The 141940-nt window shown below is 46.0% G+C and overlaps 6 protein-coding genes and 1 pseudogene across 9 annotated transcripts in view; 3 read left to right on the top strand and 4 right to left on the bottom strand.

The window, feature by feature from the left end:
- The window catches only part of LOC149343270 (transmembrane protein 19), a 27128-nt gene extending 21155 nt beyond the window's left edge, over positions 1 to 5973 (bottom strand). The window contains exons 1-4 of the mRNA XM_089545800.1: positions 5682 to 5973; positions 5422 to 5532; positions 5200 to 5337; positions 1540 to 1794 (exon numbers count right to left, since the gene is read on the bottom strand). Coding sequence (XP_089401926.1) covers positions 1540 to 1794; positions 5200 to 5337; positions 5422 to 5532; positions 5682 to 5769 — 592 coding nt within the window. The 5' untranslated portion in view covers positions 5770 to 5973. The remainder of the gene's footprint in view (positions 1 to 1539; positions 1795 to 5199; positions 5338 to 5421; positions 5533 to 5681) is intronic.
- A 99-nt stretch (positions 5974 to 6072) lies between these two features.
- Positions 6073 to 46063, top strand: pea (ATP-dependent RNA helicase pea). The gene is made up of 25 exons (XM_089545799.1): positions 6073 to 6359; positions 6459 to 6544; positions 9727 to 9888; positions 9969 to 10042; positions 10139 to 10204; positions 14390 to 14621; positions 16983 to 17081; positions 17493 to 17603; positions 20190 to 20381; positions 21719 to 21803; positions 21916 to 22016; positions 22872 to 23019; positions 25277 to 25458; positions 25917 to 26111; positions 26424 to 26609; positions 29986 to 30072; positions 31147 to 31270; positions 31940 to 32121; positions 32461 to 32601; positions 33928 to 34140; positions 35768 to 35848; positions 35970 to 36098; positions 40341 to 40537; positions 43585 to 43764; positions 44696 to 46063. Exons 1-25 carry the CDS (start codon positions 6266 to 6268, stop codon positions 44916 to 44918), a joined length of 3570 nt encoding a protein of 1189 aa, XP_089401925.1. The 5' UTR covers positions 6073 to 6265; the 3' UTR covers positions 44919 to 46063.
- Positions 46064 to 53068: 7005 nt separating this feature from the next.
- LOC149343268 (uncharacterized) lies at positions 53069 to 69365 on the bottom strand. Its single transcript, XM_089545798.1, has 7 exons — positions 68568 to 69365; positions 67918 to 68427; positions 61838 to 62185; positions 60637 to 60837; positions 59742 to 60065; positions 57537 to 57864; positions 53069 to 56212 (listed from the first exon to the last, which is right to left on the bottom strand). Exons 1-7 carry the CDS (start codon positions 68619 to 68621, stop codon positions 56025 to 56027), a joined length of 1953 nt encoding a protein of 650 aa, XP_089401924.1. The 5' UTR covers positions 68622 to 69365; the 3' UTR covers positions 53069 to 56024.
- A 487-nt stretch (positions 69366 to 69852) lies between these two features.
- Positions 69853 to 105342, top strand: mys (position-specific antigen beta subunit myospheroid). 4 transcript variants are annotated; one of them, XM_089545796.1, is made up of 22 exons: positions 70219 to 70398; positions 70967 to 71095; positions 71223 to 71317; positions 72048 to 72152; positions 72250 to 72334; positions 73591 to 73819; positions 75463 to 75634; positions 76389 to 76472; positions 77760 to 78020; positions 80129 to 80208; positions 81286 to 81337; positions 82940 to 83095; positions 84359 to 84501; positions 85259 to 85331; positions 87367 to 87448; positions 89989 to 90098; positions 92616 to 92714; positions 94503 to 94632; positions 100406 to 100522; positions 101366 to 101532; positions 103154 to 103241; positions 103706 to 105342. In XM_089545796.1, exons 2-21 carry the CDS (start codon positions 70996 to 70998, stop codon positions 103220 to 103222), a joined length of 2409 nt encoding a protein of 802 aa, XP_089401922.1. In that variant the 5' UTR covers positions 70219 to 70398; positions 70967 to 70995; the 3' UTR covers positions 103223 to 103241; positions 103706 to 105342. The 4 variants fall into 4 exon arrangements, with proteins under 4 accessions (XP_089401921.1, XP_089401923.1, XP_089401922.1 ...); XM_089545795.1 differs by lacking the exon at positions 70219 to 70398 and adding an exon at positions 69853 to 70005 and having other exon boundaries at positions 103154 to 105342; XM_089545794.1 differs by having other exon boundaries at positions 103154 to 105342.
- Positions 105343 to 108756: 3414 nt separating this feature from the next.
- Positions 108757 to 112356, top strand: LOC149343266 (uncharacterized; annotated as a pseudogene).
- Positions 112357 to 119563: 7207 nt separating this feature from the next.
- On the bottom strand, positions 119564 to 120262 carry LOC149343265 (uncharacterized). Its single transcript, XM_089542346.1, has one exon. The coding sequence runs from the start codon at positions 120216 to 120218 to the stop codon at positions 119565 to 119567; it is 654 nt and encodes a 217-aa protein (XP_089398472.1). The 5' UTR covers positions 120219 to 120262; the 3' UTR covers position 119564.
- An 8344-nt stretch (positions 120263 to 128606) lies between these two features.
- LOC149343264 (uncharacterized) lies at positions 128607 to 135769 on the bottom strand. The gene is made up of 9 exons (XM_089542345.1): positions 135650 to 135769; positions 134764 to 135564; positions 134139 to 134251; positions 133424 to 133667; positions 132839 to 132994; positions 132684 to 132753; positions 130768 to 130814; positions 130607 to 130688; positions 128607 to 129018 (listed from the first exon to the last, which is right to left on the bottom strand). Exons 1-9 carry the CDS (start codon positions 135702 to 135704, stop codon positions 128775 to 128777), a joined length of 1812 nt encoding a protein of 603 aa, XP_089398471.1. The 5' UTR covers positions 135705 to 135769; the 3' UTR covers positions 128607 to 128774.
- Positions 135770 to 141940: the final 6171 nt, after the last annotated feature.

The raw sequence follows: 141940 nt of genomic DNA, 5'->3' as shown, positions 1-141940 counted from the left end.
AAGCTGAGAGGCAACCAGTTTCTGACCAATCAGGGGCACAGAGAACTATTCGATTTGCATCCTTAGTAAAATCCCGAGTTTGTGGCTCTTACTGCTTATGCTAACACTTGTTCGGTAGCAAAAGATGCATTTATTGCTGGGAAAACTGCATTTAAAAATTTTTCCGCTACTCGATTCTTACTCAAGACATCTACGCTAAAAAAGACTCCACGATCATAGTTTTGAAGTGAACGGTGGTGTAACCTTGCCTCTTGGATCTGTGCCAAAAGAAACTGCACTGATGCACTGCAGTTTACTTGCGAAACTGCCCAGTGATAGCAACACCTGTATTTCATTATTTGGCTTTTTCTGGCTTATAAGAGCTCCACTTTCAGTGATTCAGTGAGAACAGTGTCTTTGCTGTCAGAATGTGGTAATCTATCAATGCAGGCCAATTTCAATTAGTCTTCAATGTGAATTTAAGATTGACAGCAATGCTGCAAGTGTCCCATTATATTAAGGCTATTGGGGTATCAACACTTTTCACAGCATCCATACATCAAAGGAATTGCAATCAGCTTGCCGATGTCACCAAGAAGCTCTTCAATACCTTAATAAATACTACCAATCCAAGTCCATCTTCCATGTTTGGCCGACAGAAATGTCAGGTGCACGAAGAACACTGTGGATGATTACGCACTGATATATCAGCACACCGAAGCTATCCAACCAAACAATCCCATTACAAAGTGAAACATCTTTAATTCTTTAGTGCACTATCCCTCCTACTTCAAAACAACCCCTGAGAGAACACATTGTGCAACGATTCATACCAGTGCATTACACATGCACTGTTAAGGTCTCAAACAGTAGTGCACTGTAGCTGGCACAACCTTCACTGAGCGTTAATAAAGTAATGTGGTTTCGGTAACACTCCTCAGTCAATGATCCAAATGTTTTTCTGTAAAGCTTTAACAATTTTTTTGGTGTGACAATTTATTATGCCTAACTAGTAGTGCAGTGCACCAAGTGACCAGAACTGACATTAACTAGTACCTGGAAGAAAATTCAATAAAGGAGTGCGCCAAGTCACCACAGCTGATAACTAAAGTCGTAAACAACTCAAGAACACAGCGGCTTTTCCCCATCAAAGGATCCCCCTCCGGCCAATGGCGTCTGGTGATTCTCATGACCCAGCTAGCGTGACAATGCAGGGAGCGGAGCCACAATGCAGAGAGGAGTCAATCCCTGACCACGGACGGAACAGATTATCCCCTTTCATCTACTACTCCCTGCTTTGTCACACTAGCAGGGTCATGTGAATCGGTTGATGCCACTGGCTGGAAGGGGTCCTTTGATGGCGTTCTCAAGTTGTATCCGACTACAGTACCCGGAACAGAATTTCACACAGGAGTGCATCGAGTGACCAGAACTGACACTATCTAGTACACGAAACAAAACCCCACAAGAGTACACCAAGGCACCACAGCTGATAACTAGTATCTGGAGCAAAGTTCCACACAGGAGTACCCCAAGTGTCACTAGAGGTGACAGACTCACCTCTGGGCACCCTTTCGAGGGTTGTGATGAGGAAAGGGTCCCCCCTGGAGAGTACACTGCCAAACTCCGAGGCCCACGTGTCCCCACAGCTCTCGGCCAGGGCACTGAGCACAGCCATGGAGAGAATGGTGCACTGCCAGCTGTTGCTCAGGTCGACCAGCTTCTCATCCATGCCACACTCAAGCATGTAGAGCAGTGCAAACTCTGTGGCAATGCCCCCATTGCAGAGAACCTGGACCCAGTTGCGCTGCCCTCCTGCAAAGCGCAATGATTTCCACACTGCAGGGATTGCTCCAGCCACATCCCACATGTATGTTAAATGTACTGTTTCACTCTGCTTCCAAAACAGGAAATGACGTAAGCTAGCCACCAGGAATTATGGAACCCGCTTTGGGTATTTTTTTTAATGCAACAGCATTAGGAGTGCCATTAAGGTGAAAGCTGTCTGGCGTTCGGCATCTGTGCGAAGCCTCCACCTTGTTAAGGGGATTTCTCTCTCCACCTGCCAACCACCCCCTCTCCCCCTGTAGGAAAGAGGAGGGAGATGCAAGACTAAGAATGACTCAGCAAAAATGAATAAAAGAAGTGACTGTGAATTGATATAGAATAAGAACAGAATCAGAGGATAATCGGAATTAGAAAAGAATAAGAACTGAAATAGAGTGGTGAGTGAAACCAATGGAGTCAGAATTGGAACAATCAGAATTGGAACAGATCAGCAAGTGAAAGAAAGCAAAACGATACTGCACTTCCTCCACAATCCAAGTGATTGCACCCCCGCTCCCCCCATCCTCCTCCGTTTCTCTTTTTTTACATACAGCTTCACACCAGATACCACTGTGCCCAGAGACCCTTGATATATTGTCTGTGAGAATGACTAGTTGTGCTCACAGTGCTCACAGACAACAGCTGGGAGAGATTGCAGTGATACAGCTGGTACGAAAAACCATATCACAAAGGATGTGACTATATAAGAGTCAACAAACTAGCTCGGATACAAAGCACTGTGTCGTACAGCTGCAAAACATAACAAGCTCCTTCCTGTGCATGCTTTCGATAAGTGCGTCGAATGTTTCCAATAGCTGTGTATGTCAATGCTTTTTTTTTATTCAGAAATAGTGCTTTCTTTTGCGAGAGGTAAAACTTTTAAGAAACTAATCTTTCCTCTTTTTTTCATCTTTTACTCTGTTATATAGCATCAAAGTGCAATACCAATCCAAGATACAATACTAAGCACAAAAATATAACAATACAAAAAAAATGTTACCAAGAACAGAAGAGGGTTGGTTTAGTCTCGCTATATAGAGGCAGCAATAAAGTACCAATATAACTAAGCTTCCTCATGTACACAGATCTAAACCACGTCCATAACTTAGTGGCACCAAAGAAAAAATAGCATGGTAGAAACAATGTGAGGCATGGAATCAGTAACTAATCTCAGTTAGCCAGCTGCTAGCTTTAGACAAGATGTGGACAAACAGATTGCCACAAGTTTATAAAGGTCCAGCTTCTGACTTCAGGGAGCTTGTTACTTTGTTTCTTGAAGTATGCATACTTTGTCCTAATTGTGCAATTAACTAACACCACCTTTTTAAACAAATAGTGGCAAAAGCATGTTGTGGCTTTCTAAGTACTGCAATGTACAGTCTTTGTCAAAAGTAACCAGGCTGCATGGTTCGCTTCTAGCTCATACAGTGGAGCCCTTACAGCTTCCCTGAAACTGAAATGGTCATTAAAGGTGAGGACTGGGGGCCTTCTTACCTTCCAATGCCTTTTGATCTCTGGAAAAGCAACAAGGGCTCCACTATACAGCTAGAAGCAAACCCTGCAGCCTGGTTACTTTTGACAAAGACTGTACATATGCATAATTTTGAATTTTTGCCTCAGAAACATTAGCAGGATATTTCGTGCTCACTACATAGAGTATCAAGAATACTCCTATGGCATTCGCAATGGACATGAAATAAGCTAGCAAATTCAGAGCCCGATCTAAAAGAATGAACTAGTCTAGGACATAGCATATTAGTCTAACAACTTGCCTGGCAGTGAATGCATCATATTGCAAGAACATAGCATAATACAGGGCAGTGTCAGTTTTCCCACATAACAATGCCAAAAAATGGGTCTTGAGTCTTTTGCCCATAAGATTCAGGTATTTTTAATTTTACCCTGCACCAGAACTACCACCAATGCACTAAGTTTGATTGTAACATTTTGTTCTACATTACAGTCCCCCTAAGCCATAGCATTGTATTGCTGCCAAAAGGTACCTATTTTCACCAACTCTTCAGAACCGGTCCTCCCTTAAGTATGTGCATGTGCAGATCACTGCTGGAAAAATGTTCACGAACAGATTACTCGTGCAAAAGACATTCACAGTTGGACATTCACAGTCTGAACAGCAGCTCCAAATGGGTTGGTTTGGTTTGGTTTATGGGGTTTAACGTCCCAAAGCGACTAAGGCTATGAGAGACGCCGTAGTGGAGGGCTCCGGAAATTTCGACCACCTGGGTGACCAACCTAGAGTCAACATGGCATATTCTGAAGTCACAATATATTTTCAATCCTGTTCTTTAGCCCTTAGCTGCACATGGGTATCATACATTGATATGTTCACAAAAAACATCCTAGGACATAAAAATAGGCAACCAAAAATCTTAAAAAAAAAAAAAAGAGATAGTGGTATTTTCAGGCTAGGCTCCCTCTAAGTAGGGCTGAATAAGCGTAGCTTGACAGGCCAGATGGCGCAGATTAAGTAGGAGTTTTTTGCGGATAAATCTCAATTTAGAAAAATTTTACCAGCTAGCGTTTTTCGAATTTGTCTCAAAATGCAGAGCCCTACCACACAAGTTTTCAACTTTCAACACTGTCAAACAATTTGTTTTTCGTAATGATGAAACCGAAAGCACTCAGCATACCATATAATAAACTCTTAAAAAATTTGTATGCACCGCATACAGTTAACATACACAGAAGATCTCATGAGTAAATTCTAAGCTATGAGGATATACAGTATAACAATGCAGGTGTACAGCATTACAGGCATCTGTACAGGCAGCACGTTGTAACGGGGTCTGACTAACTTTGAAAGCCGGGAAAAACGCAGACACACTTCATGCTCACTACTACAGACAGACTCGCTTTACTTAAAGAATTTTAACTTGTTGCATCCCTTTTTACACCAAAGGCAATGGAGGATATCGTATCTGGGAACAATGTTCTATTAGCAAAACACTCAGCACCTACAAAGCTCAGTCTTCCTTATTTTAAGTATGCAAAACCATTTTTCTTTGGACGCTAAATTCACTTCAATCTGAAGTGAAAACTGAAAACAAGAACTGGATCATGGATTGACCACTATAATTAGGCGTGAAAACTGATGGCTTCCGAATACGTGAGTGAACTAAATATGCTTCGGTATTATTACTGGATATGTGATGGCACTAAGAACTCATGCGCCAATTAAGAGATAAGATCATCCAAGTTTACAGTTCAGAAGTGAATAGAACAGAGCAAAAGTAATATGACAAGAGATCGATGCAGTGAATAGAAGTCCCACAATATTACATAACAGACAGGATTCACATGTACACGAAAATATGATATAGTGCATGACAAAATTCCGCATTGCTCCAGACAACAGAACGGAACTTTGCTCACCTTCTTTGTGGTCAGGTTCAAACTTCCGTTTCACCTCACTCCTAAACTTCGTTGCTTGAGAGGATGAGATAAAGAAAGCAAAGAGGCTTGCTAGGAAGAGGTAGCTGCTTAACGTCAGGACGAAGCCGACTACCACACCTGAAATAAAATTGCGAAGAAAAATCACTGCAAGTGGCGGCAACGTGAACATAGCTATTGAACCAGTACAGCAACGGTACTGACCACATAGTGCTCCTGAAAGGTCAAGACTTTTCCTCTTGTACCCCCAAGACGATATAAAAATTGGGATGAACGCGGAAAAGAAAAAACGGAGTGGTGTGGGCGGTGCTATACCTGAAACCAGAAACACACATATGTAGTACACCGACTACCACATGACTGCACTGACTATTTCCACGCCGAAAATTTAAAAGATTAGCATAAGTGCAGATTAAGGCACACTCTGCACAACTGCGCTCACTCGAGTAAAGAATGCGACTTACTTTCTGCATACCAGGACGAAACCACTGACAGAGACCAAATGGCCAATGACAGAGGTAGTGTCACAGCAAGAAGGATAACTAAAAACATGTTACGAAGAAATAAGGTTTCGAAGTTATGCGAGCATTCGTAAGAGCGTCACCAAATTCATCGCAGTGTTCAGACCACGACTGCAGAAATTGACAGCCGCGTAAACAAGAACAATCGCGCTCGCCGCCACACGCTCGCACGCGAACCGACAACACAGCGACAACGCAACGGAGGTGAACAAGCAGCAGCCGCAATGGGCAGCAAGCCAGCAAGCGGCAGCAGCCGAAACAAAGCGGAACCGGAAATCGAACCCCCGCACGACGCGCCATCTACAAGTGATTTTTCTGAAAACAAGATGGCCGCGCTCTGGGCTTCGTGGTTGGTGCGTCGATGAACCAAAACATACCAAAACCTAGCCTCAGGTTAATTACTAAAGTTGAGATCGTATTGGAAGCATCGTTATTAAACCACTACGTTTGTAGGCAGCACCTAATAGGCTTTTAAGAGTCATTTTAACGGTAAAGCTTGCGCCAGCACCTTTTGTCTGCTAACCAAGATGAACGAAATCGCCAAGCTTGAGTACTTGTCTCTTGTGTCAAAGATCTGCACAGAACTGGACAACCATTTAGGAATAAACGACAAGGACATGGGTAAGGAATTGTTGTGCACCTTTCGAAGTAACATTATAAGTCTGTTGTTTGTGTTGCCGGTCTTTATAAGTTTCGGGGCTCGTGTATATTTTTGTGCAGCTGAGTTCATCATCGACTTGGCCGACAAAAACAACACTTTCGAATCGTTCAAAAAAGCCCTGCAAGAAAACGAAGCTGATTTCTCGGTGAGTAATTCCTGTGATTTTGTTTAGTTTCTTGCAGAGTGAGCTCTCCACGCTGTCGTGTTGAGGGGTGCAAGTGTGAATCGCGCAGTAAGGAATTACGAAACAAAGTAATTCTCCTGACTGTGTGCTGCTTTTCACAATTTTTGTTGGGTTTCGCTTTCTGTAATAGTGGGAATAGTGATCGTTGATATTTTGTTGTCGACTTGTCATATGGAAGTTATCGAAAGCATGTTGTAGTAGTTTTTCACAAAGCCAGCTATCAGTCCCCCCCCCATTTTTTTTTTTTTTAATGGAAGATTTGGATGCGAGTGGGCTTGATCAAAATAATAGCTGTTGGTTTTTTGTATGGTCTTTTATGTGGGCATGGAAAAGTTGGTGTTAAAAATGTATTTAAAGTGCCAAAGGATATGACACGCTCACACGAACCTAAGCAGGAAATTAAAATGCATTAAAGAAAACACTCTTGGGCAATCCGCAGTGGATGGTTTGAATGTGTTCGCAGTCAAACGTTCGTTATATCGGAGATGATCCACTTAGGTTCGTTATATCCAAGGTCAACATGCATAAACTTTGTTACATTTGAGGCCCAGACACAAAAGTTCGTGTTATCCAAAGTGGCATACTTAGGTTCGATATAGCTGAGGTTAACATACTAAAGTTCGTTATATCCGAGGTGGCACACTAAGGTTCGTTATATCCGAGGTCAGCACTCGAAATGTCCTTATATCCAATGTGGCATACTAAGGTTCGTTATACCTTAGGTAGCATACTAAGTTCATTTGTAGCCCGGTGGACAGATGGGCCACCTGCCTGTGGCTACTGATGAACGGCGGTCGCCACTTCCACTTGCACAAACCCTTCTGATGTTAACATATTAGTAAATTCAATGTTGCTGAATCCATTGACTATCACAACCTTCTCATTTCTTGACCTAAAAGACCTCAGATAACCTTTGCTTGCTGCTTTTCTTTATGAGCTAGTCATCACTGCTGAAATTGAAGCCTGCAAGAAGTCTGGTGGTGTTTTCCCTCTTTCCGGCTTGTACGTCAACCATGCCACACACATCATGCACATGGCGAAAGGGGGAAAAATACACAAGTTAGAAAGCCAGGGGACCCCTGGAAAATAGGGAGTTTGTCATTCTGCTCCCAAGATCCTACTCAGTTTTGTCTTTCAATTTATGACCCTGTTAATAACTTCACAGGGGTTGGGTTGCCTTCAGGTTCCTCACCAGGATAACTTCTGTGTGGGTGTCGGGCTGCCCAAAACTTATTCATAATTGAATGAGTTGCCCTAGTTTTCGATTGTTCAGGGTACCTATGGCTAGCTATGCAGAGTAACATCTGTAGCTGTTTAAAAAAAGCCTTCATTGCTTTTGCTTCCACCACCATTTCCCAACTGTTGCAAAATGCTAAAACTAGTATGCATGAGCCACTGTTGCTTCACTAGGCAGGAAACACATTGGCTAAATGGCAGCGAGGCAGGAGATTGGATGTGAGTGTGTTTAACTGAAATACTGTGGCAAATGGTAATGAGGTCCTGCTTTGTTTTTCAACATGCATTTCCTGGCATCGTGCTCATCCTTTAGTAGAAGCGTGGCTTCTTGATGAAGTGGCACTTTTGTAATGTGCTCTACCACATTACAAAAGTGACATTCTAGCATGTGCAAAAAGCACATTCTAGCTTAGTTAGCAGAATGCGACTATAAATCATATTTATGCATTAGACTCTCGTTGATTCGAACTGACTTTTTGGTCTCGTCAGCACCACTTGTATTAAAGAAATTTTTTTAATTGGAAGTTTACATAATTCAAACAGATTTTGGGTTCCTTTGAGTTTAAATTGACAAAAGTTGAATTTAGTATCAGTAGTAATTGTTATGGGCTTCTTAAATGGTGCATTTACACGTGTAGTGGCAACCGTACTCTTTGCAGCAAAGTTTAAGAAATGAAAACATGGTGCACTTCACTTGCTTTTTAGGCACAGTTATAATCTTAACATTTTCAACACGTAAGTGAATGATGGTCAACCTGAGAGATGTCTGGTTATCCACACTACACCAGCTGAAAATTTAGCCCCCTCAATAGTCCTACTGATCTGCCACAGTGCAATAAGCATGTTTAGAATGTCCTAAATGTTTTATGATTATGTCTCAATTGCTCTTTGACAACTTCTATGTTTACCTGCAGCAGGGAGGGAGGAATGCTTGGTACGGTGCAATGTAGGTCAGCGCAAAATAGAGTTTGCTGTATTCGGCTCTGGGCACAATTGTAGCGTACAGGAAGATGTGGTTTAATTAGAAAAATGTTATAACACAAACATAGACAATCACAGGTAGATGGCACACATACACAAGTGCTAATTAACAACTAATTTTATTGCCAGAAGGTGACACCTTATATAAGGTGAAAAGATGCGTGAAAAGGATGGGAAAGATACATAACAAGGTTGATGACACAGCCAACATAGTAGGACGCATGCTCAGGCAAGCGAAGCATAGCTCAACTAATCAGTTTGTTTAGTTTTCTCTATTCATTTCGCCAACAGTTAGCCGCTTTGAGAAAGCCGAACTCAGCGGCAAAGAGAGATAAGGACGATGTGCTGGAGCACTCACTGCCAGGTTTCCCATCTTTATCTCCCTTTGCCACTGAGTTTGACTTTCTCAAAGTGGCTAACTGTTGGCAAAATGAATAGAGAAAACTAAACAAACTTGATTGGTTGAGCTATGCTTCGCTTGCCTGAGCATGCGTCCTACTATGCTGGCTGTGTCATCAGTTCTTGTTATGTATCTTTCCCATTCTTTTCACGCATCTTTTCACCTTATATAACGTGTCACCTCCCAGCAATCAGTTGTCATTTAGCACTTGTGTATGTGTGCCGTCTACGTGTGATTGTCTGTGTTAGCGTTATAACTTTTTACTAAATCATGATGTACCAACTTGCCCAAAAAGAAGTTATAAGGAGGCTGTGGACACGTTTGCAGTCAAATGTCACTGGACTTCAAAAGGTCTTGCTTTGGCTTGCATGACATCTCTGTGCCATGTGCACAAGTGTGCTGTGTTGGTGTGAAAACGTCATTAATGTTTTTTATCACTGTTTTGTACTGGATATATACACTTGAAAACATCAACTTGGATCAACTTATGTTAACCAAATTAATGCATTTCATCTCTCCTTGTCAGGACTCATTAGTAGCAAACCTGCTACGGATCATCCAGCACATGAGGCCAAAGAAGGCAGCAACTACTTCTAAAGAAGGCTTTGAAGAAAAGCCTAAGACGGAACAGGATCTAAAACGTGAACGGTTTCCGTTCTTGGCTCTCCCTAATGACCCTAATGTCAGGGTGAGTACAGTGCAGCATCAGTTTAAATGTATGTGTGTTGTGATGGCTGGTGCATTAATTTAAGCCTTACTTGTCTCCAGACAATGCTTGCGGAAGATGTCAAAGTGGCATCGGATGCATTCGCTGAGCTAGAAGCATTGGCTCCTAGTGCCAGGTATGGTTCTCTCGCATGAGTGATGCACGGGGTTATTCATTTCATGTCTTTTATGGGTGTTAACTTTTTACTTGTTTCCTTTTACTTTTGTTTCAGGAAAAATGATAGCGGCAGTGGAAAACGGAGCCGAGATGATGAGCGAAGTAATGAAAAACCAAGCAAGTGGGTGACTCAGTCTTGATGATGATAATTATATAACATTTCTAACATGGCGGTTTTGTGTTTTGGATTTTTGTGATTGGGGTATCATCATTAGTGGCTCCGCTGCTGTAAAATTCAGCTGCTTTGCCAAAAATCTCAAGTTTAACCGCAGTGGTTGCGTTCCGTTTAATTCAAAATGCTTGTGCACTGAGTTTTCAATGCATATTATGCTGCTGACACACGAGTACTTCCAGAGTCTGATGCTTATTGAAGTTCCGAATTTGCTTGACATGCAACACTGTTACATGTTCCCACTCGATCCTGCTCGAGGAGTTGGCCTACTAAATGCCAGGTGGTGCTTCATGCGCTTACGTGGCTGTACTAATGTTAGGAAACAAATAAAAAGTGAAAGTAAACATTGAACTTCTGATCAAATATCTCGTGGATATATGAGGGAGAGAAGCTGTGAGAACGAAAGACAGGGAATTTAGCCAGCCTTGAAACAGCACTGACATACTACTGTGCATTGGGGAGGGGTTTTAGGGGAGAAGAGTAGAAAGAGAAGGGTGCAAGAAGTAGTGAAGTCAAATAATTTTGAAAACAGTAAAAATATGTGATCATTGATTTCGGGTGAAAATTGGTTTTGAGGAAATGAAAGGCACTGTAACCGTCTCACTTCTCAATGGACATCTCAACCTTGCATTGAGGGAATGTTGGAAGGCGGGAGTGGAAGAAGAAAGAGGTGCTGTAGTGGAAGGCTTCCGAACAATTTTGACCACCTGGAGATGTTTAAAGTTCACTGATATCATACAGCATACGGGTGCCTTCTGTGTTTCACCTGTATTGAAGCGTCACCATGATTTGGGTTGAATATTCGTCAAAGGGGAATGCAGAGAAGATTTAAAGTTAGTAGAGAAGTCCAGTGTCTTGCAGGACGGCCACGCAAAAAGTTCAAAGCACGGCGATTACATATCAAGGGGGGATTTTAAGCTCTAAAGCAGCTGTAACGCAGGTGCAGCAGGTCTGATCACATATGCACGCCAAATGCCATTCACCGTACATCCGTGCACATGGGTGCTGCAGTTGCTCAGGCAGGCAGGTTCTGTTCAGAGCGTTAAATGCCATCTGCAACAAAAGTTTTGCTTTGACTTGAATAGCTCTTAATGCGCTAGGTATGTCATAAAACTAATCCTGACAACGTTCCACACTTGTTAGAGGAGCAGCACTGTTGTTACAAGCATTTAAAAAGATCTGTAGCAGATGACACGGGCTCCTGGCGTCTTGCCAAGCAGTTAGGCAACCTACCGGACATGACGTAGGTACGAATCTCTGAGAGCCTCCCCCACCCCGGACCCATTAGGAATTAACGGAATGCAGACAGCATGAATTGAAAGACTGGAGGTTTAAATGCAGCTTGCCTGCCCTACTGTAGTACTGTGATAAAATGTTTTGAAATTTTAGAAGCAGTTACTGTGCCGAAATTCTGTGTTGACTTCTGTGGCCCGAGCATGGCACCAGCACAGCACGCTGCACATGAACACACACTCCGCATGCACTTCCAAAGTACAGCAAACGTTGTGCTTTACATGACGATGTTTTCTTGCATGGGGCATTCTGGTGGGTTCCTTGCCTGGTTTGGTCAGAATGAATCAAAGGTCCACGTCATCCGTGGTGATTCCGTACCAAAAACTGGGTTTTCACAAAAGCTATACTAGCAGTGTGCTGTCTCGTCAAGTGACAGAAGGATGAAAGCTGACGAAGAGAAACAAGAAGTGGCCCCAACTCATGTGCATTCACCTGCAGTGCTGACAATTCATTTGACACTTTTAACTCCTGCAGTTCCATGCCTATTGAACATAGGTCACCAGTGGCCCGTAGCTATTGCACGCTATTTTAATGCTACTAATGAACTTTCCGACTTCTTACGCTGTCAGCTTTCAGTTTCGAAGAAACTGGTAACTCTGCTATGAAGTGATGAATTTTTATGTGGGACTGAAGAGCCCGTGCACAGCTTTTCTTAGCGTGGAAAACTCCCTGATATTCGGACTTTGGCCGCTGCAGTAATTTGAAAGTTGAAAATCGCCTACTTATCTTTTTCTGAAATTTTTTTTCCATACTGAACACTCATTCAATATTCCAAGGCATTATTTCTTCATATTCATATTTAATTGTGTTAGAAAATTTCAGCCCAACGTTTCAGGGCCAACTTGGTCCATTCTTCAGGAGTGACAGAGAGACGAGCAAGAAGAATGGCTACGCACTTGGCTTTATTCGAAGCCTTTCCTGCCGTCAGGCCCCGAGGATAGGGAGGCCAGTCATCACCAAAGCAATGAAACGCACTGGCATTGTGCTTCCATATGTGAGGGATGCAGCGAAGCGCTGGTATGCTTTCTACAAAAACGCAGCATATGCATGGTTCAAAAACCCATTTCAACGATCAGCCACTTTTTACCATGGTCCAAAGACTGTATCCCCAAAGAGAAACAGCTGGGTGTCATCTACAAAATTCCGTGCTTAAACTGCCTGGCCTCATACATCGGTGAGAAAAAAAACGATCAGAGAATCGGCCAACACAAAAATGACGTCCGGTCAGTGAACTCTGAAAGCGTCTTCTTGCCGAGCACTGCGAGCGTGCCAACTGCACAATCGCCTTCGAAGAAGTGAACGTGTTGACCAGGGAACGGCCAGGGAACGTAATCCATTCAAGAGGTGTAACGTCGAGTCATAGCACATTCAGCTCACTGAGGCGACAGTAAACAGGACTCTGGGAACACTCCCCTCCGTGTATATTAATGGTCTGTGCCACGTGACAGCAAAAGGAAAGTGAAGGCTGCTCCCTGCTGCTACCTGCTCACCTCTCAGCACCCCTGAAGAAGGGACCAAGTTGGTCCTGAAACGTTGGACTGAAAATAAATTTACAGATTCAAGCCCAACCAGACAGACTTTTGTCGAAGGTGTTCTCGTTCAAAATATCAATAATTGCACGTGCCTACTTATTATCGTTGCAAAATGAATTGCGCAGGCCACACAAACTTTCTTCTCGGACAACCTTTGGTGGGAGGGCGGGCTCCTGCAGGTGACATGCTGGCACACTGCTTCTTTCCCTCTGTGCTGGCTTAATATCTGAGCGGATGGCCACCCGTGAAGATGCTATGCAGCCATCTGTGAATTCTTTGATGCTCCCATCTTTCTTATTTTTTTTTTAAAGGGACACTGAGGAGAAATTGAAGTTGACTTGCATCGACAGAATACCAGCTCCTGATTACAAAAACGCCATTCATACTGACAACAAAGCTCTTGTAACGTAGAAAAGAGCAAGAACCAAAATACAGGTATCGCCGCCACAGGCCAAACTCGCAAGTACAAGTGTGATGACGTCATAGGACAAAGCAGTGTTGCTAGAACCAATGGTTCCAGCAACTCTAGGACACGAGAAACCACAAATCACTGAGGCGCAGCAAATGCATGCGCAAATCTCCTTGACGTCGCCAGATGGCGCCACGTACCTGACAGCTACGCGCGCTCCTGCAGCGCCGGGACCAATCAGCGCCTGCTCACAGCGGTATGGGGGCTCCCGGTATTCCGGTAACGGTAACAAGGTACACGGTATGCTAAAGGTGTCTATTTGCGAGAACTTCGTTGACGACTTCGAGAATGGGATCCATTGTAACGCTGGCAAAACGCCGGTGCAAACGTAAACGAAGCGACGGCCGCAATAGCCGATAGATGCCTTCAACGTGCGGCCGGCGGTAGCTTTCTTTTCGGCTGCTGCTGGGCCGCACTGCTGGCCGCCAGAAATCACGGAGTCTGCGTTATGTCATGTGCACGTCATGTTTCACGTCACTTAGTCCTGTGTCGTCATAGGAGAATCCCAAGTTTGAATCAGAACGGCGGGAAAAACTTTTTCAACTTCGAATCCAAATTTCTTAAAAATAAATGCCTCTTTCGCTGCCGGCCAAGTGGCAACAAAGCCATGAAATGCCGAACTATCGGATTTTGCTATTAAAAAAATATTAATAGAGCTCTCCTCAGTGTCCCTTTAAGTGTAGCAGTGTGTACTTGCTTACTATGTAGTGGACACAGCCAGTAGTTCTCACTGGCAGTGTGGCTATTCGCTGTGCTGCATATAGTCCGTTCAGCAAGAGAAGCCTTCAAATGATTTTGTGCAGTTGTATATCCATGTTTTTCTGGGAACCATCATTGCAGATCTCGGAGACACAGGTCACGATCTCGGTCTCGTAGTCCTGTGGCTCGGTCGTCGAGGCACCGGTCTCGCTCGCGCTCCAAGAGCCCCTACTCCAAGCGCTTCTCAAGGCGCAGGTCATCGCGCAGTCGCAGTCGGGAGCGCAGGCGGTCTCGGTCCAGAGACCGACACCATGGATCAAGCCGCAAGGAGAGGAGCACAGTGCCTGTATCGCCAGATCCCGTTGTGGGACACGTGCGTGACCTCTTTGTACACTCTGGTTTATCTTGTGGCCTACAATCTAAGATTTGAGAAATGAGTACATGGTTCTGGGTCCTGGAACAAAAAATTTCAGAAACTGTTCATTACTCATTATAGAAATAAATGAAACTTCAAGTTTCAAAGGTGCTTGCAATACTTGTTTTCGAGACTGTTGTCTTTTTTATGCACCCTCATTTAATAGCTCAGTTGTTTTTTACCTTAGCTACCTTCTTTTTTATCATTTTAACAGGCAGCTGTAACTCTTAACTCTTTCGCTACCGCGGAAAAATGCACAATTTGGAGTGTACTGAAAGAAAAATTTTTTTCACAAGAACTAATACACCCAGCACATATTGCAATGCATGAAATTGTAGCTTATTAGTTACACTTCTGAATGAAACAAACAGAAGAGTTGAGTGTGCAAAAGTAAATGAACATTTATTTGTGAAATTTGCCAAAAACACAAAAAAATATATAGCAAAAACAAAAATTACCGGCTGCACTAAGCCTGAACTTGATTAGAGGAAAACTGGAATATACAAACTGTTGCACATGTTTATAGCTGTCATTATTCACAGTTTCAGCTATGAGAAAAATTTACTGCACTTTCCATGGCTTGTCAAGTCAGGGGTCATGACTGTGGTGCCACTGTGAAGAGCAATCAGGGGTGAAGATGTGAAGCAGAGGTAGACTGACAAGTGCTTCACATAAGGTTTTATCTTTGTTTCTCCTTTATTCTCTGAGAGCCGAGCTTGCAGTTTCTTCTTTTTTTTCCTTCTTTTCGGTTGGTGTTGAATGGATTCTATGGGAGGATTGGGGGCATGGACTTCTTTTCCCTCATCATACCCGAAGATTTCTTGAATGAGCTGCTCCCTGAAAGCCAGCTGATAAAATTTGGCATTTTAGGCAAGCTCTAAAACATCAGAATCGATGAAATAAGTTTTATCGATGTGGTTCAAAAGCCAGGACACTTTCCAAGTTTTGCCAATAGAAGCTGCCGCCACTGAATCATCCGGGTCCGTTACGTGCAAAAAAAAACAAACAAAAAAAGCGAAAAAACCAATTTTGAGAAATGATTTTTGATGGCAGAGGGCCAGAATAAATTATTCTGGTATTTCAGTAGAGATACAGTTGTGGCAGGTCAACAATTCCAGTGTATATGATGATTCCAATGAACATCAGAATATCCAACAGATTCATGTCTTCCCATGAGCCGTCACGCCGAATTTGCTGAAAATCTTCATCCATGCATACTTATTAGTGTTTCCGCACACGGTCTTCATCATTTCCGCCGTGAAGAGCATCAAAAAAAAGCGAGAAGTCGAGCGAATCTCCGAGCGCCGCTCCGCAGCGATGTGCCGATATGGGCACCTAGCTGTCGTCTAGGTTCAAAAACGCGACGCGACCTTGAGCATTTGGTAAACGGTCTTCACCATACGTTGTCAAGACCCTGAAGCATAAAAATAAACCACTGTCATCAGTTACAAACCGTATGCACCGCAGAAAACACACAGCGAACGAAAACAGAACTTACATGCAAATACGCGCTGACGTTCCAGGTTCCCGAGGCGAAGTCTCGCTGTCGAAACCGAAATTCAACGTTTGTACATTGTTTCCCGACTAATAACCGCTGCTTTCGTCGCAAAAAACGAAACCGAAACCGGCCGACGCCCTCGGTGTCAGCTTTCGCTTTCGAGGAGCGCGCGGCGACGCGGACGCCATTTTCTCTGGCGGACGCTGCTGCGGCCGTTCAAAGTTTTATTTTTCACGGCGCCCCCTCATGTCAAAACACTGAAACCAAGGTTGCAATGGAAAGAGCAGTTGTTGAGCTCTCTAACTAGATGGCGTAGCACGTCCACGACACTCCAAAATGAGCTTTTTTGCGTGGGCGATTTGAATCGATCATATGCGAACGATGGCCTATGGCGCGATAGCGAAAGAGTTAAAGAATCTGGCTTTTTCGTTTACCTTAGTGGCTTTCATAGCAGCTATCTTATTTTCTGTCACTCTCTGGTTTGTTGCGATATACAGTTTGAAGCTTTCTTTTGGTTGTGTACCTGACTGACGCATGTTGCTGCTACATTATTTTTCTTATATGTACCAATATATATTGTGATTGCATTACTGTGATGTCCTGTTTTTTTTTTTTTCATCTTCTGATTTATATGTGCCTTTGGTCACGTGGTGTGTCGACAGTTTATTCATTCGAGGCTTAATCTGTGAACTCCTTGAACTTTACATATCTATTGCCGTGGCTCATTTATCGAAGAAAACCAACTCATGATTTTTAGTAGTCGTGTTAAAAGTTACCATAGGAGCCTTTCTGTAACAGTTTTTGGCTTTCTTTTTTTACAGATCTACAATGGCAAAGTGACTAACATCATGCAGTTTGGCTGCTTTGTTCAGCTTGAAGGGCTGCCCAAACGATGGGAAGGTCTCGTTCACATATCCCAGGTATGTTTCTAGAAATAAGCTGGAAAAAGAGCAGTAGTAGAGGTTCCACCGATGATAATGCTATTTGGTGTGGCTTTGATATGGCCTCCATGGTGTTAACCTAAAAATGTCGAATTTTTTATCGTTTTTTATCAGATTTTTTTATCAAGTCAGTAACGATATAACATGGCGTGGCATGGCATGGCATATTGGGATCAACGTGCTAAAGCTATGCATGGGCTATGGAAAATGCCAGTATTTGATCCCCTTGACCTTTGGGGTTGGCTGCCACATGCCGTGGCCACTAAGCTACCATAGTGGGGTTGGTGTCCGTAATGGGCCAGTCTTATAGAGAGCACTTGCAGCTGAGCAGGTTGAAGCGCAGTTGTTTGGTTTGCTGAGCTGATGAACATGCCATTTGTTATTTTGCAGCTGAGGAGAGAGGGTCGCATCACCAACGTAGGTGATGTGGTCACCAGGGGCCAACGTGTCAAAGTCAAGGTGCTCTCCTTTACTGGCCAGAAGACAAGCCTCTCCATGAAGGTACTTTTTTGACAAGCATACTGTTCACTTGTGATGCTGTTAGGCGTTCAGAAGTTGTGGCTTGTAGATGCTTGCTTTAATGGTGCTTTGCTTTGTTATCGTTGTGTGTGGCAGAGACTCTTGGAGCTTGTAGTATTTACAAAAGATCGTATATCCTGCATAAAACCTTACATAGGCTACAGCTCCAGAATTATTGAGACACCAGTTTCGTGACTCTTCCTAAAGAAGGAGTTGAGGCATTGTTGTGCCAGAGCTGTTTTGCTTGACATAGTGCTAGCTTGCTTGAGATGATGGGGGAGCCAGCATGGCAGGGTATCAGCAGAACTTCATTCGGCACCATATTTTAGCTTTCATGAGAATTCAGAGCTTTGTTCGGCACCGTATTTTAGCTTTCAAGAGAATTCAGGTGATTAAATTGTTAAATTCCAGTCATTCTGCCAGTCCTACTTATGCCCGTATCATTAATAACATTAAAAAATTATTAGATCTAAGCTTACCGGCTTAGCGCATTAATCAGCAAAAGCTGGTTGGCATTATTGGTCTGGAGGTCTGGAGTGGCAGGCCCATTTTGATGTTGCACTAACAACTGCCCAATTGGGCGTCTCACAGGTCCGTTTTAGCATCTATGTGCTCACGTGTGTACTTTGCCTTCTTCCCCTTGCGGTCTTCAGTTCAATCACGTTCCTAGCACACTTCACACAGACTCCAGGGCCCACTTGTCTAGTTCCGGTGTTGTCTTATTCGCAGCCTAAACCCTAGGTTGGTGTTTAGGAAAGGAAAGGTACATAACTGGGTCTGGGGGCACTTCAATTGCCCTTGGAGGGACGTGTCCACAGGCAGTTATGTCCACCTACAAAATGAGGCAGTTATGTGCCTTTCCTTTTTTTAAAAGGAATGCAGGGTATAAAAAAAAAACGCCTAATCTTCTACCCCTAAATTGCTTCTGCTAAATGGCTTGTATGAAGCTATTACAGCTTTCACAGTAAAAGAATGCACCTGCTAACACAGTTTTGTGAAAATGGTCAGATCAAAGATTTGTTTAGGAAAAGCTGAAAACTTGTGGCCCTAAATATGCTATGCTATTCTTACTATTGCTGTCACAAGTACTCATTTAAAGTTTTTTTAGAATATTGAGCAGAGTGTGTTAAAATCTGGTCATGTCTGTGGGCTTGACTTGTAGACCAACCTGCTTGTTCTGTGTGGATGGGGACATTTAAGACAGTCGCATGTCTTAAGTTAGATTTTCGTGTATGCCGTGCTCACAATCTTTATAAGTAATGGCGCGTCGTGGCATCAGTGTGAAAGTAGCTATATTGTTACGGGGTGGCCAGCCGAAGAATGAGGCGTGATGAACGATGGAGAAGAGATGATTTAATGGCCGCTGGCCTAGCACGAGTGCTTAGTCCCGCGCCACTGCCAGCTTCGTCTTCTTCGTAACATTACCGGGGGGCCACCGAGCGATCGTCCCGATCGTAAACTGAAGAAGCCGTGTACGAAGGGATGCTTGATTCAGCGATGGCTTGCGATGAAAAGAAGTGGCAAGGTGATGAAGTGCTGGCCGCCACGGTGGATGAGATGATAGGCGGATGAGTCCCAGTCCATGAAGCATCCGGGCCGTAGGGTGCCAGGAGCTGACGGCCGAGGCCCTTGGACGCACCGAACGGCAGGGGCAGGGGGGGGGGTGTCTTCACGTGTGGGCAGGGTCTGGTGTCGGTCGGATCAGTATGGTCGCGGCAGCATCGACAGTTCGTCGTGTCTTGTGGTCCGGGCGGGGGTCGGCGCTGGGGTGAGCGGCGAGGTCGGTTCAGGTCGGGCGGGCTGGGCCATGGCCGTGCGGGGCGGACCAGGTACTCACGGCCAACGTCCACGGCAGGCGCAGGACGCCGAAGCTCCGGGACCAGGATGGTGATGAAGGGACCACAGCACCTCACACCAAATGTTACGTGGCGGCAAGCCGAAGAATGAGGCGTGATGAACGATGGATAAGAGATGATTTAATGGCCGCTGGCCTAGCACGAGCACTCCGTCCCGCGCCACTGCCAGCTTCGTCTTCTTCGTCACAATATTGGCAAAAAGAGAGCCGGGGAATGCATGGGCATGGAAACAGTTCTGGATATGCAATGTCTGGAGCCATAAGAACAGGAATGTCACGTCCGCAAAGTTTCATAACAGTGTATCTCTGCTTTCCAGGCATACACTGTTTTCTAGGCTATTTCTGCATATTAGTCTCCGAGTTATAATTGCTGTAGCCTGCTGCTGCCATGCTTGGCTCTGACGGCCCACTTTTTTTTGTTCGTTTTGACATTTTTGTCGTTTTTCATTTCTTGCTATTACTCATTGTTAGAACTGTGTTTGACGGGTTGAACTGCTTATAGTATTATAAATTCTTCTCAAAAAACAGTTTGCACCCAGCAGTCAGCGTTTCTAAGTAAGCCTTTTGTTCTTTTGAAAAGTTGAAATTACTGAAGTATTTCCTGCTTTCAGATACACACAAATGTGACATTGCTTGGCATCAATTCAGTGTGGCCATGAAACGAAATCAAGTGATTTCAATTCGTCAGCAGTGCACTGCTTTGCCTTGTGCAGGATGTCGACCAGGATACTGGGGAGGACTTGAATCCCGTGCGGCGTGCTGGGGAGTCAGACAACACCGAGTCGGCCCGCAACCCAGATCGGCCCTGCTCCCTGCCGCTGGTGACACGCCCCGATGATGACGATGTCGACAACCGTCGACGTGTCCAGAGGATCTCGTCCCCCGAGAAGTGGGAAATCAAGCAGGTGTGTGTGCAGCAGCTGTCTGAGCTTGTGTGGAGTCTGCATTTTGGGGGACAAAATGCTGTTATTGGAATATACTTTGTGACAACTTTTTCTGGCAGCGGTGTGGGAGCCTAAACATGCCCTTTCTTCCTACACAACAGAGTATGGTTCCTAAGTGCAGTCATTACTTTTCTTTTTAATATTCGTTATTTAAAGATGCACTGAAGAGGAATCTGAACTCGTCTTTTTGCCGCCAGAACTCAATCTACACGTTCCCAGCATTCTTAGAAACTTTGATTTATTGCCCTGTGCAGCCGATTTTCCTAATTAGGTTGGATTGACGTTTGGCTCCCGCCTTTTTTTTTAATTCTTTTTCTTGAGTTCCCAGCATACGGTGGGAGAAGTCGGCCAATGCATGGAGTGCCTTTCAGGCAGTCACGTGGAGACTTTGCTTTCGCTTTTATTTTGTTTCCTTTAAATTTCCGTGAATAAATAGGTCTAGTCAGAGACTACATAGCTGCAAATTAGGGGGCCCACGAAAATAAAAATACATGTGGACTCTTTGCTTTTGCCGATCACTATGTATCACTCCGCCGATGGCAGAGTGGCAAGCCGCCACGGGACTGGGTGAAAAGTTAGTCGACCCCTCTCGCCGTTTGCAGGGAATTAAAAAAAAAAAAAAAAGGCGGGAGCCCGACGTTGATCCGATTTAAATTAGGGAAACGGGCTGCACAGGGCAATAATTGGAAGTTTCCAAGAATGCTCGGAACGTGTAGATTGAGTTCCAGTGGTAAAAATACGAGTTCAGATTCCTCTTCAGTGCACCTTTAAGGCATATTTGTAACTCAGCTGCCAATTTTCAGAAGTGAAAGTCGGGGAAAAAGCTGTTTTCTTGATTACAACAAATTTTCTAGGCATGTCTAGCCTAGAAATCATTGTCACATTTGTCGTAAGGATTACCTAATGCGCGGCGCATCCCCATGGCTGCTATTCCCATTCATGATGACAAAAACGATGGGTTTGTTGGTGCACAGTTCATTTTGCGAGCAGTGGGCTGTGCCTTCCTACCCAGATGCGCCTCCAGTTGTGAAGTGCTTCTCCTTACATTGAAACCTTTGATTGTCGTTGTGCTTCTCTCTACTCATCTTTTTTGCAGTACTCTGTTCTTACGATGCACAGGCATCGATTTTGTCATTTCTGTGCTTTAGAAAATGAGCAAGGCCATAGTGGTGCTTTCTCAGTGGAGGTTGTGAAGTTAATGAGTTCAGTTATACACAGATATCGCCTTTGTGCCGAAGCAGTCTTGGTCTTGTGCACAGCGCAATGTTTGCTTCACTTTTTCCCCTTCGTTTCTCCAGATGCTTTCCGCCAACTGCATTGACAAGTCGGAGCTGCCGGACTTCGATGAGGCTACTGGCCTTCTACCCAAGGAAGATGATGACGGTATGTGGCAGAATTTAGAGTCGCAAATCGTGACAACTCTGCGCTTGATGTGTAAATGCCAAGTGCTGTGTGGGAAAAGGTTTGATTATTTCTTGTATCCTTTTGTGTGCAGAGGAGGACTTGGAAATTGAATTGGTTGAAGAGGAGCCACCATTCCTCAGGGGCCACGGAAGATCAAACCTGCAGGATCTGAGTCCTGTTAGGATTGTGAAGGTGGGTGTGGATGAAGCAATTCTTTTTTTTTAATTCTTTGCATTTGCTATCCACTTACGTTGCTGGTCTCCAACTGAACATAGGTTGTGAAATAGAGACAGGAAATCAGCTCTGATAGGTAAATAGCCTTGATTGGAAACATAGGAAATGAAAAATTCTGGGTTGGTGGGCTTATATATTTTACTTAGAAAATCTGTCAGGGCCTGGATTTCGTTTGTAACTAAGCAGCATTTCACTGCACTAATATAAGTACTGTTAGTTCGTTCATGAAAGTCTTTTCTTTCATGAAAGTCTTATCATGAAAGTCTTATCTTTTATGTAGCTCTACAGCATGTAATTATTAGGACAGTCAGCTGGTAGAATGAGCAAATAGTGCAGGGCAAGCATTCTGGCCAGTTTGCAAGTGTTGAAGGAAGCATTGTTGAAGGGAGGTTACGCATATGATGCTTCCAGCTGTGCTGTTACTGTTATATTGCACTGCTGTGTTGTTTGTGTTATTGCACTGTGGCTTTTTGCCAGGCAGAGAAGCACCTTGAACGGTGCATATAAGTCTTTTTACTGGTGTTGACTCTTGAGCAATTGCTTGAGGCCTTATAACAGAGTATTGAGCAGACGTGCTACTCCTCTAGGTTCAGGTTTTTAAATGTGTCTTGTAGGTATCTTTGCATTTCGCTTTTTTTTTTTTTTTCATTCGTAGCATTACTAGCAGTGGTTGGTTGAATAAACGAGTCACTTTTCACAGCATGCAGGATGTCTGTCTACGGTTGCTGTTGCAGTGAATGATGAACCTGTCCTTGAAGCACTTGTTAAATGGAGTCTGTCTCACATTCAAGCGCCATCGTTGTTCTTTTGCAGAACCCCGATGGGTCGCTGGCACAAGCAGCCATGATGCAGTCGGCGCTTGCCAAGGAGCGCCGAGAGCAGAAACAGCAGCAGAGGGAGGCCGAGATGGACTCCATCCCTGCAGGCCTCAACAAGCACTGGATCGACCCCATGCCTGATGGTGAGCCGCGCAGTTCTTCTCCTTTTCTTCTGCTCTAAGTACACCGAGCCTAGTGTTTTTGAGCATGGACAGTTCTGTTTGCGAGGACTGGTATATACTTTGCTTCTTCAGACTTCTGAATGCAATGGTGTCCCCTCTGTCACTCATGATTTAGGTTATAAATTATGGCAGGCTACTGGCTTTAATAGGGGACATGGCAATTAAAGCTAAGTGTTTTTCCTATTTGTGCATGAAATAACCAAATTTGGTGCATGCAGTTAATCCCACTGTTGCATTTTTGATGGGACCACAAAAAAAAAAAATTGCTGAGAAACGTAGTAGCTGGGAAGTGCATGTGAAAAAAAAAAAAATGTATATGTTCGTTGCCTGCCTTTTTGTTTTCATAAGAGCAGCATCCTTATTTGGCATTTGCAAGGCTTCATGGCTGTCGCGGTCATTCACATGCACAAGATATCCGAGATGCTCTGCAATGGCTCTCCGTCTGCCTAGGCACCTCTTGGTGGAAGGGGGGCAGCAGTGAAGGGTGAGGGTGTGCAGGACAAACGAAGTTGGGTACATTTGGGCAAAGTTTAGGCACCTGTAGCCCTCCCTGCTCTATTGCCCTAAGGGAAGATGCAGGTAACCAATATAAACAACAATAAACATGGAAGTGCTTCTGCACTCTTTTCATGGCAGCCGCTTTAATCCTACATATCTTGTCTATTGGAACCTAGAAATTGCATTTTTAAGTTCTGGACAACAAGGAAAATGCGGATGATAGAAACATACTTCGGAGCCAAGCCGCAGTAACGCATCTCGTACAGCGCTGCCTGTGCTGCATTTGCCATGGCATAGTGTCGTTTCATACCGTAGTGGCAGTGGAACTGCGCCAACAGCCATGACAAGATTTACACCGCCCTTAAAGGTGCACTGAAGAGGAATCTGAACTTGTCTTTTTGCCGCGGGAACTCAATCTACACGTTCCTAGCATTCTTAGAAACTGCGACTTATTGCCCTGTATAGCCGATTTCCCAAATTAAATCGAATTAACGGCCGGCTCCCGCCATTTTTTTTTAATTCTGCCTCGTACAGTGGGCGGAGTTGACCAACGCGTGGAGTGCCTTTCACCCAGTCCCGTGGCGGCTTGCCGCTCTGCCATCGGCGGAGTAATACGTAGTAGTCCGTAGTAGCAAATATTCCGCGCATATTTTTTTTTCTGCGGGCTTATTTTGCGTCTATGTTATCTGCGAATGAAACTATTTATTCATGGAAACCTAAAAAACAAAATAAAGCGAAAGCAAAGCCTCCACGGAGCTGGCTGAAAGGAACTTCACGCATTGGTCGACTCCGCCCATCGTACGAGGCAGAATTTAAAAAAAAGGGCGGGAGCCGGACGTTAATTCGATTTAATTAGGGAAATCGGCCATACAGGGAATAAGTTGCAGTTTCTAAGAATGCTAGGAACGTGTTGATCGAGTTCCCGCGGCAAAAAGACAAGTTCAGAATCCTCTTCAGTGCACCTTTAAGTGTGCTTGGCATTGGTGTGGCGCTGAACATGCCCGATGCCGCTGAACACGGTGGCAGCCAAGCGCCGATGGAGCCTATACAGTCCCGCTTTTGTCAATCTGTCGTTACCGTTCTGTGAAGGCTAAACATAGGCTATCAAAATGTAACCATGCGGGTACACCACCATCGTGAAGTGAAATTCCTCACGTAGCATGTGGCAACACTGTCGCATTGCAATATAACAGCCAAGTCTGTATTGTATGGGCTTCTATTATGGAACTTGGAGAAAACGTAGCGGCCAGGAAAACACAGCATCCGGGAACATAACAGTGAGGTTCTACAGTATATGTAACTTTTTATGCTCATTTAAGAAGTGCATTTTAAGGTAATTTTTATTTTTGCTTAATAATTTCAATTAACATCTTCATGAAGTCATCCCTAGAGCATTTAATGATTGAGGAAAAAGTGTGCAAATTTTTTTACGTTAGCATGTGCGCAAAGCCCTGTTATATGCAATAAAACTGTTAGTTCCCTTTTTAGGTGCCCATTACTTATGGAAATAAGAGTCAAACTTCGTGACGCATATTTGCGTGAAAACGTTATTAACAGAAATGATGTTCAGTAACTATTTCGCATGTTCATAGAAAAATCAGTGGCTTTATTGAGCTTCTCAATGGCTGAGGATTCATGCAGAACAGGCTTGTACTGCTGTCGTTACCATCAGTGGCATGCGCTCACTTTCTCTTCTCGCTTTTCTGCTTCCATGTCTCAGCTGATGGCCGCACACTGGCGGCCAACATGCGGGGCATTGGGCTGGTGAGCCAGGAGCTGCCCGAGTGGAAGAAGCACGTGACCGGGGGTGCCAAGGCCTCTTACGGCAAGAAGACGCAGCTCACTATTTTGGAACAGAGGCAGTCACTGCCCATCTACAAGCTCAAGGATGAACTGGTCAAGGTCAGCTTAAGCATACTTTTGTTTGTTAGAGGTCTATCTCCCCCCCCCCCCCCCCCCCCCCCCCCCCCCCCCCCCCCGCTCTTGTAGCTACAAAATATTCAGCTGTTGAGGTGCTTGTCTAGTTGCTTTTCTCTTTCTTTATCCTTCTGTTTTATTCTCTCTCTCTTTATTATTATTTTTTAATGAATGTAGCACTTAGTTGGCATGTCATGTCTCTCTCTCTCTTTTTAACAAAAATGTCTCCTGACTCCAACTGCACAGAGGGAAACACCCTTGTTCATTATTGGTAGATTGGGCTTATCACAGACTGTTCTGCACAGTTTTTCTTTCACTTAGTTTTTTTTTTCACATTCTAGTTTTGTCGCTGTTCATTTGTACCCATTTCTACGGCAGCACTCGCATGCTTTACGTACTGCAGCGCTTGCGTGCTTACATCTTTGTTCATTGCTCTCGAACAGGCCGTGATGGATAACCAAATCCTGATCGTCATCGGTGAAACCGGCTCGGGGAAAACCACACAGATAACTCAGTACCTGGCGGAAGCAGGCTTCACGACACGAGGAAAGATTGGCTGCACGCAACCAAGGCGTGTGGCTGCCATGTCTGTGGCAAAGCGGGTGGCCGAGGAGTTTGGCTGCAGGCTGGGACAAGAAGTAAGTGTTGACGGGAAGGTTGGATCACCCTGCAATACACCTTAGTCATTTGTGCTTTGCATTGGCAAGTTGAATGTAATCTGTGCAGGAAATCACTTGAAGCAGATGCCTTAGCTGTTCATCACACAGATGACTTTGATATAAACTTGTTAATCAGGACTTTAGGGAAGTGCCCCAAAGTTTGGATTAAGCAAAATGAGAGCTAACGAAAGTAAAAAAAAAAAATGGTCTCATTTGGTGTTGGGTGCAAGAAATGTTTGGCCAGTTATAAGCTTGCTTGGTACATTTTTCATCCGGTTCTCCTTCTCTTAGGTTGGCTACACAATTCGATTCGAAGACTGCACGAGTCCTGAGACGCTGATCAAGTACATGACAGATGGTATGCTGCTTCGAGAATGCCTCATCGACCTCGACCTGCTGTCGTACTCCATCATCATGTTGGACGAGGCCCATGAGAGAACCATACACACTGACGTCCTGTTTGGCCTCTTGAAAAATGTACGTGGTGGTGAACTTTTCAATTATTCGTCATCTCTCGTTGGGTCTAAGTTTAAGTGTGTGAATTGTATGTTTGAATTACTTTGAATGTTTTATTTGTTGCCACGTACTGTATCTGCACAATTGCACCATATCTACGTGATCCAACCCAGCGCCGTAGTGAACTCTGTGAGTCTTCGCAACTGATGTTTCCAGGTTGGCTCAACTCCAGGTTGGCATCTTGCTAATAGGACCCTTCCGATGCTCACAAGGCCTATCAGTATCCACAACTGCTCAAGGCTAAGTAGGCGGTATCGATAATATTGATGCGCAAGAAATACCATGGCACCATTTGGTGTTGTCGATGATAGTAGAGTGTTGCTTGCATAATTTCGTCTTCATACTCAATTCTCTAATGCGCATGTCATTTTTAGACGATTTAACACCAGCACAAGAGAACAGCATGAATTCTGTAGGTCACCGATTTAGTAAGCAAACTGAATATTTAATAGAAAAAAATCTCAAGATTCACATGTTAGTACAGTCCAACCTCGTTATAACGAAGTCGCATTTTGCGCGGAAATTCGTTCGTTATATCCAATATTCGTTATAAAAGTATGCACTCAAATTCCCGCAGAAAAGGTCTGTTGGGCAGCACAGGGTTGAAAAAATGCAGTATTTTAGAATTTAACTTGTGGTATATGCATGTCAAACCTCACCTTGCATTTCGTACAGGAAAGCAAGAGCGAACTCACAAATTGGGATGCTGGCCAGGTGCAAAAACTAATTTATTGAAAAAACGACGTAATTTTCGTTTGGCGGCATTTCACACTATTTGACAGGTTAAATTTCTCGACGAAATCAACACAGAGCAGCGCTTTCCCGATGTTAGCTGATTTGGCCACAGGTAGATTCCAGAGGTACCCCCTCAACTTCCTGGCCATGTCAGCAGCCTCAGTGCTGCTGAGAGCTTGCACTTCGCCATCTTCACATGCATCGCTGTTTGTAGCATCATCTGTAGAAACCACCTGATCAACAATTTCTTGGTCGGTCAGTTCGGGCGCCACAGCAAAGTTGTCATCTGCACAGATGAATTCCTCGAACGTAACGTTCGGAACCGCCAGTTGACACCATGTTGTTTCACCGAAATTTTCCAGTTGCATGCGGAAGCTTTCTGCCCACTCCTCGCAGTTGTCAGCGCCGACGGCTGCTTCTTTGCCAGACAAGATATGGCAAACAATCCGATGGTGGTCATTAAATTGCTGCAGCCAGCCACTGCTTGCATGAAAGTCATTGTGGCCTCAGACGCAAGTCAGACTTCTCGCCTTCATTTGAAGGACGGCACCAGACACAGGCAGGTTACGCACTATAACGTCCTTGAACCATGCAAACAAAGCATCTTCAACATCCTGGTGGTGACAAAGCCTTACACTCTTGCTGTCATTCTTCACAACGCCTGCAGAGTGAACGTTTGCAATCTTCTGCCTTGCGCTCAAGATGGTTGATAGATTGCTAGGCGCAACACCGAAGTGTGTGGCAATGACTTTCCCTTGCGCCTGCTGTCAGCCACCCTGAATATCTTTATCTTCGTTTGAAGCGAAACTGCTGTATGTTACGATGCGTTCCACGATGGCGTCTACAGAATGGACTGCAGAGATCATAGAGATAGCACGCGAGTCAGAAATTGTGGTGGCAGGGTGGCCGGGGAGCACGGGCATTGGTTCGATCACGTGTCAGTCACATGCCAGGCAGCCGTTGATGCTAGATTCATTCGCTCTCCCTAGATGGCGTGGCGTGCAGGAAGCGCGGGTGATTAAAACACATTTTAGGTGTGGGCGATTCAAAAAATCAAAATTTAGCGTGTTTTGAAATTTTTTTCTACTTGTTTGCGCATTTTGAGCCCTGTGAATACAAAACTGCTTCGTTATAACCGATATAGTGTCGAATTTTGAATTTTTCGTTTCGTTATACACATAGAACTCCCATAGAAATAAAGCATGTCCAACCAAACTTTTCTTTCACTTCGTTATATCCGATAATTCGCTGTATCCATGTTCGTTATAACGAGGTTCGACTGTATTGGTTGCCTTACACAGGAAAATAAGGTAGCTACACATAGTAATTAATGATTGGATGCATAGGTAGCAGATGCTGCTTGTGCATATGTTGATTGATTGTAATTTCTAGCTTCTTTTGTTTCTTTGGGTAACACAATCAGGTGCTAATTATTTAAAATTTTAAACACTAAATACATATGTTTTGTTATGTGTGCTAAGTTTTACTTCAAGTATTATCATGCTTTCCTTCATATATTAGATCGCAGCTTTAGGCACCTGTTCCCAGATTTAGCGGCGTTGTCCCTTGGTGTGACCTGTAGTGCGAACGAGAAGCAAAGCGGTGGATGGTAGTACGGCGGGAACGATGAAGGTGAACGAAGAGAACAGCAGAGGATGAGAGACTGTGATAGGAAAGAGAGTGTGAGGAGCAGAGTTCAGCTTGCAGCTTGCATGGAGAAAGATATGGCAATTGGCAGTGTATACAGGAGGGCCCATTGGTATTCACTTTTTTTGTGCATATCTACGAGCAGCTGCATTGCAAGCAGTTAAAATTCCCAGAACTCTCACTTGGTCCTTAGAGCTAGCATTACAGTTGGCAGACCACTACTGAAGGTACAAAATATGGCTGCAGCAACTTAGGTAGCCATCATTCAGCCGCAATTAATAGTTCACTCCACTTGCCTGGAAGAGCTTCGGAAGGAGGCTTGCACATATAGCAACCAGTGCTGTGCACACTGCATATGCAGCAATGTGTTGTGTGCTTTTATGTAGCATTTGGCTTGCCTGTTTAGTTTCAGTGTGTTGTGGTTGAAACCTACGTCAGCAGGTCCGCTTCAGAAGCAGAGAATGTGGAAGAGTGAGCAACAAGTGATCTTGTAGCCTTAAAGTTGTCACATTAAGTACTACTAACTGCTAACTAACTGCTTTACCACTGCAGCTAAAAATGCATCTCCTACCTATGAGCCTCCATCCACCCACCTCTCCACCTTCCAGAAGCCTCCACACACCCGAAGCCCACAGCAAAATCAAATTCAAAGGCGCAATTGGAAAGCATTAGTGTAAAACCAATGCTTCTAATGCAGATTTATCACATCACATTGCCTGATCACCTGTGTATTTTTTTTTCTGTAAGTCAAGACTTTTTAATGGTCTTATTGTAGTAACTTTACATTGCTGTGCAGAGTTTGTTATTGTCAGTTTGAAACGTGCTTCTATTTGCCACTGTGAAAACTTCTGTTTTCTTTGTTGCTTATCTTTGGTGGCTAAGAGCTGCGTTTATGCTTAGGTATTCCTAATCACTTATTTATGCTTTGTGTTTTTCTACCTCTTCCTCATTGCAGGCGGTCAAGAAAAGGCCGGAGTTGAAGCTCATTGTCACTTCGGCCACTCTGGATGCCGTAAAGTTTTCACAGTATTTTTTCGAAGCGGTGAGTAATGCTTGTGCTTGCACCCCAAACTGTTCGCACTGCAGTTCGCAGCCTTTTATGGCACAAATTTTTATGCTCATGTTTAGTTTGAGTTATTTGAAAAAGGATCGTGCCTGCTTGGCTGCTATTTGCTTCGAATAAGGATTTAGCCTCACATTTTCCTTTCATGTGACATGGCTTCTCAGGATGAAGCATGTGTCTTGTATGGGTTGATGAATCTGTGAGCTTACTTTTTGTTCGATCTAGATTGCACGTGCAGTACGACATTACTAAGCTAGAGCACTAGGCTCCAAGAGCTGGCATGAAATTGTAGAGAGCTTGGGAATCTAGGTTATGTCAGAAATTCATTGCATTAAGACATCTTCTCATCATTTCTACAAACACCCGCTATTGTAACTTTCTTACTTTGGGGCTGTACAGTAGACTCCCGCTATACTAAACAACACGGTAATAGTGAAGTAAAACTTGAGGGGCGATTAGAGCAGGCTGGACTATGTTTCTCTGTGCTTCTTTTTTAAATTAATCCTAAATGCTGACTAAGTAGCCAGATTACTTGAGTGTATACTTAGGGCCATGCCATCACCAACAGCTGATATGTAGTAAAGATTTTTGCTTGTCCTAGCAACATTACTGTATGGGAATTCTACAATATCTGTAACGATCGCTCCTGGAAGTAGTTTTTTTGCTTGAGGCATGTGTGGTGTATGGCTTATTCTAAAGGTATCTACAGTAGGCACCTAAAAATTCAATCTTCAGTAAGCTAAAGGTTTTTTTTTTTATTTTTCAAATCATCGGAAGATTACTGGAGTATATGATCCATGATTTGAATATTTAAATTGTATCTTGAAACTGCTCTTGCAAGTACAATTGAAAACATCAGTACGATGTAAAATATGGGTTAAAAGCTGTGGCTTTAAACCGTATATTTTAAGCTCACTTGGAAGCTTGTTTTTCAGTGTCTCGTTCTTCTGCTGAAGTATTCTGAAAAGCCATGTGTTGAAAGTCGTATTGATTTAGCTTTGTGGCATGTATAAAATGTTTATATGCACTTGTGGTCCTTTCATTTTAAAACAGCCTATTTTCACGATTCCTGGAAGAACCTTCCCAGTGGAGATACTCTACACCAAGGAGCCTGAGACGGACTACCTGGATGCCTCGCTCATCACTGTGATGCAGATCCATCTGACAGAACCGCCCGGTCAGTGTCGGATCTAGTGCCGTGCTGTTGCTGTGTAACTAAATTTGCTGTCTGTGTCTGTTACCATAGTATGGAAGCTAACGCACCTCAGAATATCCAAGAAAACATGTCCTTTGTACGTGTGAATGTTTTTTTCGTGTATTGATTGTACTGTTCTCTCAGCAGAAGAAAACAGAACTTGTAGCTACCATTGATTAGAACTTGCTTCAGGTGTGAATTACAGCATGACTTCTTAGAATGGACAGTGCATCGACTAGAAGGGCTGAAACCCTCTAGAACTGAAGCGCGTTTAGAGGGAAAGGTTTTCATAGTAAAAGTTGTTATATGGCGCCTTCCCTGGTGAATTGTCATGGCATAGAATGTCAACATCCGATGACATGATTGTGGAGTCACCAGTAATCTGATGGTCACGGATTCACGGTCATGTGTCATCATGTGGCCTGCACCTGGCTCATGACCGTGAGCCTGTTGCAATTGCTGTAGTATCCCAGGTGGCCACAAAGTTAGTCTGTCTTAGGAATTATTAGCAAAAGACAGGCAATAGCATGGCTACATCTTTTGCTGAGTTCAGCTCCTTGCACAGCAGAGCTCAAACACTGTGCAGTTTGTTGAACTGCTAACACTGGCTAGCTTGTTTTATAACATCCTTGCCCTGCTGATTCTCGTCAGGTGACATACTGCTGTTCCTGACGGGTCAAGAAGAGATCGACACTGCCTGCGAGATTCTCTACGAACGGATGAAGTCTCTGGGGCCTGACGTTCCCGAGCTGATCATTCTGCCGGTCTACTCGGCTCTGCCAAGTGAAATGCAAACTAGAATCTTTGAACCAGCCACACCAGGCTCTAGAAAGGTAACCCCATTGCATTCTCAAATTTTTTTGGGAAAAAAAATATTGGCTGTATGGCATTTTTTCCTACATTTTGCTCTTTTTTTTTCATGAACAGTGTTCTAACCTAATTTTAAATACCTAGTTTTTTCACGGCAGGTCACACTCACTTTTGCTAGCTAAATGTTTAAATGTAATAAGCCAGTAGTGGCATATAATTTCTTCCCAAATTTTGTGGAGCTTGTTCTTAGTGGGTGTATTTTATTCGGTCCTCAGCAACTTGTACACATGCGGATCAAAGGTTTCTTTCTTTCCTTCTTTTTTTTTTTGTTTTGTTTCTACAACCTTTCCACTCCCTTCCAGGTCGTGATTGCTACCAACATAGCTGAGACATCTCTCACTATTGATGGAATCTACTACGTTGTGGACCCAGGCTTTGTCAAGCAGAACGTCTACAACCCAAAAACCGGCATGGATTCTCTCGTTGTTACACCAATCTCACAGGTATGGACACTTCACAACCACCATGTTCGAGCTTGGTATGATTCATAGTGAATTAATTTCATGTACCATATGCTGCTGCTTCCCCTTAATGTGTGAAACACAAACATTGCATGCAGATATACTTCTGCTGTTGCTTTGAAGGCTTGCTTAAACAAGCACATTAACTAGTTTGAGCCAATGTCTAGCATCTGAAGGTAGGCTTGGAGAGTATCAGCCATGGTACTATTGTTTCATTTCGAGTGCAGAAGTGACTGCATTATGGTTTTATGCATACTTTTAGATGCACGCTTGATGTGGTTCTAAATGAAAACAAAAACATCAACACGAATTATTGTCAATGTGCCTGAGTTGTTCTCGAGGATATTTTTCACCAAGTGTAGGCTTTTCTAGAAGTTAATTCATCAAAATTAACTGTGAAAAAAAAAAATGTTTTCCTTGCTATTTATTTGTGCACACCTAACAGTTGGATACATATGGGAATAGCCACTATTATTTCATGACATTATCGTCAGCTGTTAATGGTTTATGGGGATTTAACGTCCCAAAGTGACTCAGGCTATGAGGGACACTGTAGGGAAGGGCTCCAGAAATTTCGACCACCTGGGGTTCTTTAACATGCACTGACATCACACAGCACACGGGCCTCTAGAATTTCGCCTCCATCTAAATTCGACCGCCAAGGTCGAACCCCTGTTTTTCAGGTCAACCACTGAGCCACCATGGCGGCTACAATCATCGGCTGTTGTTGGTGCTGATTGGTTCTTTAATAGGCTGCAGGAGTGCCATTATCCATTGTTTCTCCAAGCACCTTGAACACATAGCATCATTGTGTGTCCAGCAGGCTTAGCCAAAAAGCTGGATGACTCTGAATGGAATCAGGCAGTCTTTCTGGTTATGGATATTTCTGTTCATGCGGTTGGTGTTTTTTGAAGCATCAGAGTCTCCCGTCTCAATGAATCAAGTACATTATCATAACCACTGATCATTTATGTTGAACTAAAAGTGGCCAGGCTTTGGGCCACTACCTGTTGCGTGACCAGGGCTTGTGGTCATGGAAACTGTATTGTGATGTAAGCATGCCTTCTTGTCAGAATGCTAAAACGGGCGTGAGGTTTTCGAGCCACACATCTGTCCATGTTTTTCATGCGCAGCAGATGTCGCTTGCTGGCATCATGCTTAGGCATGCAGACGGTCTTTTCTTTATCTTGGCCTATCTTTCTGCGATATTGGTAAGGCGCGCTCATTTCCAAGTATACACGTCGAGGTGCTCCTGAAGATTGTGTGTCAGCCCTGTTCGTTGTCATCCTCACCATTGCCTCCTTACAGGCCCAGGCCAAGCAGCGGGCTGGACGGGCTGGGCGCACAGGCCCGGGCAAGACCTACCGTCTCTACACAGAGCGAGCCTACCGGGACGAAATGCTGACCACACCTGTGCCAGAGATCCAGCGAACCAACCTGGCTTCCACGGTGCTCCAGCTGAAGGCCATGGGCATCAATGACCTTCTCTCCTTTGACTTTATGGATGCTCCTCCCACGGAGGTATACTTACGTCCGAACTACTTTAGTGCTTTGGTCGTCGCAGCAGAATGTCTGGTGGAGGCGGCAACAGTTTCCACATTGATGTGCCCGCTATGCAGAGTGCTCACCTTATCTTTATGCGAAACTTTTGAAGGTGTCTTGAGGCCTCAAGCAGCCCTCGGCACAGTACATAGTGATCATGTTGCAACCTTCTAAACGTTGACCACTTTTGGGAAAAAGGTTCACAAAAAAAAAAAAAATGACACACATTTCTTGGTAGACCTGACACCTCACCTTAAGGGAAGGATGGCGGAGGGAGTAAAAGGAGGAAGAGCAAGAAGGAGAGATGCTGTAGGCTCCAGAATAATTTTCACCACCTGCGGATCCTTAAAGGGAAAATGCAAAGAATTAAAAGCTGCTTGTAAATGTTAGAAGTGATGCTCAGAAGCATTGACACCAAGTATGAGTCTTCGAAACTGAGCCGGCAATTTATTATGAATTTTTAAAAATCGTGTTTTTTAAAATTCGCGGGCCGTTTGGTGTCTTCGTAGGGAGCCATTTTGGAACCAAAATCGGGAAAACAGACGTCACTAGTCCCATGACATCGGCAGGCCACCACACGCTGTCATTCGCTCGAGCCGCGGCAGCTACGACGTCACGGGCACACTTCCGGTAGTGGTGAAAATCGTCTGCTCGAGCCGCCGCGCGCCCCCCTCGGGCAAGCACGAGCCAGCTAGGCATTGCCTTCGCGCATATGTTTTCAATTTACCTCTGCCGCCTCTTTCTGTCGCGAGTTCGGGAGCCAAGAAAGCGCAGAGACCGGAGAGACGCTGCCGACGCACGCTGCTCCTCGGGAGTGCGACAACCGGAAGTCGTAAACCGAATGTCAGCGAATGACGTATTCATGGGTGGAGCCCAGTCCCGGAGCTGTTTTCTTAATTTTTTATGGTGCCCCGTGCGTACGAGTTGAGGGGGGAGAGGAGGAGCGTGATTTTTAATCGTCTATAACTTCGTTGTTATTGATGCTAGCTCAAAAATTCTTGCACTGGGGTGACGAGTGATGGATTTCCTATCTTTACATAATCTCAATAAATTTATTTCATAGTCCCTTTAATGTGCTTTGACATTCCACAGTACATGGGTGCCTTTTGCGTTTTTGCCTCCATCGAAAAGCAGCCACTGCAATTGAGATTGAAGACAGGTTCTTGGAATCAGCAGCCAAGTGCCCTAACCACTGATGTGTAGCAGTTTGAGAGGGAGGCACATGCTCGCAGCTAGTTTTGCTGGCATTTGATGACATAAGCAATCTGAAATTCCTGAGATTTAGATTTGCACTGCTCCTTCTGTACAAACTTAGGTTAAGCCCATTGCAGGTTTTTCAGAGTTCTTTTAGCTTCAGGGAACTCCAGCAGTTTTCAAATGATACTGAAGAACCCCCGCATGTCTTAGTGTTCGTCCCTTCCTGCCTGATGTGCATGCAAAAAAGAAGAGCACACAGGTGCACAGCCCCTCAGAAAATTTCCCAGATTTAATTAATAATGACTGGGTGTGTAGTGAAAGAGTTGGCTATAAGCAGTTGCAGTATGATTCATTGGACTTGGCACAATAATAATGTCTATCTGCTCTTTCTCTTTGTTGCTTTTTCCAGACTCTGATCATGGCTTTGGAGCAGCTGCATTCCTTGAGTGCCTTGGACAACGAGGGACTTCTCACACGTTTGGGACGAAGGGTGTGTAAGCTTGGCATACTCAAAGCACTTGTTATAATGAACAGGTTGAAATTTACGTTGAGGCAGTACATGCATATCGTTCTTATCCATACCCTTTTTTCTCTCTTCCTAACCAATCCAGATGGCTGAATTCCCTCTCAGCCCTAACTTGGCCAAGATGCTGATAATGTCTGTTCACTTGGGATGCAGTGAAGAGATCCTCACAGTGGTCTCTATGCTGTCCGTACAGAACGTGTTCTACAGGCCAAAGGTATGTGCTGCATACAGTCCAAGGAAACTCAGTAGATGAAATGTTTGCATGCACCTCAATGTTTGCTGCATTGTCTACCATCATTTCATGCATGGTGTGCTCTTAGGTCTCACTGCTAGCATTGTCCGTTGAAGTTTGTGTCTGTACGCCTTTCTAAGCCTATTCTTCTGCGCTAAATTGGCTTGAATCTCTTTCGTACTTGCAAAGAACCTGTTATGTGTAATTTCATGCAGTCACAACACCTGTTTATTTAACCAAAAGCACACGGAGGTAGACAGCTATGTTGGTTAGTCCAAAGCAGTCAGGACAGCATTCTGTGCAGGTTGTCAATAATCACCTCTCGATGTCGTTGCCGCACAGTTTTCATCTCAAAAGCAGACGACTGCCGCCCCGGCTTTTGCCAAATGAATTTACTATGATGCGAATGGTTTCGTGCAATTGGGGGGGAGAGGGATGCATTTGTTAATACAGTCGACGACCGATTTCTCGGACTCTCTAGGGACCGCAAAAACGACCGAAAAATCGGGCAGTCCGGAAAATCAAATTTCACCGAAAAAATCGCAAACTTATTTCCACTATGCCGAAGAAAGCGGCCAATTGCACACATTCTAAAGCTCCTCATGACTATATTTCGCCGCGCGAAATACCGTATAAGCGCGTATAAGGGCCGCACTTTTTTTTTTCCAGATTCGAGGGCCAATTTTTGGGGTGCTGCCCATACATGCGATATGCGAAAAAAAAAATTTTTTAAGTAAAAACACACCAACCAGGGAATGAGCGACATTTATTCTACGTTCAATCGTCACTCGCGAAGTATTTAGACTCCTGAGCTGGTGCTGCGCTCTGGTGCACGCTCATGCCAAAAGAAGCCGCGCAGCATGTCCGCTGTCAACGCGTAGCCGTTGTTCCGAAATTCCATCACATAGAGGAGCAGCTCTTCTTCCAGTTCAGGAAACTCGCACGGCTTGACTCGGAAAGCGCGCTTTTTGCAGCTTGTGTTTCTCTTTTGGTTGCACCATCATCGGACGCTAGGGGTGTGCGAATATTCGATAATTTCGAATATTCGATCGAATAGCACGGTATTCGATATTCGCTTCGAACCGAATTCTCGGTATTCGAAATTTCGAAGTATTCGCCTCGCGCGAATAGTGTTTCTGGGGCGCTTGCCCGCTTGCTTTATGTGGTTTCGGTTCCGAGTATTGCCGCATAGATGGCTTTTTTTTATCGCGCTTTCAACGCTCGGGGGTCAGTCAATACACGAATCACAACCAGGTCGGGGTGCGAACCCAGCTACAAACGAAATAAAGGTGAGGGCGACGGGCTCTTGCGGAAGATCCTGCGTTCTGGCCGTCTCCGAGCCTCCGCACTAAGGCTGGCGTCGCTGCCACCGTGTCGAGGCAGACGCAAAGAAGGAAGAGCTTCAAAACAAGAAACCTCAGTTTACTGTTGTTGTTGTTGCGACTGAGCGAAGGATGAAAAGAAAAGTGTACGGGCCTGCCGACTGGCACGAGCCGAGCCACCACCGCTGCCACGTGCAGATAGAGGAGAGTTCAAAGTTAAGAGGAAAGAAAGAAAAACGAAAAAAGACGCGCGTCACACAACGCAACAACCGCGTCTGGCTGGAAGATCAGATAAGCACCGAAGCCGCGCCCGCTCCACCGCCTCTCGATTTTTTTTTCCCGTTAGAGTTGCGGAAAAGATTACCAGATAAGACAGATGCCAAGATACACGCAGCCCTACCGCGCTATTGCTTCACCTAGTCAGGTGACAAATCATGCGTACGGAACATGAGCGACCGTTCTCGGCAGCATTGAAGCAAGCCATCATATTACCGGCGGAAGCGCGAAAAATTCAGCGGCAGCGCGGGGACTCGATGTCGCCGAAGTGTATACTTCAATGGGAAGGGCGCCTTTAGTGTGTGATAACGCTAAGCTTATTGTGCACCCGTGGAGGATTACTGCCGTTAACGCTCGGCATCTACGACTGGCGTCTTTTCTTGCTATTCTGACTGCTTGCGCGTTGATGGGAACGGAACGCCGCCGTAATTGAGCCATCTTCGGTGGTGTGCTGAACTCCGTCGCCGCAACTCGGGCACTCCCATACGTTGGAGGCTGAGAGCATTCTTGATGGAAGTGCGATGCTGAGTGCTGCTCGGAGTTACGACCGGGGACAATTTTGCCAGGACGCGCGAGCGGTGCGAATGACGTTGCGCTTGCGGCGCTAGAGTTTTGTACAGCCGTTTCCATTCTTGCTCGAGGGAATGCAAGTCTGGGAATGTAAAAGTTGTTCTTCCAGTATAAATTGCCAGTAAAAATTGTTCTTCACTCTAGGTGTTAAAATTTTGAAGTGTGGTTTTATATAAAGCCTCAGTGCAGTGTGTAATGGCATCGTGTGTTGGGAAAATAAATGGTTTTGGAAATGCCTACTGTCACTCAGCCTCTTTTTAGTGCGAGAAGTACTATTCGAACTATTCGCTTCGAAATTATTTGAAAAAAATTGCTATTCGCTTCGAATTCGCTTCAAATCAAAAAACCACTATTCGCACACCCCTATCGGACGCACTTCTCGGCCACGTCGAATTTCCCGCCCGCCGCGCGCTTACCGACCGCGTTCGAGAGCTAACTCCCAGCCATGTAGCTTAAGGTGCTTTCCCATCGCGCTAAAACTGTGAAGCTCGGCGGCAGCACGCGAAAGCCACTATCACGGCAAACGCGCTAACACGCATGCTAACACGCCACAAAAGGCTGGAGCTGGCGATACTGATGCCGATGTGAACAGCAGAAAATCGCGACAGAGAAAAATGTTGATGGTAATGATCACGGCGCCATCCATAGACGGCACTTGGAAGCTCCGGTGCGCGCGCGTGGCCTCCGCGAACGGCGCAGCGCCGGAGCAGATCGCGGCCACGATAAGATCCGGCGGCGCGCCCGAAGCGCGCTTCGATCGCGGAGGCCACGGCGTGCGCGTAGCCTCCGCGATCGTATTCGCGTTCCGTGTTCGGGACTAAAGACTCGGCACAGATGAGTTCCGTGAACTCAGACTACGGTTCAAGTTCGTGCGGCGGAAGACATTCAAGGACAGTACGAATTCGAAAACACGCGAGCGCAATGTGCCGACTCGCGCAGAATTTCAGCGTCGCAAGAGGCTCGCTCCCTTTAAGCTTGAATTTCGTTTTGTTTGATCAAGTTTTCGATATCTCCTGCAGTCTGAATTAATGAGGTTCCACTGTACACATTATATGGCGGCTTGGGAACTGGCGGCGAGTGCGAACGAGGTCCGAAAAATCGAGTCGTCAGTTGCGGTGCGTCCGAAATTTCAAGCGCTCTTACACATTGGCTCTATGGGCCATGTCGCGGTGCTGCGAAAAAGTCCGAATAATCAAGCATGTCCGAAAAATCAGGCGTCCGAATTTTCGGTCGTCGACTGTACAGACCTTCGGATAGTTTGTACATTTTTCCTGGTCCCCTGAAGCCTGAATTAACAAGGTTTTACTGTACTGGCAAGGTTCGAGCCTCCCGTGCAGTTTACTTAGCACAAGCTCTTTAATTTAACCCTGTTAATTCGGAAATCTGGATAATTTGAACTGGCCGGCTCGGTCCTGGCCAGCGCCCATGCAAGTCTATGGTGTCACACACACGCTAATTCGGGCACTACGGATCTCGCATCGGTTAAGTTGAATGGGCTCCCAAAGAAAGGCTGCGTATGGGTATGACCGGCACGGCAAGAGATAGTCAAAATAGCCCTACTTAAAGGTGCAGTGAAGAGTAACCTGAACTCGTCTTTTTGCCGCGGGAACCCGATCAACACGTTTCGAGCGTTCTTAGAAGCTTCGACTTATTGCCCTGTGTGGCCGATTTCCCTAATTAAATCAAATTAACATCCGGCTCCCGCCTTTTCTTTTTAATTCTTCCCGTATGGTGGGCGGAGTCGACCAACACGTGGGGTGCCTTTCAGCCAGCTCCGTGGAGGCTTTGCTTTCGCTTTATTTTGTTTTTTAGGTTTCCGTGAATAAATAGTTTCATTCGCAGATAATATAGCCGCAACATAAGCCCGCAGAAATAAAAATATGCGCGGACTATTTGCTACTACGGATTACTACGTATTACTTCAGTAGAACATGACGAGAAAACAGTGCCATAGAATGGGCACTAGGAAAGGCGGCACAACACGCGCCCAACCGCAGACGGTTGTCTTCAGCTGGCGCGAATTTGCCACAGCCAGTTTCACTCTCTGGGCATGCAGGACAAGCAGGCACTAGCTGACCAGAAGAAGGCGAAGTTCAACCAGGCGGAAGGTGACCACTTGACACTGCTGGCCGTCTACAACTCGTGGAAGAACAACAAGTTCTCCAATGCGTGGTGCTACGAAAACTTTGTCCAGATCCGGACTCTCAAACGGGCCCAGGATGTGCGCAAGCAGCTGCTCGGAATCATGGACAGGTGCGTGGTGCTCTACGCAGTGGACTTTGCCTCATTTGTTTGTTGCTTTGATTTTGTGACATTGCATATGCTCTGTAAAGCTTTTTGACGGGCTAGTTCCTGGCTGCTGTCACTGCTCCCTCCGTTAGTAGCAGTGCGTGTCTTATGTCATCTAAAGTGGGGTTCATGGGGAATTGTGCCGGTGTGTATGCAGTGATTAAGACGAATGATGCAGTAGCCGATGTGCAGACCAAGGCGAGTACGCGAGAGGTGACGAGAATGGAGAATGAATCAAATTCTGGGTGACGAGCGACGATGGCACATCGTGGTTTGGATTGGGTGGAAGATGGACCAATCCGGAGGTATCCCCTGCACAATGTCCTGCCTTTACGGGTCTGTGATGAGTGCAAATGTGTGGTTGTTATTGCTGAGTGTGTCAACCAATGCTGGGGTCGCATTCCTAAACGGTGGATCACTAATGGGAAGCTGGTGATGGCAACCCAGGTTGGTGGAGGTTTAGGGTAGGGTGGGTGTACCTCTGATCCGGTAGCGGTGTACATATGTGTAAATTACATTGTACTTGCGTCAGTGTGCTTCTCTAGTGTAGACTCCGATTGGGGCTAGTTGGTACGTATTCATATTTGATAGGCTGTACGCTAAAAAGACGTTCACAGGAAAAGGGATAGAGACGACAGGAAAGAAGCGCAACTTTCCTGTCGTCTCTATCCGTTTTCCTGTGAATGTCTTTTTAGTGCACAGCCTATCAAATATTCGTATGCTCTGAAACAGCACACAGCTAGGAATCACAATCACGTTCATTGTTGAAGAAGAAGGCAGCTTGGATATTCTGCATCTGATCCAATCCACTGGAGTTCATCAGCGTCTGTTTGTGATGGTCCTCTTTCTACGAGAGCGTCCTGCAAAAGTACCCATAACATGAAACTACTCTTTAGGGCTTGCTGTACAGAGGCAGGCAGCCATCAGTGTGTGCTTCTCTCTGTATTGCGAGGTTTCAGGCTGCAGAAAGAGCTTGCTGTAGCTACGTTTATTTGCTCGGCTGGTGATGTATATTGTTAGCTGTACTTAAGCGGTGAAGTTCGTGGATAATGATTCTTTGCGAATGTTCTTATCATCAACGTCGAGGTTTGTTTCAACATAATACTACTACAATACGTTAATACCCGCAAAGCCTACAGTTTTCCAGCCTCCTTACTTTTTTTATGATGCACAGCATCTGCTATACTAATATGGGGGCTCTAACTTTCTTACACTTCATTGCCTTAAGCCCCAACTCCAACGACACTTCCTGGGCGTACGCGCTCAGCGTCGGCGCTCTTGGCGCCGCGCAACGACAGGCGCTGGCAGCAGTACGCATCTCCATGGTACTAGGCGCTGGCTAGCGCTGCCGCACGCTGCTCGCGCTTGTGCTCACGCTGCTGTGTGGTTGCCAGACCTTACAGGCAGATGCTGGCCAAAACAGTCTGACTGCCACAAGCGTTTTCGAGCATATTTCACTCAATCAGCACTCGTCACAAGCAAGATATCGGCTTACCTGTGCTTGGCAGGCTTGGCAGAATCTCCGAGCCACTTCAAGCCACAATTCTGCCTTTATTAGCTTATTTTTATGGCTTTTATGGCTCGCCTGCCAGAGCGACGGCAGCCTGTCTACTGCGGCGATCAGACTTTCATTTATTATTTTATTTTGGGACATGGCGCGAACAGCCTCGGCACCAAGCAAAAATGTAGACAGCAAGTTTTGAAAAGCGCGCGAAAAGCCGCACCGGATGTCCCGAGAACCGCGTCCTTCCATTGGTGTATGTCTGCCTGAGGTACGCCCATGAGAGACGTGACGGTGAGCAGCTTCCGGCGCTCGCGCGAGCGCTGGCGCAGATATCTAGCAGTGACAGATATCGGCGCCTCGCCGAGGTTCGCTGGCGTCTCCTGCAGTGCGCATGCGCAGACCGGTTCTAGCGTACGCCAAGAGCGCCGACGCTGAGCGCGTACGCCCAGGAAGGGCCCTTGGAGTTGGGGCTTTAGTTGTTCAGAGGCCAAACGTACGTCATCATGTGATGCCTATAACATTAGCCCTAACTGCTGACATTTTTGCAAAAGTTTTATTTGATTACTATGTCTCCTCTGACAATCTCCTAATGTTCTGTTATGTCAGGATTCCATTATGAACATGCAGCTTCTTTTTAATTTTTTTTTCTTCCATTGCAATTCGTTTCATCATACCTAGCTTAGGCGGTGTGGTCCCATTGTGCATCCGTAATTTGTTCGAACCCTGCTATTGTACGCTTTTCAGGAAACCGCAGGGGAAAATAAATGTACCATCCATGAAACGCAGTAGCCAAATACAACGTGCGTGAAAAAGTTGTGCATTGTTGTCTGCCTTTTTTTTTTTCTCTCTCAGTTCTTGTAAGCTCAACATTCCTCTGGAATTTCCTCTGCATAAGCCTCATCTACTGGAATCTAGAAACTGCATCTTTTAAGCTGCAGGTTACAAGGAAAAAGCGGATGACAGAAACAAAAGTTTCGGAGCCAACCTGCGCAGCCTCAACCTTGTCAATACTGTCCACGTGCCTGCAGTCATTCTCACTAGCATTGCAGCGGCGCTGGAACAGCAGCAACAGCAGCAACAAAATTCACGCTGCCTCTAACCGCGCAGAACATCGTTGCTGCCCAAACACAGTAGGACTCGAGTGCTGATGGAGTGTATAGTGCCGCTTTGGACAGCATGCCATCACCACTGTATCAGCACTAAATGTAGGTTGTCAAAATGCCAGAATGGGACAAAGCACCGTCGTGCAGTGACGTTTGCAGCCCACTTTGCAGGAACACTGCCACAGTTGCGATGTAACAGCCCAGCTTGTATTGAATGGGTTTCAGTGAGAGCTAGGTCAGGACTGACTCACAGGAACATAACAGATAACAGCCAGCAATGTAACTGTGGGGTTCTACTGTGTTGAAATTGCGTATGCATCGAGTAACGAGTATTTTGCACTGTTCACGGCACTGAATGCGCAGTGATAACGTTTCTTATGCACACTCTTTCTCTCTTTGTGCAGGCACAAACTAGATGTGGTGTCCTGTGGCAAGAACACGGCACGCGTGCAGAAGGCAGTGTGCAGTGGCTTTTTCCGGAATGCAGCCAAGAAGGACCCCCAGGAGGGCTACCGAACTCTAGTAGATGGCCAGGTCGTCTACATTCACCCTTCTAGTGCTCTCTTCAACCGCCAGCCAGAGTGGTGAGTCGTCTTCTGTGTCCACTCATGCGTATGCCTCTAGCTTGGCTGACAAACCTTTCTTTCTCGGATGCTTCTTTAGTTCGGAGGCTTGAGGCATTCCCTGTGGCAGTGTGTGCATGCAGGTTTTTCAGTTTCGATGACGGTGCTGAATCCTCAGGTCACATGCAACTGCCTGCTGGGAAGTTTGTTTTTTTTTTTTGCCAGAACTGGCATTACCAGCTGAAAAATATACTGGTGCAAGAGATTCTTGAAAGTGGTGGTAATTACCTCATTTACAGTAGGGAACAAGTAGGGGTGTGCAAATAAATTTTAGAATATGAATCAACATGAAGAAAAAATTCTTCAAATATAAAATTGAATATCTGGTGTGCATGAAAAAAAGAAACTTCAAAAAACAGTAAACAAATGTCTTTATTTTATTTTCTTCTAAATTTTCTAAATAGTGTATGGTCTTTGCAATCGAAATAAACAAAACTGGACTGATTCAGCATATACTACTAAAAAGACACGGCTTGCTCAGAAATGTATACTGCTTGATTAGACAGCATAACAGTATGCAACTTATAATTTGCTCATGTAAAATAAGTAACAAAATAAAATTCATGAATCACACGTGACTGGCAACTAAAAATTTTCTACTAGCTAGTTTTTATTGTAGTTTGAAGCATCACCGTTCAACCTTGTGCATTTATTTACATTGTCGATGTGGTGTTGCCAGGTCAGGTGTGTACATGAAACTGAATGTGAAGTCGATGTCTGGCATCGCGCCAGATGTGTCATTCTCAGCAACATATTATTCATAGTGTCATATGTGTACAGATGTCTGTCACTGCAGTGATACACTTGCCTTAAAGTGATATTTAAGAGCACTTCCCTAGTTTTTTACAGCGAACAGTGGTCTCAAACCCAGTCTTTTGTTTCCTTACACCAGGGTTGTGTACTACGAGTTGGTGCTGACAACCAAGGAGTACATGCGAGAGGTGACCACCATTGACCCCAAGTGGCTGGTCGAGTTTGCCTCGTCCTTCTTCAAGTTTGCTGACCCCACCAAGCTAAGCAAGCACAAGAAACAACTGCGCCTGGAGCCTCTGTACAACAAATACGAGGAGCCCAATGCATGGAGGATATCCCGTGTCCGGCGCCGGCGCAACTGAACGCTTTTTGCTGTGCATGTGGACAACTGTGCATTCTCGACCAGATTACTGCTGCCACCGTCATTTGTGTTGTGCATTGTAAATATGATGCGTCTTTCACTACAGTGCCACTGTCATTGTGCTTTGTAAGGAATGGGAAATATTTGTGCGGCTAACGTAGCTTGGTCATGCCTCTTGGAAGAGGTCTGTAAAAGGAATGCTCTGAACTGGTCATGTCGTAAGGATGCTTGACTTGATGAGTGATTTCCATGAGACGGTGCCATGAACCCTATATTAGCTGATATCTTTTGTCTGTGCAGTGCGCAATGTACAAATTACGGTTGTGGTACAAACATCACTGTAACATAATATCGATCTTGCTATTTTAACAGTGTTTTAGAGTTATGATACCTCTAAAAACATTGTTGCACAACTAGACAAACTCGTTTGTTAATTATAATTAGTGCAATGGCATGATTGTTATAAAATTATTGAATGGCAGAAAATGAGTATTATGAGAATACTGAATTAAATCTTGCCGCATCTTCTAGTGCTTTACTGCGCACTCAAAAAACAAGCTGTTTTCAAATTGCAAAATCCAAAATTTGGTTTCTGTACAACATCAGCTTAGTTATTCTAACAGCTTTTCTCTTCCTTTTTCGCACATTAATTAATATAAATCCTCTTGTGCAGTGTATTGTACTGCATGGTATTGTCAGCCAAATACCTGTGATGTATGTTGAGCAGTGACAGTTTCTGTTTTCTAAGCAGCGTATTGAAGGGGATCTGTCGTACATTATATATCAGAGAGAAAAAAGAACAAAATGCAGCATAAAATTTTTGAGCACGCTGTTCATATTGCTGATTCAAAAATGCATAAGAAACCTAGGTACTGTAAATAAATTAGCATTTCACGTTGGTTTTCCTCTTCTCAAGTACTGATGCTTGACTTTATCCACAGTAATGTACATAGTATTCCTTCCTGTAAACTCCCTTTTGTATGTTATGTAAACAGAGTGTAAATATAGTGATGGAAAAAAAACTGAAAGATGATGTCTAATTATATTGGCAAAATTTGTATGTATTTGTGTAATCTCATCTTGGCCATTAAAATGACGAGAAAAAGGCTTAAGTAAATGAAATTGCTGCCGGGTGTACTGTGCTGATTCTTGCTCCATTGTGATAGTGTTGCGGGCTCGCTGCATGACTTGCACTACGAAGCAAAAGCTGAGTGTGCATTGCCTTGTAGAGAGTTCAGGTAATGTTCCACAGCTTGCGCTTTGCATTAAACATCCTAAACAGATGCAGCCGGGGGCAGAGGTGCTGAAAGGGCTTCAGCCCTCCACGAAAATAGAAATATGATATGGCAATGATCTGGCGCCCCTTGAGGGCTGCTTGACAAGGTGCATGTCCATCACCAGTGCATTGCATCACCAGTACATTGCACCAGCAGTGCATTGCATCACCAGTGCATTGTACCAGCAGTGCATTGCATCACCAGTACATTGCATCACCAGTGCATCGCACCACCAGTACATTGCACCAGCAGTGCATTGGATCACCAGTGCATCGCACCACCAGTACATCGCACCACCAGTACGTTGCACCACCAGTACATTGCACCAGCAGTGCATTGGATCACCAGTGCATCGCACCACCAGTACATTGCACCAGCAGTGCATTGGATCACTAGTGCATCGCACCACCAGTACATTGCACCAGCAGTGCATTGCATCACCAGAGCATCGCACCACCAGTACATTGCACCAGCAGTGCATTGGATCATCAGTGCATTGCATCACCAGTACGTTGCACCAGCAGTGCATTGGATCACCAGTACATTGCACCAGCAGTGCATTGGATCACCATTACATTGCATCACCAGTGCATTGCACCACAAGTGCATCCTAGTCACAAACCACTCCGGGGCACTTCGAGTTATAGTGCAACACATCTTTTTCTGTCTGCAAACACGAGTTGCCAGGTAGAAACAATCGGCAGCTCACGATGGTTGTCGACTCGTGGGTGGTAGGGCTAGAGCACAACTGCACGTGTGCTTTTACCACATGCTGATAAATAACTAAAGGGCAGACTCATTTATGTGAGAAGTGCAAAAGTATGTAAATTGGAGTGATGCAATTTCTCAAGATCTCGCATATGCTGGAAACCCCCAGCATCCCAAAGGGCAGCTTTTGCTAATGGCTACTTTAAGCGTTTTTATAGCTGATGACATGCTGAAGGAGGACTATTATTTTATTAGAAAGACTGCCAAAGGTGTTTTTAAAGCCCTTTGCAAAACCTCCAAGTTTGTCAATCTGTACAGGTGTGGAGATGCAGGTCAAATAATTCAAAAGAACATTGAGGCAACATAAGTTTCAAAAGAGAATGAGCACATCCATTAGATACAAAACAGGTGCTGTATTCCACCCAAAGCAAACAAGGCCTATTAAACTGAACTTGGTGCTCTTAAAATACAGAACTAATCAAGCATTAAAAAGCATGCACTGAACTGGGCAATGATGCCCAGTGTAAACTAAGACTGGGTACACAGAGTTCACTATGAATTAAGGTGCCTCAGTGGGCAGTTTAGAGTTCAAACTGCATGGTAGCTACCACCGTGGTGTTCTGAGCTTTCTCTCGGAGTCCGCAGCAACTCTGGGTCCTACTGCATGCAACATGCTCCGTCTCGCTCGCCACTTTTCTTCACCTGTCCTGTGGCCCATTTCACTGGACCACTTCAACCTTCAATAGTTGACTGTTACCATGTCACCTACAGTTCACAACACACAATGCTCGAATAATTGTCATGAGCACATTGAAACAGTGAAACCAATTCAGTATGGATGCATGCACTGTCTTGAATGTGAAAGTATGCAGTGCTCACATTTCTTGTGCAAGGCATGCACCTGCACACACCTGTTGTGCTTCGAATACTTGAAGTAGCTCGGCAGTGTACCCAAGAAAAAGTGCAGGCTTCCAAGCCACTACATGGTACACCGATCCTACACACACGTGCATGTGCCTGGCACTTGAAGATGTAAATGCTGCACCTAATTTGCTTCTCAGAAATGGGCTGTCCCACAGTGGAGAAGAAATTTTCACTGTGGAGAGAAGCTTGTTTGGAGCCTGCAAATGGTACATAGTTATACTAATCAGGCATTTCATCTTCTCAGTGCATAAAAAATCAGCCGTGGCTTAGCTCAGCTAGGCCAGGATGTATACGTAGCGAAAGCAGTTTCGTCTACAGAATTTTCGGTAGCGAGACGCCGTCGCTGCCGTTCAGCAGCTTGGCGGCGTCTCTTCGTGAGATGTTCCTCTCGTTCTTCGGGCCTTTCGGCCGCCCGCTTAGCCTTTCTCGCCTAGTTTTCACGCTGTCTGCTGGCCTTGTACTATGCGACGGCTTCTGGATCGGAAGACTCAATTTCACGCAGCCTGTACTGCTGCCGTGACGAGCTCGACCGCTCTCATGCCATGGTGCGCGTCAGCGAGCGCATCGCTTCTGGCTGCAAGGCGCGACTCTGCGCATGAGTAGTGCGGCGCCATTGTACCGGTTGCCTTGGTAAGGGCGCATGCGCAGTAGTGGCCTTTGGCAGGCACCGCGAAATGCGCTTCTGCTAGCCTAGTGTAGCTTTCGCTACAAAAGTTGCAGGAGAAGGTGGGTGCTATTGACTAAATTATGATGCAAGCGGGGCCAGTAATGAGGTTGGCCCCAACGATGAAAGATGAAAATGTGATGTGGATCCAATCTGAAGGGAAAAACTTCATAAACATTTATGCTCTCTTGGCAACATATATAAGTTTGTAAAATTCGTCTGGTACCACGTGTCAAAGCCCGTTGTCCTTGAATTTTATGCACCCACTTTCATCTATAATGCCTTTGGTCGATCATGAGAAGCATGAATGAGCATGACACAGATGATGTGCAGTGCCGCAAATCAGCTGTTAGCCAGCAGGTGCAACATTTGATACAGAGGCTGCGCCTCACTGGATGCTGCAAAACTATTTCACGAACACATTACGTGTGCAAGGTACCGACCATGGATTCTATTCCTAATTAAATAAAGAGGTTACTAAGTAAAAGCTCGTTAATTCCATCCCGGTTAGTTTGGAAATCCGGATAATCCGAAGCTTGGCCCCGACCAAACGCCCATGTAGCTTGCATGGCGTCGGACGTTCGTTAATTCGAACGAACGACCGACGTTAATTCGAATGCTACTGGTTCCGCACAGGTTCATTCGAATAGGCCGTCTATATGACTGCCACGGCAAGAGATCTTTGAAATAGCCCCACCCAAAATTTGAGTTTCATGCTGCACAGCCGCCCGCGCACCTCGTACATGAGCACGACGGCAGGCGTGACGACGAACGAACGGCGGTCCCACCGCTGAGGACAGTCCGACCGCTTAGTTTCAGTTTCTCTTTTCAAAGTTTCGTGCCAGACTGTTTCGCACGCTGATTGGCGCGTCGCTGGAGTTTTCTCCCCACCACCACCACCACCTCTGCCCCCCTTTTTTTCTAGGCGTTTCGGCGCCGCTGAGCAGTTTCCTTTGCTTCAAACCGCGTGGTTTCTATTTCCCAGAGCGCCGAGGCTGCGCGCATGTCACATGCCGTTCGCTGCTCGTGCGGTGAAATTTCCTCGCTTCGGCGAGCGCGGCTCCGGCCGCTTCTCTGTTTTTTGAGCAGCGTCCGCTACCGGCGGGCGCAGTTGTTGCTGCGACACGCGTCTTTTCTTTCCTTTTTATCTTTCCTCTGATCTTTTAACTCTCCTCTGTCTGCAAGTGGCAGCGGTGGTGGCTTGGCTCGAGCCAGTAGGCAGGCCCGTGTAATTTCCTTTTCATCCTTCTCTCAGTCACAACAACAACAGCAGTTGATCTCATAGGCGTGCACAGGTCTCTCTACCGAGGGGGAAGGGGGGTGAAGTTCATGGTAGTGCCTCTTCACGCCTTCTGGGTAGCACGGAACAACAATAGGGACAAAACTTGCGCCCCCCTTCCTTAATTATGCTATCTTGGGGGGAAGGGGGGGGGGGGGGGGAGGGGCACGGCCACCCTTGTCCCCTCTCCTAGTTCCTCCTAGCTTCAGGCAGTATGCACGCAATAAAGCATTGATGGAAACATAAAAAATAATTCACTGCTGCTGTTGTAGTCTTATTATCACGCAACCATTTTCTGCCTTTAACAAAATAAATTTACCCCGATGCAAGCAGTTCTTGACAGTTTTTTGCGGGGTCATTCAAAAATTCGAACGTTTTTCCCTGTCCCTTGAAGTTCAAATTAATGAGCTTTTACTGTAATGCTGGATTACCCTAGCCGTTGAACATATTAGATGTTCCACTTATTTTCACAGTAGAGATACAATTGCTGTGCTCCTGGCACCACATTATACCAGCACATAGACGCCTGAACTCAAAATATGTTTCTGACAAGGCGGGCAAGTCTATATGTGCCGCACAGCTGGATTATCTTCACACGTACAGCACATATATGATTTTATGTTCATGTGGAGCACAGTACAGCACAGCACAGCCAGCTCACACTCAAAAGCTACAGCTGTCCTCGCCTTGTTATCAAGCTTGAAGGTAATTTTATGGGGTTTATTTTTCAAAAATAAAGGTCTATGCTGCCAAGATAAATTGAGATGTAGTCAAAGGGTGAATACTGATCAAGTGCTTCTAGTCATATTTGACATGGATACTACTTGCACTATTGGACCAAAGTAGGAGCCAGCTCTTCAGGGCCTTCTTTACTTTTGTTGCAAATGAAAGTTGTTACAACCACCGCCACTCAATGGTCCATCAACCCTGATGCCCGTGTGTTAGGTATATCATCAATAAATAGTGAAGGTAATTTTCATGGTAAGCTGTTATGAAAACATAAACTCTTTGTCATTTTCAGCTCACAGGGAATGAATTCAGACCTCTTTCACATAATTATCACCAATTCCCAGGCACTTTTGATAAACTCAGTAATCAAAGTGCTCTGAAAACCACCTGAAATGCAATGTTTCACTTCAACCACTAAAGTGAAACCTTAAGTTTTTTGTCTCAGACATTTTTTACTTTGGAATCTCTTGGTTTTGACAACCAAAAGTCTCAGGGCGAGGGGCGTTGTGAGCTAATGTCGCCAACAAAGATTTCGGACATTTTACAAGGTATGCAAGTGGGCATATTGCAAATGCAATGATGCATTTCTTCTTTAAGATGGCCTGCCAATAACTGAAGTGTGAAATCTTCATAATGAGAGTCACACAGGTATCAACCAAGGTTTTGCACAGTGTTTAAATTTCCACAGAGTATTAACCAAACTTGCTCCATGCCCAGTCAGTAGGTTAAACAGAAACATCCCTCTTTGGAACTTTTTTTTATATAGATAGATTTCAATGAAAATTTCACTGTTTCTGCAGTTTTATGTGCCCATTCCAATATCTCTCTATAACAAATAGCTTCCAAACTAACGACAATTTCATGTTCCTCATTTGGAGGTAGCTAATTTGCTGAATAGCTCACGCTACGATAAAACTTAGCATACCCAAATAATCCATAATGTCTAGAGAATGCAGTGAAATAAGAACGGGTCTCCGAGACCAGTTTGGTCCAAAGCTAGGTGCTGCCAAGCTTACTGTAGCAAAAGTTCACGTAGCTGCTTTAGACAAATATTCTTTTCAAAAATGTTACTGAACAGTAAATATAACAAAATTAGTCTCACTAAAAAGTGTAAGAGTTTGTTTTCAGCAAAAAAGACATTACTGAGATAGCATAACTACAAGCAGAAATAGTATTGTCACTCCAAGACTGCTACTGTGCCAAAATTGTGATTCTGTTTCTAAAAAACGAAGAAAAACATTTCCAAGATTCTTTAGAGAAAAAGGCACCTGAGATAACATGAATGCACCGGGGGAATAATCTGAGTGCATGCCAGATTGGCATTTCTTCTTCACTGTTATCTGAAGCCAACTGCTGATGACCAGTTCTTATTGAAACCAGTGATGCAACATGCATCGCACCACCGCCGTTAAGCTGAGTAGTGTGAACATGCATTGAGAAGAGTTAATGCTGCTGGTGTGCAATGCAATTCATGTCGAAAGAGGAAGATTTTCTCTAAATGCAGTGAAAAAAGGGTAACGTCCTCAAACAACTGACCTTAACAAAAGTGCACATCTCATCATGCTACCCTATAAAACATCATTTCTCATAGCCCTTTAGAAGGCATACTATTCCGTTCCGTTCTGATTTCTCAGCATGACACTTTTGAATGGTTGTAGGGGCCACAATGTCCTTGAGCTCACAGAGAGCGGTATGGTGACCTTCAATGATGAAACATTTTGGACAACACAGCCGATTTTAATGGCCATGCCTGCACTGAAAATTGACCTGAAGGTCACAATTATAAAGTGATTCTTGCAGCTCGTCTCTCTTCACATTCAAATATCTGAATTTGTTTCGCTCTCCTTAAACCTCTGGATGCACTAGTGGCATAAGATCACACAGAATGCTTTGTGCCTTGCTGTCAGCTGGTGCAGAACCAACCCATTGGCAGGTTTTCTCGCTAGACATTATGTGAAACTGCCAAACCTCAGGAAGCATTTTAATTCAGAAAGCTGCTCCCCGAGGCTTTTTGTCAAGATTTCTAACTGAGACTTTCGAGAAGTGCTCACACTTTCAAGTGTGAGCACTTCTCGATGCACGACGCGCTTTCTTTTTCCTCCTCTGCTTTCTTCGTTTGCACTGTTCACAATGACACCACCTAAGCGGTAACATTCTGTAGCAGCCAGATTCAGCACGAGCAAACCAAACTGCAGTTTTTTTTTGCCAGGAGATGTTCTTCCAAACGTGCCAACATCCATTTGATTATCCCTTTCAATTAGATTCTTGATAGTTGCCTACATTTTAATTGTGGGTCAAATTTACGGACGTGACTCTTTTGTGCTATTGGAAATGCTGGCATGCCCAGAAAACATGGCTATTTCTTGTTGTGTTCGCTGCATGCTACACTAACATCTCACATTCAACTTACGTGGTAAGCAGCACAAACAAATACAAAAGTTGCAGAACAGAAAAGTCTTTTAAGATCACAAAGCTTCACTAAGTCAAGTCATTCATGAGGAGGCATTCTCCATGGAGAACTCTCCACATCCAAAACCATTGGACCACCTCATTCATTGAGAACGTCAGGGTTTCGTCATACAAAACAGTTTACAATTTCTTGAAGTACACCGTATGCCTCACACAACACTGTAGACAATAAATAACTGCAGAAGCTTGTCCACAAACGAAAATTTCGAACTCTGCTAAAAAAAACACGAATTTTTAATTCTCGTGTCAGTTACTTGCAATGAAAAATAAACAAACTTAAATTGGTCAGTAAGGTCATGCAAGACAACTTTCAACCACTAGCTAAAGGATTCTGGACAGATTGCATCCAACCATCTTGTATTATGGCAAATACTCAAGCAACTGGGCTCCACAAGAAATCCTAACATTTACCCACTTACTCACTCGTTTGAAGACATTGTACAAAAAGCTAAGAACTCTGCTTTATATGAAATACTTTCATGACAGGCAGCTTAGATAATTAGTCAAGAAAGTTGACTGCTTGCTTATATGTCAACCAATGTGCACTGTCTGCTAAGTAAAAAAATATAAGCACACATCAATACTACATGTCACATAATGTACACAATCTGAATCGTTGTGGTTAGCCTATAATTCAGAATGTTTATATTTACAATGTGGCCTGGAGCAAAACAAATTAACAACTGATGTCAACAATGAACATTCTTCCAGTAGTGCACCCCTCTAGCGATCGCCAAGTGAACTAAGCATGTCAGGACAGGCCAGCTACGCTCCCTCCCACTTTTTCTGTAAAACTTTCTTTACAATAGAGGGGTGGGCTTACTTTCAGGCAACAGTTAAGTGCAGTACTGGCATCTTCTAGCCAGACCGGATAGACGTGAATCATCTGCGAGCACACCTTTCACACTGCAAGCTGTTAGCACAGCACTCAATCCAACCCAAAATGCTCACTTCATCCATCTCAATCTGTCGAAAAATCCCCCCGACTCGAAAATGCTGGCGAAAGAGACCGCGAAGATTGCCCGATGCCGGTGCTTGCAGGGGCCATGCACACAACTGCGTGCGCCTAGAAGATGCAGCACTGCACCTAATTATTGTCCCGCAGGGCTTCGCATCATAGAGTTGCACAGACAATGTCCATTGGTAAACAAGTGCAGCTAACTTGGCTGCCATTTTTGCCAGGATCTCCCGGCAGAAATGGTGCACAAGGAAATTTGGCGCATGCTCAGGACGCTACTGGAAAAAGGTTCATTGTCACAGTCTTGCCATCTTTTCGTATGTATGTCCGATTTGGGTGAACTTGCTGCACCAGTTCAGGAAGTTCAAGTGCTGCACTGGCAGTGGCTGCTTCCAAAACGAATGGCCGAGCACAGGCCTGGTCTGCTAGCCTTGGCGTTGCTGTCAAATTTCAGCCAGCTGGGTGCTGCCTACATCAAGAGCCACCGCCATCCTGAATCGCATGAAGAGTTTTTAAGCAGCAAACAGCAATGAAGTGTTGCTATGAATCAGGCGCAAAAAATGGCTGTTTTTCGGATAATAGTCGTTAAAGGCACAGTGGATCCCGGATATATCAAACTCGAAGGAGATCTCAAAATGTTTCGATATATCGATATCATTCGATATATACATAAAAAAAAAATTGAGAGACGATTACGATAGCTGGTAATGCGAAATTTGAGCCCAGCTCTTCATGGCTGGCAGGTGGTGCGTTATGCTGCTACCCAACCTCCGGGATCTTCCCACAGCAGCCACATTCCAGGTGCCATTGCGCTCTGCGACTTGCACAACCGGTTACACCGCCTGTGGTGACAACTACGACCCGGAAGCCAGGAATGGGCGCCTAAGAGCTGCACACTAAAATGGCAGTAGATAAGCTTATCTGTAAACTAGAAGCAAGAAAACACTGTACCCGTACTAGTGACATGCTAGGGCACGCTAACCCACCAGCATGATGGCAGCGCACCGTTCGCAATGAGTCTCTAGGCGTAGCCTGCTCACATTGAAAGTGCAGAGAACGGTGCTGTGCCAGTGCCTGTAAAAAGAGGTCTAATTCTGATACCAATACACTATAAAGATAGAATAATCTGTAACTAAAATTAGTATATAGTTGTTTTCTGCAACGCCTTCGGCAGAGAAGTGAGCAATGCACACCAGGCAAAGGCTGCCGCTAGGCTTTCCTTAGGCTTAACCGCAAGACAAGCTGTGTATTGAAAGCTGCCTTTCTTGCATTACAGCGATGCAGTGTGGGAAATAAGTACTAGGGCTCAAAGGCTAATCTCATGCATTCACGTTCACTTCGTCACGCGATTTTACAACCTGACCTGTCTCTGCATGCGAAATGGATTCACGGTGACGTTCGATATATTGAATGCTTCGCCAAATGGGAGTTCTATAAATGCGAACAATAGTGCCATACTTACGCACGAGATTTTCAAGGGGATTCTTTGACTGTCAGGTATACACAATTAATTCGTTTTAATGCAGTTTGATATCTTTGGGACCAACTACTATACAAACATTATTGATGAATATGCACTGAAATATTGCCTGCTGGGCTTTGACATGACTGCCCACGTGTACAACGCTGGAATCACACCTCCTTCTTTCAAGTAAGAACTGCCACAATTTCACTCACACAGCGGCTGTACCTTTTCCTACCTATGCATGGGCACCACCATCTTGCTGCACTACGACTTCACTTGCCCTCTGGAGAGTGCAAGGTAGCCAAGAACTCGTGCTGAACAAGGCGGCAACTTGCGCAAAGCAAATACAAAAGTTCCGCGGGCACATGCTGCATTGGCAAAACAAATGCAAAAGTCCTGCACTCCCTGAACTGGTGTAGCAGGTGCAACCAAATCAAAGAGGCTTTATATGCAGCTCCTTTGTGATGATGAAATCAATTCCTCAAGCACTACAACTACTAACACAACAATACATGTGACACAAGACATGGTTTACAACTCGGTTTCTTAGGGGAAATGATTTGTACAGCACTTTGAAAGTCACAGTCCACCACTTCACTGCAAGTTTTTCTTCCGTCCTCCCACAAACAGTCACTCAAAATGGTTGCAGGGGGTTTGTCAAGTAAAGCAATGTCGCTGTCTCTGCAGGCTGCAGCATGGCTGTCGATATCTGCCCAATTACGTCGCACGTGTCCTGTATGGGCACTGTCGTTATGACATGTTCCAGGCTGGGCACCTCAGCCACTGGTCCCGACATGGCAGTAGCAGTACTCCCAAGAACATCTGTCACGAAAAAAAAAAACAGCAGGAAAAGAGTATTCATTCCAAAGTCCCACTGAGAACCTAATTAGCAGTTAAAGCCATATTCACAAGTTAAGGTTTCTCGCTGTTTTGCCAAATTTACAAGGGACAGCATAAAAGGATTTTTTTCATCAATAGCACAGTAAAACCTCGATATAGTGAACACGGATATTATGAATTACTGTCTACATAAAACGGCTCCTAAATATTAAATATTTCAGACAAACACGCGCTATTCTAACTTCATATATGGAACACGGTTGGTCATAAAACGAACATATCGAACTCCCCAACGTCAAGCTGTGCCCACTCAGATGGCAGTCAGCAGCCTTTGCCTCGCTACACAAGTGAGTGATAGTGGTGTGGCAAGCATTTGCGCCACGGTTTGCACCTCCTTGCACTTTTCAACAGCATCAAGGAAGATATAGCGGCGTGAACACTTGGTAGCCAGGCAGACTGGCACGTGCTCACACTCTCACACTCGTGCGCAGCGCCCCGGAACCAGAGGTACAGTCACGGTTGGTAATAGCTTTCCTGTAGTCATCCTAAACTCATGTCGGCTGTCATGGAGGTGGTGACAGCTTTCGCTGTGGCGTCCCATTTTTCGCATTACGACATCACTGTAATGTAGAGAAAACAACCTAGATAGCGTCTCACTTGCCGCCGCTGCATGCTGACGGTGCTGTGCATGGAAACAAACCTAAATGGAAACAAACAAACACACATGGCGCTTGGGTTTTAAAGGCATGTGGAACTGTTGCAAGAGGCTTCGAAATGGTGCTAAAACTTTGAAAAAACTCTCCCCCTACTGCTTAGTAAAGGTTGACTGAGTTTCCGTTCCTTCACTGACTAAACTGCACTTCTCTTGAGTGCGCTTTCGGCAAAATATTTTATTATGCATTACGGCTATATTGAACCATTTTATAATTTTTTACCTGTCTGCTGCAATGAGGTTCGAATTGTACTACGGCAGACAGCGACATCTCTATAGCAGTGCGGCTGGAATGGTTTTTCCACATGTCCAGATGTCAGCTTTATCATTTTTTACTATCTACAAGGAGCATGTAAGTACACCAATGCCAAATGCTCTGCTGAACAAACAGACTGAAAAGTGCCGCTACAGTGTACAAAATTCAGGAGAAATCACAAAAATTTTGAGAAGAAAAATACAGGATTCTGCATGCATTTGTACCACATTTCAACACCAATAAGTTGTGTTCATTGCAACTCCAACTGCAACCCAGTAAAAAAAGAAAAAGAAAAAAAAAACTGTGTAGCATTCACCCTTTCAGGCACAGCTACCTACCTTGAAGTGAAGGGGTATGAACCTGCTCTTCGGGTGGTGGATGTGGTGGAACAAGAAGGTGTGGCTGCACCGGCTGCTGCCGCTGTGGTTGCTGCTGCTGCTGTGAAGGTTGGTGAAGCTTCTGGTGCCGCTTCAACGCATACTGAGTGTTGAACTTTTTGCTGCAGCAGTTGCAGCAGAATGCCCGGGGGTTGTTGTGAACTGACTGCACGTGCTTGCGCTGCACTGACCGTGTCTTGAACGCCGAACCGCAGATCTCACACAAGAATGGTCTCGCTGTCGAGTGGATAGCCTGGTGCTCCGAAAGGTGAGAGTGTGTCCGGAACACCTGCATTTTACAGGACCCACAAAAAATAATCAAACTACTTTCATGCGTATCCTCACAGTATAATCAATGTCAGATGCCACAGTTTTGTTTTTCTGAAAAGCAGTGTACCGTAGGCAAACCTATGTCGCTCTCCTGTACAGACATCCACAATCTTGTCTGGGGCACTCGAACAGCGTGCTCTGTTGTGCATTTATGACAACTGCCGCTGTCTAGCGGACATGGTACAGCTTTTAAAGATGTCGGGAGGTAAACCCAATCCATGTGAAGGCGCATGCATGATAAGGTCTTGTTTCGAGCCCTACATCACTCGTTAATGAGGCAAATGTGCTCCGCAGTACACCATTCGAGTGTTCTAGACAGGTGTGTGACCAACTGTACAGCCAGACAATGAATGAAACAACTGAAGGCTAGCTGTTGACTGAGCGAATCGAAATGAATAAAAGGACCAATAAAATGGCCAGTAGCCCTCAACAACCAGCAGCAGGGTGTCTGTCAAAGCACTCTGTCAGAGTTCCTTGACTTCTCACATTTTCTCTAACCCCTGCTATGAAAGTTTCCAAGAGGCAAGGAAATGCAGCAAAAGATGGTCATGGTAATGTGAAATATACAAAGACAACTTGAAGTGCAAACAAATTACTGAAATATATCATAATGTGAATTTTGAATGAAATACACACACCCAAATAAACACACATGCACGTACACATGCACACACCACCCACTCCTGACCAGTCTCCTACACGTTACAGAAAATAAATTTTGGTTTATGTAGGCTGAATGTCCTAAAGCGATGCAGGTTATGAGGGACGCCGTAGTTAAGGGTTCCAAAATGGCTTCCGGAATGGCAATTTCCATGCTCCCGACAACTTGGTTGCATTGTTAGACACCTCTGCAACAAAGCCTTAAAGGCACCGAGTGTCAAACTTAAATCTGGTTAGTTGTGAATACTGGAATTAAAAATAAAAACGCACGAAAGGAAAGCACAAAAAGACCCATAAAGAGTGCCCTGTCTGTGACTTTTCATCCCCAAAGCCCACACGGACCACATAATTTTCTTTCTGTTACTACAAAACACTCTAAAAATAGTGCTGGTTTTGTAAGTATCCTTGGTTAACGTGCACCCTCGTGCTTTGTGTGGAAGCCGCCGAGTTAGGTGCAGTAGTAGAAGGAAGTTGCAGCGCCAATTGACAGGACCACGGGTCCCTGAAGAGCGGTCACGTGATATTTCCAGGGACAGTAACCGCTGTAGGGAATGGCCGTGACCCCGCTGCAGTACAGACATGATCATGCGCGGTGCTTCTTTACAGCCAGTTCGTTCTAGCTCTGTCACAAAGGTGTAACGAACAGCACATCTTGGCTAGCACCGATATTGGCCATCAGGTTGAGAATCTCAAAGCTCAAAACAAGTTAACAACTTGTTTTCAGAAAAAAAAAAGAAGTAAATGAGTGCCAGTAATCAATTACAAAAAAAAGTAATTGAACTACCCTGAATGTTATCATTTGAAAAAAAAGCAAACAGTAAACTAAAAATTACAAAAACCGTTACGTAACTGATTACAAGTAATCAATTACTTGTAACGCATTACATACAACTCTGCTGCTGATAAAACCCTATCTATTCTACCATACTATTCAACCTGTCGCCACTATTCTACCATTCTACTATTCTACTACTCTATCAATAACTCTCCATGCAGGTTTTTCAAAAGAAAGTCCTTGCTGAGCAAAAGTCCTTTTCCCATAGTCTCACACAAGCTACCTTAACCACTCGGAGAAACCAAGAAATGCCACACCACGAACATACTGCACCTCTGGCCACTGCACCAAGAAGTAGTAATCTCGTTCAATCCCGCAATCAGATGACAAAGGCCGCTCACCTTGTGGCACTGTGGGCATGGAAACGAGGCCTGGGGAATGCCCTCGTTGGGGCTGGTGTGCGTCAGGTGGTGCTGGCGCAGGGCATCTGCCCGCTTGAAGGCCTTCCCACACCGGTGGCACAGGAAAGGGCGCGCGCCCCCGTGCACGTTTGCGCGGTGCCGCACCAGGTGCTCCTTGCGGTGCGTCTGATAGCCGCACTGGGTGCACTGGTGCAGGGGTGCACTGCTCTGCAGCGCCCCACTGTCACCTGCATGACGCTGGCGGTGCCTGGCAAGCAGCAGGGGTCGCGTGGTGCGATAGCTGCAGTGGGGGCATTCCATCGGCTGCAACGCACAGTGCCAGGGGCACCACAGTAAGGATCCCCTGTGTTGTCCCAAGCATTCGACAACCATGTTTGCTTTCAAATATAACCATATGAGAGAGCACAAAAGAGACGTGAGCTGCACGAGTGATGCAGCTTAGCAAGTTATCACAGCGAATCTAGCTGTGCTGCTATTCTATAGTATGTTGGTACGGTATGGTACGGTACGGTATGGTACGTTACTGTAGGTGTAGTATATGGAATTTAACACCCCGTGTCTACATCTGGCCTATGAGAGATGCTACAGTGGAGGGCTCCAGATTGACTTCGACCACCTGGGGAGCTTTATAGTACCCCAACATCACATGGTACACAGGCTCTCTTGCACTTCACCTCTAGTGAAATGTGGCTATTGGGGCCAGTATTCGATACTGCAAACTTGGGCTCAACAGCCAAATGCCATAGCCAGTCTGACACCCCATGGCGGACCCTAGGGTATTTTACAGTTACAAGAACTAAACTGTACATGAGCCGCAGGTCGCAGGAGAGAAAAATGTAGAACAGGATCAGGTAGATTCAACATAGTCGCTTACCTTAGGTGGAGCCCCTCGGGGACGCTTACTGCGGTAGTGCCGCATTCGGTTATGGCGCAAGAGCAGCTTCTGGTCATCTGTTGTGTAACTGCAGTGGGTGCAGCGATGGAGCTGGTTGCTGTGGGTTGATGCATGCCTCCTCAAGTGGCCAAGACGCATGGTGGTGAAGGAACACTTGTCACAGCTGTGCAGTGTGGTCACCTGTTGTTGGGACAGGACACCACATCCACAGCTGTTACCATTCGTTTGCTTCTTTTGGGAAACTTTGACAAACAGTAATGACTGTAATACTGTACTCAGTTACTCTGTTTTATCACTTACACCTATTACAGAGGTCCGCTCTTAAAAAAAAATCCGAGCACATCATTAGTACACACAATTAATTCACATAAATGCAAGTTTTAGACCAAATTTGATAAGGTTTACTAAGCTGCAACAAATTTTCTACCATGCAGTTAAAAAAAAAGTTTTTTTTTTAGGAAATAAAACTCGGTAAGTGTCTCACTTCTTGGTGGGCACGTTAATCGCTGGTGAGGGGAGAAAGGAAGGTGGGAGTGAAAGAAGAGAACAGAGATGTCATTGTGGAGGGCTCCAGAATAATTTTGACTGCCTGGAGACCTATAACGTGCAAAGACATTGCACAGCACATGGTCACCTTTTGCATTTCGTCTTCATCGAAATGCGGTTGCCACAAGCGGGTTTGAACCTGGACACTGAGGCTCACTAGCCGAGCACCCCAAACACTAAGCCACCACGGCGGGTACGCAGTTAAATGTTGGTATACAAGCCCAAGCAAAAGAGGAGGATAAGGTTGTGAGTGAAGAAAAGGCCCAATAAGTGTCTCATTCTGTTTCGTTTCGTTTAATGGGGTTTAATGTCACAAAGCGACTCGGGCTATGAGGAACGTCATAGTGGAGGGGTCCGAAAGTTTCAACCACCTGACATCACACAGTACATGGGCCTCTAACTCCGGGTGGTAAACTAAGCCATAGTGGCCATAGCCACACCACAATGAAGAGGGTGAAGGAGGGGGTGAAAGCAGGGTGAGAGAAAGATTAGTACCCCACCCTCTGCAAAAAAAAACAGCTTAATGCCACATCATAAATACTATTACCTCAGTAGACTTCCCTAACACTTATACAAATTGCAGCACCTTTACCTCGCACAGCAGTCATGCTGTCAGCAACATGCAATGAATCACCTTTTCATGTATCTTTATGTGCTTCAGGTAGTGGCTGTTCCTCTTCGTCTTAAACGAGCAAAGCTCGCAGAAGTACTTGAATGGTGTGATTTCTTCATAGTTCCGCTTTCGTTTCTGAACTTCTGCTGCTTGCTCCAGCGGTGTGTCATTCTGACGATCACCTGCAAGCTGGTCCGGTGATGTGGGTGTGGCAGCCATGACTGGTGCCTCTTCCACGAATGGCTCCTCAATGTTTTCTTGGGCCATGGGAATGTCCAGAGGTAGGTTGAGCATGGCATCCTCCAGCTTCGAGCAGTGAATCTCAATGACAACTGGATTTGGTACAGAACTTGGTTCGCAACTGAGTTGCTGTTTGAGAGAAACAGGAAGAAGTAAAAAAAGAAAAGCATTAACATGAAGCTGTTGGTAACTCATGACAATACACACAGAAACCAAGAAATCTACGAGAAATTAGCAACACTTATTTCAAGTCTACCACTTACACATGGTGAATTCTGAGCTGGTAAACTGTTCAGAAGCTGTGGGCTTTAGTTAACCTTTCTCAAAGCCATGATTTGCTCTGATTTCCACAATAAAGGCCTATAACGAACACATCTATAATGAACAGCCAATGCTGGAAGGAAAACATGAAAGCCGCCATTTTTGCAATGCTAACAGAATGCACTACAATGCACTTACTTCAACACGAGTTTTACTAAGGCGAACATTAATGAAGAGTTTCAGTACGTTGCACTCACACTGTAACTGTGACAAAAGATACATGCAACTGCACGTGCACGCAACACAAGACACTAGCAGCAAGCACGTGTGCCCCTTACTATGTCATTTACTGCATCCCCGTAGCAGACAGAGCAGTGTTTTACAACTGCTAAGAACTCGACAGAATGGTAAGAAAAGCAGGCATGACCTGTGGACCTCAGGAAGCTATTCTTGACAGTGCAGTCAGGATAGAGAAGACGCTGTCACTGTGCAAAAGTGTGAATGACAAAAGCTACAACACTAAAATGCAGAATGTCTGGATAATGGCAGTACTAGACACAGTCCCATAACAATAACGCCGTTCCTAAAAGATGTTACAGACTTACAGTGGTATTATGGTAGCATCCAACACCAGAAGTATTTAGAGAGGCTTACTATAATTGACTAGTAACACAGGATTTTGATGTTGGGCTGCTGATCTCTGCATTTACAACCACAAGGAAAAGAAAATTCCAAGGGAAATTCTAATTAAGGAAATTAAGCTAAATTCTAATTTAGCACGCAAAATTGCATACTAGATAAAGTGGCATTTAGCAGTAAAACTTGGGTATTATCAATGTACCTAACGTGAGAACATGTACTGGTGTACATGACAGAGCTGTTGTTAAATGCATTGTGCTTTTCCTTTCAAAGAGTGCTTGTGAGATTTTATTGGCACTGCACACTTTCCAGTGCATCTTCTGACAGTGAAAATGTAGGGGGTGACAGATAAAAGGGGATAGTCCCCTCCCCTCTCTACATGGTCGGGGACTTGAGTTGTATCCGACACCTATAGCCTTTGTGAATGATTTGAGCTTGACTTTTGTTGACTACCTTTTTTAGAGCTAGTGGCTTTTATGCATTAAATAATTATGAACAGTTTATTTGTTTATTTTTTTACACAGGAACTGGGCACTTGTTGTAGACAGTTTTACCTGATGCCCATGCTTGCATGGGGTGTTCGCTTGTACCCTTTGTGTTATTTTTGTGTGGTGTAGACACTCACGAGAGTAACAATGATTAAGAAACAGGTTAGATACCAAGAGTGGGAACAGATGGTTGATTTGAATGCAAATAGGTCCGGGGTTGTTGAAGAGGCAGAAGACGCAGAATTCATGCACGCATAAGGCGTATTTAACACATGGGGGGACTGAACTGAATAGAGAGGAAAAATGCCAACCTCGCAAGTTGAGGCTTTGGAAGCAGAGCTGAGTAGAAAAAGGAGAATAAGCAACAAGTGAATGAGTGAACGTGTGCATGTCTGGGTGGGTTCTTTGCCATAGGAGAGTAAGCAGACTGCGATAAGGCACTATGCTCAAACCAAGGGGTTCAAAGAACCTCTATTGCAAGACCTGAAGGAAAAATTAAAAGCACTAGAAAGAAAAGTGGCCAAGATGGCCACTGCAAGTTGCAACGGCAGACATGCCATTGCAGGACACATGCATGGGCCCTGTGCCACCATGATCAATGAGGTCAAAGTTTGGATGGCCAAGGTCGTGCAAAGAAGCTATGCAGAACTGGAGACCCAGACAGCAGGCAGCAATGGTGAGAAAGATGAAAACAGTGCATCAGAAGGGGATAGTGTCAGAGCCAACAGGCATTGATGACAAATAAGTCAAGAGGCCTCAAGCCGCAGGCTAGCAGAAGTGAGAGGTTAGGAGAGAAGGAAAAAGAGTGCAAGTGCTTATCACAGGGGCCTCGAACACGAGAGAGAGTGGGAGCTATAGCAGAAAGGGTGACCGGAGATAAACAGGCTGCGATTGGAGAGTTCCCAGGGAAGGCGATGAAGACACAGGTAGAAACACATAAAAGTAGACTGTCAGAGATCAAAGTAGGGCAAGCAGGACTGAACGACGTGCTTGAAGGGCATGAGGCAAGAACAGTTGAGTGCTCAGCCCAGGGAGCAGAAGAAATACAAGTGACATCTCCTGAAGTACAGATCATAGTGTGCACTGTACCAGAGATACAATGACAAGGAACGGGAGTGAAGAGAAAGGATGCAGCAGCAGTGAACCAGGATATCCGCACGTTAGGCCACGAGAAGAGCTTAGAAGTAGTAAAAAAAAAAAATCAAGGCAGAGTGAGGAGCAGGTGTGGGGAGAGCTCTCGATTGATATGGAACTCTCTTCAGTGGCAGGCTGGGTGGAGAGATAGATCAGCGACTTGCAAGCCATGAGGCAACTATTAGGGGTGCGCGGAAGTCTCTTCAGTGGCAGGCTGGGTGGAGAGATAGATCAGCGACTTGCAAGCCATGAGGCAACTATTAGGGGTGCGCGGAAAGGCAGGAAATCAGTAGAGAAGAAAGTTTAACTAGGTACACCACAGTCAGCAGAACTGTCAGTAGGAACATTCGAAAAAACAAAAATAAAATAAAATAAAAGTAAGTGAGCTAACAACAAGGTCAGTTACATAAACATGCAAGGGGGCAGAAAGAAAGCTTAATGATTGGAAACTGAGGGCGCTGAGAGAAATGGACTCGGGCGTTTAAGCGGTGACACATCTCTTGGACATGAAAGAACCACAGTTTAAAGGTGCACTAAAGTGGAATCTGAAATCGTCTTTTACCGCATGAACTCAATGTACACTCTCGAGCATTCTCAGAAACTTCGGATTATTGTCCTGCGTGGCTGGTTTGCCTAATAAATGGAATTAAACATGCCGGCTCCTGCCTTTTTTTTTTAAACACACCTCTGAAAAGAGGAGGAGTCAGCGAACGTGTTGAGTTCCTTTCAGCTAGTCACGTGGCGGCTTTTCTCTCGCTTTTATTTTGTTTTTACATTTCCGTGAATAACTAGTTTCAGTCACAGACTACATGGCTGCAAATTAGGCCCATGGAAATAAAAATACGCATGGATCCTTTGCTTTCGCCGATCGCTATGTATCATTCCGCCGATGGCAGAGCGACAAGCCGCCACTCGGCTGGTTGAAAGGCACTCCTCGCGTTGGCTGACTCCGCCTCTTTTCTGAGATGGGTTAAAAAGAAAAAAGGCGGCAGCCGGGACGTTTAATTCGATTTAATAGGAAAATGGAAAATCAGCCGCACAGGACGATAATTCAGTTTCTAGAAATGCTGGGAGCGTGCTGATAGAGTTCCTGCGGTAAAAAGACGAGCTCAGAATCCTCTTTAGTGCACCTTTAAGGGTGTGACAGAAAGAAAAAGAAGAAAAGCAGAAGGACTGCCACATTAAGGAACAAAGTGGCAGATGGCAGAATCAACATGTGAAGAACACGAAAACTGGGCACAGTGAGCACAGAACAACATGGCTAGGAGCAACCTGTCCATGGCCAAGCAATAATTGTAGGCAGGAACGCCAAGATCACGTACGTCTTATTGAGAATATAAAGCAGCTTGCAAATAAAGAAGGAGTTATCTTATTTGGGCCATGTCAGAGGTCTGGATGGATAGACAAATAATAACAGGAAGCTAAGGCTAGAACTCTGTCGGCAGCACAACCTAGTTATTGTGAATAGAGAAATTAAATGGGAATGGCAAATCACAGGAGAATGCCAAAGCAGTCAATCAACTACGTTTCTACTGAGTGATGTCAGGTTGGTAAAATGAAGATAGACGAGTGAGGGACTAACAGCTCAGGAAGTGACCATAAACATATTAGTATGCAGACAGGACACCTCATATATAGTAGTGGAAGTACATCATCACACTATGAATATAAATGGTTAACAAACAGTAAATATAGAAGCAAGCACCATGAAATAAATAGAGAAATGTCCCTGAGAAAACCACGGTCACAGTAAACTGGAACAGATCACGCAAGTTGAAACAAGACTAGTAAACTGAGAGAACCAGTGGAAAGAAAATATCTAACTGTGCTCAGCGGAAAGTATTAAAGCGAAAAATTACAGAATTGTTAAATGCGCCAATTTTTTTACATTACACAAAAACATAACACTAATGCATTTTCTCAGAGCAAAAAACTCAGGACAAAGAAAGGAGATACACGCAGGACAGCGTTCGTCCTGTGTTTCGTCATCAACCCTGTTCAAGTGTGTAAGTATCGCAGCAGCGCCTAGTGTCGAGGTTTGCAGTTATCGTGCAAACTTCCAGTTCCTTTTTCTGGTCCAAGCGTTTCTGCGCGCTGCCGTCTGCCATCCAGCGCTTCGCTCACATTTTTTTGTTCATTATTTAATGCTAGGAACCATCCCATTTCCTGGCCGGTGCAAGAAGCGCAGGTGGAGATAGCGCGGGTGGAGATAACGCGGGGGCTGACGTCGGCTGCCAGAGTTCCCTGTTACCAGACTCCCTTACCAGACTCCCTGTAAGCATTTACATGCTTACAGAAAGGCGGGTCAAGCGAGTTAACCAATCCCCTGCAGGTGAGGTAACCAGACTCGCTCTGCCGCTTATTTTACTTGACCTGACAGCGTTTACATGAACCCGACAACTGGTTTTTTACTTGACAAGCAAACTAGGCTCGACTATCAGGTCTTAATGTTGCTTTGCCACTTCACTAACCAGGATTTTTCATTATGCGCTAGAATTTGTATAATATGTCTTGCTGTGAAAGACACGAATTTGGCCTTGAAATCTGCTACGCAACTCCTTCTTGTTTAAACACCTGTGACAGACCTTAACCCCATCAGGTACCAATTCTCATTTCAATTAAAAACAAATATCTTCAGCCTAAATAGTACATCCAGGCCTCAAGAAAGCAAGTTCGTAGTTTTTCAACAGGAAACAGCAATGGTTAACTTTTTACACGAACATACAAAATTTTTTTCTTAACTATCACAACAGTTGAAAACTAATATTAGAACGCCAGGATTTATGAAATCAACACCTAAGGAAACAGGCAATGATTTTGTGTTTCAGAGGTGCACGCGACTCAAGTATTCTAGAAAAAAATTTGACTTCACTAACTACTGGGGGCAAATCTGACAGCAAGAAAATCGCAGAAAACGTGCTACCAAGGTTATTCGTTTGTGAAATATTTTTTGCTGCCTTTGCTAGTTGGTATAAAAAAGGTGAAGGATGCCAAATTCCCCTGAAATGAAGAAACTAATGCTAGCTTGAGTACACTTTGAGAAAACACTGCGAGTTTGCAATGTGCACAGTTGTGCACAAAGCGCCTTTAACGTCATTGTCATCTGCAGGATTACAATGAAGACACTAAGATCTCTAGACCAACACTACAAAACCTTCCAACAAGATCTGATTCAAAATTATTCTTGTTTTTGTCTTGGCCACACACATGGCTAAGCTGTAAAAACAATGGACACAAACTGTAATCCACTGCCTAAGTGTAATGTGTGTGAGAATCTGTTCCACACAGGGTACATAACCAAGCGTTAGCAACTGTGCACCAAAGAATTGTAAGAATCACCTCAGGCTCCTTTTCGTCACCTCCGTCGACAACACTGCTGGCAACTGTTTCCACTTGGTCGAAAGTGTGCTGAAGGGCTGCAGAGCAAAACTCGTTACATGCGCTCCCATCAGCAACCACGTTAACAAGCAGGGTTGTTTCACTTGGCGAACAGAAGACATCTTCTTCAGCAGCCAAGTCAGGGCAGTCTTCAATGACATCTGTGCCAATAACCTCGTGTGACGCTACGTCAGCGTAGTGATCTTGAAATGCAATCGACAAGGCGACTTCATCTGTTTCGGCGATTTGCTGCAGGCCAACAGCGTCACGCTGCAGGAGGTGCTTCTGAAGTATCTTGCGCGCTGTGAGGATGTCGACGAATGAACCGTGGATCATGTACCGCAAACAGGCGTCCGAAACGTCTTCGCACAGCTTTCCCGGGACTCCGTTGTCCCGGAAAAACGTTTCGACGCTCTCCGGAATTGAACGGACGATTTGATCTGACAAGAATGCTTGCACATCGTCGAAGACCTGAACATAACAAAGAAAACAGAAACGAACGTTAACGATTCGACAGGGCACAACTCGCACGATTCTCAGTCAAAATCATCGGTCAAGCATTCTGACAGCGGTTAGCCATAAATGAACGCGAGAAACCAACATGTTTATACCTCCAAAAGCTGCTCGCTTTTTTCTTTTTCTTCTCGAACTCCTACAGCAGGCATGGTTCGTTTTGTGCATAGTAGATTCAGCACGATAATTAACCGAAGGACACTTGTTGTGAAGCGTCGTCTTAGGTCAGCACCTCGCACCGTCTATGCTGCACGCACAAGCAATCCAGCGTGAGCATGGATGTCGAATCATTCCACTCGAAGCGTGTTTGCGTCACCGTCGCGCATGCACCGAAATCGCACGGCACCAATCGGTTCATTGACGAGGCGTCGAAATGCACAGCACAGCGCACCACAACACCCACCTAAGCCACCACACATCACATCGCCTATCACGCGCTCATTCGGACATCCGTTTCAGTCCCGGGTAGGACACCGCGTAGTGTAGGAGGCACTTTGAGTCTACCGTGCTTTGAATGTTGCTGAATGGCATTCGAAATCTGCCATCTTTTAAAGCGCATACAAAAAGGCGCTTTCTTCACGCGATAAGCTTGACAAGACTCTTGACAGATACACGGAGAACAGAACTATCCCGTACTACAGAACACTACGCGGTAGCGGCAATGAGCGTACAAATGCAATGTTGACAAATCACGTTTTCCCAAGTTCCCCATGTTGTCAGACCGTTGAGAAACCGTAGTTAAAAAGCTCAAATAAAGCCCGCCACTAAGTTATCAGATCATGTTTCTTCATATCTAGCAGCAGCGAAATGTATAATAGTGTATTGCAGCTCTGTGCCAGTCGGAGCTTTTGAAATAAAACAAGCACTGCCTGCCTTCGGTACTTGTTGTGACCAGAGTAGAGGTGTGTGGCAAGGGTGTGACTAGTAGGTGTGACATTCCCGTAGAGCCAATGGCTGTGGTCTTGTGGTTTTTGCTTTGGTTTCTGTTCGTTGTATGTCCTTACGCCAATGGATATGTCCGCGCGTTGTTTCGAAGTGTAGGACTTGGTCGGCTTTCCGATAAATCAAACTTTCCAACAAAGTGTGGGAGCATGCGTGCGCAAACCTTGATAAACAGAAATAGCCATAAATAAAAACAGAATACAGGATTGGACGACGGATAGATCGCGCACGTACGGTTGATGTCAAGCTAACTTCCAGGGTTTTTTTTAAAAAAAGACAGAAAGAACGGCGCGTGGATAGAGATGTTTTATTTTTACTTGTGCAATGTCTCTGCATCCCCTTGACAATTCAAAACAAAATAAACTCATGCTGAGGACTTCCGCTTGCACCGAGGCTACAACCTGCCTTCGAGGTTTCGAACAAAAAAGACAGCGGCGCGAACCCGTTTTTAGAACCTCGACGACAACCGCCTCGCCTCAAAGAAACGGGGCGCATCCGTGAGGAGGGCGAAACGTGGGCGTCTCAGGGCGCGCGCGCGCGTCCCCCATTCCCACCAAGAATCCACCAGCATTGCGGCTTTCACACCTGAACCTTGTGAGTGAATTTTCTCTCACAGCTTGAGCCGCCTTTAATTCTTTCTGTTGCCGGTGCATTAACGGCAACGGGAACTGCTGATTTACACTGTTTCTACGGGCCAAGACAGCGTCGACCGAGTCTCAAATTACTGTGGCAGATGCAACACATACAGGCGCCAACGACGCCGCCGCCGTAGGGCTGGTGAGGTCGTGAGCAACACTTCCTGAGTGACGTCACTACCCCCATGAGTCTCCTTCCTTACATAGGCAACCGGGCTTGTCCGAGTACTTCGCGTTGAGAGTTTCGCTGTCCCGTACCATCTCTGTGATTGAGCGCTGCTGCTTGACTGTCCTCAATGACGTGATACAGAGAAGAGGGATAACGTATCGTTAATTTACTCCTCATTCAGTTGTAAGTACTCCCGTTTTGTTCTGTATTCACTGAAAAGTTTCGTTTCACGGCACTCCTTCAAGCTGCCGTTGTGAGTGACTCGTGAATAATTCGAGTTTTTACGCGATTAAACTCTGTAAAGGGATTACTTGTAGTGTGCGTCAGAAGTTTGAAAGGATAACGTTATTCATAACGTTACTTTTTGGGAAGTTTTCGTAGTTCGTAACTTAGTTGACGAGCCGACAACAGTGCGCATAAACAATGGGCAGGGCACATCTGTAAGCCATCTGGCCTCAAGTTGCCGGTTTCTCGTGCTCGAAATGAAGATTGATGGGCGTACTCTTCGTGAGGCCGTAAAGCAACCGCGCAATGGCATTTTGCGGACCCGATCGGGACGGAAATTGCTATCTGCCTCTTCTACCGCTAGTTCCCCGTCGTCGGGTCCGTTGGAAGGGTGTGGGCATGTTCACTATCAGGAAATCCTTTTGCGCCGCACTTGCATTCTGCTATTGCTTGTAATAACTGTTGTATTTCGAGAGCATTAAATCGTTTAAATTCGTAATGTGTTGCCCATCTTTTTCGTTTTCAGGTTTTTGTTGTTAAATAAAAGTTGTGAACATGATCTCTTACTCCACCGCCAAGCACTTGTGCTACGTTCTGTTGTTCTTCGCTTCTGTTGTGCACTGCCAAGTGAAGACTAAAGAAAGCGTGAAGAAAGGTAATGTCAGCTTGCGTTTTGGTACCTCACTAGTGATGCGTTATTTACAATGAGATTTGTTAAACTTATAAGTTCTTTCAGGTGAGTTCTGTACGTGGTGAAACCCTTTTTATTGTACTACTTACAGGCCCCGAGAAACTCCTGAGTAATCCATGCAGTGGCCGAGAAACGTGCTCTGAATGTATCACCTTTGACTCTGACTGTGGTTGGTGCACAAAAGTGGTGAGTGCCCTTATAAATGGGTGAAATATGTTCTGTACTTGTCTGTAATCGGGCAGGTTAGTATCTAACGATAGATCTGCAAAGAAAACAGATTTCCTATTAATAAGTGCATGCAAGCATACAGGTAGCTTGCATTTCGTAAAGGGTGGAGATGGCAGATTTTTTGTATTGTGCTTTTGTTTTGGAATGATGCATTAAACGTGAGTAAATATGGATCACCATGTGGAATGTGACTGTACTTAGTAAATAATTTGTAATTGAGTTTGTTCTCCAACATAGTTTCAGTTTCCTTAGCTGAATGGTGTTTGCGATGTCGAGAGTAGGTATGAGATAACATGAGGCTTTCAAAAACTGCGATATAATGGCAGCTTATTTGTTTTAATTCGTAGCAACTCTTACGCTAGTCCGCTCCAGGAGCTGGAATGACTGCCAGCAGACAAACAGCTATTATATTTCAGTTTTTGTACGTATCACTTGAGCTCATGCTTACTTGTGACATCACAACTGCTCTTAAACTGCTGAAACTAAAATCAAAACTATGTGAACAAAGAAATCTGACTATGAATTATTTTTTGAGCACAGGCAGTTTCATGTTTTCTGAAGTCTTAGTCATAAATCTAAAGCAAAAACAAAGAAAAATTTGGTGCCTATACCTCTTCAAGCTAATCTAAAACATCAGTTTTGTTGCCCGTATTGCTTCTTTTTTAACTGTATCTTTTTTTTTTCCCAGAATTACACAAGTGATGGAAAACCCAGGTGTGACACCCTCATCAACTTGGGTCAGTACTGCCCTGACGACTATTTTCATCCCAAGAACACCATGACCAAACTTGTGGCAAGTATATCGTGAAGCTCCCCTGGATATGTTTATGTATAGTACATAAAGCTGTTTTGATATAAACTGATTTCTTGCACATGTCTGATATCAACAGGACAATGAGTTGAGCAACAAAGGAGTGAAGGAGGGAGAAGCCATTCAGATCAGACCGCAAGAAATTCTGCTCAGGTTAAAGCCAAGTAAGTTCTGTTGCAGCTTGATTTTTTTTCACATCTGTGGTCTCAGAGGTGAGGGTAATTTTTCCAGTGAGCTTTCTTGTGCAGTTCTGTGCTGTTCAGAATACTTGGAATTCAGTGGGAGAGCATTGTCAGTGCAGTTATCCAGTTTCGCCATTGGGAGTGGCACTAATGTAGGAATCTTGCTGGTTCCTCTGCTTACAAATGCCTTACTTGTGGATTAAGCGAAACAGAACCAACAAGAGGTTGGTACCAGAAGTATTTAAAGGATGGCACTGTATTGCTTTGGAAAAATCTCTTTCCTTGCTTGCTACCAGAACTCTGTGAGAGCACTTCTTTTTCTTGTCTACTGCTTCTGATGATTTGCAGCTCTAGCAGCAAGTGTGTTGACTGCATCTACGAAAAAAGACGCTGCCTGGGTAGTGATGCCCTAAAGGCAACTAACATTCAAGATTGGTTTTGTGAGCACTGATTTGTATAGACCAGTCTTGTGTTTGTATGGTTGAAGATAGATGCACTTGCTGGCTTGCCGTTGATCGCTGTGCATGATTGGCACCTGTTTGGTACTGCGTTTTTTTTTATGCTGTGAGTCAGTGATGTATCTGTGTCACCTTCACTAGTGAGGAAGCAGTAAGCAGGGAGTCATTGAGCAAATTTTCTTCACCGACAGTGGGACCTGCTATCATATGCAGTATGCCTTTGTTTGTGCAGCCTTGGGATTGCTGGAAAGTGTCTCAGAAATCCTTTTAGGGCCGTTTTGAAGCGCTTGACCTCTTTCACATGCTTAGTGCTTGCACATACATAATAAGCAATTGCCCAACTTTCGACACTGTGGTGAGCATCGTTCACTTTCAAGTCTTATCAGTTAATGGTACCTGCCTTATCACCTGGAAAAAAAAAATGTGATTCTTTTCTGTGTTGCCTTTTAAGTAGGGCGAATGCTGAGTAGCATGGCCTTGGAAGAACAAAGCTGAAGCTGGCCTGCATAATTTACATTGTATATTTATGGAAGAAAAGTAGAAAAGAAAGACTAGGTCAAAGTACTAACAGGAATCGGAGGGTCTGAGAATCTGCACCAGACATTAAGTGAAAGTGATCTGAAAAATTTGGCAACGTAGTTCTCTGGCCAGGAATAGTTCTGTTCTTTCATTTTCCAACCGTCTTTGTGGTCTCTTTGCTATGTCTGGCACAGTCTGTTTGCTGTAAGAGTGCACTTGTAATTATGTTCGCTGATGCAGCCAGTTATTTTGCATGTGCAGAGTCTCCATTCCCGCTTCACGTGGAATTCAAGCAGGCTGAGGATTACCCTGTTGACTTGTACTACCTCATGGACCTGTCCAACTCGATGAAGGACGACAAAGATAAGCTGGCACTGCTGGGTGACCTTCTGGCCGAGGAAATGGGCAAGATAACGACAAACTTCCGTCTTGGCTTCGGGTCCTTTGTCGACAAAGTGGTCATGCCCTATGTGAACACCGTCCCTGAAAAGTAAGCTGATTCAAGCGTTCTCCTCTTCTTGTACATTCGCGTATTTAGTCATTTTGTTGGACACACGGCAATGAAGTCCTGTCCTTGAATGGGGTGGAAAGGTATCGTGTTGGTGCTTGGAAGATAAAAATAAAAGTGCTAGTGTGCTTTCAGGCAACTCCTGTCTGATCTGTAGTGTGTTGTTAGGTATTTTGTTCAGATGCTCTGAAACAAAGTTCCTTTCTTATTTTGCCTTTAGTATTAGCTGCAGGGTACAGTAAGTGGTTTATTTCGGTACAGGATTTAGTATATTACATGCAAATTAGATTGTGTAATCCCCTTACCCTGTACGTTACATGGGGGGCAGTGAGTGACTACCAGCTAGTCAAGTTTTCCAGTCCTGTAAGCCACTATCGTAGAGTGACCTTTATAATTCAGTCTGAGCTTTAAAGCGGCATCAAGGACAAATTGAATGTGGCAGGCATTTAGAAGAAGTTGTTGTCAGTGAAAATGGGGCTTTTATGAGCTCAAAAAGATTAAAAAAAAATATGAAATGCAGATAATGACACTACAGGTCGTTTTCACAAAAAAAAACTGCAGTGATGTTATAAATGCTTTTCTTTATATCAATCTCTGAGGCTCAACCACACTGCTGACCACTTTTAGCCAGCGATTGTGGATTCTGTGACTCTCACTCTGTGTCAGCGATCATCGAAGTCATGAATGGAATGACAGAAAAGAAAACTCTGTTTTCAACTCCAAATTGCACAGCAATGAATACATGTTTCGCTGTTGAATGACTGCCAACAGAGCCACGAAAAGCCAAATAGAATCTCGCTAAGTTTAAAAGCTGGATGGAGTTTTCTTCATGGCCTCTTTAAGGAGGAAAAGCTCTGCATACTAGGCAACGTTGAATAAATTCTTTAAGCACTAACCTTGCGCAAGTGTGCGCCATGTATTTGTACTATATATTCTGATTAGCGGAGCATTGCTGATCAAGTGGATTTTAAGTTATGACTGAGAAGCTATTGCACCAAGCAGCTTTTTCTGCAGATGTGTTTCTCCCTTTGATAACAAAGCCTCTGAAATTTAAGAAGCGTCATGTCACTTGTTCATTTTCTCCAGTTGTGAGGTGAACGGAAGTTACAGCCAGGATAAGCGTAGCAGAAAAGCTGCGTTTGAAAAATGTAAAACCATTAATTAAGTGCGCACATAAAGTTTATCTCAATGGTGTAGTGATGAATGAATTCCACTGCTGCCCTAGGCATTCTGTGCACTACAAAACTGAGTGGGCGTGATCACGGCAGTACTAGTTGTGCCAGTCTTACTCATGATGCTTAAAGTGTCATGCTTAATGCGTTGCATTTCAAGGAACTACAATGAAATGCTGTTTTGCCATGCCGCAATTGTATGCACACCACCACAGAACTTAAGAATCATATTTCACTTTTTTTAGTGAATTTCGTGCTGTGTATTGTGATCAGAACCTTGATATTGAGTTTAATTCATGTAGTAGTTCCGTGTTTTGAAGCTGTGCACTTAGCGTTCACCTGTTTTGCACGCCGTGCCAATTCTCCTTTTTGCATTGGACCATCCCATTTGCCTAGTGGAATGTGGAATGATTCTGTGGTCTTGGTATGTAATCCTGTTCCCATTTCCCGCAGGCTAGACAGGCCTTGCGATGGCTGCGTTGCACCCTATGGCTTCAAGAACCACATGCCTCTAGACATCAACACTGGCCTGTTCAAGACACAGGTGGCTGATGCCAAGGTCTCTGGAAATCTCGATGCTCCCGAAGGCGGGTTTGACGCCATAATGCAAGCCGTCGTCTGCCACGTGAGTTCCCTGTGGGGCCACTTAGTGTTTAAGGGTGTGTGTCTGAGAAGGTTAAGGGTATCCACTAATTGATGATTGAATGCTGTACAGCAGACACCAATAAAGAGCTGCATAAGCTTAGCCAAGTGTTCAGTGAGATGATCTTTTAAGTGTTTAGGGTAGTGATCGTGTTGCTTGTTTCCTTACAAAGCCTTTTCTGCTGCATGACTTAGGGTTGGATTGATAATGTGAAAAATGGGGATCTCTGATAGTGAAGATAACAGAAGGTTGATTACTTGTGCTAAGACTGCTAAACAACATTTATTGCATGCAAAGGCCATCGCTGCCTGGAGCTTATGTGGTACCGGCTCCTCCTGTTTCCCATCATGCTTATCATTCCCCATTCCATTTCCCCCTTCTGTTTCATGCCCTGGGGTTTCCAACTTATTGAAGAATGAACAAACAAATGACGGTTGTAGTCCATCTGTAAAGTTCCTTGTGAAGCAGCGCAGTTCTGATTGAGTTTGAGTGTGTCCTTGGCTGTAGATGGGCTGTAGCTAAATTCCTTTTACTTGTTTGCTTGTATCGGAGCCAATTGTGAACGCAGCCCATACAATCACTTTGATTTAACCAGAGCAGGGCCCCAAGGAGATACAGCTTCTCCTGTACTGTGTGTCATATTGGAATGGATTGCAAGGGTGTAATGTCTAAAGGCCCTTTTTTTTCAGTATTGACTGCCAGTGTCACATTTCTCCTTCTTCTTCGTGTTTTGCAGAAGGACATTGGCTGGAGGGAAAAGGCCCGCAGGCTTCTTCTCTTCTCCACAGACAGCGGCTTTCATTACGCTGGTGATGGCAAGGTGAGCACTGGCTTTGTCTTCCATACACATCAGCAAATTGTTCTGCCCGAATGTCTGCTGGTGTTCAGTTACAAGCAGAGATTGTGAATGAACGGGCAGAGTTTGTCATTTTCGGAAAATTCAGTGGTAAGCTTGGCAACACACTTCCAGCGCCTTATGTTTCGTTGAAGTGCATTTAGGCTCTCAAGTCCATTCTGCATTCCAGTAAGGACTCTGTTCGCGTCCAAAGTTCATTGCTTCATTGGAGGAAGTCCATGTTCCTCTTGAGAAATACCTCTTGAAAGGGGAGGGGCTGCCACTAGCGGTCATCCTTGACGTGGTGTTGTCAGCATGGTGGTTAGTGAAGGGAGAACGCTTCCTTGTGCACTGCTTTTGCCGAGGTGGGATTCTCGCTAAGTCATTTAGGTCCAGTATGCTGATGTGTCCAGGATTTAAGTGAGAATCACTATCATTTTCCTGGTTATTTGGGCCTCCATCATGCCTTGTTTTGAGTGAGTACAGTCTACGCGATTTCAAGGTGATCACTTCAGACTTAACCTACCCAGATTAAACTGCTCCATTACAGTTTATTTTTGCAAGAATGCTGCAACGAATACTTGCTCTTAGCTAGCAGTAGGATTCCTCTATCGTGCACCGTCATGTCTGTTGTAGACTAAGTGACCGTCATGCCATGAATTCCTTGGTTCTTTTTTGCCTGAACGAATGTGATAACCTTCAAATCGCACTAGACTGTACTTTGACTCAGGACAGCTGTAGCAGAGTGCAGTCATAGCTGTTTTTAGAGGCCATGTAGTTCATTCAAGGCCAGGGTTTCGAAAGCTGCATACTTTGCGTTGGTCATTTGAGATATGGTCGTGTGGCGACTGTAACAGGCACGGTTATAGAAGGCTGGCAAACTGGGGCAATGAATGCAAGCAATTTGTGGGGCAACCTGTGCCCACAAACGGATAACAAGCTGGCAGTGGTGATAGCAGCAAATAGGCAGAACGTGCATCAAAAGCAGAACGGTTGTCACTCTCAGCTGCACTCTTGTCTAAAGGTTGCAGCAACCTTTCGAGATCAGGCGTTTAAAATGCTGACAAGTCTAAGACGTTGCAGAAAATGCTTTAGTTCCAGAGTACGTTGGTCACATCTCACTTAGCAAAGTGATAAAGCCATGCACTGACAGTGATGCACAATGGGCTTAGAAAAATAAACATAGAAATGCTTCATGGCAGTATGTATTTTATTTAACATGACATTGCAAAGTAAGGTGGCTGTTTCCACTTTTTTCTCTCTCGGTTCCAGCTCGGGGGCATTGTGAAGCCCAATGACGGCCGATGCCATCTGGAGAACGGCGAGTACACCCAGAGTGTGCACCAGGATTATCCATCGCTGAGCCAGATCAATGCCAAGATCCAGGAGCACAAGGTCAACATCATCTTTGCCGTCACGGCTGACCAGATCAGTGTCTACGAGAAGCTGGGCAACCAGTTGGAAGGGTGCAGCAGTGGCCGCCTGGAGAACGACTCCTCCAATGTGGTGGATCTTGTGCGCGACCAGTACAACGTAAGTGTGGAGCTGGCTAGGGGCCTTGCTCGGAAGGAACATGGCATTACTGCGTTTTGGAGCATGAAATGCTTGAACACAGTGTTCTGCAGCACTCCGGGGATTAAGTTTAATTAAATTGCAGTGACTTCTGCAGCAAAGCTTAATTCGTGATTTGTGGGGTTGCACTAGGGGGATAAATACATTTTTCCCGCTTAACCGCTGCTTATAGTTGAAAACTGCCGACCCCAACCCATGGTCGCACGCTCTACTGAGTGCATGCCGACTTCGGAGGGCCAAGCTATATGAGAACAAAGGAACAACGCTGGCTGACTCCAAGAGGCGTTTATTGCTACAGTAACAATAATGCCAGCTAACAACAAAATATGCTAAGGAATCGAGGTCGTCTGACTCACCAGCAAGGTTATAAGCGAATGTTTGCCCATGCTAGGGCAGAGGAGAAGCTTCGAGGCCGGATGGGACAAGCTGGTGGGAAAATGTTCCCACGAGGCCTTGCCGTGCTGGCGGAGATTAGAGTGCCATGACGTGTTCCTGAGCTGAAGAGAGAGAGCTGTCTCCCCCGCGTGCAGCAATCACGGCGTCCGGGGCGCTAGTGTTACTACAACTCAGGCACCCTCTCTTGTTAGTTAAGATAACTAGGGAGAATGCATCGCGGGGCAGCAAATCCAAGGGGATGGAGCAGGGCGACTCTCTACAGCTTGTACTTGAGGCTGCCAACACCTGTATTTTAGTGGGGTATACTGAGAGGAAATGAGGTGGTATTCTAGACTGATAGATTACTCTCTGGCAACACTAGCAGAATTTTTACTGCATGAAAATGTGATTGCGTTGCCGAGGAAATTGCAAAAACAAGGTTCCCATTTTTCTCTCCCATTTCCCAGGTCATTTTTATGATGTCTAGACTTCTAAGCTCTTACCTAATCAGAGTAAACAAATGAAAACAAACCCTCTTGACCTGCTTTTCAGATGGCCCTTTGCTACAATGTTTGCCAACAGATGGCCTGCTAGTCAGATAGCCCTTTGCTCTAACATTTACCGACAGATGACACTGCATCCACTTCTTGTTCCTAGTGCAAATTGATTGTTCGTCTTTTCATAGCTGTTTTAATGTGTCTTTGGCAGCAAAACATCTATTCCCTGGCAAGAAAGTTTTAAAATTTAAATTTAAATATTTAGAAATTTAACTAAGCATTTTGTTTTCCCGTCACAAGTTCAAAACGAGTGACGTCCCTGCTGCTAAAGACTATGTGATGACCATTTAGAAGTAAAGTTGGTGTCGCCTAGGCTCAGCGCTGAGTACAAAAAAATATTTAAAAATTCTATTCACGTCATTGCAGTTTGTTTGTCCAAATGGCCAGTGGCAGTGTTACCTGTGTTTCATTTCTTGGCCTCTTCTAGTTTATAAAAACTCAGTCTTTAGTGAAAGTGGTCTTCTTGTCATAATCCAGCAATCGGTCAATATAAGCCAACTTCAATATATCCTCGATGTCTCCCTAAATGTCCGACATGTGGAATGGATGTTTTTTTTTTGGAACATGGAAATTTTGTTGGGGACCGCATGTTTGCCATGTGTTGTTGAATTGAATTCTCACAAACCTAAAAATTCATGGCAGTTTGTGTTTTTATTGAAGAAAGAAAGGTGTGTGTGTGTGTGTGTGTGCGCGTGCGTGCGTGCGTGCACAAACATTAAAACACTTGTCAAGACACTAATCAACAGAAGTTATCTGGAAGGCACGTAGGAGGTCAGATAACTCAATTCACTCTCGGATAATTGAGTTATCTGACCTCCCACATGCCTTCCAAATAACTTCTGTTGATTAATGTCTTGATAAGTGTTTTAATGTTTGTATATATATGCCTTTTGTTCAATAAAAACCAGTTGATAGCGCTTGTTTGTGTCACTCTTTCGTCTCGTGTCTCGTTTTTGTTGCGCTGTGAGCAAAATGATCAATACTTACCAACTCGTCCAAATTTCCGCCTAGCGGTTGTTTACATGTTTGTTTTGAAGGTAGTTCAGTTTGGACTGAATTTTTTGTCTTACTGCTTCAGGAAAGGTTTCGTCCTCTGAACAACAAAGGTACCTTGCATTTTATTTTCTTTTTCTGCAGAAAATTACCTCCAAGGTGGAAATCAAGGACAATGTGACCAGCAGCCATATTCAGATCACTTACATGTCCAGCTGTCTTGGGTAATCAATGACCTCTCTAGCTGTTTCTAGCTGTTTTGCTGTTCTCTGTTTGTTTGCTACACGGAGATTTATAATGCATGCCTTTCAGCTTTCTCTGTTGCATTGAAATTTCTTTTGTTTGTTTTTGCCTTGATTCTTATTGAGCTGCATTGGCATTGTCACTTTTACGTGGGGAAAAACACAAATAATAAGCGATGAATGACAGTCACTGGTTTAAGGGGCCAGGCGGCTTTTAAATCATGGAAAATGGCCAAAAAATAGCTTTTTTTAAATAATTATTGTATCCGCCTGCTTACGCTGTCCCAAAGTTTTATTGCTGAAATAACCAGGAAGTACTCTAAAAAAAATTCTTTCGGGAACTGCGGCGATTCTGCAATGCGGAGAAACGCTCGAACTAGGGCTGTTTTTCTCTGCTACGGTTTTCTGTCTAGACGCTCGCCTTGCGCAGTTTATTTCTTCACGCTTGTTTTGTTGCACTCCTGGGACCACAGGGCAGGTCAAGACATTCTTTGTTTCTCAAATTCTTAAATTTTCCTCTCACTCCAGTTACGTCAACGGGCAGTGCATCGCAAAGATTCAAAACCAGAATTTGTGCTTTGAGAAAAAGTCTAAAGATGTCTTCAGTTGCAGCACAGCAGTAGTAATGCAGTGAATGCTGAACCAGCCTTTTGCAACATTTTGTTAACTCTGCATCCTTTTCGCAATGAAATTTTGTGAGAGTAGTCATAAAATTATTTCTGATATGCTCTAGAAATTTTATGTAAGTACATCAAGAAATGAAACATTTTTTTTTGCTGAAAGCCGCATCTGCCCTTTATACAGCGTGCATACTTCTTCTATAAACTGGAGTAACTATAGTTTCTATGTGCGTGAGAATGTGCCTTTCTGGATTCAGAAACTATTGTTTTTTGCTTTTATTTTGTGGCTAATACTTAGCATAGGCTGGAGCCTAACTTGCTTTTCTAAATACCACCTCTTTACTGAGGTAAAGCTACTGAACAGCACAGTTTTGTCATGTGTAAATTCTCTTTTGGCATTTATGTGTTGACCTGAGAAGAGCTTTTTCACACTTTTCAGAGACAAGAAGGAGAAGACCAGTGTATGCAGAGGTCTCAAAGTGGGCGATAATGTGAGTATCCCTGTGCAGATAGTCGCTGTCTCCTGCGATTTGGTGTTTGTGATGTAGGTAACTGTGAATTATTTCTCATCGAATCTATCGTGTGTTTTGTCACAGTTAGGTTCTCTGTGAGAAAAAAAATAAAACAGGTTTAATCACCTTGTGTGGCCTGTGTTTGCCTCATGGTAACTGTAAAAACAAAAAATCGCATTAATTCAAGTAAACCTGATGATTTTTTCTGATGTTCTCATACATGTTACATCCCGGTGTCCCAGTAGGTCTTAGTGTGAATACGTATTATTGTGGTAGTTGGCTTCCTTACCTAAAAATAGGAAACAAAAATTTTTGGTTTAAAGGGATACTGAACCAAACTTTTGGAGCTGCTCTTTTGCATGTAAACAAGAGCTTGACTGCTAAAATTGATAAATATGACAAGCATTTTAGCGAAAAAGGTGGATAACACGCTTTTTTTTTTCGTAATTTATTGCCGTATCGTTGCACCTGGTGGCCGCCTGTGGAAGCTGCGACTAGACGTCATAACACCCGCGCGCCCACTGTTCCGCAGAAGCACGATTGCCATCGCTACTCGCGGCTTTTCCATGTCTGTCGTCTGCTCACGGCGTACACAGATATGTCAAAATGTTAATCGATGCTGGCTACATACCATAACCGTATGCACGCTTACGTCTGCTAAACGCAGGTACTTTTTCCGGACCTTGTGCCATTTCTAGCATTCTCGCTTTTAAAACAGAAGCGCGACGATGTTCAGACTAGTGGCGCCATCCGGTGGTTAGGAGGGGAAGCATTGTTGTCAACAAACCGACACCCCTCTTAGCCTAAAGGGGGCAGAATCATCACTCTAAATAAAAAATAAAGCAAATTTATTACTCGTAAGTTTTCTTATGTGCAACAGGAGATGAAGCGAAAGACTGGTGGCCCATTTATGGCCAGTGAACGCTCTGAAGAAGCCAGTAACAACGACGCAACCAGTCCGAAGCGGCGTTTCATGCATCGAAGGGCGCCGCCATATTTGTCGCCGCGGGAGGGTGTCATGACGTCACGCTTTCCACCGAGCGCCGAGCGGGAGGGCTTGGCGCGCGCTCATGAAACATCGAAAATAAAACAATCCGCTGAAAAATATGCGCAGTGACGACTAGATTTCGGCGTAATCACATTCCGAGAATCTATATTCAGCCTTTTTGTTCAATTTTCAGATTTTGCTTCAGTATCCCTTTAAGTTTTTGTTTTTAGCTTAGCAGAGCTTGTAAAGACGTTTTTACTTTCTGTAAAGTTAGCTTTCGATTAAGGGTATGCTTGACAAATCAATTTGTGTGTGTGCGTGCGTGCACGCGCACGCTAATTTATTGTCTGTAGCAAGGTAACTTTTGCCTACCTTCTAAGATGTTATTTTTGCGACAGTGTGGTCTAAAGTTCAAATTTAGAAAAGAAGCGGTAGGTGTACCAGACATACTAAAAAAAAAAAATAATAATAAACTGTGAAGGGAATGGTTTCGTCTTCTGACTCGTGCACAGTGGCCCCACATCAAGCAGTGAACATGGCAAGTGAGAAAGTGCAATACTGAGCTGCCCTGTTTTGTGTGCTGCTGTAACCAGGTGACCTTCGAGGCAACCATTGAGGTCAAATCGTGCCCCAAGGACCCCAGAGAGTGGAACCAGACGATACAGATCTACCCTGTTGGCATCAGCGAGTCACTGATCGTGCATTTAGAGATGATCTGCGAGTGTGACTGTGAGAAGCCTTGGAACGAGGTGAGGCTGTGGAAGTCTCTGTTCCTCTTAATACTATGCAGCCCACAATAAGTGGCCTTCACACGCTTTCCTTCAGGCAGACACTGTGGTTAGACTTGTATGAAATTTCTTGTGTTCAGGAATCTTCGTAGAATGAATAATTTGCTTCAGAGGTGCGACTTTTTTTTTTACTCTGTACATTGCCTGATGGGGAAAGAGTGGTGCTACCTTTTGAAGTTGTGGCTCCTTGCCGATTGAACAAAATCTGCTGTACTTCTATCGTATTCGTTGCGTTCAGCCCCAAAACAGCACGTTAACCTCTTGGTTGTTCCAATGCCAATTGCTCTGGGAAATTGAAGGAAACATTTTGCAGCATTAGTTCTTGATTGTGGTTCTCATGTGCTCATTGATGAACACAGCATACCTGTTGGTTCTGATAAGATCAAACAGGTGCTCCACCCATTGTCTTATTTATTGAATTGTTCAGTTCAGCTTGTAATGTCATGGCACCTATAAATGCAGCAAGCCTGTTTTTAGCCATGAGGTTTTATGAGACGTCTTATGTGCCAGTGGGGGAATCTGGTTTCAGTTAAGCATTGCGTACCTTGATGGGATCGAATAACCAGTGAATTGTTTTTAGGAATACGTCAACGGGCCTCCTTGATATCTGAACCTGCAGGGCCGAATGCCTGTTGAGAGCACTGAACATTCTGTCTTCAGAAGTCTCAGATTTTGATGCACTTTTTGTGCATGTCTCTTTTCCTCTCAGGGTTTAAAATTTCGAGTGCATTTTTTATCTATTTATTATTTTGGTTCTTCTATGAATGAATGAAGCTAGTTCTGTTTACAGTCCTAATTCTCTTGTTTGTCACAGTTACTTTGGTGCCGATTTAAAACTTTTTAAATGGCCAGTTGAGCCCCATGTAAGCACATGGCAGTAGTGCATCACACATTATGCTTTGGCATAACTGTCTGGTGTTTGTTTGGCACAGTGTTTGCTCTGAAAGTTTAAATGTTGCTTTCATTGTAATAGTTATTGATTGCCTAGCTGTGTTCTTATTCGCTTTACTTTTTTCAGAGTATGTGTAATTTAACATTGGAGATGACTTGCATGCTTACCCCTGCCACTTCTCCTTTGTTTCGTGTTTTTACAGTCAGAAAAAAAACGTAAGCTTCATTGCGCTATAACTGCAAAATGACTGCTCTTAGTGTGTGCTGTGAGGGGGGGGGGGGGGGGGGGGGGGGGACAGTGGCTTACTTGATTTGATTCTTTGCCCTGTGTAGGAGCGAAACAGTCCCAAATGCTCGGGTGGCAAGGGTACCTTCGAGTGCGGCATCTGCAATTGCTACAACAACCGCTACGGTCGAGAGTGCGAGTGCGATGCCAAGGACACGGATCAAATCAGAGACGAGAAAGGATGCTTCTTGTGAGTCTCTTTTTCTTCGAGTCTTCCTTTCTTTCCATTTCTTTCTCTTCTTTTTGTGGTAATTAACGTTTTTGCAAGCACATTGCCGTAACTGACAGCGAGGAAGAAATAGTTCGAAGATCAGCCAGGCGTCATTCTGCCCCTCAATTGCCATTCTGGCAATGCTGAGGGATGGGGCGGAGACATCACGAGGGAAAAGAAACACAGTGGCTTTGGTAAGAATTGCTTCGCGGTCAGTGAAGTAGGAAGCAAAAAAAAAACTGAAGACACTGAACGGACTTCTTGAGCTCTTCCAAACCTGCATGTGGCTCGTATGTGACTGAGAGTATCACTGGCACCTGTTCACTTTCGTTGCCTGTGTGTTCACACCTATCCGTTGACTGCATTCGCCGACTTCAATGACGTGCCATGATGGCTGTCGATGTTCCTCAGTGCAAGGCTCAACATTACCGCGCGTAGGCTTTTTGCATGTTCTGACTGTCAGATCTGTGAGAAAATTACAGGGCAGCTGGTGTGACTAGAGGAAGATGCTGTCGTTTGGAAGTGCTCTGATGTTTGGCCGTCAGTTGCAGTGAACAGGAAATTTTATAATTTCTGAATGCTTAGGAGGTTCACATGATGAAAGTGCAGTGTAAATCGAATCGAGTAGTAAATACTGTTCGTAAACTGTCCAGAATTTTGAATATTTGCACGCTCCTGTAGTTTTCAGTAGTGCCACACCCTAGTAACTGGTTGGACATTTTTGCTGTGTTTGCAGCCCGAACGACACCAAGCCATGCTCTGGTCGAGGAGATTGCCGTTGTGGCGTTTGTGAGTGCCACACGAGAGATGTAAGCTACTTTTATTTGCCCATTGCTTCCTCATATTGTGCACAGAAATTGAAATGCCCTGAACTGCTCTTTTCAGCATTTTATAAAAGTAAGGCATATTGTGTGCGCCCATTGTGGCACTAATTGGCAAATCATTTTTTAAATTCTTTCCTTTCCATGTCTCAATTGCTATCACATGCTTCTATGGTTTTACTGCTCGTACTGTCTTCTATGCCATTATGACTTTATACATGTGTATGTGCACGCACGCACACACACACACTCACACTCACTCACTCACTCACTCACTCACTCACTCACTCACTCACTCACTCACACACTCACACACACACACACAGTAAAATCTCGTTGATACGTTTGCAGTTTATATGATTGCCTGGGCAATAAAAATGGCCCATAGTGTTACAGTATTTTTCTTTTGGTTAATACATTCCTGGATAAAACGATATTCCTGGCTACTACACTCAAAAGTTCAACAATTTCTGGTCGTATAATACGTTTATCGATCAACCCCACATGTGCAGACACTGCTACGGTAACTGAGTGGTTATGGTGCTTGGCTGCTGCCCCAAAAGGCATGGGTTTGTTCTGCATAGCAAGAAATGTTTTCAGATTTTTTCATTCCTCTTTTCACTGAGCACAGGTCAGTGAAAAGAGGAATGCGTGGGCGTTTCGAAGGCCCTCGAACCGATAGTCTATCGACTTGACTCTTTCCCTACCAAGGGGAAAATGACCATTTTCTGAACGTTTTAGTACATATCTTTTTCTGTAAAAACTATTGCATTCAATATTGATTGCAATACCCAAAAACAGAGCTGAATAAATGTGCTTTCTATTAATCTGCATTTAAACAACAAATTGCATGTTGCAACAAAAAATTTTATTTGCTAAAAACGAGATTTTAGAAAAAAATTCAAAATTTGCAAAAACACGCTTGCATTTAAAAAGAAAAAAAATGTAAAAAATTTTTTGAAATATGCAAAATGTTTGTTACTCTATTGGCCACTGTCTGCAAAAAACAATCATTTCTATCTTGAATAATATTGTTGCTAGAAAATAATAACTGGGAACACTACAGTTGTGCATCGGAGCGTGGCCGCCTGTGTTTCAGGCTGGTTTCCATCATCACCGATGTGAAAAGTGAATCATCTTCAGCACCTTGCAGCATTTTCAGGCTCGTTGTTGCACAGGACGTCGATTAAATCACTCGCAGACGAAACGGAGTCCTGAGATTTGCTGTGTCTTAGAGCGCGTACCGCGCATGCGGAGGCTGCCAAGCGACTTTGATAGTACCGCACCTTTGGAGTGCGTTCAAAAAATGCTGTTTTGTAGGGGCAAAATAAAAACTGTATCGGAAAGAAAACTTCAGTTCTCCGGCTACAAGCCAGATGCGCATCGTGCCTGTAAGCAACGCGGAAGGCTCCGAAGTCGAGCGGCGAAGGCGTCATCTGCGGGTAACATGGCGGGCAATGAGCGCAGGTCCGCGTCTTCATTTCTTTGCAGCGCGTTGGAAAGTGCCCCCTCGCGGGACAAAAGAAAAGTACATCGGAAACAAAACTTTGGTTCCTGGCCTACAAACTACATCTGCAGCGTGGTCATTAGCAACGCAGAAGGTTCTGAAATCGGGGCATGAAATGATCGTTAGCGGGCTAACAATGCTCAATGGGCGCGGTAGGGAAAGAGTTAAAGGCGTTTGAGCGCTGCTACACGGGCAGTTTGAATGGCCATCGAGTCAACGGAGCAACGCGGAACTCTATCAAGATTTAGAGGGCCTTCGAGTGTTGCCCAATGTTGCTAGCATTGCTTCTAACGGTACCAACACGCACTTTCGTGCATGATGCATTAGCATGAACAAACATTATTCTCTCAAACTTTAATGCAAGCAGTAAACTATTAGTCTGCAGAATAATCGAGTCGGCAGCCATTGAAACTGGCCTTGTGACAGGGGTATAACATGCTTTTGCTGTTGCTGACATGTTTTATCTGTCGTGACTTTTGCTTGATTGTTCTTTTTTTTTTTTTTTTTTTTTTGCAGAACCCGGAAGAGAAGGTGGACGGAAAGTACTGCGAATGTGATAACTTCTCATGCGACCGAATTAACGGATTTCTTTGTGGAGGCAAGTTCAAGGAATATACTGCTTTTCAACCTCTAACTTTTAGTAGACGATGACTATGCTTTCATCAGAAATTTGCTCTGGCTCTGCATTTGTCAGGTTCGTTCCAGGAATGGGCAGCTACAAAAATGTTTTGAAGCCTCAAGCAATTTTTCCGCACTTCTTTTCTGCGGTGCCCTCTTTGACATGATTTCTCATACCCGCTAGTCGGCTTGTCCTTCGCAAGTGAAATTTCTCTTACTGTATTTATACAATTTTAGGTCGACCGTTTTTTTTTTTTTGAAAATTCGAAGTTGGGGGTCGTGTCAGTAGCTGACGGAAGAGCTGATACCGCTCACGTGTAGTTTCTGTTTGTCTTTGGCACATTTGACGACTGCCTGTCACGTTTCACCAGTTTTGAACATAGTGCTTCATCAGTCGTTATTTGTGCTCTGGGTCCGGTCAGCGTCCGGTGCTCGTTCAAGGCTACGTTCAAGATGGCTGTCATTCTTTACGCTGAAGGAATGAACTCGGAAGGAACGGGTGATAAAGGTGTGGCTGGCGCCTGCAGTGAGGCTAAATTTTTAGCTGTTCCACATGATTTCATGATGTGGCTGTTTGCAAAGTACACGATTTCGCTGGACGACGACGTTAGAACGATGTGTTGTGGGACCGCAGAAGCGATCACGGCAACAGCGCTAGTGAGGACGGTGGCGTAAGTGTGGACGAGTAGTCCAGTGACTAATACATTTTAGTTTTGGAATGTGTCCACAAGCGCGCCCACGCGCAGCAGCCGATTCCGTCAGAGGATAAGGGGCAGCAGCCAGATAATGCTATCGCGTTCTGCTATTAAAGGCGAATCTTAAAGGGACTTCCAAGTTTTTTGTTTTTTTTTTCTGATATGGGATATGGGGGGCGGGGTGTCGACTTACAATCGTGTAAATACGTTAGATGTGACTCAAAGTATGTAAGGTGCTTATGTCAAAGCCCAGTCTTTCCATCTATTTTTTTATTATTACTTTTTTCTTGCTTTTTGCTGTTGGCTGCCAAGGGAGGGATGTCAGTTACATCTAGTATATTGTGGTGCCTATAGTCTACCTGTAGTCTAGATGGTGCATTATGGTGAATCATGTGTGCATGAAATGGTGTCATCCATGTTACAGGATAGGCGAGTATGGTAGTACTATATGTCATTTGGGCTCGCACTGTAGCTATAGCTTCACTCTCTGGAGAAGTGGTTCACATGTGAGTGCGCTGGGATATAAAGGAATGAATGAGGTAATCGGTAAGTGAACGGCCCAGCATGCAGACCATGCAGAAACACAGATCAGGACAGATCAGGAACAAAAATGGTCTTGTTTTTCTCGCGTGTATGCAAGTGTGTGTAAACGTGTACACTGTAATGACCTTTGCTTTCTGCTGAAATGATTCAGCCATGAATGTGCTGCAAAGTGGAAATAAACGAACGAGGTGAACGGTAAATCAAACATCACTGCACACAGATCGTGCAACATACGCAGACTAAGACAGATACTAAAAAACTTGCTTTTTTTTTTTTCTTAGTGTGCATGTGTGCGTGCTCGCGTGCACTTAAAAATGACCAGTGTGACAAAAAGGCACGGGTGGGCACTACGAGCACACAATGATACGTGGCTAGAAGTACATCATTTCGGGCTGTGTATACCATTCATCCATCAGTCAGAATGATGGACTAAAAAACTATTAAGGCCTCCACAGGTGCACTTTACACAGTGGGGAGCTTATTGAAGGAAAGTGTGAACATACCTTGTTCGAATTTTCAGTTTTCTGGGGCTTCCACGGCTCAATATTTTGCTGAGATAACCGTAACTACCTTATCTATGTAGTATTTTCTTTAAAAGTTGCCACTCGACGAGAGCAGATCCAGAACATTGAAATATATGTATATTTTTTTTTATGTGCCGTCTGCTTTTCCTGGAGAGGCTGTAGAAGGCTTTACAGGATGGTTCCACTGTGATGATATCATTGTTGCTACTGCTGCTCTGGTGTTTGTCAAAAGGGGGACCGATTACAATGTGCGCTTGCACTAGAGTGAGATTGATTTTCTGCGCTGAAACAGCTGGGGGGCAGCTGTCCATGTTATCGTAATGTACCTTTATCAAGAGCTGCGAAGGGAAGTGAGGGAAAGGAGGAGGAGGAGGAATAAGAGGAAAGGCAGGGAGGTTAACCGGAACAATAATCGGTTTGCTGAAATATCTGTTGAGGCAACTCTTCTTGCCATCATGAATGTTGCTTGGAATTGGTGATTGAAGCCAGTTTGCTGGGGGCATTGGTGGGTATAATATGCAGCTTTGATGTGAAATTCGAAGCACAGTTTGGTGCAAAATCATGAAGGAAATGCCAGCAGTGAGCGCTGAAAGTGGGTATTAGTAATGTCATTGGTTGATGGGGTTCTTCACGTTGCCCCTGGTGTGGTGTCTAGTCATTATGCGGTCCTTGTTGTGTAATTTATTTTTAAACTTTTTTTTTCTTATCAGTAGCGACTATATGTGACATCGTAAGAAAGTGTGACCTCACGTGCGCAGGTGAAGAACAGGGCAGCTGCATCTGCGGAAGCTGTGAGTGCCGTGACGGTTGGACCGGACCGGACTGCAACTGCCGAGACACAAATGACACCTGCATTGGTCCTAATGGGGTTAGTAATGCCCATGGCTGAAGCATTGCATCACATAATTCAAGCGTTATCAAGAAAACAGAGGGCATGCTTTCTGTGGACGGAGTAGATTCCAAGAGAAGGCAAGCATAGCACAGGGGGCGGCAGAAAGTTAGGTGGGCGGATGAGATTAAAGGGACACTGAGGAGAAATTGAAGTTGGCTTTTATCGACAGAATACCAGCTCCTGATTACAAAAACGCCACTCATACTGACAACAAAGCTCTTGTAACGTAGAAAAGAGCAAGAACCAAAATACAGGTATTTCCGCCACAGGCCAAACTCGCAAGTACAAGCGTGATGACGTCATAGGACAAAACAGTGTTGCTAGAACCAATGGTTCTAGCAACACTAGGACAAGAGAAGCCACGAATCACTGAGGCACAGCCAATGCCCGCCGCGTACTCGATCCAGGTGGCCTTGCCAATGCATGCGCAAATCTCCTTGACGTCGCCAGATGGCGCCACGTCCCCAGGAGCTACGTGCGCACCTGCAGCATTGGGACCAATCAGCGCCTGCTCACCAGCGCGGTATTCCGCTAACGGTAACAAGGTACACGGTATGCTAAAGGTGTCTATTTGCGAGAACTGCGTTGACGACTTCGAGAGCGGGATCCATCGTAACGCTGGCAAAACGTGGGTACAAACGTAAGCGAAGCGTCGGTAGTGACGGCCGCAGTAGCCGATAGATGCCTTCAACGTTCGGCCGGCAGTAGCTTTCTTTTCGGCTGCTGCTAGGCCGCACTGCTTGCCGACAGAAATCGCGGAGTCTGCGTTACGTCATGTGCACGCCATGTTTCACGTCACTTAGTCCTATGTCGTCATAAGAGAATCCCAAGTTTGAATCAGAGCGGTGGGAAAACCTTTTTCAACTTCGCATGCAAAATTCCTTAGAAATAAATGCATCTTTCGCTCCCGGCCAAAGTGGCAACAAAGCCATGAAATGCCGAACTATCGGATTTTGCTTTAAAAAAAATATTAATGGAGCTCTCCTCACTGTCCCTTTAAGAAATCTGTGGGAATATGGTGGCCGCAACTGGCAAAGGACAGGGTTAATTGGAGAGACATGGGAGAGGCCTTTGCCCTGCAGTGGGCATAGTCAGGCTGATGATGATGATGATTTAGGACAGACACTGTATGGCAGCAATCTTCCTGATCGCCTCAGTTGTGCTGCTTGGAGAGAGATTTCGCATTTGGCGGTGAACAGGCTGGTGGTGGGACTTGGCACATATTTGTCATGTTTGCTGCAAGTTGCGCTGCGCGCACTTTTAAGGCAAAAGCCTTATATGGCCCTTTAGCAACGAAAACTGGCAGTGGTGGCGGCATCTCCAGGAAAAGTGGTCCACAAAACCCCCAGTGATGTCGTCAGTAAAGAAAACAGTTTTTTCCAAGGGTGCAGAGAATTGAACCAAGGGCCTTCAGATTGCAAGGCGAGCACGCAGCCCATAGGCTGCAAAAACGCGTTGCTTCTCGGTGAATAAAGGTGAATCTAGTGTATGTGTTGCCTTACTACCGTATGCTAGTGAGTAGGTATGTTATTTAAAGAGAAGGCAAAAAGTATAAATTAAAAATTTAATGCTTTCATCTTGAAATCATGTAAGTAGTCTTTAAGTGCCCTCCGTAACTTTTTTTTTGTTCAAGGGTGCTCCTTAAAGGGTAACTGCATAGGTTTTAGAAACTGACAAGAAGCTTAAAAGGGTCGAATGTGTGAAACTTGTAGGTAAAACGTGCGAAGTTCTTTGGGGCTAGCATTTGAACCGGCGACGTAATCGCTGATTAAAATCACGACATCCTTCAAGCTTCTCTGCAGCGCACAACGGCAAGTAGGGGTCACATGACGGCGTCATCGAAGGTATCGGTACATTTCCAATGCATAAACATCTGCTTTGAGGGAAAAAAAAAACCAATGCCACAGAAGGCAATGCCCACCGAGCATTGTTTGGCAGCATCCAACAAGGCACGGCAGGGTGTGGTTGACGGCAGCAGTAACTTGAAATCATAAATTCCATGACGTCACAGTGAACTTCCCCGCACTCTTCCGGTGCATTGAGGAGAAGCACAAAATTCAATCATCGATTGCGTCACTATTTTAAATGTAAGTGCAAAAACACTTACCATGCTTTACCTACAGCCTATATAGATTTGAATCCTTGAGTATCGCGAAGTTCTCAAAAAGTGCTGCAGTTGCCCTTTAAGGCTGGTCCACTGGGCCAATGGGTGGATTCCAAGAGAGGGCAAGCGTACGTAGCAAGGGGGGGGGGGCAGAAGGCTAGGTGGGCGGGTGAGGTAAAGAAGTTTGCGGGGATACGGTGGCCGCAGCTGGCAAAGGACAGGGTTAATTGAAGAGACATGGAAGAGCCCTTTGCCCTGCAGTAGGCATGTAGTCATGATGATGATAATGCTTCGAGCCTGTTGACGATTCCATGCAGGAGCTTTGATGTCACACTTCAAACGAATTTGAGGAAGCGCTGATTTGGTATGTTTTTATTTTTGCAACACAGAAAATCTGCAGCGGCTACGGCGAGTGTATCTGTGGCCAGTGCAAGTGTCTCGAAACGGATGAAGAGCGCTACGGCGGAATCTACTGTGAGGACTGTCCTGTGAGTGACTGACCCTGATCTGTTGCACATTTCTGATGCTGCTGTTTGTTTGTTTGGGGTGCAGTTTTTGACTTGCGTATACCCTTGCACTGCGATGTCTTAAATGCAGCTTTTGCAGTCGTGCACTAGGTAAGACATGCATTGCAAAACAACTGCACTTACATTAGCTTTGCTAAGAACTTGGTTTGCATTATGTCGTCAATGCATTTGGACTCTAATTAAAGCACTGACTTCTCTTTTTAGGGGTACAGTATTGAAAAAAAGAATGCACTTCTTCTACTTAGCCATTTATTACATTCTGTTTATAGCTCTCCCATTTGTGGATGCTATAAATGACTTGAAGGGGGAGGGGAGGGGAAGGGAAGAAAAGAAAAGAAGAAAAAAGGGAAGGGAGGAAAGAAAAGAAAGAAGGAAGGGGAAGGAAATGCAATGTCTGCTGTAGCTGGGCATGTTTGGCCAAGTGTATGATTAGATGCAGCTGTGCTTATCTAATGCAATTGCTTATTGCACAGGCAGGCAGATTTTTGAGCAACTTTTGCAGGATGCAATGCACATGGGGAATGCACTTTTTCACTGAAAAGAATTTATTGCCATGCTGAGTCCTTTCAGTACTAGACCTCTCATGGCACGAGAGAAAGGGAGAGGGCAATTAAACTTGCCTGAGTCACCCCGAAATTAAGTTGTGATATCGTGCAGCACAAGTAGCACAAATACTTTTCCGTCACTGCCGCAACTAAAACAGATACCAAACCTATACCACAGCAGTATGCAGATGACATTACGTTATGGATAAAGAAAGGCAGCGACGCGGCGGTAGAAGAAGTGTTACAAGCAGGCGCCAACATAGTAACCAAAGTTTAATGTTATTAAATCGTGCCTTATGTCTCCTTGAGGAAAATTTGGTACTACATTTGACACTGTACCCGGCCATGGTGGCCGCGTTTCGACGAAGGTGAAATGCAAAAGGCACCAGTGTGCTGCACGATGTCAGCGCACGTTAGAGAACCCCGCGTGGTCTAAATTAACCTGGAGCCTTCCACTACAGCGTTCTCCTATAGCCCAAGTGTCGCCATGTGTCGATTTGGTACAGTAAACTCCACAGTTTACAATTTTACCCTCTATGTGCACTCGGGGTCAGAATATCCACACTCCGAATGCACACACAAAAAAATTGGTGGGATTTAGCTTTGGCTAAACCTGGTAGGTTGCATAAGCATCCATAGCGTTCCATTCGGGATCATCACCGGTTGTAGACGATTCGGTTTTGATAGAGGCGCGGTGCGCCCGTCTAGCAGCGTCTTGAGCGCGCCGCTTAGCAAGGCACTGTTCGCGTTCTTCTTCTGTTTCCGAAGCCCGTTGTCGTTTCCTGGCTTCGTCAAGCCGACGTAGCCTCCCTTTCTGTTTATCAGGCTGCATAACGATGGAGCCGGCAAGCGAGCGAACGCATTTTATACCCCCCCGCCCCGTTCTCCAGCCTCCTCTCCACACTCCGCAGCTGTCGAGAGCGCGGCGAGGGCAGCGCCTCCACTCGGCAGCGGCGCGGCTACAGCTGTAGTGCGTCGCGCCTCGTGCCGCCCTTCAAGGTCAAACGTGCCTCGCGGCCGCCCCGACGCGAAGGGCTGAAACCTGTCGTCATATTGCTTACGCAATAAAATGCATAACCATTGCATAGGAGCTTACACATCTCTACTTTAATGAAACACTGTAACCTGGCTGCTCAAAACCTGGAAATAGGTGTAAAAGACTGGAGTTGGTAAGGTTTGTTGCGTCTTTCCTGTGCCCTTTCAGACGTGCCCTGGAAAGTGTGAGGCCTTCAAGGACTGCGTGCTGTGCCAGGTGTTCCAGTTGGGCCCCTACACTGCAGAGGAGTGCAAGACCAAGTGCGAGTTCCTGGCCATTCAGGCGCCACACATTGAAGGTGCGCACATTGAGAAGTGAAACTTTGAAATTCACTCTTGCCACTGGTGCTGCAGTTTGCACCAGCAGTTTAGGCTGCTGGTATCGCAGTTTGGGCTGTGCAGGTTGGTCACCATTTAAAAGGGACCGAACGCTGAATTTTAAGCACCCAATTTCTTTCAGCACAAAGGAAAGCTCGCTATCTAAGGTGCTGGATTATGCAACGGTTTTGTTGAAAACGCAGTAGAGGATCTTTACTGAAAGTTTTTCAGTCACCGCATGCGCCTGTTTTTATGTATCCCGATGCTGGAAACCATGATCGGTGAGCACGATGGCGATGGCACGTTGGAAAAAGCGCTGTACCAGAACTAACATAAATCTCACATGCCAGGCAGTAATTACACATTTTTAATGTAGAATAACGTTTAAAACGTTCTGAGTAAGGTTTTGTTCAAAGGGTTAGGAAAATATTACAGAGGTATCTGCTGTGCTTTCTTAGCCGTCATTTGTCACGGGACCAGTTACGTTTGGCTGCTGATAGGTTTGGACCTCGTGCGGATTCTGCAAGAGGGCTTTCGCACATTTCAAGCGTGATGAGAGCAAGATTGCCGACCACCTGCTCCAAACACAGTGCATACACAGTGTTTTTTTCTATTGTTCCATGATGTGTTACGCACCTGATGCCCACAACTTTTCTGTTGCAAGATCACCACATTGTTGTGGTCAACTATGGTGTGCGAGAAAGCCCACTTGCGGGATTTCGCATGGAGCTCCCTAAGTTGGGCTGAGTCGAAGTAGTGTCATTGGCAGGGCAAGCTATCGGTCATGTAAAAAACCCGCCTATCGCATGGTGCATTGTGACCCACGCACCTTTGATGTGTGTGTGTAATGGCAGGTGTGACGATGATAGGATGGCTTCTGTCGCTAGACCGAAAAATAGCTTGGCCTCTCGGTTTCAATTTCTGAGCTTCGTTGTCAGCCTGCGGTGATGACTGCAGCAATGGGCCTTGCTTCGCCAGTCGTCAAACCCAGCTGGCACGTTGCTGGTCATTTTATTTCCTTTTGTAAAGCAGCCGTGCATTTCGGACTGCAATGTGTATTTCCCTTGGTTACGCCCATGTTGTTCTACCAGCATACCGAAGTTGCTTACTCATTGCGGGTTTTTCGCTGTTTATGCAATGGAACCTCCTTATAAAGAATCAATGCATTTTAAAATTTTCGGAAGGGTTTTATTTTTGGGTGGGCGGGGGGGGGTTAGCTTTTGCGGTGGCTCAGTGATTATGGCGCTCGGCTGCTGGCCCGAAAGATGCCATCGAATTTCGATGAAGGCGAAATTCTAGAGGCTCGTGTACTGTGCTATGTCAGTGCACGTTAAAGAACCCCAGATGGTCAAAATTTCCAGAGCCCTTCACTACGGCATCCCTCATAGCCTCAGCTGCTTTGGCATAAACCATAAACCATTTTTGGGGGTGGTTAATAATAACTCGACCTTCGGATAATTGGGGCATTTCTTCCGGTCCCTTGAAGTCTGAACTAATGAGGTTTTACTACCCATCCTTCTATTTTTATTAGCCGGTCACATGTCATTCAAGGATTTATTACACATGTTCGGTATTTAGTGCGATATTCAAAGACATTTTTTCTTCATATTCCTAGGCTTTTTGAATGACTTTGAATTTGGCACCTGCGTGCAAGGTTATACAGGTGTATTGCCCTATTAGAGAACAAAACCCTCTCCATCTGCATTGCCTAGAATATTCAGGGAGCTGCTGAAGCTGTTAGATGAGTCCACCCAATGGGTGAGCTGTGTGCTTTCATGAAACTTGCACATCATCAGTGTGTAACCCAGAAGAGAAGAGGAGACTAGGAAGAGCACTTCTGTTGTCTTGTGGCATGCTTCAGTTTTCTGGCAACTTCTTTCGTCTGTAGGACCACACTATATATATATATACAGTCGACGACCGAAAATTCGGACGCCTGATTTTTCGGACATGCTTGATTATTCGGACTTTTTCGCGGCATCGCGACATGGCCCATAGAGCCAATGTGTAAGAGCGCTTGAAATTTCGGACGCACCGCAACTGACCACTCGATTTTTCGGACCTCGTTCGCACTCGCCGCCAGTACCCAAGCCGCCATATAATGTGTACAGTGGAACCTCATTAATTCAAACTGCACGAGAGATCGAAAACTTGATCAAACAAAATGAAATTCAAGCTAAAAGGGAGCCTCTTAACTTGCGACGCTGAAATTCTGCGCGAGTCGGCACATTGCGCTCGCGTGTTTTCGAATTCGTACTGTCCTTGAATGTCTTCCGCCGCACTAACTTGAACCGTAGTCTGAGTTCACGGAACTCATCTGTGCCAAGTCTTTAGTCCCGAACACGGAACGCGAATAGGGGACCGCAGCTTCGCAGGGGGGCGCTGCGGACGCCAGTGAAAAGCGCCCTCTCCGACCGACTCCGTATTTTTGTCCGGGCAAACCGGTCACCCCTCCCATTGAGTAGCTGCGCGAGCAGCGCGCTTTCCCCTGAAAAAAAGCCAGTTCTGCACGTACTTTGCACGTGTTGGCCAGCCTGCAAATCTCTTTGTGCAGTCCCGAGCTTTTTCCCTCGTGTTTGAACGATGGCGAGCTTCAGAGGATTAGCAAAATGTACAGGGGCGCTAGAAAAAAATGCGAACAGCACGGCGCCCACGCGCTGCGCAGTCGGAATTTATCTTCAATGCGTTTTTATCTCGGTAGTAACAAAAAGACGCTAGAGTGGTACATTATTGTATCACGGATGTCTCTAGCGTATTTGTGTTGCGAGCCAAGTATAAGCGTGACGAAAATAAATTCCAACAGCGGAGAGCCTAGGCACTTCGCTGTTCGCACTTCTTTCGGTCGCGGCAGTACGCTCTGAGATGTAGGTTAAAAGAAATAGTGGACAGTGAATTTGTTTTTTTTTTTTCGCTGCGAACTTGAAAAAAGAACTGCTAGTGGATCAGGCCCACTACGTGAAGCAGATTGTTGACGAAAAAGCCGGTACCGTAACGGCGAAATGTGTATCGCAAGTAAATGACGAGATCATTTAAGACGTGGAATTCGAGGTAAATACCATTTTTTTTTTTTGGCACGGCCATCTTCGCAAGATGCTTAATTTCGTTGGGTGACTGAGCACTTTGGTGCATGCAGGTTTGTTGGCCAAATAATAATGATTTTGTTACGTGTTTCGATGAATAATGATGGAAATAATTTTTATTTTAACTTAAAATAAAGTGGCCTTAAGGCGACACGCGAGGCTGAGGAGAAAAACGAAAACACGCACAAAATGCGCCTAGCAGCTGCTTGCTATATACGGCTAAGAGAAAAAATGCTCTAGTTTGTCAATCGCTACAACGGAGATAAGCGGTTCGTATATTTATTTTAATTCCGATTACAGCGCACGCGCATCCCCAAAACAATTATTTGCAGAGCCATCGCTCATATGCAAACGCTCATTCATGTGCAAGCAAACATTTTGATTATTTTTATTTTTTGAAATTTTTTACATGTAAAGCAACTTCGAAAATTGAGCCCGGCGTCACAAGTCGGAACATTCAGGCGATCACTGACCTTGCCTCACATGCGTCTGCATAATGCCGCTAGCTGCAGTCAGTCTCCAAAATAAAAAACGGTAAAAAAAATGAGTTTCGTTAGCGCGAGCTTTACTAAACACTGCATGCTTAGTGAATTACAGCAAAAACTGCGCAGAAATAATATTACGCGTGCGACAGGAAAAAGCTTACTTCACCCTGCCCATAGCAGTTATCGAGGCCTGCCGTTTCTCGTTCTGATCCATTTCATACACAACAATTCCGGACAAAAACATTTTTGAATAGTAAAAAATGTATGACCGCATTTTTTTTTCATATACTGGAAGATTTGACTATAGCAATGTCCCATCGATAGGCTTGCATTTTTTTTTCATATTAACGTTTTTCCTATCGTCAACTGCTCGATACGAGCGATGAAAAATATTTAAGATTTTGCTGCATATAGAAAGGGTGGACCATTACCTTCAATATTTCCGTTACTGTACGTTACAATTTTCCAATATTAAATTTTTTTTCCCAAGAATGTAGGACATCACCAGGAAATCTGTAGAATTACACGGGCATTCCTTGGCCGTTGATGTTCAGAGAACTATTGTGACAGCCGCACACACAACCAGTTTCTCCACTCTTAGAACGTCGCGGAATTCACAGCGAGCGGCAACACCACTTTTGTGCGCCCGTGAGCAGGACGGCACGTGCTCACAATGAAAGAGAGAGTGCCAGCTGCGCGAGCAGCACGCGCGTACCAGCCGACAGGCTGCTGGCTCAATGCGCTCCGCCGGCGACGTGCCCGGACAGCAACGCCAAAATGACCGGCAGGGGAGAAGTGGCGCTGGTGCAGTGGAAGCAAACTTCAGGTGCGCTTCCCTATACGATCGCGGAGCGCTTGATCGCGGAGGCTACGCGCACGCCGTGGCCTCCACGATCGAAGCGCGCGGCGCGCCGCCGGATCTTATCGCGGCCGCGATCTGCTCCGGCGCCGCGCCGTTCGCGGAGGCCACGCGCGCGCACCGGAGCTTCCAAGTGCCGTCTATGGATGGCGCCGTGATCATTATCATCAACATTTTTCTCGGTCGCGATTTTCCGCTGTTCAAATCGGCATCAGTATCGCCAGCTCCAGCCTTTCGTGGCGTGTCAGCATGCGTGTTAGCGCGTCCGCCGTGATAGTGGCTTTCGCGCACGTGCTGCCGCCGAGCTTCACAGTTTTAGCGCGATGGGCAAGCACCTTAAGCTACACGGCTGGGAGTTAGCTCTCGAACGCGGTCGGTAAGCGTGCGAAGGGCGGGAAATTCGACGTGGCCGAGAAGTGCGTCCGATGATGGTGCAACCAAAAGAGAAACACAAGCTGCAAAAAGCGCGCTTTCCGAGTCAAGCCGTGCGAGTTTCCTGAACTGGAAGAAGAGCTGCTCCTCTATGTGATGGAATTTCGGAACAACGGCTACGCGTTGACAGCGGACATGCTGCGCAGCTTCTTTTGGCATAAGCGTGCACCAGAGCGCAGCACCAGCTCAGGAGTCTAAATACTTCGCGAGTGACGATTGAACGTAGAATAAATGTCGCTCATTCCCTGGTTGGTGTGTTCTTACTTAAAAAAAATTTTTTTTTCGCATATCGCGTGTATGGGCCGCACCCCGAAAATTGGCCCTCGAATCTGGGAAAAAAAAGTGCGGCCCTTATACGCGTTTATACGGTATTTCGCGCGGCGAAATATAGTCATGAGGAGCTTTAGAATGTGTGCAATACAATTGGCCGCTTTCTCCGGCATAGTGGTAATAAGTTCGTGATTTTTTCGGTGAAATTTGATTTTCCGGACTGCCCGATTTTTCGGTCGTTTTCGCGGCCCCTAGAGAGTCCGAAAAATCGGTCGTCGACTGTATATATATAAAACAGACGCTACGTACATGGGACCAGTGTGGTAAAACTATGAAAGCACCCTTAATTGAGTCCTTGACTTAAGTAGTGTAAACTAATGCCTGTGGTAGCTCTGGGCAAAAAGAGGTGCTTTTAAGCTTTGTTACTTATAGCATGGTGCCTGCACGTGTATCATTTGCAACAGGTGAACTCTAGGTCATCGTGAGAAGTTTTACATCTTACCTTAGTTCAGCAGTTTATCTTCTTGTCAATCTGTATGTAATTTTATGTGCCTCCCTTTGTGCGTGAAGTGCAACTAGTGTTCTGTGCGTGTGTATGTCTGATATACGATGTCGCATGCTTGTGCAGTGACGGAAGAGGGTGAGAAGCTGTGTATTTTCCGTGATGAAGACGACTGCAAGTACACCTTCATCTACAAGCTGGAGCCCAGCAATGAGTACACTGTGCGAGCCAAAAATGAGCGTGGTGAGTGCGAAAATCTCCTCCTGCGCTGCATGTGGAGATTCCTTCTCCTGTAACCTTTGCACCTTTCCATCTCGTTATCTTTCGTGCAATAACAGATACTGGATGTTAAAGCCCATAGAAAAGTATGTTCAAACCCGATCAACTGCAAAATGGACACTGCCACGCGCTAGAACTAATTATGGTAAACAAGCACTTAATTTTCTTATACCTAATGTCCTAAACAGCTACGAATCTAACCAGCTTAGCATGTATAACCTCCGACCACATGATTTAAAAGTGTACTTTGTAAATAATATTCCATAACTTCTTTTCATGTATTGTAGTTTGTGTATGTATCGGTGTCCTTTTCCCATTTGTGATCAACCCAGCAGTGTGTATAACTTTCAAATGCATTTGTTCAGTTTTAATTTTTTTTTCTAGTTTCAAACTGCATCTCTCTGTAGCAATCCTTTCAATCGTAAATATTATAAATTCTTTCTATAGTGTGCTCGTATGCGACCTGCCACCGTTGTATGTATGTGTTTATCTTAGTTATTATTGTGTAATGGCTCTTAGATGAGCCACAGGCATTTTCAAGCTATTTCCTTTAGCTTTTGGCCTGTGGCTCATTCTAAAGAATGTGCACATTTGTGAAATAAAGTTTGGATTCAATTCAATTCAACAGAGAGACAGATTGATCCAGTGGATGTATTGTTCAAAACTTTCTTAAGTACTGTTGCACACTCTGATGCATGAAAAAAAGATATTGAAATTATCACACGTAGAATGAATGTCACATTTCCTTTCCATTTAAAGGCTGCACTACAGTGCAGTGGGAGTGACTACTTCAATCTTGGATCGCAGAGTGCCCTGAGCCAGTGAACATCTGGGCCATCATCCTGGGTGTGATCCTTGGCATTGTCCTGATCGGCCTGGCACTGCTCCTCATCTGGAAGCTGTTCACCACTATCCACGACCGCAGGGAGTTTGCCAAGTTTGAGAAGGAGCGACAGATGGCCAAGTGGGACACCGTGAGTTGCCCTGACGCTGCTCTGTCTGTCTTGTGTTGTGTTCTAGTCTGTGTAACCTGGCGCAAAAGGCCATTGTAATAGGCAAAACGCAGAAAAGTTGGTGGGGGGGGGGGAGCATGACGAGTTGATGCAACAAAAGTCATGTAAATTAAAACCGCAACACGGTGAAGTGTGAAAAACATGAGTTAAATGCAAAGAGGGATCAAATTGATGCCAGGAAAAAAGTATTTTTGCTGATGGAAGCTTGGTAGTCTGTTTAGCAACCAAGCAGTGTGGCAAGAGATGAGGCCCTTCATAGTTTTGTAATGTTAGAAACATCCATTTGGGTTGTTTATTAGGTAAATTGGCCTTGGCTAACTTAAAATACTAACTCTACTCACTTGGTCATATTTTACTTTATTTTGTGTGTTTTTTTTATTCAAGATGTTTGCCATTAGGCATAATAAAAAAGGGAAAGAAAGTTAAGTATATGCTGCAGGTGACTATCGCAAGTGGACTCATGATAATCGCTTTATCGAGAACTTTTGCCACTTTTTAAGCGAGGCTTGTTTATAGTCTGTGTGTGTGTTTTGTATTCTTTGAGAATACTTGACCATTCTTTGTGCACTATCAAAGGTGTAATTTACGGAGTGTTAGTTTTAACGGGGAAAATCATAGTTCAGTCCATGATTCAGTGAAAAATTACGGAATTGAAGCATTTGTCATGGAATTGTATATTAGTGGCTATATTTTCATTTTTAACGGATCGATGGGACAATGACAAATTTATCTTGTTTGCGTCAATATAATGCGAGGGGGAAGTATCAGATTCGAGGAGAATAAAAGAAAAAGTAATATTACAATTATAACGCAATCTCTAAACTGTCCAGGCTAACCATAGCCGAGCCATCTCAGAAGTAACATGACAGCAAGCTAATGTGCGGAATCAGTGGATACTTGGCCGTTACTTAAAAGGCAACTCATCAGGTGCGCGTGCCACAGTCAGGCGAAGCAAAGCCTCTAATAGTCTCCCACACAGCGTCAGCTGCTGTTACCGCCGTGGTGTCACTAGTCTGTTTTCGAGCTGCCCAGTCCTGCACATGTTTGTTTGTTTGTTCTTTGATTTTCTTACTCCACTTCCTACTCTTTCAGTGCCTCCTCTTTCTCAACGACTTATGCCGCCTTCTTTTCCCACCCGTAGCCACCACATCCTTTGCACTTGCTCACTGCACACTTCGCCCCAAGATCTTTGCAAAGCTGGCTTCTCCTACCGGCTTTCAAGCCTGGCGGTGAAGGTCGCTTTAGCTACCTTGAGCTTGGATGGGGTGGGGGGCAGATTCACGGTACTGTATGCATACCATGGCTCCGAATATAATGCAAGGTGCATTCTGAAGCATTCTTTGATGACTGCCGCGGAATGTTGCAGATTCTTTTTCCTCAGTTCGCAGATTGTAGAAAGGAAGTCAGGGGGGCCTTAACATAATGTCTCTGCATTTTGCCTGTTTTTAAGGTTTCACTAGTTTAATTGATTTCTTTTTTTTTTTTTTTACTTACCGCCATGCTCAGCAGAATGCGTAGAAGCCATAGAAGGGGAGCTATGTGAAAACTTGCAATTGACCATGCTGCCTGCTATTTTTTGCAGGGAGAGAACCCAATCTACAAGGGTGCGGTTTCCACATTCAAGAACCCCACGTACGGTGGAAAGCAGTAGGTCAACAGCTGATGGAAAGGTGTGCAGCCACCATGTGTTGTCTGCATTTCTAGATGAACGAGAACTACTAGTGGACTCTTGTGTCAATTTTTTTTTTTTTTCAATTTGCCGACTTTCTGTGGTTGAGGAGAACGTCATCATTCTTGTCAGTGTCTCCCTTTGTGCTGCGTTGGTTGTGTCAGTTCCTCTAATTTATGTTCATAAACTGTCGGGCAAAGCAAGATTTTACTGTGAGATAGAATCGGTGGTCAATATTCGTAATCATATCTGTCATTTCGCGTCATTGATTTGCTGCCATGTAGCGCTTTGCGTGGTGAACTTGTGTGCATCTGATGACTTTTGAATTTTGTCTGTCATCATAGTTTTGCTCATAGAGCGCAGAGAACTGCTTGTATCGAGGAATGAGTAACTCACTTTGGATGAAGTTGATCAACTCGAAGCTGGACGTAGGTTGATTTACCGGTGTTGTTCGTGGCATTTCAGGTTGCCAAGACTAGGAAATGAAGTGCCTGCTTTTGGTAGCATTGAACTGGTTACAAGAAATTTCAGGTGGCTTGGCCTTTTCCAGGCAGAGCTGGACAAATGTGGCAAGCATTACAGATATGTGACACTGTTGGCAGGCTGTCTTCTTGTTGGTTGTTCCAAAAGTGTTAATTAGCATTTAATTTTCAGTGCTTTCGAGCTGTACGATTAATAGCTTGCTGGCACATCTTATTGCCGTCCCAGTTGCTGGAGTTTGTAGGTGTCGTAAAACAGTGGCGAGGAGCTGAAGAGAGAAGAAAGCTGGTGGGTTTGCCGAGCCTTTCATTTACTCTTACTCTTGTGCCGGTGTCTCAAAGTATCGCTTTATGCACATCTGCATCCTCTTTCTCTTAGTTGGCCGCCCAAAGTTTTTTTTTCCACTATTGGCAGTGTTGCAATCTTATTGCGGATATGCTAAGTCCACAATGTGTCGTGTTTTGCTCGAGTACTTTAACCACTGGGTGGCCTTACGTGCGAATGCGCTGTCACTTTTGGCACTGCTGCTTTCGAGTACAAAGTCAGCTGCACAAGCTTTTGGACTGCTTTTAGTCTTTCTGTCCACCTTGTTCGTGTAATGAATGCTTCCTTGGCTGTCGGGTAGCTCGGAAAAGTGCGTGCCCTACTTTGCCATGTAGCCTAGTTGGCGCAAAAGACTTACTTTATGCACGAACATGTTTAATGTAGTCACATCGTCGTATGAAGACTTTATACCATACAGCCTGTATTTCTCTTCTTGATGGTAAGAAGTCTCTATTTATGAATGCCGCGTTTGTGTATTGAAGCCTGTGCTACTAGTATCCAACTCAGTTTCTTGTTCCATTTACTTGCTTAACGTGTCAACTCATTTGCTGTTGTTTGTTTGTTGCTGGGTCCTTTTAGTGCCTCATTTGTTTGCCCTGAAAAGAGGAAACTTGCATTTTCTGGCACAAAGTAAGTACTATGATTATATGCACTTTACTGCCACTTGTAAGATGCACAAGCATCGCGACTGAGGAACAACAAGCCCAAAGTTGTTGTACATAGCATTGTTTGTTTTATTTAGCAAGTGGAGTTCTCCGATATTGGCACATGATGAGCGTGCATGTATGCCCGCTCGCAGAAGTTTCTGAACCACAAGAGCGGTGATCACAACTGAATTTCCTCGCATCCTGCGCACAAGTAGCCTGGCAACAAAAGGTGCACTACTGTCACAATGCACAAATGTGTGGAGTGTACATTTCAAATCCGGGATGCATATGTTGGCTGCGAGAAATTCAGTTTGTTCACTGCTCCTATCACTTCTAAAACTTTTGTGGCTGAATGCTACTTGTGTAGTGCTGCATCGTGCACACATGATGGGTGGGGCGGGCACTGTGCTGTGTAAATGTGCAATACACATTGAGAGGAAAGCTATGTTGTGTATACCGTGCGTGTGTAGACGGCACACATGCTGTTGAGTGCTTCCTAGAGCACGATGCCATATGTATCACTGAGGCAAACAAGTACTTCTGGCTTCTGGTGAATAACGTGTTCAACTAGTACTATATATTCATGCGCAAAGCAACTTTGTTTCGAAGCGAACTTTTTTGTTTCGGAGTAAAGGCTCGGTTTTAAAGAGACATGTGTCGGTCTTCTTTGTTACACAATACTGGCTGCACAGTGACATCTTTGGCAGAGAAAAGTGTTACTGCTGGAGCACAACGGGATGACAGCACCAGGAGCCTTTGCCAGACGTTGTTAGATCATCAGTATGCAAGTGCATGTGATGGCACCGAGTCTCTTGGCATTACTATGCATCGCTTGTATGTGGTATCAAATTATATCTGCCATAATCACAATACTGCTACTTGGAAAGGGGGCTGTGGTTCGAAATTTATTTGGGAAAGGGCTTGCAATGGCTTGCATGTGAGGCCACAAACACACCATTCTCTTGACAGCCTTCTCATACCTGGGGTAAAATTTTTTTTCTCTGCATGCATTAATGCCCCTGGATATACCTGTGTGCAATTTACCTGCAGTCTTGCAATCTTTCTTTGTGCACTTGAGTCTGCGTAGTTTAATGCTAGCACCAATCATTTGTCCCTGCATGTTGTCTACTCTGGAATTAAGTGACACATAAATTGTTGGAATCCATATTAAATTGCTGTCGTTCACTGCGATCAAATTGCCTGTGCTCTAGATATATTTCTCAGTGGCCACAGTGTGCAAGTTCACACTTCAAAAACAAAAATTTCCTTCAACCTGTCTCTATGTTGCCACCAAGGTTTTTGTCGTGCACAATATAAGTCAGGCCTCTAGGATCTGAATCAACTTATAGTACATCCACTCTCTAATGCACTTTTATCAACCATACTGTACTGATTAAAATGTCGATGTGGATTGGGGAAATAGCGTAGTAAGAGGAAGCTGATTAGGGATGCTATAAAAGTTTTGCGGATGACAGACATTATTTATTATTTAGTCTCTTGGCAGTTTGTATTTGTTTTAGTCCAGCTGAGAGATTGCTATAAGGTTTTAAGTGCATTTTGATTTTGAGCAGTGAAGATGGCTTTTGCATAATAGTAATATCGGTGGTGGCGGTCATGAGAAAGCAGGTGGTAAATGTTAACTAGGAAGCAGGTCTACTAAATTTTTCCTTGTTATCTTTTTAAATATTAGTTAGGTGCCTGGTTTCAATTATTTATTTATCACATAATGCAGACCATTGAGTCCAAGCAGAGGAGCGTTAGAATACGAACAAACAATAATGAACAAATTGTCGGGTACAAGCAAGTACAAAATTGTACAATTTTTAGTCTCAATGTGTAGCTGGCTGAGCCATTGTTCCAGTCCGATATCGTCTGAGGTCAAAAAGAAAAATTTAGACCTATCATTTATAGCATAATAGGAAGTCAAGATGACATCTCTTGTGTTGCGTGTTATTGCAGACATTGTAAAGAGTCTTTCAGTAAGGCTTTATAGAATTTTTAAAAATAGGCTTATTTAGACAGAAGCGCACTTTTTCCGCATATCTTTGTCGGCAGTGTAGTTCATCAGAATTCAGCTATGACGTGCTGGCTAGCAGGCTGGTTAACTAATATGGAATATTTAAGTTTTTAACCATTGCTTTTAGGCTCTTTAATTATTGGGAGCCGCCGCGGTGGCTCAGTGGTTATGGCGCTCGACTGCTGACCCGAAAAACGCAGGTTCAATCCCGGTCGTGGCAGTCGAATTTCTATGGAGGCGAAATTCTAGAGGCCCGTGTACTGTGCGATGTCAGTGCACGTTAAAGAAACCCAGGTGGTTGAAATTTCTAGAGCCCTTCACTACGGCGTCCCTCATAGCCTGAGTCGCTTTAGGACGTTAAACTCTCATAAACTAAACTCAACTTTAATTATTGGGAAGCGTTTAGCCCGCCATAAGTAATATTTATATCAGTTTCTGAAATTTAAAAATACGGTTACCCTCGGTGCTGTGGCCACACAAATTTTGGCTACATTGCGCCAAAATACACGCACTTTCGAGAAGCTTGCAGGTAAACCAACCTCTCCAGTGCACGTAACTCGTGGAAATGGCCAAAATTTGCTTTCAGCTTATTTCACTCTGCACGCCCAACTGCATCCTTTTCCTCCAAATTTGGTTTTTAAGGAAAACTTAGCTACTAGCATTTTCTCCCATCCCAAATCGAAGAAATGATAGTGTAGATACACTACGTGTCATGACAGCTTAATGCCATGCTGTTGCTTGTACTATTACTGTTTACTAAGCGTTCCTATCTTGTAAACGAGACCCAATATGCATGAATAGGCCTTTTTTTTAGCAAACGTGCATGTAGCAAATGGGAGGGGTCCCGTTTCTATCCCTAAAAATCAACCCCTCCCCCCTCACACACACACACACTTCGCAGTTGGTCATGCGCCGCCCAGCACCTCGATCCTTGCCTTTATTTCTAATACAATAAAGTACCTTGCCTCCCACTGTTTGAAAATAAGTTCCTGCGGCGTGCCTTCTGGAAAACTCCTCAGAAGTGCGGACCTGGCAGTGCCGTTCGTGGCAGTGCAGTTTCTTCATGAGGAACTGCTAGAAACTTCGCTGACTTCCTAACCTGAGCTATTCGCTTTTCTGGAGCTATTCCAACCTGTACATGTTCAACAGTTCAAACAGCAACCACTCTTAGTCCGCTGCCTTCAAATTCAAAATCGCGCCACCGCGGTGGCTCAGTGGTTATGGTGCTTGGCTGCTGACCCCAAAAGACGTGGGTTCGATCCCAGCCGCAGCGGTCGAATTTCGATGAAGGTGAAATTCTAGAGGCCCATGTACTGTGCGATGTTAGCGCACGTTAGAGAACCCCAGGTGGTTGAAATTTCTGGAGCCCTTCACTACGCCGTCCCTCATAGCCTGAGTCACTTTGGGTCGTCAAACCCCGTAAACCATCAAGTTCAAAGCCAGTCGATAAGGTCTTCCAGCCACGATTGTCATGTGGACTACACTTGCTGCAGGTCCATTTATGCAATCTACAGGCTGCCGCAAAAGGCAATTTCTAGCCAACGATTACTTAACAGAGCACTGCCACAATATGTCAGTCGTCTTTGGGTGGCTTCGAAAAGAGTGGGTGGCAAAAATGCCCACTCTTGTCAGCCTTCCCTCGAGTGAAGCAGTAACGTGGTGACCATATACCTCACCACGTTCTTCTTCAGTGGACAGACACCTAAGTCCACATAGTTCACATTGCCTGTACATGCCCACCAAGATTATCGCCGATGATATATTAGCGCGGTAGGGTTAAAGGCCTCGTTACGCGGAAAATCTGGCGTTGGCGTTGTCGGCGCTGTGAGCGAAAAATCACGGGCATGGCTGTGGCACGTGGTCCCCAGAGAACAACCTAGGACGCAGGTGGGTCACCTAGGTAACGTGACCTCAGGGCGTCATCACATCCTGCCCACCGGATATTGAGAAAACTGCCCACCGTGGCAGGTGGCAGTTGAATTAATGATTGTTAGCGCGGCAAGAGCAGCCTGGGTCGCACTAGGCCAACACCCTCTAAAAACTCTTAAGGCCTCTCCAGGCCCTCCTTTCCACACGTGCTACGTCACGCCAAGTGTCCGGCTGCTCGCCGAGCGCGGCTCCGCTCGGTTGTCTCCCTCGATGTGCTCGCGCTTGCCCGGGCAAGCACAGACACGAACGCGGTCTTGCAGTGAGCGTCTAGCTGCTGCCAGAGTCTTTCAGTCTGGCGTTGATTTCATTTGTTTTCGGTCCTCGCACGACTGTATCGGTTCCGTGTGGCCGTTCCTTGTGTGGCGTGCGTACCAGTGCTAGCTCTCGCCTGGAGTTAATCGCTGAATGCCTGCCGTGTTGTGAGTACAACTTCGTGAAACATGGGCCGGTGCTGTGTTCCCGGGTGCCGCGGAAACTACCAGAATGGCCCAAAAGTACGTGTTTATTGCTTCCCAAGAGACGAAGCACGAAGAAAAGCTTGGTTGCGAGCCATTCCACGGAAGGATTTCACACCTACAGTGCATTCGAGGGTAAGACTCTGAAATATTGCTTAGTAGGCGCTGGTAATTATCTTAGTTGGGAGCTTTCGCGATTGTTAAAGGCTGTGACTCCGGGAAAGGCATGCTGGCTTTATAGGCAATGATAGCACTTTAACTTATGTATTAATTGTCGGGGAAGCATTTATTTCTGTGGATGTCCATAAGGCTTGCGATGCATTTGGTCAGGGATGTGAATATTTTCGCTGCCGTAGCTTAGACGAACGTCATTCTCATGTTTTAGCTCGTATAACTTGATGTTTCTCCTGCTTGGTATAAGTTTTCCTGTATTGGCCTCCGCGCTGCGATTTTTTCTTGTTTGTGTGGCAAATGTGTAAAAGCTGTGCACTGTTAAAACTCTTTTTACTTAGTGTTTTAGGCAATGGAGAGTCATGGCGAATGGCCTTGCGTCATTTTCTCGTGCAGGTGTGTGAACAGCACTTCCACGCAGGCGACTTCATTACGACGTTGTCTCACCAAGATGAATTGACAGGGAAGACAATAGAGGTGAAGCGTGATAGGCTGCAGCTGAAGAATGATGCTGTGCCTTCTGTGTTTGCAAACTGTCCAAAATACTTGTCCTCAACGCCAGGACGGAGTGAATCGCCAGAGACAAAAAAAGCAAGAAGGGAAAACGCTGCTTTGCAGGAGGCTATGAGGAAGTCACTTGTGTCTAATGAACTTGAACAGAAAAAAAACAAAGTTTCATCTTACGAGGACTTCAAATCTAAGCTGCCTGGGATCTGCAACACGAAATTCTGGACCGTTTCTGTCGATGAGCAGTGTGTCAGATTCCTTCTCATCGAGAATGATCCTTCACCGAATGTGAAAAGCGCCTTCGTAGTTCTCCCTGATCTGTCACTTTCTGTTTTCCTGAACGGAGTGAAGCTTCTCTCGCTTCCTTCGGGCAGAATTCTGCCAATTCAAGTATGTGACATCTCCAGCCTGTCCTTACTGCTAGAGGAACTCGAGAAAAGCTTGAGTAATATACCTGAGGTGACGAAAGTGTCGAAACATACTAAAGTACTGCAGTTTGTCAGTTCACTGCTTGCAGACCTCATTGAGGACAGTGATACGACGAAAGAGCACTCTGCTTTGCTGAAATTTCTGGTTGAGCAGATAGATCTTCTCCTCGCGAAACAGCCTGTGTATAGCGCAGAGCTGCTGGTATTCGCCAGTATTCTGAATTCAATTTCTCCTCACGCATATCACTTCACGAGAGCTGCATCAAGAATCATTCTGCCCCATCCTTCTACACTGCGCCGTGTCTGCTCAAATTACAAAGCTGACCCTCTTCTGGAGCAAAATCAACCGCACTCTCTCTCCTACATCCGAGAACGAGTCAAATCAATGAAAGACCACGAGAAGACAGTGACCCTGATGATCGATGAGATCCACATAAAACCATACTTCGACTACAAAGGGGGCACAATCGTAGGATCTTCTGCACATTCCACGGAACCAGCGACAACAGCCCATGTGTTCATGGTGCAATCACTCCTTTCTGCAAACAAGGACGTCATTCACATATTACCTGTGAGCAAACTGAGCGCAGAAATTTTGCACGAGCATGCTAAAAACATCATCATTAACGTTGAGAAAATGGGGCTTAAAATTATCGCTGTGATAACCGACAACAATGCTCTGAACCGCAAGATGATGTCGTTATTTGCTGCAAGTCCTCAGGTGAGCATTGTCTATCCCCATCCAGCCGATAACGCTCGCCCTCTTTTCTACGTGGTCGATCCTGTGCATCTCTTGAAGTGCATCAGGAACAATTGGATTAACCAGAAAAACCCTGGAACATGCCTCTATTTCCCTGAAATGGACTTGAGTGGAGCAATGCCTGAAGGGCCTCCTCGTATGAAAGCTGCTTCTTTCGCAGGTGTGCGGCAGCTTTATTCTTCAGAGAAGACGTCGCTTGTGAAGGCTGCTTACAGACTGAACGCAAAAGCCGTGAATCCAACCTCAATGGAGCGGCAAAATGTAAAGCTCGTTCTCGACGTCATTAACCAATTTGTGTCAAATGCCCTCAGAACACATGGTTCCGCGTTCAAGATTCCTCAAGCTGAGTCGACCGCTCTCTTCATTGACATCATACTCAGATGGTGGCAAATAGTCAATGTTAAGACCCCTTGCAAAGGCCAGAGGCTAAGGGACAGCATGCAAGACCCTGTAAGGTCTGTTGATGACACACAGTTGGCTTTCCTGAGTGGCATTGTCGACTGGTTGGACGCTTGGGCGAGAATCAACATCACCAGTGGCTCATTGACGAAAGAGACACACAGTGCTTTGCGATTGACATGCTATTCCCTGGTAGAACTCTCGCGATACTGCTTAGAAGAGCTTCACTTCAAGTACGTGCTGCTGGGCAAATTTCAGACGGATCCGCTAGAAGACCGGTTCGGCCGCTACCGCCAGCTGGCAGGAGCACAGTACCACATTTCCGTGCGTCAGCTCTACGAATGTGAAAAGAAGCTTCGTCTTCAAAAACTTCTGACATTTCCATGCGAGGAAACAGAATCTGAAGACGTAAATGAGGATCCTGTGGCGTGCAACTTTTCTGTGGCTGTCAGCGACGACGATATTACACGCGCCCACTCTGACATGGATGCTATTGTTTATATTGCAGGATATGCTGCTCATGCTGCTTTAAAGAAGCTTTAATGTTCTGCTTGCTTCAGCACATTGGTGATTGAAAATCGAGAGATCGAAGCGGAAAACACTGCCATGATAGCTAACCTGTCAAGAGGAGGGCTGAAGTTTCCCCATCCATGCACAGTTCACATGGTACTGATGACAAAACTAGTTGCAGAGAAGTTGTCTTTGGGAGCAAACGCGGAAGATTTTCTCTCCTGTAGGAATCAACGCGGTGTCGTGATTTCACACACGATTTCCCTCCTGGAAGAACATGACATTGAGACATGTGAAAATGGCCACACTGCACAAACTCTCGTGCGCTTGGTGGTTCGCGTTGCAACCAACGTTGTTTTAAACAACTTTTGCAAACTGAGAAATGACGCCATACAAGACAATGCGCAGCAGAAGGCTGCCGCCCGGAAAGCAGCAACGCTTAAGAAGAAGTAAGTTTTATTCCCAAAGCAATAAAAATGCTTTGCGAACACTTCATTGCTGCTGTCTCGTCGTTTGTTATTGTAGGAGTGAGACTAGCTGTACAAATACTCTTCAACAGGGCAACTTTATTGTGAGCGTCATAATACCTGTTTGTGAAAGTTTTTAGAAAAACATAATAAGTAATAAAACTATCACAATGCGCAGTAGACGGTGTTTTTTTTTAACGTTCACGAACTGATCAAATGATATTCTAAGGCGCGCACAAACTCGCGCATTTCTTTCCTGAAGCAACGAAAAAAATAACAATGAAGGAATCACTTATAAGTCAGCTAGGAACTTCTTAGCAGTTACGTGCGGCAGTACCCATATAGTGCAGGTGGGCGCGGCGAGCGGCCCCGCTGAAATCGCGGAGCGCAGCGCCGGCACGGTCCCTTGCCGTGACGTCACGCGGCTCGTGGAGAGGCCTTAGTATATTGAGAGGGTGTTGACTAGGCCCGCCGCTGGGAGCACCTGCCATCGCAGGGCAGAGGCGCATCGCTGCGCCAGGAGGGGTATATGAGGACTGCCAAGGTTAATTATATAAATGCAGAGTAGAGAATGGCCTGCTGCATATATGGGAAATATGGTTTGGTTTGGTTTGGTTTATGAGGTTTATCGCCCCAAAGCGACTGAGGCTATGAGAGACGCCGTAGTGGAGGGCTCCGGAAATTTCGACCACCTGGGGTTCTTTAACGTGCACTCACATCGCACAGTACACGGGCCTCGAATTTCTCCTCCAAAGAAATTCAACCGCCGCGGCTGGGATCGAACCCGCGTCTTTCGGGCCAGCAGCCGAGCACCATAGCCACTGAGCCACCGCGGCGGCCTATATGGGAAATATGCAGCTCCCATTACGTCATCGCGTCAAAATGGCGCAGTATCTGTCTCACATATCACGGTGGACAACTGAACCGCGCCGTAACGGAAGGGAGGATGGAGGGAGTGAGAGGAGAAAGGAAGAAAGAGGTGCCGTAGTGGAGGGCTCAGGAATAGGTATACGTAGGTAGGAAAGACTTTTATTGCTCTAGAAAGGTGCTAGTAGCAGACGAGAAAGAAGAGGTCCATCTTCCTTCTTCTCACAGGGTCGGTGCCCCTATTCCAGGGCTCCGCTGCAGCTTCGCTGCTCGTTGGGCGTGCTGGATCAGACCTTGTTGGCAACCCAGATCGCCGCTGGAGAGCCGGCTCTCCCACTGTTCTGCACTCGGGTCTTTGCGAAAGTTGTCGTTTTTACTGCATTCCCACGTGATGTGGTACAACGATGGTTTGCTGCCACACCACGGGCAAGTGTCCCGATATTGCGTCGGGTAAATCTTGCTAAGGATATGCAGGTTTGGGAATGTTCCTGTCTGCAATCTTCGCCAATACACTGCCTCTAGTTGATTTAGATCAGGATGAGGCGGCGGATAGCGGATCCGTACCCCCTTATAGTAGTTGAGAATGTCTGAGTACGTAGGGCTGACTCGGTCGGGTAGATCGTCCGATTGGGAGGAAGCTCGGCTCGTATACCCTCGAGCTACCTCGTCGGCGCGTTCGTTCCCCGCTATGTCGGTGTGTCCTGGCACCCAGTAAATGCTATGTGTGACTTTTGGTGGGGTCGCGCTCTGGAGGAGCCGGAGCGCGGCGCGACCTATGCGGCCGTTCATGTAGTTACGGCACGCTTCTCTCGAATCTGTAAGGATGGTAAGGGACATGTTGCTTCGATAACCGGCTACCGCCGCTAGAGCTACGGCCAGCATCCTCCCCTTCGGTTACCGTGCAATCCCTCACTGAGGCGCTAGCTAATTCCTTTAAGTTCGAATCAATAACTACCGCCACTGTGCTGTTATGTGAGCTTCCTGCATACGGAGCCGCGTCCGTGTATACCGTTGTGGATTTTGTAGCTAGATTTTGTTGTACATACCTCGCCCGGGCTGCCCTACGGGCCGCATGCAAGTTGGGGTCCATGTTCCGGGGAAGGGAGCGAACCTTTAGCGTCTGGCGAATTGCGTCCGGTATGCTCGCAGTACGATTCTCGAATTCCGCAGTTCGGCCTAGCCCCAGTCGCCTAAGGAGCGAGCGCCCCGTAGGAGTCTGCTGGAGCCTAGCTAAATGCGTGACCAGTTGGGCTTCTTTGATCTCTTCGAAGGTGTTGTGAATTCCAAGAGCCAGTAGTTTTTCGTTGGAGGTGTTCATTGGTAGATGCAGGGCTGTCTTGTAAGCTTTGCGGAGTATGGTATCTGCACTATCCACTTCTCCTTTGTTGAGGTTGAAGTACGGGAGGGCGTAACCCACGCGACTGACCACCAGGCTCTGAACCAGGCGCAGGGTATCCCCCTCTCGCATGCCGCTCCGCTTCTGCGACACGCGCGTGATCATTGTGGCGACCTGAGTGGTCGATTGCTTGAGAAGGCCGAGCGTATGGCCGCATCGCTGGTTGCTCTGCAGCCACATTCCCAAGACTCGTATCTTGTCTCGTTCCTCAATGTCTCCCTCGAAGGACAGCTCAGGAATAGTTTCGACCACCTGGGGATCTTTAACGTGCACTAACATCGCATAGCACACGGGCGCGTTTTGCGTTCCGCCTCCATCGAAACGCGGCCGCCGCGGTCGGGTTCGAACCAGGGTACTCCGGCTCGGCACACGAGCGCCTTAACCACTGAGCCACCGAGGCGGGTGCGGAGCTCAAATTCTCCCCCAATTTTTTCTATTGGCGATAATTACCGTTTCATAGACCGCAGTCCTCAACAGCATTAATTGGTTGGAGGTGAGTAATGCGAACTTCTGAGTTTTAACAATCTATGCGAGTGAAAAAAATTGCCGACGATTACGTTACTTCCTAATGCGAAATTTGAGCGCAGCTCATCAGCTGTTTCAGCTTTTCGACAGATTGAGGCAAAGAATTCGAGCAAGACGTGTATGTACAATTGCAGACAACTTGTTGTTTTTCACCCATATTCCTTTTTCAAGAAACACCCCACTAACAGTTCTTAATTGTCACGAAGGAAGCTTTGTGGTCGGAAAAATAGATGGACATACGTATGGTATGCTCGACTTGCTGCACCAATGCCTGGTTCTCAAAGGCGAGGTCTGCGCAAGTATTTCGCGAGGTTGTCACAGCTGTGGAAGGCGTTACGAGCGAAAGGAACGGGATGTTTCTCCGCATAAGTGGTAAGTAGTTGTTGCGACTAAGAGAAGGATGAAAAGGAAAGTGCACGGGCCTGCCGACTGGTTCCAGCCGAGCCACCACCGCTGCCACGTGCAGATAGAAGGGAGTTTTTAAGATAAGAGGAAAGAGAAAAAGAGAGAGAAAAGACGCGCGTCGCAACAACCGCGTCCGCCGAAGCGGACGCTGGCTGGAAAAACGGATAAGCGGCCGTAGCCCTGGTCCCGCATAAGTGGTAAGAAATTCCAGTTTGTCTTTATATCTACATTAAAGTCCACACCCACCCTGCCACCCCGGCAGGTGGCAGTTAATGGTTGATCACGACAGTTCACTCACCGTTGTCAGCTCTCAATTAAGCATGCAGCCCACATCTCTCTATTATCACCCCACGTACAGGCGCGGACAAAAGTCAACGAAGCACGCAACTGCCTTCGAATATTTTTCACGCGTCACCTAATTGAAATTTCCAGCAGTAGTACGCGCATGCTGGTGGAGAAGGTTGGTGGGCTTTCTTGTAGACAAACAACGCTTCTTCATTACCAATGGAGAGAGCGTGATTACACTTCGAACGCAATAGCGTGCTCCGTTTCCGCGCCTGTACCTATAAGCGCGATTCAGGCGTCCACTGACCCAGGGAGCCATTTATGCGCACTTCCTTTCCGGAGCGTTGCCAACACCAATGCCAATGAACACAACGAACGCCGCGTTTCGGGCACAACGTTGTCAATGCCAACGCATGCAGCGCTCATCTGTCACTACCGCCACTACCTTAAAGCACGATTGAGGTGTCCACTGTTCCAAGAGGGCAGTTATGCGCCTGTTATGCTCCTTCCCTCTGGTTCAGGTGTCCATCGAGATGTGTGAGACAGATGCTGCCCATTTCCTGGCCTCAAAAACCAATTTACCAATTTTACCCTTTGCTTTCCAAGCTGCCGTCCATTGGTTTCGCAGCTTAAAGGTGGTGGTGGTGAAAACTTTTATATTGTAAAAAAGAGTTTGGGAGCCACAGAGTGGCCCCGCTACATGGTCGGCGTCCCTAGTCCGGGACACCGCACGACGAGGCCCCGTCTCTCGCCCGTTTCACCAGAGCGCTTTGGGACTCAAGCGAGGAGCAGTTGAGGAGGGCAGTCTCCCATGCCTCTCTGGAAGGGGTAGGGGAAGGGGGGAGGTGGGGATTTTGAGTACATGCCCACACCATGTGGAAGATATCACAGGTCTCCCCACAGTGTGGGCATCGCCCATCCGTGTTAGGATCGTAATGTTTTATTATTGCAGGACAGAGTAGAGTACCTGTCTGCAGGCGCCTTAAAGTTCACTCCTCCGTCTTACTCAGCCCTTTTGCAGGGGCCGGGAAAAGGCGGTGGTTGTCGCTATAATGTGTTAATATTTCCCTGAATCGCAGCAGCGGCTGGTTAGTCTCCGAGCCAGAAGAGCTGGGATGAGGAGCCCGGTGAGTAAGCGCTCGGGCAGCCGCGTCAGCAGCCTCATTACCTCGTAAGCCCTGGTGGCCAGGAGCCCAAATGATTCGTTTGGGTGTTGGATCAGTGGCAGTCCGTCGTAGAATGCAAGCAGCTAAGGGGGAGATCTCCCCTGCCAAGTAATGTTCACATGCTTTTCGGGAGTCCGTGATGATTATTCTCGAATTGGCGAGGGCGGCAGCAAGCGCTATCGCTACTTCCTCGGCCCGCATTGAATTCGGGGCTCGAAAGGAGAGTCCATCAACGTGCATTTCCTGGTGAACGACAGCGGCCGAGTAAAATCCCGTGGGCGATGGCCCTGCTACGTCTACATAATATACACCGGGTCGGGAGCCGTGTTGTCTCTCAAGAGCCCGAGCCCGCGCTTGTCGTCTGTTTTCATGCATGTCGGTGTCCATGTTATGGGGGAGCGGGGAGACCCAGAGCATATGGCGCCATAGTACTGGGATACGCTCCGCCTCCTCTGGAGTGCAGTCGTGTTGGATGTGTAAGCGGTTTAGCAGGCGGCGCCCAGGAGCCGTCTGCGTGAGCCGCGTGTATTGGTTCACGAGGTGGGCCTCCCGCAGCTCCTGGTAGGAGTTTAGCACCCCCAATGCCTTGAGTTTGGCATTAGAGGTAGCCACCGGGAGATCCAGGGCTCGCTTAGTTGCCTTGCGGATGATGGCGTCTATTCGCGCCTCGTCTTGCTTAGTAGTGCGGAGATATGGCACGGCGTAGAGGATCCGGCTAGTCACGAAGGCATAGACGAGCCGAAGCGCGTCCCTGCCCCGCAGACCACCCCGCTTGTTGGAAACGCGGCGGATCATGCGCCCTACCTGTTCGCCTACTCTCTTGAGTTTCGCAATAGTGGAGTCCGGTCTGAGTCTCTGGTGAATGAAAAGGCCCAGAATACGGAGCTCCTCCACCTCTCTAATAGGACCTCCTGACAGAGAGATGTGTATTGCTGTCCTATCCTTTGGGTTCGCTCTGACATGCAGAAGCTCTGATTTCGCTGGAGCACATTGGAGCCCACAGTCATTAGCATACGCATCGACTATGGAAGCAGCCTGCTGAAGGCGGTCCTCCATGTCCCCAAGGTCCCCTGAGTGGTCCAAATTGTAATATCATCTGCATATAACGCGTGTTGAATGCCTTCCACCCGGGCCAATTGGCTTGAGAGGCGCATCATAGCAATGTTGAACAGGAGCGGTGATAACACTGCTCCCTGAGGGGTACCCCGTGTTCCCATCATGTAAGGGCCGTATTCCTCGCCCTCAATCCGAAGAAAGGCCTGGCGATTAGACAAGAAATCTCTTACATACGCGTAGGTCCTAGCCCCACAATCGGTAGAACTCAAGTTGGCCAGGATGCTTCCGTGTTTCACATTGTCGAAAGCCCCTTTCAGATCAAGGGCGAGGATGGCTTTGTCATTGTGTTGCATAGTTGTGGGTCGTATTACATCCCTGTGCAGCTGGAGAAGGACATCCTGTGCAGACATGTGAGGGCGAAACCCGAACATGGTGACTGCAAAGAAGCCCTTACTCTCCAGGTATGGAGAGAGGCGATCCCGTACCATCGTCTCCATAAGCTTGCCCGCACATGAGGTCAGTGATATGGGCCTTACCTGTTTTAGGGATAAACGCCACAAGTGACGTTTTCCACTCGGGAGGGAGTGGACGCCCGTCCCAGATCTGGTTGATGTATTCTAATAAATGAAGGTAGGCTGAGTCCGGTAGGTTCGCCAACAGGTTCACTGTTATGTGGTCCCGTCCCGGAGCCGCAGCTTAAAGGGTGTTCATTGCTGGTTGTAACGGACAACGGCGACGGCTACGCCGCGAAGCGCAGAAACGGGCGCCAAAGAGCTGCGCTCTAAAATCACGCCGTTAACTTGACAAAACCTCGTGATAAAACTTTCTCTCTATTTCTCTTTCTCTAAAAAAATGGCAGAGGCTTAGCTCTGGTTAAGCCTGGATATACAAGCGAAAAGCTGCAGTTATGCTTTGTTTGACGCCATGGCTGTCGCATTTGGCGCACGATGCACTGGGCGCACCACGATAACGGTGTATGCAAGCGCGTTATTAGCCCTCCTTCCGCATGCGTAGCAACTGTGGTAAACACGCGGCTGCAACGAAAGGGCAAACGGTGGCGAGGAGGCGAGTGCGCAGTAGCCAACTCCCTCGCTACCACTTCTGGGTCTTCTTTTCCTCCTTCCATGGCGAATGTCTGCGCCTTTTCTACGGCCGCCGCCGCCGCTTACGCGTTCTCGCAACGCCTTGAGAAAGAACCTTCTCCTCTTGGGACGGCGGCGGCGACCTCGCGGCAGCGGCGAGGGGTAAACTGGTGGCGAGGAGGAGAAGGGGCGACGTAGCGCGCGCCGCGGCGGCGCCGAGGGTGGCTCATGCGAAGCGCAGTGTTGGCGAGCTTAGTGAAGCTTTTCGCTTCAAAAAGGGCGCGATATTGCACGTCACAGGAAACGGGGTGAACACCCATGAAGACCAAGCGCACGCCTTTTTATTACTGCTCAACAGACAGCGGACAGGCGCCATGTGCAGATGCATTTACGACTTTTGTCTCGGCTGATTTTGCTTCAAACAAAGCGAGTCAGTTGGAGGGCAACATCAGTTGACGACCTTTATATATAGGCTATGGCGGCAAGAGTACGTAGCCTTCCAAGCTACTTCTGCGAGAAGGAACAGCGTTGCCAATCCTAAACCATAAGCTCCGATGAGAAGACAGGCCTTGAGGTCGCCGAAAGCCAACGTTTGGTCTCCTGATTCTATAGGTGGCTCATTCTGGGCGGCCTTGTACCTCTTCAAGTGCTGGTCAAGTTCCAGTTCCCTCTGAAAGAGGCCGCACTCGAAAGCCTGGACAATGGTCTCCGCCACGGCTTTCCTGTACCGCGAGTTCGACCTGATCGACGGGCCAGTCAGGTAAGGGGACAGCTTTTGCGGCAGCGGCGCATAGTCGTTCTGATACAGCTGTTTCACGTACCCTTCGTGAGTCCTAATGCCGGGCGAGTGCAGCAGGTACACGACGTCCGTGGAACTCATGTTTTGGACTTCGTTGTCGGCCGATACGCAGTCGTTTCGCGCCCGCCTGACGGGCGAAAACTCGCGAAAGCTGAACGAGATGCTGTCTCCGGCGTACGTGAGCCTGCAGCTGATGAAACCCTGCTGACTAACGTCGCGCTCGCTGGTGAACTCAAGCGGCCGGCCGTCCAGCGGAGCTTCACGCAGCAGAGACGTAAGGGCCGCCCTGAAGCCCGTGCTCATCACGACTACGCTCAGAGCCTAGAGGCCCACGACCAGGCGTGCTGTCGTGAGCTTCCTCAGGGACGCCGGAAGTTGGCAGCTCTGCTGCAGCAGCAACGGCACTAACACGTAGAGCACGCCGCCTGCATCGAAGTGGGCTCCGTTGCGAAGACGCCAGCTCCGACGCGCCTGCAAAAGGAGCCGTAGCGTGGCGCCACACACCAACGTGGTTGACATCAGGGCTGTCCAGACGGGCCAGCTGAATGGAAGGAAGATCACGGCCTCCTTCGGCAGAGGGTGTCGTCGCCTGACGAAGACCGAGTATGCGAACGAGTCGTAGTACACGGGAACCACGACCTGTGGAATTCGGACCACGTTCCTTACCTCCGGGACCGGATTGTAGACTATCGTGCTCACGCTGTGCATGAAAAAGGCCTCTGCTAGGCGCCGCTTGCTTTCACTGGAATTATCTATCGGGGTGGTGGTCAGGATGGCTCCCTTGTGACGGAGCGCGTCTAACAGGAGTGGGAACGTAGGGTGCTCGCAGATATAAGGGCGTAGACAGTACACCTGAAGCTCGCGCCCCAGAAGAGGCACCTGTCTGGTGAGCCTCAGCGGCTCTCCCGCGCTCAAGGCGCTCGAGTCGCACGACATACACTCTGTTTCTTGCCCCATGGTCAGAAGTGTCTGGTTTTCACTGAATGTCACGTTGTAGTAGGCTCCCTTTTCGAACCCGGTGCTTATCGTCAGGTGATGATGGTATGTCTGCGCGTCCGCATAGAATTCGTCCGAGAAGATCGTCACGTGATGACTGTATTGACGTATGAAGGTGTTAACTACTTCTGCCCACTGCTTGCCGCAAAATAGGATCACCACTTTGGCAAAGACTGCGTACGGTTCGTCGCAAAACTTTTTATCCGCTTCGCAGAAACCCAATCTAGTGGTGAAGAGACGAGAAGTAGAAAGGAGGCGCTTGAGGAATATGGCAACGTCTTCGAGGATTCCGCTGTGCTCAGTGATGCACGAACGAGACATACCGACGTCCACCGGAGCATCCTTGTACGAAAGTTGGTCGATGAATCGGCTGAAGACGGGGTCCCTCAGCACATTTCTCCATTCCGACTCCAGAGTTCTCGAATTTAGTACAGAAAGCAATAAAATAAGCGCTAAAACGAGCCACGACACTTGAGCCATCTTCAGTTGCACTCAGCAGTCCACTCCTGCAGGCTCTCACACTCCCCTGTACATTCAGCAGACACTTTCAAGAGTGGCGGCTCACGAAGGACTGCAAGCCTGACAAAACGTGCTACCTGACTCATTTCCTTAAGTGAAATCTACGAGCACTGAAGCAGCTTGCTTGGCCGCGAAGAAGCGCAGGTCAAACATTTCGGAATCTATATAAGCTCGATGCCTGGCTTTCGCGTGGGCAGCCAAGTCAAGGTCGCTCATTATTTGGGCTGATGCAAAAACAGTTATGGCGTAAAACAAAAAGCACGTGCGGCATAAACCTCCTTGCTGCACGCGAACTGTACGCCTTTTGCTGTCTGCATGCGTGACGTACACTGAAATCGCACTTGCGCCTGGGCCCATTCGTCGCACGAAACGCATTAAGGAAATTGCGTTCGTCGCGCTAAGAAAAAGATAAAACACGATCAAGTTATCTGAAATCTATGCTCAGCTCAGTCACCTATTGAAAGATCGTCCGAGGTGAACACTTTGCGTCGCTTAAGTAAAATAAATATTGTTTACCTTTTGAACATGTAAGCTTTATGTTAATTATAAATGAGGATAGTCATATCACATTTGCAAATGCTGATAATCATCATCATTAGCCTGACTAAGCCCACTGCAAGGCAGAGACCTCTCCGATGTCCCTCAAGTGAACCCTGTTCTTGTCGCGGGCAGCGATGGCTCAGAGGTAGAGCATTCACCTCGCATGCGAGAGGACCGGGGTTCAAATCCCGCTGCCGCGCAATTTACCACTGTGTTCGAAAAAGAGAAAAAAAAGAACTCCGCATGTGGATGTAATTGCGTAGCCAGGCCTGGAGCGCACCCTAATCTCGGTGACCCGAGCCGACCACGCACTCCCCCACTAGAGCAGCATTTGGCCACCCTGATGTAGCACATGGCCGCAACCGTCTATGACCAAACCAACTCCAAATACTACTTCTACAAAAAACAAAACAAAAATGTTAAAATGGAAAGTGCCCGGGGTATGAACTGCGGACTGATGTATTTGTGGCTAGTCTGTTACTGCGGATTTTTTCCAAGCTAGAAAGCGAGAGGGTGAGATATTGAAGAAGAGTGCTATTCGTTCGAGGTACTCGTGAAATACGGAACATTTGATATGATTATCGCGTGCTAGGTAATGCAAGCCTGTTGCCATGGTGGCTTGAGGTGAACGAAGGTTCCCAAAGCGACTCAGGCTATGAGGGACGCCGTAGTGAAGGGCTCCGGATATTTCGATCACCTGGTGTTCTTTACCGCAGTAGTGGCTCAGTGGTTATGGCGCATGGCTGCTGACCCGAAAGGAGCGGGTTCGATCCTGGCCGCGGCGGTCGAATTTAGATGGAGGCGAAATTATAGAGGCCCGTGTACTATGCGATGTCAGAGCACATTAAAGAACCCCAGGTGGTCGAAATTTCCGGAGCCCTCCACAGCGGCGTCCCTCATAGTCTGAGTGGCTTTGGGACGTTGAACATTCATAAACCATAACCACTGAGCCACCGCAGCAGCTAAAGGTGAGCGAAGCTTTGGCTCACTACAAGCATGCTTGGTTCTACTTTTACCGGTGGCGCCCTCACGCCTTGTAGACGGTGAGATTACCTGCACCTGCATCACTACTCTGTGAATTTATTATTTTTTTTTAAAGGAGGCTCGCATTGCTTCTGTTTAAGTATAAAAGAGGCAGCCACTTGTTACTAGAAACTCTGGAAATGTTAATTGTCCCCCCCCCCCCCCCCTCCCCTTCTACGCTTTCTCTCTGTTTCCGATCACTCGATATCACCGCTCGGATGTCTGCTGAGGACTGTCACGAATGTCTGCAGGTATACGACACCGAGTTGTACAGACAGCATGATAACGTCTTTGGTTCTCCAACTGGACTCGATACACGACTACTGAGAGTAGCCGGTATACGTGAAATGTGGTGTATGCATACCTTTCCATCTGATCTTCCAGGAAGGCGCAAATCTAGCAAATTGACCAAAGATTTCAGCGCCGTTATCATTCGGTAGTTTAAAAGGGCCCGTCAGAGTAAGACCAATTGTACGTGCCGGCCTACGGCTATAACGCACGTGCGTAAGTTCATGATGAAATGCGTAAGTTGATGATTGAGTGAGTAGGCGCCAAAATGAACTTACGTTGGCTTGCAGTAAGTGGTTTGTTTAAATTATAAGACACAGAGTTCGTTGTCTGCTTTCTGTCACTATTTGATTTAGGCTTGTGAAGTAATTGTACACTTTAACTACAATTATTAACATTGTCTAGTACAGTGCAGCACTCCCTCTAGCTGACACCGCAGAGACAGCGACGTGAAGGGAACGCGCACTGTGGAACGTTCAAGCTACTTGGGCAGAGCTAACATATTGTAAGCTGGCCGGCGCCGCTTATTGCATCTCAAGCCTTCGTCAATAAATGTGGAGGCGCACCTCCCCACAAACAGAGGAGTGGCTTTGCCGCAATATAGCTGTATGTGCGGAGGTGCACCCTTTACATTTTGAAAGTCCGACCGGGACGGCATCGAAAACAGCCAAGAATAGTGGTTGAGTCTTACCCAAACTCACTGAGCCTACATTTGACGTAAGATAAAGGCGGAATGAGAGCAACAGTAGAACAATAACCGTGGAAGCTGTGATCATTTTGCATTGTCGGACTCCAGGCTGAAGCAAACCCAAGGTGAAGCAAACCCAAGGTGAAGCAAACCCAAGGTGAAGCAAACACAAGGTGAAGCAAACCTAAGGGTAGCCAGAGAATGAGGATCCAGCTTCCAAGCGAGCGGAAAGTAATTCCTTCTAGAGAACATAGCCATATGATCACAGTGCTATGCGAGATATCCTGTGCGACAGCAGTGAGGTGTTTGTCTTATACTGACTGCATTTTTCAGGTGATGATTTCTTTTTTGGCTGGCGCAGCATATTTGCCACTGGGGGCGCCGCAGTTGTGTGCATGGACTTGGCGTTAATGTTTGTTACACGTATACTATAAGCGGTTCAGAGAGCAGTAGGGCACCTTGTTCTCCTTTAAGTTTTGGATGCATGTAGCGCAAAGCTTGAACGTCACCAGGTGCAAGGCGCTGAATGGCTGGCGAATCACCGAACACGCATGCCCAAACGAGTTCTCGGGGAACATTCGGACGAGCGCCTCTGTAGCTCCTCCGTGGCTCGCTCAGCGCTGCTCGGATTCTTTGGCCCGCTTTCGGCGCTTGGCTTCGATCTCGGCCTTACCGCTCAGAGTTCTGTTCCCATCTTTTTTTCCGCGCCACTGCGTCCTCTTCACGTACTGTTGTTGAACATGTTTATTGATCAAACTGAGTATTAACCCCGTGATTGGAGTCCTTGTACCAAGATTCCATTGGCCGATGCTGCTACAGCGTCCCTGTTTACGGGTCATTTGTGGCCCTCAGGCTAGCGTTGAGCAGGGCGGTCTCCTGCTGGGTAGGGGTCAGGGAAGGGATGGGGAGCCTTATTTTTGTGGAAGTCCCATAGCATGTGGTAGAGATCCGCAATTTCTCCACAGCGCCGAAATCTGGCCTGTGTAGTCCTGGGTACCAGGTATGCAGTTATTTGGAGGCGTGAAATGTTATGTCATTTCTTCGTCCTTGCTTAGTTCTTTCTAGGGTTGAGAAATTCTGATCGATTCTAGCTCATATTTTTGCAGGTTTTCAGCAAAGGTGTAGAGTGACACAAAAGTAACAACCTACGAGAGAGGTGTTTTGGCGTGGAACAGTGCGAACTCAAAAAGAAAAAAAAAACACTTCATTTCTCCAGCCAAAGACATTCGGAACGCCACTCTTTTACGTCAATTCCAGATTTGCTATGCACATCACGCTACCGTCTACGTATACCTTGACGTATTGACAATTCGTTCGGCTGTGGAGCAAGAGGTCGCGGGAGCGAATCCTGTGGTTATCACGGGCTAATTTCGATATTGGCGAAATGCAAAATGCCTGTGTGCGGTCCGGTACCAGTACGCGTTAAAGAACATCATGTCGTCGAAACTGGGGGTGTGCGAATATTTGAAACTCCCGAATAGCGCATTGAGTAACGTCCTATTCGACTCATTGAACGGACAAAACATTTCACACTTGATGCATGTTTAAAATTATTTGGAACTGTTCAAATATGCTCAAGTTTTCGAATAACTGGCACCAAGAAGCGCAGGGGGTTTTATTCGACGACTGTTTCAAAAAAGAGTACCACTCCGATGTTGATTGGTTATCAGTAAATAAAAGGCGCAGTAACTGTCTCACTTCTTGGTGGACACCTCAACTGGGACGTGAGGGAAGGGAGAAAGGCGGGAGTGAGAGAGGAAAGAGGGAAAGAGGTGCCGTAGTAGAGGGCTCCGTAATAATTTCGACCACCTGGAGATCTTTAACGTGCACTGACATCGCGCCGCACACGGGAGCCTTTCGCGTTTTACTTCCATCGAAACGAAGCCGCCGCGTTCGGGTTCGAACCCGGCACTCCGGATCAGTAGCCGAGCGCCATAACCGCTGAGAAGCCGCACAGCTGCATGCTGCCGCGATCGGGCGGGAAGGAGGGTTCAGAGCCGCGACGCGGTCCATTCGTTGTTCTACATTCATAGTGCTCATGCATGTCCTCAAAGATTGGGCGACGCGGTATATTCGTTAGGCGACATTCATAATGCTCATGCATGGCCTCAAAGATTGGGCGACGCGGGCGGCACGAGTGTACACGGGTGATTGATTTGCGCTGCACTGCCGCTGGCGACAAAATTGGGGGGAAACTTCAGCTCCGCACTAAGTGTATGGCGCGGAAGCGTTAATGGTTATTTACTTTCTTTCTTAATTAGTACCTCTTTCTAATTACACACGCATTATCATACATAAGAGGCATGCAGACCGCATGATGCACTAAAAGACACACAAGGACTCCTCTTAACCGGGTGGAACGAACGTGCCTGATAAGACCATTTAAAAAAAAATGGCTTAGCGGTAGCGAGTCTGGCTCGCAACTCGAGGGGCATGGGGTCGATTCCCAACTAAATACCCTAATTTTCTTTTCAGCGTAATAAATTTGCTTTACATCCTTACACGTCACATTGACATTGGAGTCATGCTGCGACCTCATAGCCACAATTTAACTCAGGTTATAATCATTTTCATTCCACAGCTCAACGTGTGACGTCACAACCCTGTCGACCAATCCTGATCTAGTGCGACAAGGCGCGTGGCTTTACCTCAGAACGTCCGCTCAAACGCTGTCGTGTGAGAATTGTTTCGGTGTGCATCTAGACGCCCTCTCATGGCTTTTATTCGTGATGCATATGGGCTGTTTGTGCAGTAGGTTCCGTCAAGAAGGTTCTCATCATCATTCTTCGATTTCAAGGGGCGAGAACACCGGGGAGGGATGTGTGCACGCAATTCGTAGAGATGAATGGCAGCCATCAGCCACAGGCAGGATTCGTGGAGTGCACTTCATCACTAATGATCCATGGCTCTCGTTTTAGGGCAAATTACGGTTGACTTTTCTCGACTGCACCGAGCTCGCTTATTAGAGAGAGACCGAATCGCCATCCGCTTCCAGCCAGAGATCACGGAGTCCGGAATAGCTTCGACGCCTCATCAGCATCACAAATTTGAATCAAGTGGGGAGAAAAAAAAAATTGATTTGTAATTCCAAAGTTTTCAGCAATGAATGCGTTTTCTGCTGTGAAAAACCGAAAACAAAATTCTACTTCAACAGAAACAGCTTGGAGTTCTCAGTGCACGTTTACTAAAAACGCCCGATTCTTAAACCGCCGGCAAGAAATGTTCATCACCGTGAAATTTTCTCGACGTATTCGCCAACACAAGCACTCTGTCCTTGCTAAAGGAGTACTCGGAACAGGCGCCGTACTAATTCGTGATCAAGATGAACAACTCTGATAATGGTAAGAAAATGGTGTGCCCTTTTTGAGCTGGAGATGAAACGGAGGCGATGTTCAAGTTCAATACAGTCTCTTTAAGGAGGCTGTTGCGATGTTTCCTACGTGGTCATGGGCGGCAGACCACTGTGCACTAGTTGCCCACGCACTCTGTAGGTTCTGTAGGTGCACTCTATCGATGCTCTAGGTGCTTCATTTTGGCGTTGTTCGCATCACCAAGGACTCGAGCGCAAATTGAAGGAGCTCTCCGCACCAGCTCCTGAAGGTAGTCCTAGAACCGGAATACTGTACCGGAATACCGGAATTTTGACTTTTTATATACATAAATTTTTCAGGCATATTGAACGAGTAATAGCCCACGCTAAAACACGAATATCAAGTATGTAACGCTTTCCTCTCCATATGAGATGTTGAGTACTCATAAGACAAAGCGAACGGCGATCTGTTGACGTTTGTTTTAACGAGTGTCAGGGAAAACTGCGCTTTCAGGCAGCGAAGCAGTCTGGTCGAAAAAAAAAATGTTTCGCTCATCGCTTGCAAGTGGATGAGCGCTGCAATTGCTTCACACGCTACCATCACGCTGTCTACAGGAGGGAGGTGTCCATTACTAGGGCTTGCCTTTCATCATAAAACGTTCGGTTTTACCAGCAGCAGAACGCATGTATCTTTTCCCGCTCTTTTGTATAGGCTTTCAGAGCCATGCGAAATGAACATAACTATCATTCCAAACTTTGGATGGTACGTGGCATGGCAGCAGCGTGCAGGTCCGCCTTGTAAAGCGCGGAATGCTCACTCACTCAAAATGAAGTGGTTGGGTAAGGGAGCATGCACCGCTTGTCGAGCCTGGAATGTAACCGCCAATGTCTGCTTGATCTAAACGCTGTTTTTAGCTGGGTCTTACTGCTGGCGATCGATAGTTTTTTTTCCTCCTCGCTTTTAAAACTCAGGGATAAGATTACAGCCCTTGATATACTCTGCTATCTGCCGTCTGCGTTTCAGGTCAGCATCTTGCGTCGGCCGAGCTGAACACATACGTATTTAGGTGGCATTAGTGATGCGAACGTCAACACATCAAGTATTTGTATAGGCGATTGATATTCACCGACATCAAAGCATGATCTGAAGTAACAAATGTTGGTGAGCTTTCAAGAAACTTCTGTAGTTCCTTGAGCGCTGGCAAAAAGAGCAGGTACCTTCGTGTTCAAAGCCATAGCCAGCATTCACGCGTGTCGCGCGGCTAACGGGAAGTGGAATGTGGCACGTGTTTCACTGAAGCACTGCGCACTGTGTGCAGTTTTCTTTATTGCTGCGATTACACGCGCAGAAACCAAAGAGGCGAGACACCTTCCGCACTGGCGGCAAGGGCTCGAAGGAGATGTTACATTAGTGCCTTAAAACCGCGGCATGCGCTTAAAACGGAAAATGAGAAATCTAAAAACACGCGTCGCTCGGCGTACAGTTTCCTTAGGTCTACTTGGATATGACGGAGATTGTCACGTGGGAGAGGTTTTCTTCGAGACAGCTGCCGAATGCGGAACGCAGGCTCTTGACGCTGTTGGGTGAGGCGCAGGCAGGGGTGCGGGGGACTCCGGTGCTGGGCGGCGACACTGCGTTCTCAGCCTGCTTTAAGTCGAGCGGTCGCTTGGACGAGCTCCTCTTGGCGGGCTCCACGATGAGCATGCGGCACACCTGGTTGCTGCAGTGCTGGAGGCGCCTGCGAGGTTCAGAGATACGGTTGGGTGATGTACCACCTGTCGCAGTAGTTCTCGGGTCAGTGCTGTCATGGCGCGCCTAGGGTCGAATACGTCGTTTGGCGAAACGACTGCTTTTATCTGAAGGCGGGAGCTTGAAAGTGAAATTCCAGCTCGACAGTTTGACCGCAAAATGAACGAGTCAGGGATCACCGAGTCACGGTGATCATTTACACTTCGGTAGTGGGTCCTTTGTCCCGTGAATTTTCGCAGATGGTACAGCCCAGAAGGTTTGCTTTTGAGCCACACTGCGTGGTTCGTAATGCATCTCTAGGGCTCCAAATTTCCTGAAGGTTCCTGAAGAATTCTGGTCCTGCCTCCTCCAATGGTTAGGATTGGTTTGGTTTGGTTTATTGGGGTTTAACGTCCCAAAGCAACTCAGGCTATGAGAGACGCTGTAGTGAAGGGCTCCGGAAATTTCGACCACCTGGGGTTCTTTAACGTGCACTGACATCGCACAGTACACGGGCCTATAGAATTTCGCCTTCATCGAAATTCAGCCGCCGCGGCCGGGATCAAACCCGCGTCTTTCGGGTCAGCAGCCGAGCGCCGTAACCACTGAGCCACCGCGGCGGGGCAATGGTTAGGACTTTTACGAATGCTTCAGGAGGCCCACTGCAAGGCCTACAAGCAAACCCCCTGGGTTCGAAACTTTTGACAAAGACTGTACATTGTAATGAACAGTGTGTAGAAAGAATGAACGAGGTAGCAGTGCCAAAGAAAAATTAGAGTGGCCGACTAATTCTATTAAAACAAGGAAATAGCACCCAGCGCTACAAGTGCGGTGGCTCTACTTCCGAAAGTAACGTCGCAAACGTCGTAAGATGCATACCAGAGACACTCGAATAGTCTTGTGCAGCAGTGACCTCGACCGCACTGACGTTTAAACGTGACGAGCTTTTTATTCTGCACCGGAGCTGTACACATCGTCCTATATATATACGCAGCGTTTTCCCATAAGCGGCCGTAATCCGTCGCGCCTTGGTGCGTTTCGATGGAGGCGAAACGGAAATTGCGCCCGTGTGCTGTGCGATGTCTGTGCACGTCAAAGATCCCCAGGTGGTCGAAATTATTCCGGAGAACTACGGCGCCTCTTTCTTCCTTCCTTTTTTCACTCACCTTTATCCGTTTGTGTCCTATACACACGCACCACGCATCGATGATGCGGAGGAAGAAACAAAATGCCGAACGCGATAACGGGCTCGGTTCGTTTCAAAACAACCTGTCGGGCCAGATATACCAAACATTTCGCGCATAGCGTCGCATATTTGAACTGTGTTCTTCTTGGGTCGTAGAAGATAGACGTCATTTTACTGCAACCGTGCATTTAAACATGCTCTGTCTATTACACGTCGGACTCTGAACAGTCTAGAGACGGCCGTTTTAGACAGCTGGTTCATTCCCCGAAGTAAGACTGCCTTGGCTGTCGAGAAAGGCGCTTCGTCTACTCCGTATTTAGTGACAAAGACTAGTGGATAATTTGAGACGAAGCATCGGGTGTAAGAGTGGTGCATGAAAGACTCCGCGCGAGCAAGAGATCGAACGACATACCCTTTCCTCCAGTACTTGTGGAACGCGACCCCGACGGCTGTAAGAAGCACCGCTGCCACGACCACCACGATGATTATGATCCCTGATGGAGAAGGGAAAAGTTTCACGGTTATAGGAGACGCTATATAAAATCGCACACTCTGGTGCACCAGACCACTTACGTTTCATTTGGAACTGGCATTTGTTTCCGACGTACCAGTCGCGGCATCTGGTGGAAGATAGTTGAGCAACATGTTATCGAAACGATACTGAAACAACCAAGTCAACGTTGATACGCAGGCAACTTGCATGTAATGAGGACATGATCGTCGAGATACTAGAGGGCGCTATATACACTCAACGAACGAAAACTGCCATTCACACTTTTCTTGCGCCCGCATTTCACAACGACATTTTGTAACTCAGTCAGGTCCGCTTATAGCCTAGCGTTGCGAGAAACCACTCGAAGTAATTGTACAGCCACACGAGGCGATTATTACTCCATGTAAACGACTGGAAATCTTTCAGAGACATGTTCTCTCGCTTCCGTCAAATGAACGAAAGCAGTACTCCTGCTTCAAGCAAAGTTTCATCACTAAGAAGATGCATCACACGGCCAGCTTTTATTGAGCCTGCCCTGACATACTGAATTCGTATAAGGGTTGCGCAACTTTATGAGCGTTCGTAAAGAAGTGGGCGACGACCGTAGGAGCCGCACTAAACCAGTTGGAAATGTGATTAAAGTTGGACAATACCAGCAAGTCCTCTCGTTGCTCCCTCCGCTCAAGTAAAGCTATACTGGCGCAGTCAACAGCTCTTGCCGTGAGATCATTAAATATCACTAACAGCGCCATGTAGGCACCATTGCATACCCCTCCCCCCCCCCCCCCCCCAAAAAAAAAAGAAAAAAAGAAAAATTGCATTTGAACACTAAACCGGGTGAACTTCGTAGAGTGAACTGCGCTGGGCTCTGGCAAATTCGATGGAATTAAACATTACACTGAAAGAAAAAAGCGAGGTCTAGCTAGAAGGCAAGACCGGTGTTCCAAAACAGGCTTTTTAAGGTCTACCGAAATTTCCGCAAGCAGCCTGTTTCTCAATTCCTTTGGGGTTTCATGGGCATAAATTAATGCTATAACGGCGAAACAATAGCTCCCCTGTGGTGCCCTAGAATCAGGACGTCAGTGATGATTCTTCTGGTTTTTGTGGACTGCCTGCAAGGTTAACTGAAAAAAAAAAAAAAACTCAAGGTAGAAAAAAATTCTGGCATTCTCAAAATGGCTAAGAAAGGTGTACGCCGAGGAAAGTACACCTTCAGTTTGCCAAGCTACCATCGGTGACCTGCCGCCAGCTCACGTAAACTACTCTTCCTTAACTAAGGCTCAAGGTTGGTGTACTTAGTCAACTGGCTACGAGTGCCGGTATCACTAAATTCAATGATTTCATACATGACCTGCCAAGTTTCAGTTAAACAGACATTGGATTAACTCATGTGCGCTGGTGGTGGGACCTTGACATTAATTAGCCAAGCTTCTTACCTTCCACACGCATATATTCGCACGCACTAGCACCAAGGGAACAAACGGGTACATTCCATCGTTTCGTAAATGGGGCGCGACACAGCACTTGCATGTTCCTGCCATTAGAGTCCGTTGCTCTCACCGTTTCCGCTCTGCCCTTTATACTATTTATTTTACTTCTTATTTCCGCTTCACGCCAATGGAGTTGTTAAACGTTCCAACATGTCATCGGTAGTGCTGCTGTGATTGCTGCAATTGCTGCGGTGTATCAATTGCTGCGGTGTATCACAGCAACACGAGCGTGAAGCTTCAGTAAAACTTGAATAATGAAACGCAAAAGAGAACAGCTCTCCTGGCAGCCGAACTGCTATGGCATGCTGTTCAGGTCAAGGTCGCGGGTTCTATTCAGGTTGTGGCGGTCGTGTTTCAACGGGGCCTAGTTTCAAGAAAAGCGCACGTTTGCTGAGATATAGGTAATGCAAAATGAATCCGAAGCTCCCAACTATACGGCGCACGGGGAGCAGTTCCGGACAGTGCATACAACCACAACTGTTATTCTAGATGCGAGATATACTCACTCGCATTCTATTCCAAAGCCAACGCTCTTGCAAGTTCCGTTGTTGTGGCAGTGACCGGGCTCGCATATGGCTGCATGCATAGAGAGAAAGAGGTGATCGTCACTTGTTGACAGGAAGGTGTGCCCAAAGTTTCGATTTCTTCGCTTTTCACTCACAGAAGCAGAGCTCGCCGGGGTGGTGTCCCGTGTCGGGGGACACGTCCTCGAATCCCGGAAGACAGCGGCAGCTCATGCCGTAGTCCTGCTTCCGGTACATGCAGATGGCGTACGGGCTGCAGTAATTGGAGTCTCGATCATCGCAGGGGTTGACAGCTGCAGTGAATGGAACAGGTTTGGACAGGAGGTGCTGATTTGAACTTCATGCATTATTGTGCCTGGAAGACTTCCGAAACATTCTGAAACAACTTTTTCTTCGGAAGAGCGATAATTCTGACGTATATCTCTAAGCACCAATGACAACGATCCGCTACTACACCACATGACCCGAAGTAGCCACTACGTCATGCTCGTTAGCAGTACGTTTTCTGGTGAAACCTTATCGACAAAGCCATTGAAAAATATTTCGGATAAGCGTCCGTACGGTCAAAGTGTAGTTTTAGTTGCAGTAATTGTGCAATACGAAAGTTTGAGCGAGTAGCATGTGCGAACGAGCTGTTCTTTATATGCCACCGGGGCATGCCAGACATGCTAGTAACTCTAAATGCTCGTACAGCGAGGCTGTAACGTTCGATTCATACTTGCCTACGTCAGCTGCCACGGTCTTCATATTCCGAGTTCTCAAGAACGATCCGGTCGACTTGTAGTCTGCGATGGCCGCCCGAAACTCCCTGTGGAGGGCACTGGAGACGTTAGCGGACAACTTGTGGACTAAAGACGACGTCACCACGAGCCTACAGCGGACGAGTAGTCCAGGACGAAAGCCAGTGACTTCGATGTCTAGGACAGCCTTCGCGAGTAACGGGGAGTACCGCACCAAACCCCACATCTGCGAAAGAACAGCAAGCATGTAGCAACTGTGTATGTTAGCCGCCAGCAAAGTCGGCAGTGAGATCGTGCCTGGCTTGTGTCATTTACGATTAACATACTGGAAAGCTGGGGTATGCCTGCAGAGATCGGAAGAGATAGCAGAGAGGAAGGATATAATGGAAGTATGCTGAGAGATCTTAAGTTAGTTACGCGCAAGAACAGGACAGGAGGCGACTGAAACGAAGGATAGTGTAAAAGAAAGAACATTTTATTCTCTTGTATGCGGTGACAAGCTCTAGGAGCCCCATGTGCGCGGCAACAGGGTCGAACACTGCGATCAGGAAGCCAGGCTAGATAGACCGACAGTGGTCGTTGTTTCAGTCTGCTTGGAGGAGGAGGATTCCGTTCCGTAAAACTTCAAGAACGCCTGGTCCTCGGGCTCGTAGCTGGCGAGAGGAGGGAAGGCCAAGGGCTCGGCCTCTTCCCTTACCAGGTGCTGCGCGGCAGACTCGTACGCCTTGAATTCCAGAGACTTCTTGTCTGCGACCTGCTGGACGTAAGAGTGCTCCGGGAGCTCCAGGGACACCAACAGCGGCAGCTTTCCTGCGTTCGCGAGAGGGGTGTCGGGACAAGGCCGAAGACAGTCGAGAAATAGGAGACGCTGGTCAGTAGCACGAGTAAGGGGCCGTACAGCTTAATGTGATGGGGGAACGGGCGTTGCACATTTTGTAAATAGAACAGCGGCTGCAAATTGAAGCTGGACCCAAACGGAAACGCTTTGAGGTGGGAGTCTTCATTCTAACGGACTCCAGCTGCGAGCTACAGGACTGGTTTGAACGAGGCCAACGAGAAGCACAAGGCCGGCAGTAACAGTTTAAGGAAAGTGGCTTGAGCTGAATTGCTGCGAAGGTGGCTTGAACGCATGAAGCGCAGTAAAGAAGCAAAGACCGCGGGTTTTTAAAGCAAGCAGTGGTGAGTTTGAAGACGCTGATGGCAGTATTAGCGGGAATTACAGGTGACCTGAAGTAACGGAATGTCGAATTTCGGGAAAGGCGAACCAATCGATGGACGAGGCTAAGGAGCGGCATCGCGATTGATGCAGAGACAGCGCTTACGTTCGCACACGAGCGTCTCCGGGTTCCTGAAGAAGGCTCGGCCGCAACCGCAGACGCTCTTCATGTGCCTCATGACGCAGCGCTCATTAAGCTCCTTGTAGCAGAACCTGGCCGCGATGCAGTAGCGTTCCTTGCTCATGTTGTAACCACTGGGAGGTTGCATCACCGGAACATCGGCGCTGGGAGTTGAAGCAGGAAGCTGAACGCCGTCGGGTGTCGTGGCGGGGTCGAGGACGAACGGGTCAAGTTCCGGGAAAAGGCTAGAAACGAACGAGAGGTCGTCTGCCACGGAGCCAGGGTTTGACGTCGCCGTCACTGTGGGGGACGCATCTGCGGTGGAAGTTGATTCTATGCGGCTTGTGGACGTACCGGAAGTGTGAACAGCGAGAGTCGTGCTGTCGACGAACGTTTCGGATGTAACCATGGTCTTCAAAGCTGGTGTTGTGGTGCGGTCTTCGAAAGGAGTGGTCGCGCTGATCATCGAAGACCGGAGGTCACCTCCGACCAGGCCGTCGACCTCTGGCAGCACGAACGTTTCAGCGAAAGCCGGTCTCTGCGGCTCCCGCGTAATCTCAGGCTGCGATGTAGTAATAAGCCCCACAGTAGGCGTTGGAGAGGTCTGTGCTGCTCGCTTGCGTTCTGTCGGTTCAACTGGCAGTTCCGTCATGACTTGGAATGACGTAGACGGCTCCGGGACCCCCGAAGACGCGTTGAAACCGGTTGCGGTCGCTTCCGATTTTGTCTCCGTTGTGTTGTAAACTGGGGGAACTGTTGCAGAAACATTCTGTCCTGTAGCGACGGCTGGAAGAAAAGAGCAGAAAGAACATGGCACAGTAAAAAATGTTACGACTATGGCGGCTGACACTGTAGCGGAGAATACGCCCACCTGCGGAGGCAGCCACAAGCAGCCAGAGCATCGCGTTCAAACACAGGAAAGACATAACAGCGTCCGCTCAGCAAGTTCCACAAGTAAGACACTGGCGCGCGCGTGCCTAGCCAGTCGCTCTTCTGCCATGCAGCGTACACGGCGCCGCCTTCTTATAGCGACTTGGCGTGTGACGTCAGCAGCGTCACATGCTTAAGTCTCGTGGATAAAGTTTAAAAAGGCTTGGTACTGCCCCTCCCCGTTTTTCTTCCCGCTCCTTTTATAATAACAGCTCGAAACGGCTGTGTCACTCTTCTATCGTAGTATATTAACATCGCGACTGCGCAGTGGGATGGTATGAAATAAAGGGGGTTGGGGGGGGGGGGGGGGGAGGCGTCTTTTAAAACGAGAGATGTTCAGATCGCTGAGTGCGCATAGTTTAACACGTGCTCAAAGTTCCACAGACATTGCAAGCGTATGAATCTGTTCGACCATCCCCCGCTGATTTTAAGATCGTAACTTTATTTTGGCGGACTCGTGCTCGGGAAGTCATTTGTGATGCTCTCAAACAGTTATCACAGATGTCATCGACGCTGTGAGCAGCAATATAATTAAACGCGTATATAAAAACATCGGCTGCTGGGCGAGTTGGTGACTGAGCACTGTGAAAGAAAACAGGGCAAAAAAACAAACAAAAAAACAAAGTGGACGAAAGAAAAGGCACACACGAGCGCTGGATGCATTTGTTCTTTGCAGTCATTTATGCTGGCGATATGCCGAGTGCGTATGAATTTTCGTCCCTACCCGTCCGCCCACTTCCGAGGTCATAAAATGCCATATTGGCCCAGGAGCCCTCAGGAACGCCACCTCCAGGTTGTGCCAAAACTAGGTGCAGGCAAGTTTCCACACACAAAAGGGACTTGTGAAGTCTGCTGCATTTTAGGAGTCACTTTTTCGGACTGTCGTCCTGAGGTTTTGTGTGTATGTGGTGTTGCGTGTTTTGAAGCGATATAGCTCCCGAGCACCCGGTCAACTTCTTTCGCTAACATCGGGTTATGAAACTGTCTTGTCATGCTCAAGGTTTACTTTATTCCTGTTGGCTTTTACTTTGAATTTCCGTTTTGGCCAGTTTCAGGCCCTGGCTCTTTTGTATTTGATTCATTTGAGCCCGCACCTAACGAAATTAGGTGCGGTCTTCCCACTTTAATTTCTTCCTTTTTTTTTTCTCGGAAGGCCCTAAACGAGGGAAACAAGTGGCGGGTGACGGAACTATGTGGCCTACAGGGAAATAGAGCATCGATGTTATGCAATATGTTTACCTAGTATCCCATCCATAACTTTAAGAGTGTTGCTCGCAGGGTTTGGATAACAAGTTTTTTTCCCGCCCCTTACAACCTTGAGCTTTCGTGCGGAAGTTACAACTTTCCTGGGCTTCGTACGGAGGGGTGACGAAAGAGGCACGGAAACGCGTTTTGTTGCCTGCCGCACGAATATCGTTTGATGTGCCGTGCACGTGCGTGTCCTCCTATGTGGCTCAGAATAAGTGATGCAGTAACGATACACCCACCGTGGTGGCTCATAGCTTTGGCATTTGGCATAATTTTGTTTTTTTAGGCCTTGTAATAGAAAGTTTTTCACCACCATTTGGCTACTACTGATCACAAAGGTCGTGAGTTCGATCCCGGCCGCGACGGCCGTATTTTGATGGAGGCGGAGTAAGAAAAACACCCGTGTGTGTGTGATGTCATCGCACTTTGAAGATTCCCAGGTGGTCTAAACAAATCCGGAGCCCTCCACTACGGCGTCCCTCTTAGCCTAGCCTTGTGTCGCGTCGTGACGTTAAGCCCCACGATTTACAATTCGCATTAATGATCACTTCAGTGAACACGCTTCGTGTCTGGATGCAGCTGCTCCGAACAGCAATTTGGCACTTCACTGCAAAGTCTGCAAAGGGTGCCCACTCGTTTTTGGGCGGTGCGCTATCCTCAAGCATCAAGCATCATACCCCGTTTGGCGAACGGTGGAAAATTTTGAGGCCGATGTTATCGCGCACAAGGGGGCACGTTGCGTCAGCAAGCCTTCTGTATCCCTGTCGCGCCACGAGATAGCCTATCTTATGACGAGCCTTGGTGTTTGTGCTTCTGTGTTATTTTCGCTTTGTTTTGTGCACCTGCCTTTTTTCGTGTAATTAATGCGGTTACGCAATAAATTCAACCAGTTGCTAGTCAGCGCTCGTTTGTGTCTTCTCTTATCGGCGCTCAATTTTTTGCGCTGTTTTCTTTTGCAACAATTATATGTATGAAAGTTCAGAGGGGCCCGTGTGCTGTGTGATCTCAGTGCACGTTAAAGAACCCCAGGAGGTTGATGAGTTGCTTTGGAACGTTAAACCCCCATAAACCATAAACCGATTAGATGTACGAGCCGCACTGGAGACATTGCGTAAACCGCGCTACTACAGATCAGACATAAAGTTCAGCACACTTTCAAACTGCTTGAAGGGCTGATAAGACCATCGTTAATTTATTTATCAGTGACTGAAACTTCTACGCTCATTCGCGCGCTGTCTTCTCCGCCTCCGCACTCCCCTCGCATCACGAGGCACCTGCGCGCGGTGATGTACTTATATTATCGCAATAGGGTTCCCAATTCGTCCCATTATGTAAAAAGTCCGGCTTTCAGTTCAGTTCTTTCGTTGCAGTTTCATGCACTTTCTATTTCTGAATGCGCTGCCCTGAGAACTTTCAGATGCATTTATCGCATTCACAAACCAAGATGATCAGAAGCTGTAAGAGCTCTAAAGGTACTACAATGCTTACTGCGGTCACTCGATTGTACGGTACCTGGGAAGGAGGAGGACGAGGAAAACATTTATTCACTTAAAACAATGAAGTAGAGCGCTATGACTAGAGTCCTTAGTCCAGGACAGGAAAATCACAAACAATGATCGTTGTAGCACGGCGCACGCGTCGATAACGCAGATTAGCCACAGATATCTTTGATGATTGATAAATAATTGATCATTTGGTTATCAGAAACGGAAGGGCTCTGTCTGACTTTCGGTGGACACCTGAAATGGACTGCGGCAGCGCTTTGTTGCGAGCGAAGGGATAAAAGAGGGAAAAGCGAGAGCGAGAGAGAGAGAGAGAAAGAGAGAGAGAGAGAAAGAGAGAGAGAGAGAAAGAGGCGCCATATTGAAGGGTTCCGGCTTAATTTAGACAACATAAAGCCCCAGCAGTAGAGCTAATTGGCCCAATATTGTAAACGTGTGGTCAATGACTGGTCCTACAAAGGAATAGGGTGAAAACGTCCATTTGCAATATTGGGCCGATTACCTGTGCGGCTTAGGAGGGTTTTTAACGTGCACTAACATCGCTCAGCACACAGACGTCTTTTGCGTTTCGCAGAGATTATTTTTTTTTCCGCGGTGCGTTGCCACGAACTTGTCGAGAGTGAGGATAGTCGGGCCATTTGTTCTTAATTTCCCTTCCTCGCGGGCGGGGGGGGGGGGGGGGGGGCATTTTTCAGATGACAGGTTGTCGCTGAGAGGTCAGAAAACATGTTGGGCCTGTGGTCAGCTACCAAACAAACCAGCTCATTCTGTGCAACGAGCCATCAATGTGCACAACTGCGCAACTGCATGGTGGCAGTGCAAAAGCATTCCCAAATCGCCGAGGTCAATTTTGGCAATAGCCCGGGCCAAAGTTGGAGGTTGCCATTGTGTCAGGCATGTTCAGTTATGTTTGGACATCGATTTTGGTCCAAATCGGCCGTGGTCAAATTTCGGGGGTGGGCCAAATTTTAGTGGTGGTCCGGGATAAATTTGGAGGCAACCATCGTGTCAGCCGCGGTCAATTATGGCTAGTCATCGAATCTGGTCTAAATATGCCAAGGTCAAATTCCGGGGGTAGGTAGTTTTAGAGGTGGCCCGCGGGCCAAATTTGGAGGTCACCATCGTGTTGGGGGTGGTCTAATTTGGTGGTGGCGTAGCCAAATTTGGAGGTAACTTTGTGTTCTGTTCTTTTTTTTTTTAACTTAACATGGCGTTGCTGTTGCTAGGCAACGGCACAAGAAAGGCGGAAGAGACAATATTCTGGTCGGTGTTGGTGACCGGATTAGTGCTTTTGCACTAATACGAGCATTATCGGCATGGTTATCCAACTCTTGATGCATGGCAGGGACCCGAATTTGCTACTAAAGCGTGGCACGCCGACAGTGCTGTTTCAAACATGTTATCTCTACACTAGAAAACGGTTTGTGGTGTTCTTTTTTTTTTGTTCTGTCTGTATACGCAGCTTTATTAGGCTCCTACCAAAGAATGGTGGTGGGTATGTGTGTATGGACTCAACGATAGTGATCTGTATGTACACTCTAAACACCTCTAAGCCTATATTGGAGCAGAAAGGGAGCAAGCTGTCTTTTAGCACACTTCCTTTTAGAGTCAGGTTATGCTGCCCAAATTCCGGTGTAGATTTCTACCACTAAATGTACGGAATACTTATTCTTGGAAACGTAGGTATATTCCCATTGCAAAGCCTAGTAACATGACGCAGTTAGCAATGGGAGGAGGCTTTTAAACGCGGTACCGGAGGTCTTGAGGTTAACAAATAGAGGAGGCTGAATCTCGGTTAAAGTCTTCGTAACTGCTAGAAGTTCGCATGTTTTGAAGAGACAATTTGTTTCCGTTGCTAACCGTAAGTATCCCGTATATTTAGTGATTCATATCTACCCCAGAGCTTGGTTAGCATACCCTGCCCCATAAAGGGAGCAACTTTCTTTTACGCCTTTCGTGTTTAGAGTGCAATAGGCTGTGAGTGACGCTATAGTGGAGGTTCCGGACTAATTTTGATCATCTGGGGTTCTTTAACGTGCCTTGGCATCGCACTGCCCTCGTACGCTTTTTCATTTCGCCTCCACGAAAACGCTGCCGCCGCGGCCGGGATTCCGTCTCGTGAACTTAGAGGCTGAGCAGCCGAACGCCATGTCCGCGAAGCCTTTGTGGCGAGTTGTCAGTGGATGGGACACAAGAGCAGTGGTCGCTGCCCAACCCAATTTTAAGTGTGTCAGGGGCGTCGTCCTGTATAATCGGTAGTGTAATCAGGCCGCCGCTAAGAAGGCGAGAAGCCACTTGCATTACTGTCAGTATGCACAGTACTTGCCTAACGAAAGTAAAACGCCAACAGCCAAACCAGATACCAAGCCCAGATCACTATAATTAACCACGCCAAGTTATTCGTTAAACTGGGAACTTCTTTTCCGCAGAATTTCTGCCACTTTCACTCACGTTGCAAGCCAATGATAATACTTGCATATATTGCTCGATCACATCCCGCAGAAAAAAAAAAAAGTTTGATCTGACTATTTCATCTGAAAGGCCAGGCTTGCTTTGCGGTACATTGTTGTTTGCAGAATAAAACACTGCTTTCGTCAAGCCATTTATGGCTCTGTTATATGAACGGGCTGTAAACCAAACCAAACCATCGCAAACCATCGCCGCCGTTAGCCAACCAAGTTATACACAAACTTTCGCACGTCTACTGGGTTTAGCTGCTCTAAAACCCTACTGCTTTTCTTATTCGTTGTATTGAGGTAGTTAGTTTGCAGCTATGGCTTTTTATTGTTGAATTTTTCCGTGAGGCTCCTTTGCCTGCTCAGATATGTAGCCGGCACAAGTAAGGCAATCTCAGATAGGTAGCTGGTAATGTCTAGATTCTCTGAGGTCATGGTATCGCCAAGTGACTCTAGCGTAACCGTGCCCCTATCGTCTCGCACCTGTAAGCCACAGCCTAAACTCACCAACCGCGTGGTGCCGTCGAAGACAAAGAAGTCGACGCCAAGGCTTGCAGCGCGGTGCAGCTATTTGAAATCATAAGATCACCGCCAACGCCTTGTAGTTCCTCAGATACACACTTGCCGTCTACAGGTCGTCACCGATACTACTGGTTGGATACTTTAATATCTACACGAAATCGACCACATTGACAACAGGCTTAAAGTTATCACTGTCTCGCTACACCTACAGGGTAAGCCTGCACATCCCGGCAAACATGCATAGACTTGCTCTTTCACGATCAGTACCCCGTACAAGATACGTAATATACAATTTGGCAGTACACATCACAAAGTCTTTCTAATGGCATCTCTAAAATCCCTGCAATACTTTCCGAGACTTTATCTAATCGAATAAGACGTATGCCTCACTGCCACATGTGTCCTGTCACACCATTTCAGCTGCCGCGCTAAATTGCGTTACTGCAGCTGCAGTGAGTGTATTTTTTTGCACCCTTTACCAATCATGCACTGGTAAATGGCAGA

This window comes from Amblyomma mixtum, chromosome 5, assembly GCF_055824585.1.
Source record: "Amblyomma mixtum isolate Tamu chromosome 5, ASM5582458v1, whole genome shotgun sequence".
Lineage (NCBI taxonomy): Eukaryota > Metazoa > Arthropoda > Arachnida > Ixodida > Ixodidae > Amblyomma > Amblyomma mixtum.
Note: the sequence above shows the minus strand (reverse complement) of the source record. Positions and strands in the feature narration are given on the sequence as shown.

Coding starts and splice junctions, on each gene's coding strand:
- pea (XM_089545799.1), top strand. CDS start 6,266: ATGAACGAAATCGCCAAGCTTGAGTACTTGTCTCTTGTGTCAAAGATC. Junction 31,271..31,939: donor CCATCTGACAGAACCGCCCG/GTCAGTGTCGGA, acceptor GATTCTCGTCAG/GTGACATACTGCTGTTCCTG. Junction 35,849..35,969: donor TCACACGTTTGGGACGAAGG/GTGTGTAAGCTT, acceptor TAACCAATCCAG/ATGGCTGAATTCCCTCTCAG.
- LOC149343268 (XM_089545798.1), bottom strand. CDS start 68,621: ATGCCTGCTGTAGGAGTTCGAGAAGAAAAAGAAAAAAGCGAGCAGCTT. Junction 57,865..59,741: donor CATGCCCACAGTGCCACAAG/GTGAGCGGCCTT, acceptor TGTAAAATGCAG/GTGTTCCGGACACACTCTCA. Junction 56,213..57,536: donor TCATACCCCTTCACTTCAAG/GTAGGTAGCTGT, acceptor TTTTCGTGACAG/ATGTTCTTGGGAGTACTGCT.
- mys (XM_089545795.1), top strand. CDS start 70,996: ATGATCTCTTACTCCACCGCCAAGCACTTGTGCTACGTTCTGTTGTTC. Junction 72,335..73,590: donor TCTGCTCAGGTTAAAGCCAA/GTAAGTTCTGTT, acceptor TTGCATGTGCAG/AGTCTCCATTCCCGCTTCAC. Junction 81,338..82,939: donor GTCTCAAAGTGGGCGATAAT/GTGAGTATCCCT, acceptor TGCTGTAACCAG/GTGACCTTCGAGGCAACCAT.
- LOC149343265 (XM_089542346.1), bottom strand. CDS start 120,218: ATGAGCACGGGCTTCAGGGCGGCCCTTACGTCTCTGCTGCGTGAAGCT.
- LOC149343264 (XM_089542345.1), bottom strand. CDS start 135,704: ATGTCTTTCCTGTGTTTGAACGCGATGCTCTGGCTGCTTGTGGCTGCC. Junction 132,754..132,838: donor CCCCGGCGAGCTCTGCTTCT/GTGAGTGAAAAG, acceptor CTATGCATGCAG/CCATATGCGAGCCCGGTCAC. Junction 130,815..132,683: donor GGCTTTGGAATAGAATGCGA/GTGAGTATATCT, acceptor ATCTTCCACCAG/ATGCCGCGACTGGTACGTCG.